At 43.0% G+C, this 144,179-nt stretch overlaps 4 protein-coding genes and 2 long non-coding RNA genes across 7 annotated transcripts in view; 5 read left to right on the top strand and 1 right to left on the bottom strand.

Annotated features, from left to right (window-relative positions):
• Window positions 1-29,181: 29,181 nt before the first annotated feature.
• Window positions 29,182-30,127, top strand: LOC121721213. Its single transcript, XR_006034765.1, has 4 exons — window positions 29,182-29,258; window positions 29,359-29,562; window positions 29,752-29,945; window positions 30,050-30,127. It is a non-coding gene; the product is annotated as an uncharacterized LOC121721213 (long non-coding RNA).
• Window positions 30,128-50,799: 20,672 nt separating this feature from the next.
• On the top strand, window positions 50,800-70,117 carry rspo1 (R-spondin 1; the record flags this gene model as incomplete). The annotated part of the gene is made up of 5 exons (XM_042107580.1): window positions 50,800-51,811; window positions 57,077-57,271; window positions 61,938-62,081; window positions 63,721-63,939; window positions 70,011-70,117. Coding segments are annotated over exons 1-5 (771 nt in total), but the record flags the coding sequence as incomplete, so codon positions are not given.
• Window positions 70,118-73,465: 3,348 nt separating this feature from the next.
• LOC121720427 lies at window positions 73,466-85,169 on the bottom strand. The gene is made up of 3 exons (XR_006034543.1): window positions 84,935-85,169; window positions 83,914-83,924; window positions 73,466-73,476 (listed from the first exon to the last, which is right to left on the bottom strand). It is a non-coding gene; the product is annotated as an uncharacterized LOC121720427 (long non-coding RNA).
• snip1 (Smad nuclear interacting protein) lies at window positions 79,577-82,865 on the top strand. Its single transcript, XM_042106508.1, has 4 exons — window positions 79,577-79,865; window positions 80,265-80,388; window positions 80,588-81,204; window positions 81,616-82,865. Exons 1-4 carry the CDS (start codon window positions 79,708-79,710, stop codon window positions 81,872-81,874), a joined length of 1,158 nt encoding a protein of 385 aa, XP_041962442.1. The 5' UTR covers window positions 79,577-79,707; the 3' UTR covers window positions 81,875-82,865.
• A 1,390-nt stretch (window positions 85,170-86,559) lies between the features above and the next one.
• Window positions 86,560-116,318, top strand: si:ch211-1i11.3 (mitogen-activated protein kinase kinase kinase 5). 2 transcript variants are annotated; one of them, XM_042106507.1, is made up of 28 exons: window positions 86,560-87,040; window positions 87,264-87,403; window positions 93,970-94,157; window positions 94,661-94,829; window positions 96,160-96,266; window positions 96,435-96,605; window positions 97,889-98,001; window positions 99,119-99,278; window positions 99,448-99,598; window positions 100,047-100,151; window positions 102,370-102,419; window positions 104,349-104,444; window positions 104,952-105,036; window positions 105,351-105,484; window positions 106,862-106,989; window positions 107,648-107,784; window positions 107,973-108,078; window positions 108,301-108,458; window positions 109,073-109,262; window positions 109,556-109,718; window positions 110,036-110,201; window positions 110,523-110,705; window positions 110,962-111,067; window positions 111,501-111,741; window positions 112,597-112,715; window positions 113,066-113,139; window positions 113,734-113,810; window positions 114,659-116,318. In XM_042106507.1, the coding sequence occupies exons 1-28, from the start codon at window positions 86,704-86,706 to the stop codon at window positions 114,750-114,752; spliced, it is 3,948 nt and encodes a 1,315-aa protein (XP_041962441.1). In that variant the 5' UTR covers window positions 86,560-86,703; the 3' UTR covers window positions 114,753-116,318. The 2 variants fall into 2 exon arrangements, with proteins under 2 accessions (XP_041962441.1, XP_041962439.1); XM_042106505.1 differs by having other exon boundaries at window positions 109,553-109,718.
• Window positions 116,319-130,910: 14,592 nt separating this feature from the next.
• Window positions 130,911-144,179, top strand: part of map7d1a (MAP7 domain containing 1a) — a 54,429-nt gene continuing 41,160 nt past the window's right edge. The window contains 1 exon segment of the mRNA XM_042106973.1: window positions 130,911-131,338. Coding sequence (XP_041962907.1) covers window positions 131,272-131,338 — 67 coding nt within the window. The 5' untranslated portion in view covers window positions 130,911-131,271.

Below are 144,179 nucleotides of genomic sequence, written 5' to 3'. Positions count from 1 at the left end.
GGGCAGATGTCACAGGCCGTTATCTATATCAACATATTCAAATGTATTATTGAATTTCACAGCTGTCTGTAATGTAGATCTAAAATGGTGTATAAAAGTTTTATTTAAATCCAGCCCATGGCACAGCGATACAAATGCACATACAAACGCAAACCATCCCTTTTGGGAGCTTGCCTCCCTCTCTGGGCTGCTGTGTTATCTTTCTCAGGAGGCTTGGAAGGAAAGCTGGATTTGTTGCCTGCATAACACCATCTTGGCAGCTCTGGTGAGGCCAACTTGTTAGGCCTTCTCCTCCCATATCTCTGTCCATGATCAATCGACTCGGTGAGTCCCATGGTTGCCCGCTTCTCCGTTGGTACTGGCATTCGTGGCACTGAACTATTATTTTATGTTCCACCAACAAATATAGATCATCCGCTTGTCTCTAGGCCAAGTTCTTCTGCAGATTTATGACTGTGTGTCTGCCCCTCACCTCACCTGAGCTCACCTTTGCTTCTCATGCTTGAGGGTGTCAGGTGAAACGAGGGCACAGGCTCCATGCTCAAATCTAGAGCCCAGGACCCCATACCTGTACATTGGTGGCGTCGTTAGACATCCAGGGAATATTGCTTTCACACACACACACACACACACTATACATGGACACATAAATCCTAGATACATACATGCAGACATACATTCATACTTACTGTAATTATACTCAAAAGCTGCCATTTGGGGATTGCAACTAAAGTTTTACAATAGAATGGAACTTCACACCTGTGAATGTGATCAGCCACACCTCTGATTTAATCACTTCCTATAACATGTTTGTTCTTTCTCTATTCATTTAATTACCTTTCACTTCTTCACCTTAGCTACAGCACCAGACACTTACAGAATACATTGGGGAGGGTCTGGTTTCTGAAAGGCCAGTCATTTTTGAGTCAGCCTTGACCTTAGATATGTTTTTAGATGGCAGAGGGACAAGGAAGACCACTCAGCACTGGCAATAGATACAGGAATGGTGTAGAACAGTCTGAATACCAGAGACATTGGACTTTGCTAGGACCACTGGCCCCATATCTGCTAGCTTGAACAAAAGCTAGAGCTTTGCAGCATCATTTCCTAGGATTCCCCAAAGGGGTCATGAATGGATGGAGTGACAGTAGTTGTGCCATTCTCCTTTCTGACGCTACTGGGGGTGGTGGTAGCTTAGTGGTTAAGTAGCTGGGCTAGCATGCAGTAGCCTGAAAATGGGTTCAATTCTACCTTGGGTATGGCTTCTACCATTGAGCAAGGCACTTAACCCAGAGTTGCTCCAAGGCCCTTGTAATACAATTATCATCTGTAAGCAGGGCTTTGAACCGGTTCAAGGAACGAAAACGAAAACCGGGAACTTTTTGTATTTTACAGGGAACAGGAACGAAACCGGAAACGTTATTATTTTTTATGTTCTGGAACAGGAACACTTATTTAAAAATAATGGTAACCGGTTAATACCGGTTTTATTTCGTTCCTCAAAGTTTTCGTTGCCTAAAAAAAAAAGTAATTATTTTCCTGCGCACGTTACCATGACGGCTGAGGTTCACTTCCTGTGTGACATCACATCAGACATTCGCTGACTGTATGGAGAAAGAGCGTTGGATTACAAAGTCTCCACTCCACATCTTAAATAAGGGGTAAATTATGATCCATCGTTAATTAAAACGCTCATTCCAAACACAATAACAATAGCTATATTTGTCGACTCCACGTTAATGATGGACTAGCGAACATTTGGCTAAATGGCGCCAACACCTCTGTTTGCCTAATGCACAGATGGCTTGTTACAGTATGAGTAGGCCTACTGGATGGCCTTTCCCCCTGACAGTTGGAATTTGTTGTAAATTATATAATAATATAATTATTATTATTTAATAATGGTTGTAATATTATTACATTTGGTTTAAGCTGGATGAGAAAGATGTGACATAATTCTATAGCATTAAACAGCTGACAGGAACGAAATTAACCGTTCTGGGAACAGTATTTTTTTGTTCTAACCGGTTCGGGAACGTCAATTTATTGGTGGAACACATAACCGGAAACGTTATAATTCCGTTTCTGTTCGGAACGAACCGATTGGGGGAAAAAATCGGTTCAAAGCCCTGTCTGTAAGTCGCTTTAGTTAAAAAGCATCTGCTAAATGTAAATGTAAAAAACCTATTCTGTGTTTGCCTTTTGCATGCCTTTCAGTGGAGGACTTGACACAAGTTGAAGTATGATGTGTCACATCATGAAGGAATTGCAACATCGCCGCTGAATGGAAGAGAAATCAGAATACTTCTGCTGAATGGACAAAATGAGGTCCCTTTTTCACCTTTTAAAGAGATTAGTTTCAAAACATCACCTCACAACCTACTGTACCATCTGTTTTAACACTACACAACAAACAGAATAATTACTGACAAAGAATTATGCTTAGGAAATCTAACAGTTCAGGGTGACTGTGACGATGTTCTTTAAACTGGTTGACGATAGCCAAATGGCGTTTTTATATGGTAAATTGAGGGAGCTTCCTGTACTGTCCAGATGGCAAGATGGAAAGATCTACCCCATAGTTGTCTCTGGGGTCCTATACATTTATTCAAAGATGAAATGATACTTGAGTATCACTACCCTAGCTGTAGTCTGAGAGAGTCAGAGGTCTATGCAACCACTACAGTGCAGCTTCAAATTGAGAACAGCAAAGTTTTTTTTTTTTTTTTTTTTTTAACAAGCCTGCCTTGTTAGGTGTGGCTCTGGGTATGCAAAGATGTGATTCTATCAGCCCTGCATACTCATCACAAAATCTGAAAGACTAGATTTTAGAATACTGTATTCATAAAAGGATTAACCAGCTTTGGAAAGGGCTTGTATAAGTTATTCAATTTTTATTGTGTGCGTGTGTGGGTGCGTGCGACGTGTGTGCCTGTGTATGCGTGCATGTGTGTGTGTGTGTGCGTGTGCCTGCATGTGTGCGCAGGTGTTTCTTTAAAGGTGGAGGGGGGGGGGGGGGGTAGGAGTAGAGCAGTGAACAGCATAGCGTGGACCATCCGCCAACCACACCCCACCTTTTAGTGACAGGATCACCTGGTGCATGCAGCGGGATACCTTAATCTAACACCTCCACCTTGGTCATCACAGGAGCAATGTGGCAAGCACATGTTGGCATGGCTGGTGTTCTGGGCACATTGTTTCCGCGCGATCAATCCTGAGCTTGAAACTGTGGGAAGGTTTTCAAAGAGAACGCCTCCATAACATTCCTCAGATCCACATACATCTATTCAAATGACAGGCTTATTGTTGTGTTCTCAGGCAGAATCTGATGTGATGGCTCATGCTGTGAAGTACAGACAAATAAAGTGCATCGATCAGTAAAACAGAGTTCATTTTTTTAGCAATTTAAGTTTTTTACAGAGAAGAAAAGAAACCATGGGTTTAGGGCACCTTAAATGCACACTCTGCAGGTTTTTTAGCTTAATATGCAAGTTTTTTAGTGTAATTTACCTTCATTTACCAGCTTCAGAGTCATTGGAATGGTTATATGACTTTTTTCGGGTTGAATGGTGGCCGTCTCGCTTCCCCCTAGCGCCTGTGAGCGGAAAAACCAACCTTGCAACTGTGGGCCGGTGGGCCGACGGCCTCAGTGTCAGGAAGTATAACGAGTGTAACGAATTGCTTTACTGCATTCAAATACACATACACGCCAGGCACCGGCTAGAAAAAGGTAGCGATGGAGTTTCTCAGACATTCGTCATGACAGAGCAAGCGAAAAATAAGCAAAAACCGAAAAAACCAATAAGGAAATTGCCAATACTGCATAGTTTACCTTTAAACCTCCTCCCTACCCTGTGTTTGGCTCAGTTAGGGAAAGCCTGTCTGGAAGATATAAGAGAAGTTAGGTTTTTTAAAAAGGAAATGAAAAAAATAAATCTGTAACTGAGCCTGCTATAAAACACATGATTGTAAAACTTATAACATTTACCAGTCATCAGGTACCATCAAAATAAACAACATAATATTAAAAAAATAAACAAAAATGTCCCCACCCTAGCTACTTTTTCCCTCTCCCACAGTTGTAAGAGAATATGGTAACATTTACAACCAGGCTAAATGTCAGTCAGACTAATTGTACTTAACAGGGGAACTCCCATGCAACCCACTTTCATTTTAACATAGCACACAGTTGCTATACCTCACATTTACCATAAGTCTTCTTTGGGCCCTATCATGACATTCTAAAGTGCATCGTCACTCGTCAAAAGTCTATTCAAATTTAGTAGGATGTCCAGTTCACATTGGGAGGGGTTTCGTTATCAAAAGTGGAGCACATGGCGCAACAAGGTGTTCCTAGGTTTTTTAATCAGTCATATGGGTGTGTTTGGGGCGTAACATCATTTTAAACCAATGAGAATGACATCTGTCATTCCCTTTAACGGCGCAAAGCACGATATGTAGTGCTGTCAAACGATTAAAAATTTTAATCACGATTAATCGCTGAATTCCTATAGTTAATGATGATTTATCACATATTTTATCGCATGATTAAAATTCTATTATTTTGCATTTCTGAACTTTCCAGGAGTCCATGTTAACAATATAAAGCAATTATTGTGTATCTTGATTAGGATTCAAATGAAAGCAAAGCAAGTTACTTCATTAACTTTACTTTAAGACGTAGGTCTATTTGATTATTTCAAATCAAATTTCAAAAGATGTGCAGCAGACCTGAGGGCATAATAAAGGGCATAACAAACATAAAATACTATATTCATTATCTTTGAGTTCAGTTGAAAATAAGGAACTTTTCGACATGAGTGCACTGCCATTTTATAGGCCTATACAGTCTATGGTGCACTGTCACTTGCCACACACATCAGCGCCGAAGTTTTTAACACACAAACACTGAATGAACAATGGATTTTATGGAGCGGCGTCGACCAAATATAACTGAATCGTGATTTACACGGTGGCAAAGTGCGATGCTGGTGTGCAGAGTTGTATTGAAAAGAATGGAATCTAATGTACAGTAAATGAATGTCGAAAGCAGAGTGCATTGCACTCATGTCGGCATCGGTGTCCACAGCAATTTAAAACACCATTCAGCTGACCGGGAGTTCAGAACGGCGTTGGTGTTTATTGTACGAATCTACCGTAAAACTTCAAATAATCGCCGAGTCCCTAAGAGACGCCTGTCTCTTTTAAACGCCTGGCGTTGTTACAGGTTTGGGTTAAAGGCCGGTCTCCAGTAGAGGCCTGGTCTGTTTTTTAGTTTCGGGTTGTATTTAATATTCTAAAACCCGTCAGATCGTCTGTTTAAAGATTCGCAATGACACGAAACCGTTACAGAAAGGAGGTTACAGCAGTGTGAATTAGATGTTGCACATCATTACAAGCCGTCGCAAAGCATTTACATGTCTGGTCACAGTTGCAAGGTTTTAGAATGTTGCATCAAGTTGCTGCTCATCTCGTGGCGAATCTTGGGTGTGATTTGGGCTTAAGTATGGCGCAGACTGCGCACGTTATGATTAGATGGCATTAAAAGACTGCGGTCGGGAAAAGCTAGAGTTCCAAATTGTATAACTTTTTTTCCAATATGAACTATGCCTATACTGTATGTCCGACTTCGTCATCGTTAAATTCATCCCTTGTGTTTAAAATTTGCGGATAGGCCGATGGTAAGCTATGCTGGCAACGGTTCGCGAAAGTTATTCTTTATTCTAAATGCTCAATTTCTCAACAGCGAGAGAACGTTTCCCTTGTGTGTGCGTGTATTCACACCAAATTGGCCTACCATACCTTCCCAACTATGCACAGTATTCCATTAGCTGCGTACCATAGCATTAATTCCTGCTGGCGCCCCTGCTAAATGCCATGGCGATAAAGAGAAAGAAGTCAGAAAAGGAATTTACCTTAGACTAGGCTATATCAGAGCCCGTCTACGGACATTCTCTGGCTATATAACCTACTGATATAGGTTAATGATGTAAAGTCAAGTGCGCTTCTATGGGACTGGTGTGTGCGCGCACAGTTTTTATTGATGAGTCGATTATTGATTGATATTGATTGATTATGAACTTTCGGGCCCCTGGGCCTAGATGTATTAAGGGCCCCCCACTAATTGTTGCATATGTGGGAGGGGGGGGGGGTTGGGGGTCCTCCCCCAGAATTTTTTTTATTTGTTTGATGTGATTTCCTGTATTCTGGTCCATTTTGGGGATGGCCAATACTTAAATTCAATCAGATTCATAGCCTACATCCTGATTTGTTGATATTGAGGCAGTGATTCCATGCAAAGGCTTGGGCTTCAGGGCCCCCTGACCCCTTGGGCCCCTGGGCCTGGGCAGTAATCCATCCCTGGTCGGAGTGGCAAGTGCTGCGCATAGTTGCAGTGGAATGTGGCTGCCCAGGGCATTATAAAACTTCTCACTCTTAGACCTACTTATACACGGCGGTGAAATGGCGTATTTAGCTGTCTAAATTCGAATCATATGCTGGGGGAGAAATCGTCGGACATCCATGATTATTTTGTTATTCAGCACCCCTGGTCAAAAATATGTTCCCGCGCGCCTGGAAATAGGCTATGATTTGAATGTAGACAAATTTGGCAAATACAAAACGGGAGAAACAATATGGTTCATGCTCTCTCATGCTGTTTCATTCGTGCCGAAAAGGAGGGAGAATGAAACATTAAGCACGTTCCACTTTTGCATAAATAATTCCTGAACGGTTTTGGTCAGGGCTGATAATGCAACTGTATTTGACAAAGGACCGATATAGGCTATTTGCTAGTGACAAAATATGAGCTTTCAGTGTGATACGATCTCTTTGCAGATTACATTTAATTACAGTGCATGAAAATGCACTGTACTGTTCTTCCTAGGCTTCTTCTTATTCTTCCTTCTAACGCGTTTAATGCAGCTTCAACCGTTTAACGTAGAAACTTCATTCAAACTATGTTACGTAGGTCTTACTTAGGACATGGGTGCTATGTATTTTTCAGCTTTGTAACTTTTATACTTTTTAAACTATTAATTAAAAACTAATCAAAATTTCCCCATAGACTTAACATTGGCTGATGACATCACAATAGAGCCGTTAAGCAATTAGAATCCTAGGCCAGGTGTTCCGGCCAACTGGAGTCTCAGGCTTTAAGCATACAAACTGGCTCTATTAAGACTACACACACGGATACAAGGATACAAGGAAGTTTATTGTCACATGCATATAGTTACTGGAAGTAAGAAATGCAGTGAAATTATGTCTGGTGTCAGCCTATTTGTGCATTTATGGGGGGGGGAGTGCAGTAGAAGGGGTTTAGTAGATTAAGTGGCAAGGGCTGCATAAGAAAGGTGGGGGAGGATTGGGATTGGGCGGGGGGCACCAACAAGGAGCACCCAAGAGCAACAGGGGCAAGGAAAAACTCCCTTACCAAGGAAGAAACCTTGGGCAGATCCACGGCTCAAGGGGCTAACCCAACTGCCAGGAGTCTTGGTGTGTGTGTTGGGGGGATGACAGGGGAGATGGGATAGTGTGCTGTGTATGTGGGGAGAGGGCAGTGTGCAATATGTGTGTTGGAGAAGCTTCCTCATGAGACAATGTGCTGTGTATGGGGGGGGGGGGCAGTGTACTGCAAGTATGGTGAAGGGACTTACTATTGCAAGCAGAGTACTGTATGTATGATGTATGTGGGTGATGACAGTGAAGATGTGTGTGTGGGCGGGAGGGGAGTGGAGCAGTGACTGTGTGTGTGTGTGTAGTGTGTGTGTGTGGGTAGGTGGGGGCAGTGTGCTGTAAGTATGTAGAGGATGTGTGTTGGAGAAGATCCTGAAGACAATGTGCTGTGTATGTAGGGAGGGGGGGGCAGTGTGCAGCAAGTATGTAGAGGAGGCTTACTGTAGCAAGCAGTGTGCTGTATGTATGTGAGGTGATGACAGTGATGATGTAAATGTGTGTGTGTGTTTTTTTTTTTGTGTGTGTTGGGGGTGGGGTGGGGGGTGGGGGCAGAAAGGCTAGGCAATCAAGGGAAATGTTTGAGAGTGCTGAGGAGTGAATGTGTGCAAAGTCAGTACAGTGTGAGTTCAGAGTTCGGATGGCCTGGGGATAAAAACTTCTCCTGAGTCTCTCAGTTCTGGCTTTGTGACTACATAGGCGTCTTCTTGATTTCAGCGGTAGGAATAATCCATTGTTAGGATGAGAAGAGTCCTTCAGAATCTTTTGGGCTCTTAGGAGTACTCTTCTGGAATAGATATCTTGTAGAGCAGAGAGTTGAGTTCTTATAGTACGTTCAGCTGAGCGCACTACTCTCTGCAGAGTACTACAATCTCTAACTGTGGAGTTCCCATACCAGGTGATGATGCTACCAGTTAGAACACTCTCAACCGCTGAAGTGTAGAAGGCCTTCATGATGGATGTAGAAACTTTGAATTTCCTTAGCTGACGAAGGAAGTAGAGTCATTGTCTGGACTTCTTCAGAACATATTGAGTGTTACCAGTCCATGTTAAGTCTTCAGTAATGTGGACACCAAGGTATTTAAAACTTGTGACTCTCTCTACAGGTTGCCCGCTGATCATTAGTGGGGTGTAACTGTAGTTCTGCTGCTGCCTTCTGTAATCCACTACCATTTCCTTGGTTTTAGTGATATTCAGTGTTATTATTATCTGTAATCTAACAGAATATATTACTATATATTCTGTTAGATTGACACCACTGTGCCACCTCATCAACCTGATCCAAGTAGAGCTGTTCATTGTTGTTACTAATCAGGCCCAAGATCACTGTGTCATCTGCAAACTTGATGATGGAGGTATGACTACTGTTGGCTTTGCAGTCATGTGTGTAGATGTTGTACAGCAGTGGACTCAAAACAGCCTTGGGGAGCACCAGTGCTGCTGGTTAATGAGTCAGATGTCAGACCCCCCCACTCTAACCACTTCCTTGGTGAGGAAGTCAAATATCCAGTGACACAGGGTGGTGTTCAGTCCTAAGGCCTTCATCTTTGTGACCAAGGTGAGAGGTACTATCGTGTTGAATGCTGAACTAAAGTCAATGAACAGCATCCTCACATAATTCCCATTCCCCTCCTCCAGGTGAGTTAAGGTGGTGTGCATGAGGTTTGAGATGGCATCCTCTGTAGACCTGTTGGCTCTGTAAGCAAATTGGAGGGGGTCGAAGGAGGCAGGGAGGGATGAGCAGATAATGTTTTTCACAAGCTTCTCAAAACACTTCATCACTGTAGACGTCAGGGCTACTGGGCGGTAGTCATTCAGACATGATGGACTTTTGTTTTTTGGTACTGGAACAATAACAGACTGCTTGAGGCAAGTAGGAACTGTCTACTGTTAACTGTTCAACTGCTTCCTCTGCCAAAAACTGTTTCAAAATAAAAGTCCTCACTACAATATTTCACTGTTAAACAATTTAACCCTTTAAACTACTGAACTTTTTAACAGTTCAGCCATTGTAACTGTTACTTGTCATCAACTAAGACTCCTACCCACTGTAGCTAGTTAGCATGGTTAGCATGCTAACATTATTAGCATTGTTTACATTTTTTACAAAACTGCTAAAAATGATTAGCTAGGTTAGCTAAGTCACATGGTTAACATAGTTAGCATGCTAGTTAGTATAACTACTAAAATTGATTAGCTAAGTTAGCTAAGTCACATGGTTAGCATAGTTAGCATTTTAGCATTGTTAACATGTTAGTTAGCATAACTACTAAAAATGATAAGCTAAGTTAGCTAAGTGACATGGTTAGCATAGTTAGCATGCTAGTTAGCATTGTTAGCATAGTTATCATTTTTGACAAAACTATTAGTAAACATTAGCTAAGTAACATGGTTAGCATAGTTAACATAACTGCTAATGCTAATGCAGAGCTGGAGATGTAGCTGGCCTAAGAACAACGAGGGCTAACCCGTCCCAGGGCATCAGGAAGGCAAAAAAGGATTACACAGACAAAATAACAACACACTTCAAAGACAGCAGAGATGCACGAAGCCTATGGCAGGGCATACAGGCCATCACTGACTACAAGCCTGCGCCACGGAGCTGTGAGAACAACAACTCTCTGCTAAATGACCTGAACAGTTTTTTCGCCCGTTTTGAAGCACAAAATGACACTCACCCACAGAAAACCCCACCTCCCCCCCACGACCAACACCTGTACCTGTCCTCTGCCAGCGTGAAGAGGACACTAGCCACCATTAACCCACACAAAGCAGCAGGCCCAGACAACATACCAGGACGAGTGTTGAAGGACTGTGCAGAAGAGCTGAAGGATGTTTTTACAGACATTTTCAACACCTCTCTGGAGCAAGCAGTCATCCCATCACTTTTCAAAACTGCCACCATCATACCCGTGCCAAAGAAATCATCACCATCATGCTTCAATGACTACCGTCCTGTAGCACTCACGCCCATAATCATGAAGTGCTTCGAACGGCTAGTCATGTCACACATCAAAGCCACCCTACCCCCCACCCTGGACCCCTTCCAGTTTGCATACCGAGCCAAACGATCCACGGAGGATGCAATCTGCTCTGCCCTCCATCCAGCCCTCACCCACTTGGACAATAAAGACTCATATGTGAGAATGCTGTTCATAGACTTCAGTTCAGCATTCAATACCATAATACCACAACAACTCATCAGCAAACTGGACAAGCTAGGATTCAGTACCTCCCTCTGCAACTGGCTGCTGGACTTCCTGTTGCAGAGACCACAAGCAGTGCGTGTCGGGGACAACACCTCAAGCACTCTGACCCTGAGCACGGGGGCCCCTCAAGGGTGTGTGCTCAGCCCCCTGCTCTTCACACTGCTAACACATGACTGTACAACCACTCACAGCTCCAACCATCTGGTGAAGTTTGCGGACGACACAACACTGGTAGGCCTCATCACTAAGGGCAATGAGGCTCACTACAGAGAAGAAGTAGACCTGCTGGCTAAATGGTGCAAAGACAACAACCTCCTGCTGAATGTCAGCAAGACCAAGGAGATTGTTGTCAACTTTCAGAGAGGCCACAAACAACTGCCACCACTGTCCATCGACGGAGATGCTGTGGAGAGAGTGAGCAGCACAAAATTTCTGGGGGTGCACATCAGCGACGACCTCTCCTGGACCACCAACACAGCATCACTGGCGAAGAAAGCCCAGCAGCGCCTCTACTTCTTGCGCAAATTGAAGAAGGCAAGTGCCACGCCTCCCGTCATGACTACATTCTACAGAGGGACCATCGAGAGCATCGTGTCCAGCAGCATCACAGTGTGGGGCGGAAGCTGCACAGATCAGAACAGGAAGACCCTCCAGCGCATTGTTAACACAGCTAAGAGGATCATTGGAGCACCACTCCCCTCCCTGCAGGACATTTACACCACCCGCCTCACCCGCAAAGCACTAATGATTGTCAAGGATACAACCCACCCTGCACACGAACTGTTCAGCCTCCTGTACCTCTGGAAAGAGGTACAGGAGCCTCCGCTCCCGCACCACCAGACTTGCAAGTAGCTTCATCCACCAAGCAATCAGGATGCTGAACACTCTACCCACTCTCCCATCACTGACAGCCCCCCCCACCCACCAGCCAGCCAGGAACCTAGGAAACTAGGATCCTGTCTTCCCTAACCCCCCCCCCCCCCCCCCAACACCGCCCTGTGGAACTGCACTGGGACTGCGCAGCCTAACGTGTTGCTGCTTCACATCAAGCCTGATATACTTGAAATTACTGCATACTGCATATCAATGTAAATATACAGGTCACACAAGCACAAGTTTAAACTTCATGTAACTCTTAAGACTAATAAATAAATATACAACACAACTCTATTTTTTTTTTTTTTTTTTTTTTTGATATATGTCCTATATTTCTATTGTTAATACATACATGTTCTATATTTCAGTCTCGCACTTTAATTTAATGTTTATTGTCTATGGCTATGTCCATAGTATGTCTATGTCTGTATTTAAAGTAATGTCTATGTCTGCATGGGAAAGTAAGAAACGAAATTTCAATTCTTTGTATGACCAGTGCATGTAAAGAAATTGACAATAAAAGCCGACTTGACTTGACTTGACTTGCTAAAAATGAATAGCTAAGTTAGCTAAGTCACATGGTTAGCATGTTAGCATTCTTCATAGTTTAGCATAACTGCTATAAATTATTAGCTAAGTTAGCTAAGTCACATAGTTAGCATTGTTAACATAGTTAACAGCATTAGAATTATTAAAAAAAATTTAAAAAACTGCTAGAAAACATTAGCTAAATTAACTAAGTTAAATAACTTGGTTAGCATTATTATCTTTGTTAACATAGTTAGCATAACTGCTAGCAACCATTAGAGCCATTCAAACTGTCAGTTATCATCAACTATCTACCTAAATAATTTAACCATTTAAACTATCCACCTATTGAACTGTTCAGTCATTCCAACTATATTAAACCTCATCTACCTAGCAACCAATATAGTTTGTTTTTACTCTGTATGAGAGTAAAAACAATGCACTATATTGCACTATATTTCCTTCAGGAAATGCTTTTCTAGTTAAAATGTGTTTCATCTGTTCTGGCTATGCTATTTGGATCTTACTGTATCTCACTCAATGAACAACATCTCAACACTAAATGAATGATGATCCGTAATTGTCATCAGATAGCCTAGTCATATAGGTAGACATTCAGTGTGTTTGAAATAATTATTTCGATAATATTTTCCATCTTTGCAGAGGAAAAGTTTTGTGTAAAGGGAATTAAAGGCCTGTCTCATATAGACGCCTGTCTCTAATACTAGCCGGTGCAGTTTGGCGATTTGGGAAAATAAAAGCCCGGGCTATTATTTGGAGTTTTACGATATACTCTTTGGCCGGCTCATAAGCCCAAACCAGTGTGTGCTGCATGCCTGTACGTAGCCTACTAAAGGTGCATCATCATAAAGATAGGCTACATTTAATCTGCATCACGCCCTATTTTAGCGGAAAACAAGTTAACATACATATATCATTGATTCTAATGGGAAGACAGTCTAATCACACCTTGACGTTACATCTATTAATTGACAGGCCATTCAATAATTTTACTAACACGGCAGTTATAAAGAATTATGTGTATGTAACTTACTCATGTCGAAATGATGTATGCTACATTACAACCCATTCAGCACGTACTAGCTACACTTACCATAGGCTATCCCATGTAAAACGGTTAGCTTGCTAGCTAGCTAACTGTGGAACTTCAGTATAACAGGCATAGCCAATTATCTCACCTAGTTGTAGGAAAAAGGCTACGTTCATATTACAAGTGATAGAATGAATGTGTGACTTATGTTTAGTTGATGTTATGACATGTAAAGTTAAGCTTGCCGAACTTAGTTATAGTCAGCCACGGGCAGTTTGACTGTGCCTACATTCGTGACACTCCTGTTAGTAGTAGCCTAGGCTAAACTGGAAAGAGCACAAAATAGGAACATAATGGTCACATTAATCCCATAAACACACAGATAACTCTTACACCAACCTTATTTTGTGCCTTTTATTCACGTTTGTTTCAAGATTTAGTAAGTATAACCCCTTTTCGCTCCCCCACTTCTATGCAGCATAGGTTTCCATTATCCAAACAGCTCCCTTTCCCCTAAAAAAAATTGACGCCGTTAAAATAGGTTTACGTTAACGCCGTTAATAACGCGTTTAACTGACAGCACTAGCGATATGTCAAATAAATGCATCGGTATTTTGGCATTCAATGGCGCATTTGAAGGAGGCTTGCTTGCGAGACCGTATGGAATAGTCATTCTTAAACCATTTACTAAAACCTAGCATATAGTCTGAGCGAATTAGGGTTGAAGGTGGAAGTAAATACAGCAAAAGGATATTTGGTATCAATCAAACCTTAATTTCATGTAGATTAAGAATTTCAGGTGCCTACAGTGCAGATTTGTACCAGAAAAAAGATATACAGCTTTGAATGGACCATGGTATAATGATTATTGGGCCAAAATCGTATATTATCACATATAGATATTAGCTGATATCTCCCATACTGGTAAAAGGATCTTTACCAAACTTGGTGTACTTACTCACCATACGTTCTTGATGAAATTAGTAGGTGTTTAATGTTTTGGGGTCAAAGGTCAAGGTCACGTGAGGTCATAGTTGACATGCAATGTTTGTTTAATACCTCTCAAGCAGATTGAAGGATCCTCATTAAACCCAACACAGTTAATTAAGCCTAAATTAACTAATAAGGCATTAAAGATCATGGGGTCACAGGTAGAGGTTAAAGGTCATGAGGCTATAGCTGGCTGAGGCATAGAATCAACTATCTGAATTGACATTAAAAAAGATTAAGACATTTATTAAAGCAAAACAAACTTTATTTTCTGTATAAAAACAGTTGTTCCAACCTCCACATCTTATTTTAGTATTGTAGTAGTAGCCTCTCTGAAACCAGGGGAAATCTAAATAATTTGCTGTTTTAAAAATGCAAACATCTGTGTGAATACCTGTTTTAAAATAACTGTTTCAGTTCAGAGTTTTAGATTAAATCCAAACCATTTCTGTCAAACATCTGATAAACATTGTCATCTACAGCTATTTCCTTCAACTTAAATTATAACGCCAGACAATTGATGTAAATGTCTATGTTGATAGAATACTGTTAGAAATAAAAACTACCCTTGCATCGATTGCAATAGTTATACTTTGTTATTAGTTATAAGTTGGTAGTAGGCATATAAGCAACGGCAGCAGCGGACTGATATTACCTAGGATTCTACTAGGTATTATGGTGGGTTTTCAGGATGTGAAGGGATGTAATCATGGGTTTAATAAAGTACTGGGGGTACCAGGATGAGAGGATCTCCTCCTTACATGGTTAAGGGAGAGGGGGTGTGCCTAACTCGTAAGGCCACTGTGCCTTACGAGTTAGGGCCTGTCTAGCTAGGAAGAGAATAAGATAAGGCCTTATTTCACCAAACTGGAAGGAACCAGAAAAACTTAGGGTTACACTATTTTACATATGTTACCTATGCATTACATAGGTTTGCATATAGTTTTATGCATGATGGGAAGATGGTTTCCACCCAATGTAAGCGACCCTGCTTGATACTGATTGGTGAAGGGTGTTGATGGAGATACTTGATTCTTATATACAAAGGAGGGGTATTAAACTTATTGTGCTGTAGATAGGGACTCCCCATGTCAAAAACAACCAAGTCTATGTTGTGCAACATAAAAAAGTTCACTATATTTACAGTAATTGAATTGAACATGGCATGTTGATTAGCATGTCTCCAACGTCTATAACCTTGTATGTCAGAGGATGAAACTGACCCTAACCTTTGACCCCATGGCCCTGAGTCCCTAAGTTCATCTAACTTGTATAGACAATAAATGTACTAGAGTTAATGAAGATCCATCAGTATGCTTTGGAGATAGGAACCAAATACTGCATGTGAGTTATTTGTGTGACCCCTTGTAACCTTGACCTTTGACCTCAAGACCTAAATTGTCTTGCCAGCTCTTTGACAACTTGTAGTGGGTAAGTAGACCAAGTTTGATGAATATCTTTCAATTGGCTTAAGAGATATCAGCTAATATCAAGATGTACTAACATACGTTTTTGGCCCAAAAATCATTGTGCCATGCTCCATTCAAAGCCCTATATATTTTTTTCGGTACAAATCTGCGCTGTAGGCACCACAAATTCTTAATCTACAGAAAATTACGATTCAAATGATACCAAATATGCTTTTGCTGTATTTACTTCCACCTTTGACCCTTTTCTAGGCTAATTCGCTCAGACTAATAGCCTTCACGCATTTTGCACTCTATTATTTGAACTCATTGGCAAAGTGAAACTAACTTCACCAAGGAGTCAGTCAACGACAAGACAGTTATATGCAGTTACTTTCACTATAGACTGACAATGGGTTACCACCGAAAACATAGGCTGGAAAAAGCAACACTTACCCTAATGTTGCTCAAATGACTGAATAAAACAACATTTATCCTGCAGAGGAGTTGCTTATATCTCGTGACAGTGCGTCTTCAGCTGTGCTCCATATGTGTCTCTCGCCTCTCCCCTAATCACTTTTAACCGTCATTACCAATTTGCAAATGATGGTGAATAGCTACTCATCATGAGATGTACAGTATTTCGTAATATCTTTATTCTAATTATGTTTCCCATTGTAATCATGCAATTTGTAATGCTTTGCATAGACGTGCGCTGGTGTGCGTTCATGAATGATAGAAGGATGGTGCGTGCACCTGCCAATATGACTGTTGACATGCGCTCTTAAAATAGCATATGAACAACTCACCATTGACTTCTGACCAGGTTTAGGTGGTGTATGATAGCAATTTTTAGACAACGCGCCAGGCCCCTCCCTAGGTTGTTAATTGCCACACCCCTGGGTGCAAAATACCGAATTCAACTTTGCGCGGGTGAAAAATGTTACGCCATGCGCTGGTGCCCAAAATACAGCCCTTTATGTGTTCTATTCAAATAGCATTGCCTTTAAAATTCAATGAGTAGATGTACAGTATTTTATTCTTGTTTTTTATAATTTATATAGTTTATCAATTATCAGAAAGTATGTCAACTGGAAAAGTATTTATCATTTTGCCAAGATTTTATTTCTCCCTATAGACTCCCTAAAGATTCGTTACACCTAAACATCTGGTAAAGGCACTGCTGTGGTCCTCACACAATCTAGGAGACAATGGGAAAGTCTTACAGAGTAACCCAGTGGAGAGGAAGACATCATGTGATGAGTAGGCATGAGCAAAAAATATGCGATGAGCAAAACATGGCAGATAGATTTAGATGCCGACTTGATTTAGATGCCAAGGTGATCCACCTGGCTGACAATAAATGGTGGTATCCTTTCAGTGCTGCTATTGTAAATGGATGAAGAGGTTTTGGCTTCAAGTTGCTATTCATATTGCTGTCATTAATCATGTAACAATAAATAAAAGGCCTGGATCAGATCATATGAGAGTACTCTTTGCTTCCATATGGAAGTTACATTTTCCTGAAAACAGAAATATAAAGATATAGAGTGTCTGTCTATTTGAGCGACTAGCCTTTGCGATTCAAACTATTTTTCTGGGGCAATCATTAAGGGATTTCCTTTGCAGATTATACTGTTTATATTTGTGCTCTTCTTCCAAGGCTCTCAAGCTGATACCTGCAAGAACGTGTGTGAGAGAAAGGGCTCTATCTAATCTAAAACTCTTATTGTTATCACAATGCAAAGCATATTCCTATATAACACTCAATTTTTTTTACCATGCGCGTCTCTTTTATTGAACAATGTGCTCAGGGGTGTGGCAATTAACGACCTAAGGTGTGGTCTGGCGCATTATCTAAAAAGCGCTATCTTACTAAGCATTACGACACTGACCGAGAAAAAACCTGGTCTATAGGGAAAGGTGCATATGAAGCACAGCTGAAGACGCACTGTCACAAGATATAAGCAGCAACTCCTCTGCAGGATAAATGTCTTTAGGTTTTTTATTTAGCCATTCGAACATTATTTGGGTAAGTGCTGCTTTTTTCAGGCTATGTTTTCAATGGTAACCCATTGTCAGTCAGTAGTGAAAGTAATTAAGTGTGTATAACTGTTTTGTCGTTGACTATGACACCACAGTGAAGTTAGTTTCACTTTGCCAATGAGTTCAAATAATAGACAAGTGCAGATGCATGTAGGCTATTGTAGCAGGATTGATTCTCTGCTCCCCTGTGTTTGGGTTCCCCCTGCACCTGTTGTTTCAGTCCCCTGAGTGGTTACAAGTCGTATGTGATTATTTGTTTTAAGACTACTATGTTAGTTCTCATGTCATTTTATGCCTATTTAGTCGAGGCGTCCATTGTATGTACATAACAAAAATACTAATAAAGACATCATTTAGCAAAACAATATTTTCCCCCTTTATTTCTACATTTGAGAGGAGTAAAAATCAGCTGGATATTTTTTTTTTGCTCACCAGAAAAAAATCAGGTCTGAAGGGGCTAAGGATCACATCCATGATGAGATGCACAATTGGTTTTATACTGTAGATCATTTTTATGAAACCGGGGGAATCCAGACCAGCAGAAAGGACGTTTCTCTCTTCTCTAGCCAACTTCATACACCCGAAGCCATAAAGCTGTGTCGGACCTCACTAGACACCACCTTGTGCATGGAGAAAGTGAATGAATAGAATATTTTCCTGATCCGTTGTTAAACAGTCTCAGTTGCTAGGACACTGGGCTGAGTTTTATTGGCATGATCATAAATCAGGCTTTTCAAATATGGAAATGTAATGAGTGTGGCAAAAAGACTCAGGTATCTGCTTAGACATTCGCATGGAGGAGGTGTGGGGGAGGCAGGGGTGTTCTAACCCTTATGCTGTCTTCAGTGACTGAAAGCAAGCCAAACACACACACGCCACAGAAAAAAAAAACATTACACAATAAGGGGCAGATGTACAAAGGATGCTTAATTAGCACCTTTGTCACTCCCCAGAAAGCCCATGCTGTGCCTGACCATATTAGGCCATATTTACTAAGCATTCAGGTAAACGGTGCTTGTCATGACCCTCCACATTTGAACTGAAGACCGGCTCACACAAACACACACACACACACACACATACTCTTCCTGTCGGTATGTTTGGAGTGTGGTGTGTGTAAAATAAATATTGCATTTTTACACATGCTGCAGCGCTGGTCCCGGGGGGGGTCTCCATATGTGGCTCCATGCAGGCATCCAATGATAGATGTGTCTTGTTTATATTTCCCTCAATAGTCATTTTAGTGCTTATTACAACGAATTAAGAGTTACAAGCCACCAGTGCATAGTCTAGGTAAGGTGAGATGTTCACATAATAACTAATACAATGCTATACAGCACTATCACAGACAATAAGTAAAAATGGTATGGTTTATATGGATCATGTATGTAATCACACATTCAGTAATTCTTATTCATATAGGTAATAAATAACTAGTTGACCTTGATCTATAGTTATTGATATAGTATGGATCAAAATAGAAACTTTATAGCCTTCTTATATATTGTCTTGTCATTGTCTTTGTCATTGTTTTTTGTCACCTTAAGTCACATTGAAGACAATCTCTAAAGAGCTACTGACCAGGTAATGTTTCATGATTCTCCTGCGATATCTCCAAAGCGAATAACCCCGCCCACAAAATTTGATGTCAGGAAATTTGGTCTGGACTTGTTCCATTGAGAAGCCTCTAAGAAAATTTGAGAACTGTGTGGACCAATCAAATCGTCTGGGTGGGCTTTATACAATGATGGATAAATGAGAAACGGTGCCTGGCCATTCATGTCACCTGAGCCCTTTATGCAGAGCAGATTCCTCTGCCCACTATACCCCTCCACACGTTACATTACCACTGCAAGGCAGCCAATCCGTGTAAAGCTCACTTAGTTATTCATGTGGGTGTCAGGTAGTTATAAAACGGCGCTAGATATCTGTTAAAATTGGCCATTTTATTTGCCAACCTATAGGATTGTAATGAGGTTTGTAAAATAGCATCTGAGCATGTTTGCATGCTGCATACCTTCTATGTTAACACCAGAGAACAAGTTCAAATACTCTGTTCATCCTTTCAATGTCATCTTTAATGCAATTAGTTAAAGGTGCTCTAAGCGATGCCACACATTTTTTAGGCTAAAAATGTTTTGTCACTTACAGCAAAAATCACCTCACCATCCGCTAGCTGCCTGTGTCCTGAATACACTGTAAAAAAAAAATGCGTGGACAGCCCAGACTCCAAAAACGGCAACAAAAACAACCTGGGCAAACCTAGCCCATAAAAACATAACAAACTGTTCCAGCAAATCACAGATAAGATGTTTATATAGGAGACTTTCAATTTCACTGGAGGGAGGGAGAGGAAGTAGTGAGCTAGCTCTCTGTTTTGTTTGAATGTCAACAGAAGTGACATTACCCAGCATCGCTTAGAGCGCCTTTAATTATTAGGTAACACTTTATTTAAAGGGGTCTACACAAGGGTGACATGTAACCGTCATAAGAATGTCATGACACATGTCATGCACACTAATGATATAGTATTGATGTTTATGACTGTTGTCATTAAGTGTCATTTGGTTTTTGGAATGTCAAGTTGACATTGTTTGGGTGTCATCATTATAACAACTTGACATTAGGCAAGATGACATTATTTGAGGGTGTCTCTGTCATGACAACTTCACATTAGCCAAGAAAATGTAAACCGTTGTCATGACAACTTGACATTAGCCAAGAAAGAAATGCAAAATTGACATACTGTGTTTGGCCTGACTCATCTTCTAGGTTTGTGAAGTGGTGGGCCGGAATAATTGATTGACATGACACCATTATAATTGTGTCATGAATACTTTCCTTGGCATGATATTGTCATGACAACTTGACATATAACTGTGTTTGGCCTGACTTATCTTCTAGGTTTATGAAGTGATGAGCCTGAACAATTGGCTGTCATGACACCATTATAAATTAGATATACTCAACATATTGAAGGTGCATTGCAGATGTAACCCACTCGAAAATAGCCTACTAATATGATTACATTATTCTAGTTTAATATCTAATTTCTTGATTACTTTTAGTTATGTTTTCCCTGCACACCGTATTTGTCTAGTAGGTGGCAGTGGTGGCGCTGCATAGAGGGGAAACTGCTACACTGATTCTTAGAGAAGAAGACAGAAATCGCAAACAGCAGAAGGACAGCACAACGATAGTGAGCTGAAGCCATATTTAGATTTTCCACACTGAGAAGAAAAGTTAAAAATAACATTGAAGAGCTAGTTAAAAGGGGTTTTCCCACCAAACCTACTTCTAAGGAAGGAATAACAGCAAAGGGTCGAAATTACAACAAGGAGTTTACTTGTATGAGTTTTCTCCGGTGAGTGTTTTACACGTGTTCGTCATTTATGTTAGTAGCAGACATGGCATGATAGATGTGTTTAATGAGTTAAGCGCGTAAAAGTTTTATTTTGCTGTAACTCAGTTGTTTAATGCATTGTGTAGAAATGTATTGATGGTACTGCATAAGTTAAAAACCAATCGGAGTTGAACATGAGTTTAATGATTTGAAGTGCTATTTCATGCTATGTTGAAGCCATGTTAACAACGTGATATGCTAGTGCTGAAGTTTCATCTAGGCTATGTAGTGAATGTATAGATTAAAAATAAGAATAACCCAAGCAGCAAAACACGTTATTTGAACCAAAACAAACGTTTTATTTAGGTTGTATTTTGGTTTCAAATAAAACAGACGTGTTTAGTACGTTCTTTAAACGTGTTTTCTGGCACCAGTACAAATAACCCTGTTAAAAATGTCCATTGAATGTTGTAACCTGGTGCCAAAAGACACGTGCAAAACCCAACGCATCTAGCACCGATTCTAACGTCAACAGAAGATGCAATTTCAGTTTCAATTTACACCAACTATTACCAACTAAAAAACAACGTGAATTACACATTCAAAATGGGTGAAAATCACAACTTTTTTTTACACACGTATCTGACACTTACTTTCAACATTGAATGAAGGTGCTGGTGTGGTGTTATTTTTACACCAAATACTAACGAGGGGAAAATGTGTGGAAAACGTGCCAGACACATCTGATGTTAACCGGAGGCAAAACTGTGAGCGCACCGGCAATTGTGCGACTGCTGGTCCGCGGAGTGAAATTATAAGCCCGGTGTGCGGGCCAACAGAAAAAAAACGGTAATCAGGAAGAACAGAAATACTTGCTAATTCGTTGTCATTAAACATGGAGCAAACAATTAACTTATGGTGTGAGCGTTCGTTGAATGCATGAATGCATTTCATTAAAAAGCATGTCAATTTTTTCTCCATTTACCTACCAGAGTATGATGCTTGCATGCGGGAAACATCCCAAAAAAATAGTAGGTTACTCATATAATTGCTGTTGTTTTTAGATCTAATGCAACCATGCTTAAGTAATTAACTATTGTAATTATATCTTACATTAGTAAAGCAGTCCTCTGATGTGCATGTTTTCACAAACTTTTCGTGAACAATGTTATAACATAACTACTGTAACTGTAAACTGTAAACATTGACTGCTTTGAAATGAAACTGCATGTATAACTATAGGATAATAAAAGTAATTGTTGTAATGATAATCATAATAATGGTTTGATGCAGGGCTCGAATGATCTTTTTGTCTTTAAGGGGGTCTCTCTATCTCATAAAAAGTTGGCACACCCTGCGCATAGCCTAACAAGGCGATACAATTAAATAGCCTAGGGGCAAGTGGCGCTTTTGCGCAGTATGCGTACGGTATGCCTAGGCTTTACCTTGACACACGCACACAACAGAGTTTCCTTTTTTTAATTAATTTCAACATATTATTTATTGTAATAGTCCATATTTCCTTTCAAATTCACAATACAAAGAAATAGACTAAACGATTTAGTCTGAGTGCCATTCTCAATTTCACAACGTGACTCATTTGAACCAGACCACCGTCTCAGATAGGCTGTCCTCAGTGTCAAACACAATAATGTAGTCTTTAACTTATACACAGGGAAAATGCACTAACTGGCAGAAATTAATAAAGCCATTTCAGCCAAATTATGTTCTAGTATTATTAATGTACACATATAACAACATCTGGTGTTCAGTCGTCTCGTGTGTTGAACTGTGGAAAATTAATAGATGATCAATTTTGGGATTTGCACTGAGATGCTGTCGGGTATCCATTGAATATTCAGAGATTGATAACAGGTGTTTCAAAATATCTAGGAAGTGGAACTTTCCGGAGCTCTGAATGCAGGGGATAGCTACATATCAGTTCACACAATCATTGAAGTAGGCTGCATTATGGGCCATAATTTATGGCTTTGTCAATCAACATAGAAGAGGTGAAGAGCAAGTTCAACAGCAAACGGGACTTCAGCACGTATCAAACCATGTAGGCTAGCCCAATGAACGCCTATGTAAATAGACAAAACACTCGCATTAAAGCAGGGTGACTTCTTCAGACTTGCGAGTGCTGTCAAATTGATCGTATACGGTTTGCTCATAGGCCTATAGTCCAGTGATGTGGTGGTGAAGTGCAGTCATGCTGCGTTCAAGAGCGGTAGCTCTACAGTACCTCCCGTAGGCCTATAGCCTATATTTTAATTTAACATCTTTAGGCCTAATGGTAAGAGATTGCACAGGGATGGATAATGAGCGGTTGTTTAAGATTAAGTTGCTATGCCAGACACCTTCAGATATGAGAGACCCCCTCAGATTTTTGACTTTGTTGCTTTCATGGGAGCCAGTCCTCACTCTATGGGAGCTCGGCTCCCACGTAATTCGAGCACTGGTTTGATGGGGGTATGTGTAGGTGGGCCCTATGACCTCAAAGTCTGCCATGACCGGGCCTCAACTTGAATTTTGAGAAAGCTGAGCTAGCCTACTACACATTCGGCACTTGAACTGGTGTACAATAGTTGTTGCTACATTTAGCCAAGAATGCACAGGTTTTGAAAGTTAGTTAATTATAGTGTATTATTTAAATACCTTTTCTCTACCACCCATAGGTAACTGTAAACCTCCAAGACAGTGTATGTAGAGATAGCAGGAGAGCAGACAATTCCAAAATGATATTTTTTTATTCTTAAAGCACAAGTACATTCTGTTAAGAGAGGTTTTGCTGTATGATATTGATTTGAAGTAATTAGACGTTGACATTGAACTCTTGACTGTATAGTGCAAAGTAACACACAAGCTAGTGAAACAGCTTGTGTGTTACTTTGCACTATACAGTCAACAGTTCAATGTCAGCGTCTAATTAAATAAAAGTCTTTAGTTAGTAGACATTTAATTACATGTCATATTTACTTCAGTTTATCAATTCAAGCAATATCCTAATCTAAAATAAACAATGAATATATAGGAGAATAGCAAATAAACAATAAAGGACTGTAACTGTTATATCCCTTCCATATTGATTGTATGCACACACTGAATAAGCTTAGTTACATACAGATCCAGATTTTGAATGCCCTTTCCTGCTGTTAGTGTAGAGTACATTTACTTTAAAAGGCAAAAATGTCAAAGAGAAACCGCGTTGCAGTTTGTGAAGACTTGGACTGTCACAGTAGGACGAGGCAATCTCTCTGAATCAGCACAGCTGGTAGTACACATCTTGACTCCAATACCTAAGATACTCCTCTAAGCTGGAATTTCCACCCCTGGCTCTCCTGATCTTCAGAGACACAAGCTCCACTTCCTGAAATGGAAAACAAGGTAAGAAAATAATTTCAATGGCTTTCCTCCACATCACAGTTTCAGTTGATAACATTGACTCTGCAATAGTACCAGGTAAACAACAATGCAGCACTGCAAATAGCAGACAAATCACTGTTTAACAGGTTACATAAAGAGAGCAATCAATATTATATGTTTATGGCTCATATTGATCTACCTAAATCAGGTTGAAGGTGTGACACAGTGGTGCTAGGCTAGGAAACTGGTAGCAAACGGGAGACAGCAGATCCACATTGTTGAGGATCTTATGGAATGTCAACATCAACACGTCCTAAAGAAATTCAGAAAGGGTGGACTTTAAATTAATTCATCAGCAAAGTGTTAATGGTGCCCCTCCACCCATCAAGGCCCCATGTCATTCACCAATACTGCAGGGGTCAAGAACATTTTTTAAAAATGTAAACATCTACCGCCCACTGAAGGATAACTCGGGTATCCTACAAAGCAAGTTAGGACACCCCAATGGTCTTTCAATAGCAACACATTGTTAAACAGCATTTCGCTCAAGCTAATTGAGCCCAGTCAGAAATCACTCTCACCTCCCCCTGAAAGGGGGATGGCCTTGCACCCATCGTAACGCACTTTAGACACACAAGCACCCCTTAAGTCTTGTAAAAAGAAAATATTCGAATACACCTGGCTATTGCTATGAAACATCTGCCTATTGTATCCACGCATACATTAGAATGCATTTTGGACTGCCTCGTGCTATACATTCAGCATACATAACCCTTGGATACCATTCATTCCATGTAGACGTTGGTGACGACAAGCGAGAGACCTAATAACTAGGTTTACTGTTATTAACTATTTCAGAGAACAATGGATAGAAACAGAAAGGAATTATGACAGAAAATGGATAGCAGCACGAAGAAAGTCTTTGAAGTTCTGTAGACCAGTTAAACAAGATACAATCACTACTGTCAGCCACCAGTCTACACCCAATATCACCTTGCCACTCCTCACTGATGAGACTGAATGGCAGGTGTCATCGGTAGACATGGATGTGACCGATCTGACAGACTCAGGAAGCATGTCTCCCATCACTGAACATCATCCACTAAAAGAAGATCTGGCTAATTGGGCAGTTGATCACAACATCACACATTCGGCTATAGATAGTCTGCTGAGAATTGTAAACAGACACAATCTTGCACAGTTACCATCAAGTGCAAGAACGCTCCTTGGCACACAAAAAACAGTTCAGCAGACAACCAAATCTGGCATGGACTATGTGTACTTGGGTGTAGAGACTATGCTTAAGAAGACACTACAAAAGCACCCTCTTCCAGCCGACACACATATTTTGAACCTGTCCTTAAACATAGACGGGTTACCCCTCTTCAAAAGTTCAAAAACTTGCATTTGGTCAATTCTGGCAGCCACTGACCAAGTCCCACCATCAGTATTCCCTGTGGCACTAACATGTGGCACCTCAAAACCGTCAGACCTAGACTTTATCACAGAAACAACTAATGAACTGCGTGGTCTACTCAGCGAGGGGATTGTCCAGAATGGCAAACATGTTGCTGTCCACCTACAGTGCATTGTATGTGATGCACCTGCAAAGGCCATGGTAAAGGGGACAAAACAATATTCTGGGTATTATGGGTGTGACAAGTGTACACAAAAGGGAATCTGGCTTGGAAGAGTTACATATCAGCAGGTAAAGGGAGTAGAGATGCGCACAGACGAGTCATTCAGGGCGCATACTCAAACAGAACACCATCAAACCCTTTCGCCCTTTGCGTCTCTTGCCATTGACATGATAAATTCATTCCCAGTTGACTACATGCATCAGGCTTGTCTTGCGGTGATGAAAAAGCTCCTTCTAACATGGCTAAATGGGAACAGACAGACACGCATAAGCAGAGCTCAAATCACTGCCATTAACAACCGTCTGTTAGGTTTGAGGGAGTCAATGCCTACCCTTTTTCCACGAAAACCAAGGAGTTTGGATGAGCTTGAGCATTGGAAAGCGACTGAATTGAGGCAGTTTATGCTATACACCGGAAAAATAGTTTTGAAAGGAATTTTGAGAACGGATGTGTACGAGCATTTTTTAACATTTTCTGTCGCTCTAGCGATTCTCGTGTGTCCCAGCTTAGTCCAACACCACCACCTCTATGCAAAAGAGCTTTTGTCATACTTTGTGCAAACAGCTAAACAAATCTATGGTCCAGAATTCATAGTCTACAATGTCCACAGTATGCTACATTTAGCAGATGACGCGAAAACATTCACTGGCCTTGATAAGTGCTCAGCATTTACATTTGAGAACTTCAACCAAAAAATAAAAAAAATGGTCCGCTCTGGAAACCGCCCACTGTCACAAATAGTAAGAAGACTGTCAGAGACTGATATAAAATGTGAAAGTCCTAGAGCAAATGTCCTCACCCAAAGGTCTTTCCGGAGGCCAAACAACATATTTCAGGCAGGGAAGGTGTTTGTGGAAGTACTGGAAAGAGTCAGCCAGGATGAGGTACAGTGCAGAGTATACAACAGGCTTGAGGCTCTATTTAGTGTGCCGTGTGACTCTAGGATCATTGGAGTGTTCTGCAACAAAAAAATTGACACACACAAAAGTCATTCCAACATGTCAACTGGAAAAACAAGCAATTATGGTTCATAATAAGGAGGACTTTCATGAGGATTTTGCATGAAATGTGACACCTTTTAAAGAGTGAAGCCCTATTAGATCATGTCTCCAATAATCAAACGTATTTCATTAATAATTAATGTAAAATATTCAGTTAGTACAACAAGCAAGCAATCGTGTTTCGAAATATGGAGGACTACACCACATTTATGAGAAACCTCGATGAACTTCTACATCCTGTAAGAACTGATACCAAATTACAAATGACAAATGCTAGCCTTTCTTCTCTAACATCACATGTTTTTCATATAAAATATACAGTAAATACAACAGCTTAATACAATTAACTAATGAATTAATGTTATGATAACATATTATACTGCATTTGTAATACTGCTTTGCTCTTTTCACAGATGACCATCTTTCACGTTGTGGAATTTTTTAAAGAAAATCCAGTGACAGTGGCTGTGGTGGCCAAGTCATGGATTGTAAAAACTACTAAGGTAAAAATAATTTTGTCAAAATAAACACACACGCTGAGGTTTCATTGTGCATTTTGCATAACCTCAAGATGAACAAAGTGATTAGGCCTAACTTGTACTTGCTTGTAGTGCATGGCGTACCTGGGGTCTGCGCATACCTAAGACCAGTCGCTCCATTGTTTTCATCACGTGATGTAAGAGCGACAGGTCTGTAGTCATTGAGCTCACTAGGGTGTGGCTTCTTAGGGACGGGGGTGAGACATGATGTCTTCCACAGTGTTGGAACTTGTCCAAGGCGTAGGCTCAAATTGAAGATGTGCTTCAGTGGCTCCCCCAGTTCAGCAGCACAGGCCTTGAGTAGCCTTGGACACAGTCTGTCAGGCCCCGCTGCTTTATTGATGCACAGTGTCTTTAGTTGGGCTCTCACTTGATCTGTTGTGATGATGGGGGGTGTAAGGGAAGGGGAGGGGGAGGGGTGCATCTGGGATCTGTGTGTCTGATGGCTGTTGACTGTGGTCTTTTGTCACCTCATTGTTCGTGATCGCCATGTGGGGGAGGGGTGCATTATCCAGTGATGGTGGGGGTACGATAGCCTGTGATGATGGAGGTGAGTGTTGCACTGGTATTGAGGGGGTGTGGGGGTGGGGGCTGGGGGATGACCACCTCCTTGATGTCCCTATCAAGGCTGCCAGAGTCGTGGACACCTCAACAGGCACAGGCAAGGAGGCGTCAGGCGGGGGCAGGGCGTGAGGTGATGGTGGCTTAGGTCGTTGGGTGTCACCGGGATGCAGAGCTGGAGAGGTGGGGGTAGGGCAGGCACGCAAACAAGAGCTGTGTCTGAGTCAGCTGGGGATGGTGGACAGACCACCGCCATTGGAGCTGGAGCAGGGCAGTCAAACCTGTTGTAGAAGTGGTTCAACTGGTTCGCCCTGTCCAGGTCCCCCTCCACTGAGCTGCTGCTCTTCTTCAGGCCAGTGATAATCTTCATGCCGTCCCATGCCTCTTTCAAGTTGTTTTTCTGCAACTTCTGTTCCACCTTCCTTCTGTAGTCCTCCTTAGCCTCCTTCAGCTTGACTTTGAGTTCCCCCCTTGCACGCGCCTCAGCTCTGCCATGTCCCCCTCTCTGAACGCCATCTTTTTCCTGTTAAGAAGGGTCTTGACATTGCTGGTTATCCAAGGCTTGTTGTTGGGAAAGCAGCGTACAGTTCTGGTGGGAACAACAATGTCCATACAGAAGTTCAGGTAGTCAGTTGTGCACTGTGTGACCTCCTCTAAGTCCTCTCCATTCTGTAACACACTCCAGTCAGTGCACTCGAAGCAGTCTCTCAGAGCCTCATCTGCTTCAGGTGTCCACTTTCTGAAGGTGCGTGTGGCAACTTTTAGCCTCTGTACTTTGGGCTTGTACATTGGCTGGAGATGAATGAGGTTGTGGTCTGACTTTCCCAGTGGGGGAAGGGGGTTTGCACTGTATGCATCCCTCATGTTTGCATACATGAGGTCTATTGTCCTGTTTTTCCTTGTAGGGCAGTCAACAAACTGGTAGAAATTTGTGAGTGTGGAATCCAGTGTACATTGTATCACAGAGTGATTTATTATTAGCTGTGCAAAGTCTGAGTTGAAATGTCCAGGGATATTTCAACTCATGGAACGTCTCTCGGCCAATCAGAAACAAATAAATAGTTCCATAGATCCAAATAGAATTGTTGTATAATGTGTTTTAAATTGGGAGATTTTCCACTTTTGAGAGACAATATTTTGTTTTGCAGTAACAGACATTGAGGAAGAACCCCAGGCTGGGCCGAGTCACCACGCTGCTACGGCCACTCTACTGACTCCACTGCCCAACTGTCCTCTAAACGAAGCTGGTGAGTAGCCTAGTACTTAGATAGAGGTAGATGGTAGGCAGATGCCAGCTAATTGCCTCTTACATGTCTTAATGGGTTTCTTATTAATGTCTCACTCCAGACAAGCGATCGGCATCACATGCCCCCAGTGGGACATCACCCACCATTTCAAGTAACCTACTCCATATTAATATCAAATTAACTCTATAACCTATTTACTAACACATAGTGTAACATTTACCTGCTGCTGCACTCTTGTCTTCTAGGCCCGGACATGGGGAATGATCCTATAAATCCATAAAAAAGCTATTAACAATGATGACCTGTGAGTAAATATATGTTAGGCAATCCAAAACATGCAGGCCCACAAAACACTTTTTTTTGTAATTTACACATAAGCATAAAAAAAAAACAAAGTCATATAACTCATATCCTACTGGTAAACAAAATATCACTTTCACACCCTAATCAACTTATGATTTCCTTTCCTTTTTCTTTTCTTTTTAACAAAAAGCATTCCAGACAAGAGTACTGGCAAAATTGGAGCACATGGACGAGGTGCAGCAGGAACTCAAAAGGCTGGTGTGTTCAGCTGTCCCTGCCCAAAACACAGAAGTAGAGCCATTGCCCAGACCCAGCAGCAATCAAGCTGAGCTTAATGCCCTCTGCGACCGTGTCAGAGGAGAGGAGCACTTCAGAAAACAGCTTGTGTGTTAGACTTTGCACTATTTAGTCAACAGTTCAATGTTCACATCTGACTTACTTCGAATGTCATATGGCAAAACCACAATAAAATGTGTTTTCTCTCACAGATATCCTTCCTGTCCCTAGACGGCTCCAATACCATGGGCAAGACAGTGAGGTGTATGATGAGCCGTCTTGGGATCACAGAGCTGTGGTCAGGTTACAGCATGAGGGGAAGAAATAAGACATGCTTTGCCGACCTGCCAGTTATGCAGGTAGTAGTAAGTAAGTGCAAGTAAACAAGTGCTGTAAACAATCTGATTTCAATTACACAGGACGTGATGTTAGTGATCCAAGGTGATAGGGGACTATGCATTATCTATGAGTCAAGTTTTACGTAAAATGTACAAGGCTTAAGCTACTACAGTTCATGAATATGAGTTATATTTCCAGATCTGCTAAAATGTATCGAGAGTAATTGAATTGAATTGTTGCCCTGCTATGCAGGTTGTTTTTTTGTTTGGTTTTGTTTGGTATGCATGATTTGAGAGTGTTCCATTGGACAAATTCGCCATTGGACACGGGAGGCAGAAGAGCAGAGGGCGCAAATGATAATCTTGCCTGCGACATGAACTGCTTCTACTCAATATTTCTTCATTTCATTGTAGCCTACAGATAGGCGCGAGATCTCACCACTTAAAAAAAAAACATACTACCCAGGTAGATGGACTTATTATTATTTTGGGGTTATTTTATCAGAGCTCTGAGGTCATTTTACTTCATATTTTTCTCAACATGTGTTTAAAAGGTTGAAAACTAAGAGAAATACTGATACAGATTTTTGATTAAATGCCGGCTATATGTTCTGGGTAAACTATTTTGGTACTTTCATTTGTCTACTCCTCTTGTGAAAAGTTCCTTAGAAAGGCAGCACTACATTAAAATAAGTGCCCCTTACACAGACAAATATGGCGTCTCAGGGGGAATCGAACCCCTCAGTCCCTCAAAACGCACCTTAAAATGATTGAATGGTACTACTGGTTAGGAATCCGTCATCGTAATGGTGTGTTGGGTAGACTCGTGCATGATTTGAAAAAGCTGCAGAAATGATGGCAATGAAATGGTGCTTAAAGACTAGTATGTGAATAGTTGAATGCATGTTCTACATGCACAGTTAGGTTAGCTGGCATGGTAACATGTCCATGTATTATGGTTTTGCAAAATGCATTGCTGAAATAAACTCTTAAGTCACGACTGAGTATAGTATTTGTTGTCATTATAGTTGAAATTAGACTCAATGTTCCAGAAATGTAAAATGTACAGAAATAGGACCTACATGATAGTGTAATGACACTTAATGACATGTTCAGGAAACATCTCAGATGGTTCACTGTACTTTAGGTCAAAGGTAAGTATTCATGACTCTGTCAGGAAACTATTTTGTTGTGTAATAGTTATTTGTGACAGCTTAATAACAAGTCAAAACTGTACCACTGTAGTTGAGGTCAAGAAAAGTATTCATGACCAATTTATAATGGCATCATGACAGCCAATTGTTCAGGCCCATCACTTCACAAACCTAGAAGATAAGTGAGGCCAAACACAGTTATATGAACTTGTTCATGTAATAATTAAACAATTATGTCAAGTTGTCATGACAATTCATGACACTGTCAGGAAACTATTTTAGTGTGTAATAGTTCTTTGTGACAGCTTAATGACAAGTCAAAACTGTACCACTGTAGTTGAGGTCAAGGAAAGTATTTATGACACAATTATAATGGTGTCATGACAGTCAATTGTTCAGGCCCTTCACTTTACAAACCTAGAAGATAAGTCAGGCCAAACACAGTTATATGTCAAGTTGTCATGACAATATCATGCCAAACACCTTGCATTTTTTTCTTGGCTATGTCAAGTCGTCATGACAATATTGTAAATGGGTTACATTTTCTTGGCTAATGTCAAGTTGTCATGACAAAGACCCGTCAAATAATGTCATCTTGGCTAATGTCAAGTTGTGATAATGATGACACCCAAACAATGTCAATTTGACATTCCAAAAACCGAATGACACATTATGACAACAGTCATAAACATCAATAATGTGTCGTTAATGTACATGACGTGTCATGTCATTCTTATGACGGTTACATGTCACCCTTATGTAGACCCCTTCAAATAAAGTGTTACCAATTATTATCTGACTTTATAATGTCATATTAATGCAAAAATTCTTTGTTCTAATATCAGACCACACCCACACCCTGCTGTACTGTGTTCATTTCTTTAATACCCAAAGTAAATTACTGGATTGGATTCCATTGACTCTTTTGTGTTCTTACAGACAACTAAAGGACACATCCATCATAAATTCATCGTTCCTTATACAGTCCAACCCTTAATAACCAACGGCACAACCATTTAACACTATATCTATCTATCTATCTATCTATCTATCTGATGAAAATTGAGATGTTTCTATTTGCTGATATGTGCATAATTGCTACACTTTCCTGTACACTGCTTTCAGTCCCATGTGTGATCTTTTCTTGGCATTTCTTCACAATTGTCATCAGGGAGGTTTGAATTTGTTTCATGTCACATCCCATGAAGCTGTCATGGTATTACACCGTTATGACAGCTACAGATTATGACACTCTGTAAATGGCTGGACATTCACCGTGATGAGAGTGTATCACGTTTGTGACGTTAGGCTCAAGAGAAGTGACACCGAACAGTCTTTCTCATTTCTCACATGTCTCTGTGCGCCAATGTGTTGTGTTGTATTGTACTGTGGACAACGGCCAGAAGAACAAATACTTGAACCAACAAGAGCTTTTTACGTTGTGTTTTGGTTATTTTTTACTAAAACCAAAAGTATTTCCAGACAAACACATCCTTCCTCCATCACATATTTTGTGTACATGTGAATGGATAGAATGCCAGAAGCCTTCCCTCTGTGTGATGTGCAGGACGATTCATTTGTGCTATGTCAAGTGACATGGTTGAGGAAGACGCAAAGGGCATGACAGCAATAATATTGGTATGCGTTCAAGTATATTATGCACATATGACTACTGGTCTGTTGTGGTTTTGACACTAATGTGACGCAACGACATGTCAATGCACATTGAAATTCCATATAATCTGGTTATGCAATCCAAATCGCTTCTAGGTATCAATGTTTGTGTTTCACAATCTGTGTAATTGTGTCTCTCTCTCTCTCTCTGAGTGTGTGTCCATATGTGTGTGTGTGTGTGTTGTACTTTTTTTTGTTTGTTTGCTCACCACAATAATATAATTTGTGCTCTATGGTTATCCAGAAGAGATGTCATGCCGGGCCAAGGAGACAGACGAGGAAAACCAGACAGAATGGTGTTCTTCTCTCTGGCAGCTCTGTTCCAAATGATTACTCTTTTCATCAGGAACACATGTATGTCTTATTTGCCTCTAATTTCTCTCCTTGAGCCAGAGTTAGGACAGGGAAATATTACAAGCGCATTAAAGGGAACGAAAACAAGATATTCAGCACAACATGACAACAATCATCAACTTGTTTACCAATGGCAGTAAGCTTTCACAGACTGATTATACGTTTTCATTTTTTCTTTCTGATTTCAGTAAAAGGTTGCCATAACTTGGACTCATAGCCAATAGATCAGGGGGAGGCTATTGGCACAATATGTCTCTCTTTGTCACATGTGACATGTTGTGCTCCCACAAGCGTGTCAGTGTGCACCACACAAGAGTAGGTTTTTTTGACAGTGGAAATGTTGCACACAGATTTTGCTTTTTTAAAAGATCACCATATTGTCAGTATCCTGGTGTCATTACAGGGCTGACCACCCACTGTAGTTAGATGTTGATGTGCCTCAGCGCGCACACACACACACACACTCCAGTATATAGGACCATGTTAGTCACCCAAAGATCATTGCAAAATTCTGTCATTCATGCAACTTCATTCAGGCTTCTGTCCCTTTCATTAAACAAACCACCCAATCAATCTCTCACAGAATCTAAACCCTGCTCTTCCTCTCTCTCTACCTGTCCAATAATATCCCTACTAGAATGCAACTTCTGCGTCTTCTAATGGATGTCACTTTCCCCCTGATTTCCCTGTTGAAGCATAGTTCTGGCTGCTGTATCCTTACACTGTGTACCCCGGCCCCAAGCTGGTGTTAGCACCACTGAATTCCTCCCCAAGCTGGTTATAACTCCATAATTCCTTTTCCCGACAGTGCTATATGCCAGGATCACGTGACACCTTTTTTGTCTTCCACAATGGTCACCATGTCAGATCAGGCAGGCATAGAGTCTTTGTACCTCTTTAGTCATCACTGATGCAACTTCATTCCTTGACTTCAGAAGTTCTTGGCCATCCATCCTTTGGTTTTTTGTCCACTGCATGTTACCTACCTATGCCTGCTCCATTTGGCCCTGCTGTTCACCATCTGCATGATGTCCACCACTCTGCAAGCGTACCAGGTCTTCCCTCTGCTGTAGCAGGGTCACTAATATCCTGTGGTCCTTGGTGCTCATCTCTTGAGCCCTTGGATTTTGACCAATTGACTTGAACTACATCTTAACAAGTAAAGCATAACCCAGGACCCTGTACCCTTTGATCTGTGTCCTCCTCTACTGGGTCCTCAAGCCTTCCCCATTCCCTTTTCCTCATAGTGGAAGTTATGGCAAAGGCCAAAGCCATGTGATGAGCCCTTAAGTATCTTGCCTATTCTGGCTTCCATTGCATGTTTACTTTGGCTACAATAAAAGCTCATCTGCATTGTTGGCTCTGTGTAGCAGAGCACATTTTATTGATGTCTATGGAGAGCCATAGTGGAATCCACACCAGGTATGTTAAGACAAGACATCTCCCATGCAGTACATATGGCATTTTATCATTGTAAATGCATGTAATGAAATTATTGCACAAAAAAAAAAAAAACATCTGCTTCCTGCAGAGAGACGGGCCATCCTCATCGTTATCGAGTCTTTACGATGCTTACCGCAGTTTCTCTTATGTATTAGTGATTCAATGGAAACCAAAAGAGCCTGCATTTTACATCATTCCATTCCCCACCCTTTGGGTTTTTTCCCCTCCGATTTTGGCAGTGTGCTTAATATTATGTTCTCTTTTGCATGATGGATTTGAAGAACATCCATATATTTTGCTCTGATGTTCCCATCCCGCTGTTCTGAACAGTCCAATGTTGGAGTCATAAAGCTATCATTAAACATCATTAATCCCCAGGACTCTCGTTATACTGGCTGTGCAGCAGTCTACTGCAGAGGCATTACGACCACCTTAACTACTGTTGGCTGATGGACTTTGAGAAAAAATATGACCTTAATAAAGTCTATTTTATAATATTTGCATGCATAAGCATGTTGTATCTGCCACTAAAAAGACTGTCTGACTTGGTTTTAGGGCTCTCATGGGTTGGCTATTGGCAAGCAAAGTGATGTGTGGCACTCTCATTTCGAACAGGAATAGGGTCACAGGAAAACATGGTCATTAACAGCATTTCAGGATAGTCTGGAGAGGCTACATCCTTCTTCCATTTAATGTCATTCTTTTGCTCGCACAATTCTCTTTCATTTTCTCCATCTCTTTCCCTTTCTCGCTTTAATTTTTTTTATTTTCCCTCTCTCTTTCTTTCTGTCTATCTATGTTTTTTCTTTCTTTCAGTCAGTCTTCCCACTGTCCATCTCATTGTGTATCTCTCTAGGCAGCTACTTTTTGTTGAAGCGCTATAATGATATGAGTATAATGATAATCATTTATTCATCAAATGTTGAAAACTGGCAGAATTGAAAGCCTACTGAATCTTATTTGGATATCTTATTTCTTTTCAATAATTTATTATACAAATGACCTGACCTTAAACTAAAGTAAACAATATGATGTATACTTACCAAATTCACATAAAGCTGTATGTTGCAGTGGTAGAGATTTTAGGAAATCCCTTTGGAACCAAAGGAACATATAAAGGAACATAAAAAGCACAGGATCTTGCCTCCTGTGGTTCTTCCTTTTTAATTTTTAGTTCAGGTCCCTTATTATGACTTGGAACCTGATGTCTGATTTTCCAAATGTAAAATTTTACCAGTCTCCTTAAAGTGTCAAAATAGCACAGCTTGGTTGTAATGCTGTAAGAACAAAATGAGAACAGCCTCTAACCGCTCTGTTCTGTGTTGAAGTAGCAATTGTCAGCTCACATAATAAAAACGTCTCCTCACCCTGCATCCTTGGTTTGATTATTCTATCAAGTCCTCCCATGTGGATGCAACAGCAGATGGTGCATCCACCAGTGTTGTAAGAGCGGTTTAACTATTCAAAAACATTGTCATCATTTATGCTTGTCTCGGATAAAAGTGATTCTCTAAATCAAAATAGTCTCAAACACAGCATCCTCCAGCACAGCTCCTGGCCCAATGGAAGGGCATAAATTCAGCAGTATGAGGACAAGCACAGATTACCACACCATCAAATTTACGACTGAACATGAATGTGTGGAAGTCAGTTCAGTCTTTAGGCAGCTCGTTTGTCTTGGGTGTAATGAATTATGCTAACCACATCATAATCGCCCTAGTAACTGGAGCACTTCGATCCTAATCGTTTGCACTTGGTGGCGCCTTGGACACAACAAACAGAGAAAGATCCATGACGACAGAGGCCATCAAAAGATCAGTGGGTGATAGAAGACAGAGGCCATCACATCACTGGTTGATAGAAGACAGAGGCCATCACAAGATAGAGGCCATTACAAGATCAGTGGGTGATAGAAGACAGAGGCCATCACAAGATCACTGGGTGATAGAGATTGAGTGAAAATGCAGGCATGGGTTCAGCAGATTCAGATGTGAAAATAGATGATGATATATAATGGCTTCAATATGTATAAAACTTCAGACACAAAACAGTTTCTTGCGTGAAGCCCTGCCTATAGTGGGACGCACACTTTGTCATGCTATTAGCATTTTGTCTACCTCTGTAAATGCCTTCAAATGGCCAGTTGCCTATAGCTCTACATGACCACATAGCATGCTGGCATGGTGGAGGCAGGTCCGTATTGGTTTTGTCAGTCGTACCGCAAGTCTAATTGATATGTAGTGAGGGAGATTGCCACTCATGCTTTTCACTGGGTCAGGTTAACGTGTGAGGTTTGGTCAAAGTGGACTCATACCAATAAAGTGATGTGCAGTATAGAATGACACTACAGAGTGAGATCTTAGTGAGATCTATAGCATTTAGCCAAACCTATAATAAAACAGAAGATTTTTTGGGAGGATATGAAGAATAATTGGAAACTATTTAAAAGCCTTCACAATGGGATGTTCAGGGATTTTCATATCAAGATTTTTCTTATCTTATTGTTGCCGAATTTGTGAGACTAAAGTAGTGAGAAAACTATATTGCCCATATAATGGTTTATCATCACTTTATACAAATAGACATGGTTTGCAGTCACTGGACATATTAAACTGGATTTAAGACTTATTTAATATAACAAATAACATGTACCAGAAAGAGACAAATAGGGCCTGAAGTTAATTAATTCTTTGGTTACTCTTTCATGCCATCCCAGCTGGATCTTAGGCCAGAAATTTAAAGTGACACCGAATTTAATTTGAAATGACATTCATTTGGGATAATTTTTCAAAGAACAATGAAATGAAATTGATTTCATACAACGGTGTTTGTTGTGGTCTGAATACCTCTCAAGTTTTCTGCAATTTGTCATGTTTTCATTAGTCTCTGATGTGAATAGCATTGTGGGTTTTACTTCAAATACCAACATGTTGTCTGCTCTGAGGAATTTGTGAACTGCTTTCATCATTCATAATTTCTTAAGCAGTCTTAAGTCCCTCAGCAATCAGCACCTTTGTAAGACAATGTGCAGCTCCTATGAGAGTTTATGTCCTGTACGTTCGACCCATTGGACTTGGTGTTATTTTCTTCCTTTGCCAATTGTAAATTTCAGCAAAATACCATGAGCCATGTTGAAAGAAAATAATTGCATTCTTTTATGAGAAGTGCTGCTGCTGTCCTTCCACCCACACCCCCACCCATACAACATGATGAGAACCCTCCTCTTCAAACAGAGCTGGATTAAACCAAACCCAGGGGGTGGCTTATGGTAATAATAACTTATTAATTTCCACAAAGCTGAAAAGACCCAGTATGGTCCTTTTTCTAAAGGAGAAGAAGAAAGGGGCCAAGAGTAAAAAAAAACACTTCAATTCACTGCACTTCTGTAAGAGCCATCACAGAGAGCAGATAGCCTACTATAGCCAGGAAATCAACTTCACAGTTGCTAAACAAAATTACATTAAAAGAAGATTAATCTTTTATGACTCGACCCGGTTTCAAAGCACCCCTCGGTGAGTTGGAATTGCCTTGTAAATTCAGTTTGAGGCCCTGAACTCTTTTCCCAAAGATTGGTATCGCTCACTGTCCCCCTCCCCAAATCTTTTATAATCAAAATATTTTGAGGACATCTGAAAAACAAATAGAAGCCTCCTCTCCTCTCCGTCTCTCCATTGCTCACTCTAGTTTCATGTTTTACTATTTGGGCCCTAGTTTGACAGTGAAAAATAGCTGGTGTAAATGGTCTATTGCGTCTAGACAGGTCTTCTGAAACTCCATAATACAAACTTTATGCAGAGGCATAGATTTAGAGAATGTATTCTTCTCTGATAGGGATTATCTGAATGCACCAATCACAAAGCATCACTGCTTATTTATCATTTATCTATCTGGCAAGAAATATCATGTTCCCTAAATTAAAGGGTGGCACATTATCCCTGCATGTTTCCTATTTGTCTGTGGGAAATCCCATATCATCAGTCTATCTCACTTACCATATTGTGTCACTCAATATGTCTTCCCTGTCCCATTGATCTAATACCGTACTAACGTTAGCACGCTCTAACTCACCTGTTCAGTTCTGCTGGGGCTCTGAACGCATGCGAAATTTGTTCCCAGATCCCAGACTAGCTCTACCATCTCTCTCTCTCTCTCTATCTCTCTCTCTCTCTATATATATATATATATGGCTGTTAGTACCCATTTATTTCACCAACATCAACATTGTCTTATTTTTGTTTTTCACTTAAGAAAGAGAGAATTTCACAAGATCAGGTAATCTCTTACACTTATCAAGATAAGAGAAACATCTTTTACACAAATTGCCAAAAGCAGGGAAACATTTTGAAGCTTGTATAAAAAAAAATATAGGCAAAGTGTATGCTTGGAGACACAAATGCACTTATGAACAAATGCATTGATGCATCCATGTGGTCCAAATGCCGAAGTTTGGGAATTTGCCAATAACTACACATTTAGGGGGCATTACTTATGCTAATAATAAACAATCAGGCACATGCCTCCAGTTTATGATCAAGTGGGAGGTATCATTCACTGCATTATAGTAAGAAAAGATTTTGGTGCTTATGAACGTTTGTTGCATTTAGAGTTAGTTTTTTATGTTTTCTCTTACCAGAAAAATGCAAGAAAATATATAAGAAATTGAAGAGAATGATGCTGCGTTAGGCCCATTCGTTTGAGTCATGATATCATACAGTATGTAGTCTTCTTTGGTGTTGGGGAAAGGAGCGAATATAGTCTACTAGACAGCAATTTTCCATCTGAAAACGATTATATCCAAACAAAATAGAGCTGACCTCTGCTCCCTCAAGTCACACCGCAGAAAGAGCCAGAATGTCTGCTGAAACATTTAACATTTCAGCGAAGATGTAAGTAATACATTTTTTTTCCATCAACTAGGTCTGAACTTACAAATGCATTCCATTCCACAAATTTAGATTATTAAATTGAGTATGCATCACATGATGTGTGTTCGGACATTTTCAAATCACATACCTTGATTAGCAATGTATTAAAAATCTAGTATGTGGCTAAAACATTTCAAAACAGAATTATGTCATTTGATTTAATTGTTTTTATCAGAAGAAGAAATATGGTTTAGTCCTTATAAAGGCACTCCTAGGGAAAAATTGCCATCTTTTTACACTGCAACCTCATCTGATGTGTTCACTTTAAATAGATTGCTCAGCAATGCTATTGGTTGGCTTTAACCAAACCTCTCACTGATTTACTACTGTTCACTTAGAGCCTTTGACCACACCTTTATGGTTGGGCTACGCAGCATGTCCTATGTGGATACAGTACATCAACCATTTTTGCCATTAACTGGATTTCACTTCAGTGATAGTATCCCACATCTATGACAAAGTATCAAGGATAGATTTATATGGGATAAAGACAGAGTTATATGGGATATTTCAGTGTTTTATTTTGAATGAAATATGCAAAAAAGCTATACAAACCTTTTTTTTTTTTTTTGTCATTATGGAGTATTGTCCTTGCTATATTGGGATTGAATCTATTGTAAAAAAAAAGCAATATTGAGAAAAGCCAGGAGAAGAAAATTGATCTTGGGGAATGTATCCATCTGAGGGAATGGCTTTCATGAAGGCAAAGCTCACTGACTTGACACTAAGCACTGTGGCAAGTAAAAGACATACTGATGTAGATAAAAGACACTTTTTTCATTCAAATGATTCAAAGAGGAATAATGTTCCATTTACGATCCCAAAGTACTTATCCCAAACTGGGATGTCACTGATTTATTCTCACAGGATGCATAAGCATGACAACTCAGACAGTCAGGTGAAGGAGATAGGTCGCTGGCGTGTCCTTTTCCAACCATTTACAGGAATTAATAGATGAGTTCAAAGCAGTTCACGACATGTATAATTACTGCAGCTGTCAAACGTCAACAACAACACCAATAAAAACAACAACAACAGTAACAACAGCAACAACAGTAACAACAACAACAAATTCACTATTGCGTGAATTTGAAGAGACAATGCCAGAAATCCAATGTCCATTTTATCCACATGCATGTGTTGCACATAAATGAGAGGGTCAATTCTATATGCTCAAGTTTAACAATGTGAAAATGTTATTATTTATCTATCAGATGTATCCACAATTAAGGCTAATGACAGGAGGCAACAACACAGAATATCAGACAAAAAAAAGACAGACCACACAGAAAGAGTAATGCCGAGTCGACAGCTGTTTCAATCCTATCATCAGAAGCAGCTGTGATCCATAAATGACAGTAAAAGTTTAGGTGCATAAAAATAGTAAATTATCCTCCAAACTCCCCACCAAATCAGAGCCACACAGCAGTATAACACGCAGCACTCCTTATAAAATGAGTAGGTTTTATTGGTTTCAGATCTGCCACGGTTGGCCTCTGAAATGCAACATCAGAGACAGAAATACCTCCTGCATATTTCTGCATACTGTGGTTTGGACCCTGGCCTAGGACCCAAGCGGGAAGCCAGGAGATCTTGTGAACCTCCTGCTTGGTGTTTGCCATTTGAGAGTATCAATGCTCAGAGGAATCTTCAGGAGCTGCCGCGTATGCCCCTCTGTTGGATTGTGAAGATATGGGCACTGTGAGGAGATGAATGTAGACTTCAAATGCAGTCCATTCAGGAGTGTAGTGCTGAGGACTACTTCAGCCAAATAGATTAGTTTCTGCCATCTTAATCTTTCTCTTCTAACTCGCCACTGTCTCCATTTAATCTGCCAGGTTTTTTAATATATCAGATCAGAGCACAAAGAGATGGGGGCGTTTATTAATAACAATTTATCCTCACAAATTCAAATATATATGACAGATGTGAAGTCACATGTTTAGTACAGTTTTTCTGCTTTTCTTCTCTATAATTTGATGAAGTCGTGTACATCCAGGTAGGAAGAATGTGTTTCATTGAAATTCATCTTGTATTCATCTTGAAAATGAAAGGTTGTATCATGAGCCAGATGGCGTCACTGAAGAGAGACCACTTAACAAAATATACCATGTTGTTTTTCAGATCTGAATGAAAAAAAATATCTCTATTTACTGAAAAAAAAAATCTTTTAAGCCTAACACTAGTGATGTTTCCTAATTTAACTGTCAGAATGTGTCAAGTCCAACAGCTGGCGCTAGAACTGGATGTTAGACAAAGCTTGTGTGACCACATCAGGAGCAATACACAGTCCCAGAATCCCGATAAAGAATACTGGGTGTGATATACTAAATATCAAGGAAGATAACCATCTGTCCAACCGTCTTGAAGACACATTCAGAAATAGAACAGATTATTTGCAAGGAACTCCAAGGGCTGAGAGTAAGTAGAATTCCGCTGAAATGTCAATGCCCACACATGGTTATCATTTGATTATTCTCCAAAAGAAATCCCAAACTGTCAGATATTATCTTCCTAGATCCAAATAATATTAATGTTTGGAAAAGGCCAGGCAGATAATAAATGACTGGTTTCACAATAGGCTAAAACCATGTGAGTCAGACAGTACTTGCCATAATCATTGCTAATGTCATGAATGAGCCAAGTGTTTGTTATTTGGGGGGCACTACTCTAACACATTCCACTATAGCTTGCTTCTTGTTTAAACATTTGCTGGGAGAGGAGGAGGGAGGGGAAAAGGCACATGTTGCAAGTGTTGATCATCAGTGGAAAAATGATTGAGAAAAGAATATCCACAGCACAGGGAAAACACGTTAAGTATGACTCCATGTCATGCAAGATTGGTTTATATGAGGGTAGTTCTGTGTAAACAATACATAATCTCTTTTAGGCCGATAGCTCAGCCAAAACTCATTAGAAAACTTTCCTGCTCTTTATTAGCCAGTGGCACGCACTCTCGACCTTGTCCTTGCCCATAAGGTAACGTTAATGGTGGTTGGGATAGAGAGTCTTGAAAGAGAGCTAGAGAGCGATAGAGAGCGATGAAAAGACGATCAGTGACATGCTGCCAAGCCGGGAGCAAACCAGGAAGATGCTCAGGTTTTTGAGGAGGATCCGTACAATCACATATGTGGGCTCTGTGGTTTCTGATATGTAAGAGCAAGTGTTTTAGTTTTAGTGCTCCTTCTCCCTATTTCTCTCTCTGTCCCTCTCTCTCTCTCTCTCTCTCTCTCTGTCTCTCTCTGTCTGTCTGTCTGTCCTACTCTGGGACTGCTCCTATGAAATCCAGATGCTCCACACTCTTAAGTGCACAGCTACCATGACCTCCTCTGATTCAAGAGGTCAAGGCCGTATAACCAGCAACCTGAAATGACTCTTACATTACATTATTTTAAGACAAGCAAATGTGGCACTTCATTTCCACAAAGATATAGGAAATTATTGATCAATATTTGAATACATTTCAGTTGAGAGTATATGTTAGATGTGATAGGGTTCCTTTGAGCACTGTGCCAGGAAGAAGTTGAAACTTTACACAATAAATAAATAAATGAGGAAATAAGGAAAGTTATATGCCAAGTTGAAAAATATGTTAAGTGGAAAATGGCCAACAATTTTAATCAGTTAAGCAACTGACCACAACATTGATGTACGATTATGCCAAAACTGCACAAAATTGTCTCAAACTGACATCATTTGCAGGAATTACAATTGCATGGGGTTGTTGTCATAGGCCTGTGCCAATCTTTGATTTTCCATACTTTACCACAAGGAAGAAAGAAATAAAAGCCTACATTTCAGAAAACTAATGCAATTGTTTCAAGTTGCATAACTGTGGACATTTCAGCAGAGAATATTTAATATCGCCTTTTCCTCTTATGTGGTCCAGGCAGCATGCAGATGCAGACTTTCCATGCATCGCATTAGACCTACATCATTTATGCATCATTAAGACATTACCATGCATGACATTTTTATTTAACACCACGAACTCAGCCATACGGCTTAATAGGCTATACCATAGGCTAAAAATACTAGGAATGGCGTAATTTCATGTTATGCAATGGGTGAGCATGACAACAATATGACAACAACACTCCCAGCGTTAGCTCCACCACAGGTTTTTCATCTTTCAGCTCGGGGGGGAGGGGCTAGCGCGGATCTTTTGCGATTGCCTTGAGCCCGTCTTAGCCCTAGATGGGGATGCAAACATCCGGAGAGTAAGGATGACTGAGCCGAGTTGGATGATGTCCCGTCCTTAAAAGTGGATTTATGTGGAAATTGCCTCAGAATGACTAGATAGTCCTCAAGTAAGGCCGCTGTCGAGTAACACATCAAACGTTAAAGAAGACAAACATTAGTCATTTGATTTTATTTAAAGACATATTCTACAATTTCAGTTTATATTCTTATGACCATATAAGTTTTGTTTTCATATTGATCATGTTTGACTATAATTGCCTATGAAAGGCAATTTGCTGACTTTGATGATAAATTTAGTTAACTAGTTGCACTGACTCGGAGGCGGCTGCTGGCAAGGAGTCGAAACTCAGAAAGTAAAGGATTTTTCTCTATTGAAAGAGAGCCGTCAGCCCATTGGAGACACACGAGACTCGTTACTTTGGTAGGTCGTGAGTGTTATCGGCTTAATTTTTTTATAACAAAATATTTGAGAACATTAGTCATGGTTGCTCCAATATGAGAAGTTAAACTATAGATATATAAATATACTATGACTAACAACCTACATGCGTTATTGTTTAACCCACGTTTCAAAAGGACGTTTACATGTCCGATGTCCAGTGGTGTTGTATTACACATGACAATCATTTATTATTAAGTGCAATGTATAGGCTATATTTTTCCTGTACGCTATGTCAATGGTAAACAAATATTTTAGCCAATCTAAAGTTGTTCATCCTCAGCATAGGCTATCATAAGTGGTGAAAACGAATGCAAATATATATGGCTGTTACAGAAACACTAGACGTGCCTACGTTATTAGACTTTGGGCTATGACAATACATTGGATTTTCTCATTCATTTAAAAACATGCAATAGCCCACCTTTCCCCCACTTACTTGAATGTTGCTAGCCATGTGTATCAGAACCCTAGGTTGTGTAAAAGAAGTGTGTTTTAGTGTTAGTGTGATTACAAATAAGTATCTTGGAGAGGGCAGAATGCATAGCAATGGAGTATTTGTTTTGGCACCAACCACATGGCACCACTGATTTGACAGGCCATTAAGCAGAATCTGGAGCATAACATTTAGCTTTCTTTCTTTCTTTCTTTCTTTCTTTCTTTCTTTCTTTCTTTCTTTTCTTATTTGCTTTAGTCTATTTCTTGCTTGCTTCCTCCCTCCCCACTGATTTGTTAATTCCCTGATTTGTTCACTCCATAAAATGAGGGCTATATGCTGATGATGGAAAGAACAGCAGGTGCAATCATCTTTTGATCCGACATAAACAAAAGCTTATGATGGGGAGGATGAAAGAGCGCTGGGAGAGGGAGAGATGGAGGTGAGGCCGAGTGGGTGGTGCGCCCTGCGGTATGCTCCCTAAACTCTTCTGCTCTCCTTCTGACCCACTGCTAGACCAGCTGCTACCATGATGTGGACAGTGGGGTAGTGGTCGCTGCTTGGTGCTTCAAGGGCACACACACAGAGAAGGCTAGAGTGTGAAAAAGGAAGACAGCAGCAGAGCAGCTATTGTGTGCGTGTGTGCATGCGCACGTGCTTGTGCGTGTGTGTGTGTGTGTGTGTGTGTGTGTGTGTGTGCATGTGTGTGTGTGCATGTGTGTGTGTTTGGCGGGTGAGGGTGATGTGTGGTGGGCCTCACATCTGTAGTGCATTTCACCCAACTTTTTTAATGCGCCATGCAGGAAGTGATTACTCAAACGGGCCACGCTGGCTGCTGTGTGCCGTTGGGTAAGCCAGGTGCCTGCCACCCTGTCTGTCTGCCTGCCTCCCTGTCTGACGGACTGACTGTCTGGTTATCTGTATATCTGCCTGTCTGTCTGTATGTCTGCCTACCTGTACGTCTGCCTACCTGTCTGTCTGTCTGTCTGTCTGTCTGCCCGCCCACCTGCCTGCCTGTTTGTCTTTTTGCCTGTCTGCCTTTCTGTCTGTGTGTTTGTCTGTCTGTCTGCCTGCCTGTCCATTTCTGCACATCTCGTCCATGCTGTAGCTGTGCTGTGTCTAGTCCTGTAAATAGTGTTTGATATGGATACTGTAGATTACAGAAAGTCCAGTCCAGTCCTGATCAGTTTCAGACACAGTTTGCCATATGTTTTATGAAGGACAAATATAAGTGTCACTTTTCTATTATTATATGTCTCTTCAGAATGCTGCAGCCTTCCCAATGTTTGGAGGTCAGATATTTCTGTATAATGAAAGCTGCAGTGTTTCTGATTCAAGTCTTTCATATCATTCTGTAAGTAGCCTATAGTCTGTTCACTTATGGCTATTGGCAACTTCATTGAAAGTAAATTGTAGCAAATAAATGTCACGATATAACACCTGAAACCTGAAAAGTTCTACTACTGTGGCCAACTATTTGAATTATTTGAACAAAATAATTTTAGATGGCATATTGTATGAAGTTTTTTTTCCTGTTTTGGCATGTACTGTAGCCATATAATAAGCTGGTTAATTTATGGCCTGCCAGTCAATATCGGAAAAAGTCCCTTTATGATGAAGTAAGACATCTGTTCGCCCTGTTGGGACTAATTTTCTGATATTGACCGGCAGACAATATTATCCCTTACTTATTATAGACCTATATGTTATACTAAACTGTTTACTGCTCTCCCTGATTCTTTTCTTTATTCTTTATTATGGGTGTAAACCAAAGACCTGTTGGACAACTGGAGTATTACTTACCATCTGAAATGTGGTTGAGCTTTAAAATCTATAGTCAAACAGTATCATATGTTGGCCTTGTCAAGGGAATAGTTGAAAACAACACATTAATCATCTGTGGCGTGTGAAAGAAAATATGATTCAAAAACAAGAGTGCAAGCCAAACTCACAAAAACATGCCATGCTTTTAGGAGACTTTAAAAACATTTACCGGGCTGAGCATGAGTAACCCTGTGGTTCTAACATATTTTATCAGGCAGGCTAGTGAATGCAGCCAGGTGCAAGGATGTCAGCCCAACATCAAAAACAGCCCTGAATCAAACTGGCCAATTGCTATGTGTTTTAGTTTTATTTCATTTTTATGAATTTCCCTGATTTATTTACTGATTTGTGTTGGGCTGTATCTGTGGCTGTAGTTGCTGATTTTTGCCATGGCAAAAATACACGAGACAAAATATTTTTTTATAGCCCTACAGCAGTAAAAATACCATAAATAGCATGGGTGGTTAGTCTTGTGGACCAGTGAGCTCTTCCAAGGAGTGTAGAGTGGAGTTTTAAAAGATGTGGTGGACAGAAAAAGGGTCCAGGAATACTGAGGAAACGTTTAGGCTGCAGAATATTAATCAAGTATCTGGTATGTTTTCAGTCTATTTAATATAACACACTTTTCATCATCTTCATCCGGCTCTGTAGCCGAGCATCTCTGCACAGAGCACAATGTCATCAAACATTAGACAGATAGGGTTGTTTTCTGAGTAACTTGATATAAACATCAAATAAAAACATAGCATCTAATTAAAACAAATCATATTGGGAAATCCAGAAATTATTTGATTCAGAGTAGGTATGTTTTATAGTTAGTCATCGTTTAATATTTTCATAATTCCAATATTCAGGGAATAACTGTAGTCTATTGGGTGTGTGTGTGTGTGTGCGCGCGCGTGTGTGCGTGTGTGTGTGTGTGTGCGTGTGTGTGTGTGTGTGTGTGCGTGTGTGTGTGTGTGTGTGTGTGTGTGCATGTATGGGTTCACCTCCTGATCACCTCTCCAGGAGAGCGTGATCCTTTTGTGTGGTGCACCTGAATAATGGATAAATCAAAACGACTACAAAGCTGAGCAATTTAATCTGCGTCTGCTCTGAAGAGGTGAGCAGGTGACTTTCAGCTCAGGTGAATAGAGCTGAATAGAGGAGATGGGACCACCTGTGGCCAAGGCCAGGAGCAGATCATGAAAGGACAGCAAGCCGGGGCTCAGACAAATGTCCACTTATACCCATGAGGAGATCGTCTTAGACCCACTGTTACTGTAGAGTAGAAAACAAGTGTGGTTACTACAGTATACAGATGTGGAGTCAAACAAAAATGTGATTATGCTAAAACTGGTATATGTCCACAGACAAAAGAGATTTTGTCAAGGTTTGATATCTTGTGATATCACATTCTTAGTTGATATGCCACTTAGATCTTTATAAGAAAATAAGAAATCTAGTCATATTAAAAAGAGACATGTTTGAGACATACTTACTAAACAGTTACATACGTACAGTATGTCAATAGTAGCAATGACAAAAAGTTGTTTTATTATTATATACCAAATGCAGTAGTGGGGCTATCTAATTCACACAATTGGCTCTTTTCAATATCCAGCATCAAACTTCAGTCACTGTATTCACTGTTTAGATAGGCTTCCTGTGAGTTCATTCCTCCTCTGCCTTCTCCAGTTCGTCTGCTTTTCATTCTGATTGCTGTTTCTAAAATCCATCGCAGCATTCTGTCTTTTCGGATTACATTTATACGCCATGGCGATGTCTCGTTCAATTCAGACACACTGGAGTCATTAAAAATGGGGTTCGACTTCAGGTGGTAGGGAGACAAACATCAGCGTTTGTGGACTCTCCTTGTCTGTGCTTGTCTTGTCTTGAGGATCTCGCTGCAACTGCGCTGTGCCCGACTCTGGGCCAGGGCTGGGCTTGGAGGTGCTTTGTAGAAGTAGCAGATTCCTGAGCTTGTACACCTTGGCATTTCTCTGCTAATTAGTAAATGTGATTTCTCACTTGAGGATGAAGATGTTGAAGATGTTGAAAGTACACAGTGGAAAACATGCACCTCTACCTCTGTGGCTGCTTAGCACAGACTGGCCTTTTAAAGGTTTGGGAGACATGGAAGATTTAAAGATTTGCACTGGCTTTACAAGATCATTTCACAGTTTCATCCCCCCTTTCTCTCCTTCCTCATCTCTCTCATTGTCTGGTTCTCTATGTCTATCTCTCTCCCTCTTTCTCTTGCTCTCTCCCTTTTTTCTCTCTCTCTTTGTATGTGTGTGTGTGTGTGTGAGTGAGTGTTAATTATTCTTCTCTGGACTGCTAATTGCTGAGAGACTCATGGAGTGGTCCTTGATTCCATAGAGGGGACTCCCCACAGAAAAGTGTTCGTCAGTGCTATGATGGATGAGCCGGCATAATTAAACGCTGTCCTTGTTCCCATTCATAATGTTTCACAATTGCATGACTTATTTGCACAAGGGATGTTCTTTTTCCCCCCTAGCTATGCGCTGACATGTTTCGGCTGCGGTGCTTTGAATGAGACTGTCTGGTCAATCTCAAAAACACTTCGGATCAATGTGGGTCTATCCCGCAAACTTTATTACTTTTTGTTTTACCCGCTTTTTGATCTCTCAAGTTCATCACAAAATGTCCAGACTCCATTATCTACAGTTCTTGCTCATGTCATTGCCAGTTGTCTATTTTTTTTCTCCCAAGTGAAATGAATGCAATAAAACCTTGTTGGAATGATCTTAGGAAGAGATGTGTTTTGACGGAGGTCTTTCAGGTCGTTTGAAATGTCCCTGATGGTTGGGAACGTGATGATGCTAGTTGGTATGCAGGGAATCAACAAATGTTTTCCTCCGCTTCACAATGATGTTAAGTTCAACGTGCTAGTGCCAAATATGGGCTCGCTTTTCCTTGCTGGCCTCAAGGCATTGCTCTTGTCACACACAGTTACTTACCAGCTATGCCATTCAGATTCTGCTGTATCATTCGCCGTCACTTCTTAATGCCACTGAATTAACTTAGAAACGTTAGACACATTCATCTTAACCCTCCGTGTAACCGTTTGCCTTTTTGTTTTGGCTGCTGTTTTTTTTTTTTTTGTATTTTTTTGCGTGAGAAAAACATATTTGTGTGTTTGCCGTTTTTCTTGGAGGATTGTGTAAACATGTTTTTCCATCCATCACCAGCCTCGAGAAAGGCAAGTCGAAGTGCAGTGACCAAGAAATATTTGTGGCATTTTTTTTGTTTCATAGTGCCATGACTGCTAATGATTTGGTTGAATCAGCCTTGATCATGATGTCTGTGAAGTTGCAACCTAGGAAAAAGTCAAGGCCCATGTCTTGTTCTATTTTAGCCTCTATTGTTGAGGCAAAAAGAGTGAGAGGAGTGTGTGTGTATGTGTGTGTGTGTGTGTGTGTGTGTGTGTGTGTCTGTGGTGTGTGTGTGTGTGTGTGTGTGCGTGTGTGTGTGTGTGCGTGTGTGTGTGTGGAGTGTGGTACAAATCTGTCACCTAATGCATTCATCTCTTGCAAGGAGCTAGCTCCAAAAAAGCAAAGCACAAAAGAAGTGCTGCTCAGTTTTGTGGCTGACGTGTTGAACTAGCTTGTTGGTTCAAATCAATGAAAACAATCTCTGTGCCCACAGCTAGTGGCCACTTCCAAGTAAGACTGTCCAAACAGAATCAGTCACACTTAGTCCACATTTACCATGTGGAGCAGAAGGTCACTGCTTAATGTGGGGAAAACAAACACAAACAAAAACAAACAAAAAAACCCCTACAAACAAACAAAATAGTGTGGTAAATAGTTTGTTGGCGTTGTCCAAAAACAAACGGCAAAGACCTGGAAATGCAAAAACAATTACACTCCTGCAGTCTGCAGCACGGTGTGACGGAAAAAACACCTCTGGATGTTTTATCTCTGTCTAGAGTGAGAGTAGTAAGTCTTCAGGCAAACCTTTGTTGTTCTAGTTCTAAACTGTGGCTGATAATGTAAAATGGCTCTCCCATGTGGTTTTAGAACTGTCCTCCCATGTTTTTTTTTTTACCTCATCTGCCCACTCACTCATCCACCTCTAACTCTCTCCCCTCTCTCTCTCCCAATCCTCCCCTCCCCACTCTCTCCCTCCTTCCCTCTCTCTCCCCCCTTCCCCTCTCTCTCACTCTCTTCCCTTAGCAGGTCTTGGCACTGACAGATGCGTTGTCACGCGTAGGAGTCCTGAGCCATACTCCATCTCTCTTTTTTTAGCCCTCTCTCCCCCCACCCCTCTGTCCTCCTCCTCTTTCTCCTCTGCCTCCTCCTCCTCCTTTCGATATCTCTAATAAGACACATGCTCCTGAGCTGAAGCTCTCACACACACACAAGCCTGGTGTGTATGCTCCCTGGGCCGGCTGTTTCCTCGACGCGCCACCTCTGCTGCTGCTGCGGCCCCTCTACATGGGTTGAAGGGCCTGGGTCTCTCCCTCTCTTTCTCCATCTCTCTCTGCCTCCTTCTCTCTCTCTCTCTCTCTCTCTTTGTCTCTCCCGATTACAGTAGTTGCCAGCGTGTCTCGTCTCCTCTCCCTCTCTCTCTCCCTCTCCCTCATCTGCCCTCCTCCTGTTTTGCCTGGCGTCCTGTTCGTCTGACGCTGCTCCACCGCAACTCGACCCGAGTTGACCCCTTGATGTGTGCTATGGGTCGTGCCCCGGGTGTGTTCGGACTCACAGCTTCAGCCCCGTCATCACCACCAGCATCGCCGCCGCCGCCACCAGCATCATCTTCCTCATCCCCACCATCCTCATTCTCGTCCGCTGCCAGAGTAGCCTCACCAGCCTCTCCCTGCGTCGTGGGGAGCCACAGGTGCCAGTGGCAGTAAAAAGGAAGTCAGCACTAGCTGACTGACCGCCTTTTTATCCGGCTCTTCGACCTGACTGGTGGTCCGCCTGCCCTGAACGGCTGATTGTAGCTCCAGGTCCCAGAGCCATCTCCAGCCCCAGCAGAGGCTGGGTGGAAGTGAGGGGAGGCCTACGGATCGGCGCACCTGCAGGAGCAGGGGGGAGAGCACACCCCCCCACAGCCGGCCGGCAGAGACTATGCAGCCGGGACTGCTGGCCCTGGCCGTGGTCATCCTCAGCACGTCCATAGGACACGGCAACGACGGAAGCCTCAAGCCCGGCAAGGCGAGGAGGCATAGACGCAGTAAGTCTCACCTGTCACACACACACACACACACACACACCTAGACACACAGACATTCGCACACTTTACAGCGAAGCTACACCAGGCGCGTAACTGAAGCGTTCCGTTCGCGATGCGTAAAATCCATTTTAAATGAATGGTCTATTTTTTTCGAACGTACGTGCCGCTATCATGTCTGGTGTAGCTACTTCCATTGATTATAGTGGAAGCTAATTGCAGCAGACGCAACGCGAACGGAACGCTTCAGTTACGTGTCTGGTGTAGCTCAGCCCTTAGACACGAATGTCTACTAACCTGCTCACTCTCTGTCTGCCTGTCAACCTGTTTTGTCTCTGCCCTGTCTTTCTAGTCATTTGTCTTTATGCCTCCTCTACGTTTCTGTCTGCCCTGTAAGTCTGTGTTCTGTGCTTGTTTGCCTGCTTGGTTGCCTGTCAGTTTGTACATGGCATTATATGTTTTGTATATATTAATCTAATACTCTTAGAGTTTGTGTGCTGCAGATGTTTCACATGTTAAAAACACATGTTTTAGATCTCAGATCTTTGTCTGATATCAATATCAATCAGGTTTGATATCAAAGCCTTTTTTTTAACGGTTGACAAACGTATGGTTCTTATGAATGTCCAGGCGTATAGTTAGTGTTTGGCAAACACGTAACTCACACCCTGGGCTCACCCAGAGAGCGCACTGTCTGCAGAGTGTACCTGACACTTTGCAGCGCCGAACCGTACCGCACTGCCTTCCATCACACAGCACCATCAGGCAGCCTAAACAAAAGCAGAAAGCCCGACTCCTCCCTAACCTGCTGCTGACTTCACGTCCGAATGCCATTCGATCCAGTGGCGTCGACTCTTTTCCACACACACAAAGCCTTTGCGTCAGACATTACGCTCCGTTTAACGTCAAGCGCAATGCTCTACGAACGACCTGTGCATCAAAGGTTTGCACTGTTAAACGTCATACCCTCTTCCACACACACACACACACACACACACACACACACACACACACACACACACACACACACAAGATTTCACTTACAGGATAACGACTTACAGCATTACCTGCCCCATGGCTGTTAGCCGAGCGACTTATCGCAGAGCACCTGTTTACTCTTTCGTTTCGAGTGTTTACAAATTAGGCATGCCAATTCAGTGAGGGTGAGCGCTGGAGACCAACAATTAGAAGGTCTCGTTCTGTGGAGTGTCCATCAAAATGCCAGTACATATTCAACTAAGTTCAGGACATAACTCTGTGGTGCTTGGGTTTTCTGTGATTGGTAATCTAAATGTCATTTTGAGTGTCCATGGGGTTTTTGTTAGAAGGCCAGAGGGCATGGGTGCCTGCCTTGATCCGACTGTCTGATTGTCTGTCTGTCTGTCAGAGATGTCCAACTGGTGTAATGAATACAACAGCACCCTCTAAAGTTAGAATCCGGTATCAGGAACCACTTGTGGGAGAGAGTGTACTGTATAGATGCACTGTGGAGATTTCTCTAGAGGCTAATTGTGTGTCTGTGAATGCTATTTGTGGGTTGTTTACCACTATTTGCAACTAACTGTGTACTCACTCTCATTGTATAGAATGTTACCATAGCTAAGAAAACCACTGGTTACAATTTGTGGTGTGTAAAACGCTCAATAATATATCACAATTTTTCTGGGCAGCAGCACTGTTAATGAATCTGGGAATACTGCCCTCTCTGTGTTTAGCTGTCGGGTGGGTGTCAGCGCGTCCAAGAGAAACAGATTCATTTGTCAACTTAAGGGCTTGTTTATATCTATTCGCCTTTTAAACATTTTAAATTTTTCTGATTATTCATGGTGAATTTCGATTGAGATTGCAACACACTTTCTTAAAAGGTCAAACATTTGTTTTACATCATATCTGTGCTGTTTGACCAAGCATGGACCTGAACATCGTAGCGAGCAGTGAGCAGTGAGTAATCTCTTTTATTCAGACAAGAAATGAGGAGAAATAGGTTCAGCATGTGGTTGATTTGGACCTGTTGGTGGTAAGATGGGTGGTAAGTAATTTTCCCCTATATTGATTCTTAAGAATAGGACAAAACAAAATGTAAAGAAATATTGTTATGACGAGATCCTTGGCAAGAGATCCTTCAGAATGACAGCTGCCCTTAATATTGCCTGGTTGCATTACAATTTAATGAATGCCTGATGGAGTTGACAAACAAAGGGTACACAACCGTAAAACTGCTTTGCCATTTGGATATCATCCTGTCCATATTAGGTATTTTTAATGTTGCTTTTGACCAAAATAAGTGTATTTTTAAGATGATTTGAATACATTTAATATCAAACATTTACATTTAATTTGTTCCATTTCTAAAGAATCAGTGCATAGCATAGCATAGCATGCAGATGCAACACATTGCTCAACAATGCCCTCCAGAACCTGAAGACAGTAAAGAGTAGTTATTTTGTAAACTGCAATTTATAACCACATTTATGACATTAAAGGTTTAAGGTGTGTTCAGAGAGCACTTCCTAAATAAAGTCGCCCATCATTATCACCCAAAGCCTGCCTCTGTGTGTCACCAAGCTTGTGTTTTCATATAACCTGACATATTTGAGAATGAGGCCACTTAACCTGTAACCTGAGCGCCCGTAAGCTTATATCAACCGCTTCACGCGCAACCCAACCAACCCACAGAAAAGGAAAGCTGAATCCTCGCTTGTGAAGAGCGCGCACTGTACGTTGCCAGACTCTGTTTTTTTGGCTCGCTTCCACTGTTGAAAATATGACTCGGCCAGAGTGAGCCTCCCCTGGGCCAGAGCACTGTTTTCATTCTGGGGCAGCAGACTGCAGTTCATCTCAGCCCCCCCCCCCCCTTCACTCGTATATTAACACGCTCATGCTTGAGCAACAGCTGAGATGGGGTCAGATTTATGCTTTTGATTAATGCTCCACTGCTTCTTGGGAGGTGCGAGGCTTCCTGCGGAAATTTGGACTTTGGGGTGGATGGGGGTCGAGGTGGAGGTGGTGGTGTGTGTGTGTGTGGGGGGGGGGGGTACTGAGTGTCCCCCATCACCACTAGGAACACCAATGTCACAGAGAGGGTTAGAAGTCAGTGTAGCACTCACTGCCATGTGTCTGATTTCTGCCACACCATGTCATTGTTTTTGTTTAGTCCCATCCACATAGGGTAACATGTGGTAACTCTCTCGTGGTCTATCTGCAACCCTGTGGTCTAACGGCCCCCCAATTGCTAGTTCCGTTTTTTTTTCTGTTGTTTCTGCTGAAGTGAGATTTTTAGCATATCTGGAGGCTCTGAGGGAGGGCTGTGGAATGCAGCAGTCATTGCATCCATGAGTGCAAAAGTCTCTGGGAATCTATGATGTATGTGAGTGGGTTGGGGGACGTCTTTTCGGGGCTGGGGGTGAAAATCACATTTTCATTGCCTGATGTGAACTGGTCCATTTTTTCAATGGACATTCCCAATCATCACCTTTCCCCGTTGAAAGGACCCCCCACCCTACGAGTTGATCCCATGTCGACTATTAAATCAGTCAATTGGGGACAGTGGTATGAACAGACCACTAAATCTCTTTCACTGGAGTGAGTCGGCAATAGGATCTCTACTAAAAAGGTTGCCTGGCCTTATTCAAATAGTGTGTGTACAGTATACTGTAGTACGTAATATTACTCAGACACAGAATAACTCTCTGAGAATTATATATGTTTTTTTATGATATGAACTCATAATATCATTGACACTTTTACTGAAACCCCTGTCAATGTCTGTTGCCAACAAGCAATATAAAAACCTTAGGTGTGGCTGAGCAGTGTGTGTCTTGTCTTGCAAAACACTGTATGGGAAATAATCACTTATATCTGACATAATAATATAAATCATGTGTGATTTCTCCCCCCGGTTTCAAACAACACACACACACACACATACACACACAGTCAGCGAACGACTGCAAATACACTGGAAGCTTCCCGATTAGGCTACAATAGGCAGAACAACAGCAAAAAAAAACAACTAAGAAACACATGGGGCCAACTGATTAATCAGCCAGGCCCTAAACAACCGCCGTGCCCCACCCTGAGCCAGTGGCATCTGGTCTCACCTGAGCATATTTCCCACTCTTCACCTCGTCCCCAAGGGGAAAAGCTGTGTACTGATCTTCCTGATTATTAGCATCGATAAGGCAGTCTGCAGGTGCTGATAGGTTGCCATGGCTCACATTTTAGTGCCGTTGGTTCCCTCACTATCTCTGGCTTTATTTACGAGGATCGTCTCGAGGATCTTTACCAGCGGATTTTTCTCTCGTCGAGACAGCACGCTAGATGGATTGCCCCCACTGACATGTAAATATTGAGCTGATAGGGCAACCGGCCCATTAAATCAGCTCACATGGCTCTGCTCATGGGCCTGGAAACAGGACATGCTCTATGACACACTTTTCACATTTTCATGTTAATGTTGTTGGTGTTTTTTTTTTTTTTTTTTTTTTTAACTCCACTTTTTTTTCCACTCCCAAGGTGAATTGCCACGAATGGTGAATATTGCATTTGCATCTACAAAATGCTTCTGGTTCTTTCTTTCTCGAGAGAAGTCCAAAAATCTGTATCAAGTCTTTTCATAGCCATGTTGCTGGCAAGCATCCGTGACCTCCGTGACGTTCTGCCTAGACGCACTGTGATATCAGTCACTGATCTGGGGTAGGCCTGTGTAGAGCGTCAGTCTGCAGAACACAGCCTTAAAAAATCTGTTCAGGATCTCAGACAGACTCTTTCAAGTAAACACAGAGAAAGCATTGAAAGCATTGAAACAAAGATGACCATTTGGTGTGAAATTTGCAATAAATGTTAACTCTTCCCTCAACAACAACAAAAAAGAATCAACTATGAAAACTGGATGGAGGGTTGACTTGTGTCAAAAATGCCAAATGGTGAATTATTAGTGTAAACACGGTGCTTGGAAGTCCTCCACACTGAATCTTATATTTTATAAGCAACATTGCAAGGCACCTAACCCCTCATTAGTGTGTGCTTCACCTCACTGTGTGTTCACTGTGTGCTGAGTGTGTTTCACTCATTCACGGATTGGGATAAATGCAGAGACCAAATTTCCCTCACAGGATCAAAAGAGTATATACTTACTTACTTACTTACTTGATTATGAAGCTACTGTGGCGGTTTATATGCACAGTATATGTTGTGTCTGTGATTGTTCAGCAAGACCTCATTCTTTCTCTCTCCTCCTTCATCCCATCTGTCTTCTCATGCCCCTAGTAAGTACTGAAGTGCCACCGCCATCTTGCTCAAATGGCTGTGAGAACTGTTCAAAGGACAACGGCTGTCTGAAATGCCGCCCTCGCCTCTTCTTCCTCCTGGAGCGCAATGACATCCGCCAGACGGGCGTGTGCCTGGCCTCCTGTCCCGTCGGCTACTTCGGCATTCGACAGCCGGACATGAACAAGTGTGCTCGTGAGTACCTTTACACACATACACACACACATACAGTATTTACTGTATATTCCTCGCACAAGTGTAGATCAATCTCTCGTCAGCCTCTTCAAGTCCACTGGTACGACAAAACATACACACACACACACACACACACACACACACACATATATATACTGTACAGTATATACTGTATATATTCCTCACACAAGTGTAGAGCGCTCTCTCAAACACACACACACACGCACACACATACACAGACACACACATACATACTGTATATCCCTTACACAAGTGTAGAGCGCTCTCTCAAACACACACACACGCACACAACACACACACACACACACACACACACACCAGAGCTAGTGAGCGGAGCTGAGTGGTGCGAATATCCCGCTCCTCGCTCAGGTGGCTGTTCACTCGGCCGCTCCACCGCTCAAATTCACGTCAGGCCACTCTGCTCAGTTTCGCTCCCCGCTCCACTTCAAAATCCTCCCACTCCAGTGAAATCGCTCCACGCTCGCTTCCAATTTAAAGGAGGGAGAAATAATCTACAAGCCGAATTGTCACTTTAGAAAACTTAAATCCTAAAGAACTAAGAGCAACGGCAATGTCACTCATAGAACATGTATTGTAAAAGATAGCCTAATGCAACACCGACAGTGCAACAACGAACAAGCTTGCCAACATCAATAAGTCTAAAACTAAAGGGATACGTGGGATTAATTGCCTAAATAATACAGGTTTAGCATCCGAGTTTACTTCAGCCTTACTTAAAGCATTGGCTATTCAAATTGCTCATGTTTTTCTTTGCTCTCCTAGCACACCCGTTTCCGCGAAATGTGTCTTCTTAAATTCCAAAATAAATCTCACTGGAACAGTGTCACCACATAGTTGTTCTTGCTCTACATTGTTGGTATCTAGTTGTTTTGTAGGAATAGTAGCCTACGCTTGTAAGCCCTATGACTTTCAGTTTCCTTTCTAAAATATTTAGTGACTTTATCCCCAACGAACTGTAACGTCGGCATGCTGGACTAGTCCTATGTCCTACGGACTCTGGGACAAGGCATTCTGGGATACGGGGAGAACTCTGGGGGTTGTTTGTGTGTGTTAATGCCTTTATTTACTGTTTTAATGTCCGTGTTTTAGGGGCCGTTTATAAGAGAACGATTGCGAAGGAAGACGACAAAATATTTTATCATAAGTGCCTTTCGCTTACATGGCGACCCCGCCATCGGGGCTTGAAGACGCAAAAATCTGAAGACTCCTTCCAGAGTGTAGAGTTTTGAAGACGACCCGGGTTGCGTCTCCGTCTAAACGGCTAAACCAAAGATCCTTGATTACCTCTCTGGCTAAACTGTCAAATTAGAATGTCTGCGCGTGACGTACCGGGGTTCTATCACACCACCACCCAGCGGTCTGGAATGCATATCCAATCGAATATCACATACTCTTGCGTCTTCATATAAACAAAGATTTCCCCCTGAGAATGCTCGTCTAAACGCAAATAAAAAAATGAAGACGAGACGCCACTTCTGCGTCTTCTCTTTTCATCGTCACCGTATAAACGTAGCCTTAGTGTAGCGTACCCTTTTAGGTCTTCCTCGTGTGTGATCCTTTTTGTGTGGGGGGCTGCGTCCACCCCTGTATGTGTAGTGTGTGTATGTGTTTGACACGCCTAGTGTGCGCTGTTTTCACACTCGTGGCGTGAGCGGTATCGTAGCGAAAATGGAGCGGGACAGAGCGGCCGCTACGGCCTCTGAATGTAAAAGCGCTCCGCGCTCCAGCAAAAATCCATCCCCTCCGCTCCGCTCCTCGCTCACTCACGCTCTGCTCCGCTCACTAGCTCTGACACACACACACACACACACACACACACACACACACACACACACAGACGTACATGGTGGCAATACACACTAGGGTCCTGTTCTGTGTGTGTGCCAGCAGCCAGGACTGTGATCTGTTTTCTTTTAGTTGTGGGTGAAAAACAGGCTTTGAGAGAAAAAAAAATCCAAAGCAAAACAGTGGTAAAACACTGCTGTTTGTCTTTCTGTTAGGATGTCTACGTTATTATTTTGGCCTGCGAATGACGAAGGCATTCCAGTTCGAGGGAAGTTTTCCCCTCTGTTACCCAAGTACAGATGTCAGCAATATGTGGTCTTAAAAAAATGTTATCATGTTCTCCTTCTATTAAGAACAATTTTCTCTTAATTAGGAACACATGGAAATATAGTTTCGAAATATGGAAAGCAAATGTGTACATCTCAGAAAGTCTTTTCAACTTAGTGAAGGAAGTCAAAATAATATGATTTCCGACAGAACAAAACGCTTCAATCGATCCGTCACCAGAGACTGACTTTGTCAGAATTTAGAAATTGGAGCCCAATGCTTTAAACCGCTGAAATCTTCCCCAGTTTGAGAAACTAGAACTTTTTTGATAGCCAATTAGCCTGCACTGCAGCTTGGAACCATTATATTTTGTTATGAGAAAAAAATACTATTCTTTTTTATCCATTGCTGGATCACATTAATATCTCTCAGATGTTTGCGTGATTCTTGCCTTTTTACGGGATCTCATAACAGGTAAACACAAAACAAAGATGGAAGGGGGATATAAGTACTTCATTTTGTGGACTCAACAAGGGATTTCTTTCTTTGCAGAGCAAACATGGGAAGCCAAGCTTTGGTAATGGTGTTTCCCTCTCCGCCAATGTAATTGATCCTATTCAATTTACTCAATGGGCTAGTGTATGAAAGCACCCAAGGTTTTTAGTAACTGTTTAAATTGTTTTGAAGCTTTGGGATGGGTGTCTCTCTGCCTGTGGTCTCCTGTGTGACTAAACCTGCTGTGGTGTGAGGTGTTTGATAGCATTTGTTGCCTTTCTGTTTAACTCATACCATTTTATTGGCAGGCAGATATGATATCGTTGTCATATCTTCAGGATCCAGCTCCTTCTAGAAAACTGTCAGCACTGTGAGAGAATGCTAACACTGTGCACTCGTCAAGCAGAATCACATTACAAAGACCGTTGTGTTCTTTCTCCCTCGTACAAACAGTTGAAGCCGTTGAAGTTTTCTTTAAGGATTAGCGTTGGAGGATGCAAACTGTTCTTTGCCGGGGATACAGAGGAGGCCAAGCGTGCACACTAGCATTCCCCTTTCAACCTTTGAGCCCTGCCCGGCCGTGGTTCACGCGCTGTGATTATTCAATCAGCAGTGTGCATTTCGTTTGTCTCCAAATCCCCAAGATGTCTTGTTAGCAACATTTGTCTTGCATTAGGGGAACATTTATAAACGGTTCAGTGCAAAAAGTATTCGCTCCAAACATTACTGATGTCAAATTTAGTTGTCAAGAGTTAAAAGTAGTAATTGAGAGCAGAGGTTACGATTGGGGGGGGGGGGAGAAAAAGGGAAAAAAACAAGAAAAGGAAAAAAAATGAAGGGGGGACTTCTCCTCCTCTGGCAAATGACCAGAGAACTGGACGTGCTTGCCTTATATGTTACAGTACACGGCATGTGTTTGCCAATGGTATGACATAGGTCAGCAGAGAGACTATAGTCCTTCAACAAGGCCTTTGATGTAGTTTTTAAGAACATACTGTTTCATGTTCCATGCTTCTGGGACGGCAGAGTCTTGAAATGTTCTTGTGTGTATTCTGCCCTGAAATGTGTCAGCTCATGCACTCACCCTACGTAAGCAGTGCAAACGTTAGCGTTCCATTGCTCCATATGTGTACATACAAGCTGTCTCCCAGGAGACGTGGCTCCACTTCGCCTGCCAAGTGCCAATGGAAAGATAGGAATGAGATGCTGGCCTGGTGCTGCTGTTTGTGCAGAAATAAGATAATGAGGATAATCAGAAAGGATCAAGTGAGGGAGGGAGCTGATAGGTTCAGGTAGTCTCAGTAGGTGTCTGGCCTTCGTTCCCCTGCATTCCATAATTGCCCCCCAATTTAAAGCTGTTTGTTTGTTAGACTGGAGCAGGAGCGTTGGATAATGTTTAAGGGGAGGTGTTTCGGAGGCCTCCTCCGTTTAGTCTGATGGGCAGTGTTGAAGCGACTGGACTTGTTCAACCCTGGTAAGCTGAAGGCTGCGGTTGAAGTAGAAAAGGAAAAGAAAAGTAGTGGGGTAGTGGGGTAGTGGGGTGGGGGTGGTGGTGGTGGCGGTGGTGGTGGTGGTGGTGGTGGCGGTGGTGGTGGATGGCGGTGAGCAAATGCTTTTAAGAGATTGTAAATGTTATTCATGATGTATCCTAAATGTACCCTCTCCCCCTCGATTATTCCAATCTGCCACTAATAAATCCCCAACATGACGCCATTCAGAGGAAATAACTCTCCAGGAGAAATCCCAGGATATTTGCTGGGGTGAAAATGGTTCAAACTTTGCTGATAACACGTCCAGAAAGAGAAAAAAAGACAGAACCCCCCCCCGAATAGACGAGTTCACCAGAATGGTTCCTTGCTGCCTTATTTGAAGTCATAAAAAGAGTGTGATCTTAACAGGTGTGTTTACAGGGCTGTTACTGTATAGGTCTGACTTGCAGATCTGTGAAATGGCGCAGACCGATCAGGGTCAACCCTGGGGGAGGTGGTGTGAAACTTCACCTTTGACATTATGATGGCCATAAATTTTCCTCTGATGATCCCTTTGCTTTTTTGTCTGTTCTCTCTCTTCTCCGTAGAATGTAAAATAGAAAACTGTGAGGAGTGCTTCAGTCGAACGTTTTGCACAAAGTGTAAGGAGGGCTTATATTCTCACAGAGGCAGATGCTACTCCAGTTGCCCAGAGGGACACAGCACAGTCAATGGCACTATGGAGTGTGTGGGTGAGTGACCTTTTGACCTTCAGGAGAGTCTGTTTTCATTGGTTATCAAAATAGACTTATGTTTGGGGGATCTAGTTTATGTTGGCCTTTCTAAAATGCCTTGAGACATTCTTATGTTGTTCTATTATATAAATACAATTTAATCGCGTCAAAATAATTTTTCATTGATTTGCCAGCCACATATACTGATGAAAACATATTTCTGTTATATAACTTTGGATAGAAAGATGTTGGCTAAATGAATGAATTATTATCTGATTAATGCACTAATTTATCTACTCTTTATGACGTAAGTACATTCATATGTGAACCAGATGCATTGCACATTATCACGCACAGCGCATTGGTCAGGTAACACTTGCACAGCTTTGTCCTTTGAACCTGCACCTTTCCCAAAAGCCTGAAACTGAATTCAATTGCTGTATGTGGATCTTGTGTTGCCTTTTTATGACCAGAAGGTCATCATTACCCCCAAATGAGCAAATTGGTCTTATCAGGGGGTATCAATTACAAAGCATAAAAGACATGAAAGACTATCCTCTCCTCTCTCTCTGTTCTCCCACTCCTCTGCTGTTTCTCAATCACAAGTGTGCGTTCGAGAGTTGTCTGGAAGCAGGCCCGTTGGCTGATAAGGAGCTATTCTTGATTTCCTTTGAAAACCGTTCTGTCATAAGAAAGCAAATACACTGCCTAATAGCATTACAGCGCGGGGAGAGCACCCCCACCCAACGCCCCCTGGTCGGGCCAGGCCGGTGAGAAATGATACGCCGCTGCTGGCGTGACGTCTTGGAGCAGCCTGGACCGCTCTCTCATCTCAAACCTTCAGTGAGCCGTCCGATCCAAACGTTCCTTATCATTGATATCTCTCTCTCTCTCTGCGTGCATGATTGTTTTTTAAGATAGTCAAGTTCCCCCCAGACCATCACCCCCCCCTCCCCCACACACTTCCCTGTGTCCCTGTTCTTAAAACACAGAGGGAAGAAGTTAAAGAAAATGAGAAAAGAAAAGAAAAACAAGTTAAAGAATAAAAAAAAGCCAGTACTGAGTGTCTGCATGCAACTGAGAGGCTCTCAGCCCAGATGGAGACGGGGCTGCAGAATGACAGCATATCATAAGTTTGGGTAAATGTGGATCCAAGCGTAATCATGGCCGGCCCATTCCCTTGGTTGCAGTGTGGTCCGCGGGATGAATGTGAGGGATGTCAGATATCAACCGTCTCAATTTGGGCTTTTAATCCCTGTCAGATTCTAAGTGGTACGGATACGTGCTCCAATAAAACACTCTGGTTGTGCAAGTCCAGGAGTCTGCCTCTGGTGTGCCTCTGTTTGTGCCTGTGTGTACGTGTATGTGTGTGTGTATGTGTGTGTGTGTGTGTGTGTGTGTGTGTGTGTGTGTGTGTGTGTGTGTGTGTGTGTGTGTGTGTGTCAGAGAGAGATTGAAAGGGAAAGAGAGAGAGAAAGAGAGGGGCAGAGGCTGTGTGTGTGTATTTTTTCGCCATCAGCGACTGCTGTGGTTTACCATTCCTATCAATCATGTCTCCCGACCTCTCTCCACATCTTCTCCTCTCTTTCTCTATCTCTCTCTATCTCTCTCTCTCTCTCTCTGTCTCTTTCTAAATCTCTCTCTCTCTCTGCCGTAGTGCAATGTGAGCTGGGTGAATGGAGTGCCTGGGGCCCGTGCATGAAGAAGAACAAGACGTGTGGCTTTAAGAAGGGCACCCAGACGCGTGTCAGGGAGCCAGCGCAGCCCCCCAGCCCCGACACGGCCTCCCGGCCCCCACCTTCCTCCACCTGCGCCCCGGAGACCGAGAGCCAGAGGTGCACCGTTACCAAGAGGGTCCAGTGTGGTGGGAAAGGAGGTGAGTGGCAACTAAACCACTCCGCTCTAAAAGACTCAAAACTGTTGAGTGTGAATTGCAGATGCAGACAGCAGGACACATAAAGTGGCTGTGAGAGGTTTTGTTTTTATTTGTTTAAATTGTGGTTGCTACCTAAATCTCCCAAAAGAGAACACGAACAACAGTACAGCAAACACCAGTGTTGGGGAAGTTACTTTTAAAAATTAGTGTTACTTCTTAAAAAAGTAATCCGTTACTTTACTTAGTTATCCTCTATGGAAATAACTTTTTACGTTACTCGTTTCTTTTACGTTACTTTTATGTTGCTCGACTTTGGGCAGAACCCAATATCTGTTCCTAAAAGTGTAGGCCTACATAATACTATGGAGGACATAACAGGTATTTCTTTTGTGCTCTTTATTATAAAAAAAATGCCACAGACAGAGCACTTGACAAGAAAACCTTGAGCTGTTATAGGCTTCAACACCACCACTAAAGCCCTATGAAACAATATCAATTACAACACCATTCACTCTGCTGCGCGTTGGGGACCTATTTCTATACATTATCACTTATATAGCCTCGATACATCTTATGGGCATATAGGTGAACACAAAATACATAAGGACTTATTTTATAGCCGTATACTCTTTCATTAAACAGGCTCCTCCGAAATTGGTGCAAAGTTAGTGCAAATCGTTTTAATAGGCTGGCAGTTGAGTTAGCGGCAGTGGACAAAAGTTTCTCACCAGGGCACAGTGTGTACACCTTACACTCACATTCCTCCCCTTAGTTTCAACGAGTTTGAAGTAATGGGAATACCTCCATCCCTCAAAAGTTAGCGTTGGCTGCTTCTCGCTTGCCATGATTGCTCTCCATGCTACCACCAGCCTCTGTCATGTGACTATTACACAAGCACGCAGCTGAGAAAGCAGTGTCGCTGTCAAATCTGTCCATGGGAAAAGTAACGTTGCGTTGAATTGAAAAAAGGAACTATGTTTCGTTACCCGAAAAAGTAGTTACATTACTGTAATGCGTTACTTTGTGCTTGTACTTTGGAACGTGTTACACATGACACTGGCAGACACTGATTAATGCCATTAAGTTAGTTAACCATACAACACATTTGGACTGCTATTAAAGCTGCTCTTCATGGGGTTTTGGACCCATATATAAATAATTAATTAATCTCATCTCAAACATACATTTGTTAAGGTGTCATTTTTGACTCAATTTTGATCGGACGGGAAAGAGTTTTAAACATGGAATAAACCAGCATATTCCTAGTTGAGAGTACAAGGGTCTCCCTAAAGTTACAGGCCTCTACTCACAGAGCTGTCTCTCAGAGTGGAGTTGCCGGGGAAACACTCAGTTGTGTAAACCGCAGAAGAACATGAGGTTTCCTCCTGATCAGGACCAACACAAGCGCACACATATCATATCAGTCTAGACAAACAGAGGCAGTGCTGGAAATGTAAGCTTTTCATCACTGGACCATGCTTGTAGGTTTTTTGGCATGGAGGCACTGTGATAATGAAGTGGAGGTGGAGGACAGCTGAAGAAGGCAATCATCGAAAAGGACCTGGACGTCTCCGGTTCAAACTGAACATCTGAGCATAGACTGTTTTCACAGTGTGTAGAGGACCCGTGTGGTCAGTTGTGCAGCCTAGTTGTGCACTAAAGAAATTTCACAGTGTAGAATACCCATGTGGTCAGTTGTGCAGCTCAGTTGTGCACTAAAGAAATTTAACAGTCTTGTTAGTCACACAGTTTGTTACTGATTGGCCATAAACATTGTCCAGAACAGGTATTTATTAAACAATGAATCTGGCCTTAAATCTTTTTTACTCAAGTTACACGCAAAACACCAAATCAGAGAGCTTTTTATTTGGTCAGCTTGTTTTCACAATCTTTTTAAATTTTCTGCCTAAGTAATAAAAGGGCCTTTGAAAACTGAACAGAGGACTGAGGGCCTTGCTTGTGCTCAGAGGGTTCAACTCATTAAGAACAAATGGAGGCTAAGGCTGTATTCCTTCATTTGGATACAGACCCCTTCATTTCGCATTAAACTGTTGGTATACAGCATCTTATTAGTGAACCCAAGTGCTAATCTACTTAATTTACCTGATGAAAAATAGAAGAAATTATGACATTCTGTTCCATAAAGACTAGGTTTCATTTCTATCTCCATGTTCTTTTATGACTATTTACAGTTAACCCCTTCCTGAAGGTATACTTGAGTTAACATAAAAATACAAACGGATTAGCATTGAAATAAATAAACATAAACTGCAAAGACAAGGAAGATAACAAACTTCATAGTGCGTTGTAATGTCAAAACAGCGAGGTGTTTTAAAGGATGTTGTTCTTTTCAGTAAACGCTGAGCGTGAATAATCCAAATATGATAAATAATTGACATGCTGCGAAGATTAAGAGCTTTGTTTTAGTTTGAGGGGAAACCCCTCTCTATGCCTTTGTGTAAGTGGATGTCAGAAGAGGCAAAAAGCTGTGGAGTGTGGGGCAAATGCCCGAACAGGATGTGAGAAATGAGAAGCTAATTTACACTGCATGACACCTTCATGGAAAGAATTTGCAAGCGTTGGTTCAGAAGAATAATTAACGGTGAAATATTATAAACTGCCCCATTAAAATGCTATGCCTGCCTGCCAGACATCTAAACTTAGCGACCAGTTGCTGACAATCTGACAGGCCGTGAGAGAAAAGTTACTTGTTAGCATGGCTTGGCAACCCCCCCCCCCCCCCCCCCAACACACACACACACACACACACACACACATATGCACACCCCCAACCTGCTGGACTGGGAGACCCTGGGTGAGTGAGGTCTTTGAATCAGGAGATTTGTGAGCTGGGGTTGTAGTGTATGTTAGCCATTAGCCAGGACTTGTGATCCTCATCCAGATTTGGGGATGTGAGAAAGAGCTACGCTCGGTTGCCTGGACTCCCAGGAATAAATGTACTTCTCTTGCGAATTAACTCATAGGTGATGGGTGTCTTGACCTGCGCCTCCCCTTTTGTCATTGTGCGTAAATGCATGCCGAGCGCTAAATTAGCTAGGCTGTGAATACATCTGCAAGAATTGGCCGAGGGAGCTGCTGTAAAAATCACAAGGGGCAGCGCTTGTATAACAGCGGTGATTTAGTGATCTGTGGATCTCACGCTTTGTGTCGATTTGGCCCGAACTCCTTTTTTTTCCTTCCTGTCAAGTAATAGATGGGTTTTGCACGAAAACAGAATTTGCTAAATGCATGATTGCCTTTGTCAGGCACCAGTGTTTGCCTTGGAGTGAGTGCGGCTGCAATCATTGCTGTCATAAATTAGTGGAGCCTCCCCAGCCCTCCTTTAAGCGGTGTCTTAAAACAGCCTAAAGTGATGCAGCCACGCCGAGAGCTCGGAGACGACCAGGCTTTATGAGTGCCGAGTCCAAAAACCTCTCTTACGTGCACAGCACAATCCACTCATGGTAAAGCTTAAGGGAAAACGTGGTCCGCTTAACACCCTCGAAAATTGAAACACGCTTCAAAATTAAACACAATGAGCAAAACCATAAACAAACAAGCCTTTAGAAATAGAACATTCTAAAGTTTATTTTTATTGCCCTTTAGAGGGTAGTTAGGAAGAGAAGTTTTAAATAAACTCTGTCTCAGTATGTTATTGGCACATGATGCTGAGGGCACCTCCATCTTAGTGTGGTCATGTAGCATGTTACTGCATGTATAGTCTGCTGGTCAGCCTGAAGTTGTGCAGAATGCTCCAGCTCACCATGGGAGACCCTGGCATTTGTCATTGTTCAATAAACGAAAAGAATGGTAATTGATTCTCTTTTCTTTCAGGAGTCTATTTTTGCTCAAAAAATGAGCTCTGTTAAAATAGCACTGATTAAAAAAAGTTTTCTGCCAGAGATCTTTTTTTTTGCGTTCTTTGTTTGTTTACTGAAATGCAATAAAATACCATTCAAGTACACAACAAATCTGAAGCGAGCACTTATTATTGTTCTTTGTCAAATTCCTATGCAGGACATTGAAGGAGTTGGATGTCAAAAAATAGACACAAAGCAAGCAGGTCTGTGCACATAGACTTTCAGGTGCGGAGACAAGGTCAGAGGAGAGGAGTAGAGGAGAGAAGAAGTAAAGAGAAGAGGGAGAGAACAGGAAAGGAGAGAGAGAGGAGAGGTGAGGAGAAGAGAGGAGAGTGGAGGAGAGGAGAGTGCGTCTGGAGCAGGGGGTAGCTGCCGCCACCACCGTAAGACTCTTGTCATCAAACACGCAGCAAACGTTCTCCAGTCCCGTACGAGTGTTGATTCTGTATCCAGGGAACGCCGAAACTCGCAACACACCAGTTCATAACAGCCATCAGTCAGTCCCCCCCCCTCCAGTTTGCGGTTAGGGTTGTACTGACAAGGGAGCTTGGAAACGACCTTTTGATTTCCAGCATTTAGGCTTTTCCCGTTCACTCACACTCTCACTTACTCTCTGTTTCTGTTTCACCACTCTCCCACTTTCTATTTCTGTTTTTCCAAATTCTCTCTCTCTCTCTCTCTGTCTTTCTCTTTCTCTCCCTCTTTTTCTCTCCCTGTATCCCTCTTTCGCACCATCAGTCTCGGCCCATTTATTTCACTTTCTCAGTAGGTCTGGCTGTCTCCACTGTTCTCTTTATGTTAGTTTACTCGCTTATCTCCTTCTGTATCAGTCTTTCTCTCTGCATGTCTTTCATCATCATCTCTCTCTCTCTCTCTCTCTCTCTCTCTCTCTCTCTCTTTCTCTCTCTCTCTCTCTCTCTCTCTCTCCAGTGCCATGAGTGACTCTTTTTAGGAATCTGTTCATCTCTCTCTAAATGTCCATTTTTCATTTGCTAACAGTATGTCATTTAGCGCTGTCTGGTAGCCACTGGCCTCAAACTAGGATAGTCCAGGACAAAGCACACAGTCTGCATTACACTCTGACGCACCAGCTCAGCATTTTTAGTGTGCTGCTACTGGTAAGTGTTTTCCCAAGTAATTTAGAGTAGTCTTCTCCCATGCACACATTTTCAGCCTACCTGTAGGCTACTCAACCCCTTGACTAAGTCTGTGATTTGTGAGCTATGAAGGCAGTTACGCGCTTTGGGCAGAGTCAACCTAAAACTCTGTACACGCATTCTGCTTTACTAACACACTCTTCAGCGACACACATTACAATATTTGAGTGTCAAATTTCTATTTTTCCATTACAGTGTGATATATAAGGTGACATATAATATAACAGGAAGAAGTCTCCTGAAGAGCTGTGGGCATGATCAGAGAGTGTAGGGGAGAAAACGCATAGGCCACCAGTCTTCTCCACACACTCCTTCCTCTCTTGTGCTGGATTAAGTTCTTATCCCCAACCAAACACTTTAAAGGCGGTTTGTGTGAACACAGTGGTTGGACACTTAAAGTAAGTGACAGGCCCCAGCTTAGACTAAGTGGAAACCTAGAGAGCACAGGAGGAGAAAACCAGCCAGGGCCCGTTGCTTTCACCTCGGCTGGCACCGAAGTTTACATCAGTCATAGGAGCCTCAGTCTCCACAGTATGAGTATTAATTATAGGGATTGTAGTTACGGGTGTGGAGACAGCTGCTGTGTGTATAACTGTCAACGCACCCGTGGTACTGTTCTGCCTCAGAGGCATTTATAGATGCAACAGACAGATAGAGAGAGAGGGAAGGACAGAGAGAAGTAGGAAAAGAGAGGGGGATAGAGAGAAAATGAAAAGAGGGGAAGGGTAATTAGGTGCAAATGACAACATAAACACAGGAGAACCTTGGGCTAGAGTTTATTCTTTACAATGCCGGTGCATTGCTCAGGTCACACACATCGGTGAGTGGCGCTAGTTAGTCTTCAACCTGTGCATAAGGATCCCAGACCCAAATGTTTGTGTGGCTCGGAACAGTCATGCTGGGGAGGGTGCTGAGGTTCTATGGCAGTCATCAATTCTGGCCAATCAGAGCTGTGTATACAGTCTGTGCTGTTAACACGTGTCCAGAGAATCTGATCATAATTTTTCTTTTGGTCTTCTCTTCTCTTCTCTTCTCTTCTCTTCTCTTCCTACAGGAGGAGGCAGGGGGAAAAAAGACAAACAAGATGGCCCGAGGAACCGTGATAAAGGCACGGGCAGCAAGAACCGTGGCAATAAAGGAACAGGAGGAGGAGGAGGAGGAGGAGGTGGGGGAGGAGGAGGAGGGGGGGGGAGGAGGAGCAGGAGGAGGAGGTGGAAAGAAAAAGAAACTTCGTGCCACCACTGTTCCCACACCCATCCTAACAGCGAGCACCGTCACCTAGTCCCCTCCTGGCTCTGAGGTGGGAGCATTGGATAGGAGGATGGACACCCCCCCCGCCCCACCCACACCTCCGCCCACCGCAAAAACCCAGACGCAAAACAAACACACAAACAAACAAACACAAGACAAAAATGACAACAGTGTCCAACTAAATGAGGAGAAGATCCTTGCTGCTATGCATTCTCAGAAAATGCTCATGAGAGAACTGGAGGACTGTTGAAATACAAAAAATGAACTCTTTTTGCTTTGTATTGAAGAAGGACAAGACATTTGAGAGGAGCAAAAACAACACATGAAAAAGATTGGCTTCGTTGGATAGATGGAAGTACTGTGAGTCACAAAGCTGATGGTGGCTGGTCTCACTGAGAACCTGCCCAGCAGGAGGTGGTTCCTTACAAAACACAGTGGGCGAGCATAAGAAAAAGAGAACAGTCAAGTGTTTTTTTTTTTAATCGATCAAAGGACTACACTCTTATGCCCTATAACTGTGGAGATGAGAAATTCAAAAATACAAAACACTCTTAAATAAGAGTGTCTGAAAGCAGTTTGCTTTGTTATTATGGTAACTGTTCTAATAATGGCTTGTCCAAGGCAGATAACAAGTTTGTAGGTATTTGTTTTAAGTCGACGGAGCAGGAAATGGACAGTATTAATGCGCTTTATTGTTTAATTTCTACTTTATGTTGGAACAACAGAAAGGCACTGGAACTAATGTGTGGCTTGTTCAAAAACAAATACCAAAAGATGTTTGACTTTTTTTGGTAAGGAAAGGATCCAAAAAACAATGACATGAGAGATAGAGTAAACCAATATACTCTTTATTATCCAAATACTCTTCCCAAGACCTCACTCAACACTCATAAGTAACTTGGCTAGTTCATTTATAAATGCTATTTTGATGAGAAGGAAAATAAATTGTAATGCACAATAATTGAGCAATAAGAATGAAGATGAAAGAGTAAAAATAAAATAGAGATTGTGTGTGTGTGTGGGGGGGGGGGCAGAATGAGATTTAAAATGTAGAGGGATTGTGTTTGTTTACAAAATATGCATTATGGATAAGATAATTTGTATGTGTTGTGTGTGTGTGTGTGCGTGTGCTTGTGTGTGTGCATGAGAGTGAGATGAGAGAGGAGGACAGTGGTTTGCATGTCAATACATGACTGTATCCTTTTTCTGTGTGTTTACAGATGTTTATGTTTGTATCAACTCCTGCTAAGAGAAAACAAATGGTTGAAATATATCAGCACACTTATATATTAACAGCCTCATTATTCCTAATCATCTGGTTATATGTATACCATGTTCATACAGCTCTTCAATACTTACACATTTATGTTTTGCTACAGGGTCAGATAGCAAGAATTTATATTGCACAGTGCCTCCATGTTTGCAATGTATTCAGATTGCTGTATGGAATTAACCTTTTTTTCACAGTGTTATGGTATGGTGAGACAATCTGAAGTTTGACTTAGGCTTTTGAGCCACTATCAGCACTCTCGTAATTTTCCCTCGGTCTGGTAGCCGTGCGCACACATTAAAAAGTACTTTATTTCAGTGGAAAACTGCAATGGCTACACTCAGAATATGGGTCGTCACACTGAGTACAGTGTGTTAGCTTCAGTTTTGGAAGAAAGCTATGATTATATTGACTGATAATATGCTGTAACAGTACAGTATATTATGATATTTTATTATGACTGAAGGGTTATCCTCCCTGAAAGTAGGTGCCCTTGGGCTGGATCTACACGACACCAGGCCACATTCTCTCTAAGGGTGACATATAGTTCAATACAAATGTTATTAGCAAGTCATTTGAACCATAACTGTTTTAAGTGCCCTGTCTTGACTTTTTTTTCATCCTGATGCCTTACTGTGTGTCTACATTAAAAAAGAAAATCATTACATGGAGCATATCTTGTGTCTTAGTCGCATGTTTTCACTAGTACAACTGCATATGAGTTTGAATATGTCACTTTGAGATCAGGGGCGAGCGTTGGGATGAGATATGATATGCTCAGTTGGCCCAGATCTGCCAAATGGTTTTTAATGTCAGTAAATTTGAGAGTTATGAGATTTTAGATTAGGGATGTTCATGTGATTCAGCCATTTTTTGAGCTCACATAAGAGAGGACTCTCTCTCTCTCTCTCTCTCTCTCTCTCTCACACAGACACACACACACACACACATGCACTCACATAAAGGAGATGAATGCAGAGTGTAGACATTCTCTCCCTCACACACACAACCACCAAATGCACAGAGTATAAGTGAGTACAAGTAGTACTGTATGTTACACTGACCAAGCAATTGTAGTCTACTGTACATTTTCACTAATGAGTTCCTCATAAATGAAGCGTTTCATAAAAGTCATTTCAGCATTTTGTTAGTGACCTTTCTTTGGCAACACCACTAGAGCCAGCTTCACAAACTGCATCCCATTAATAACCACAGGCTTACCTGATAAGGGTCATAGCTACCTCCATGGTTTTGGACAACAGATGTCAGGGTAAAACAGCACTATCTGATTGACCTACATGTCTGTTGTAAATCTTATGGATGTAGCCTGCTTCACTTAAAGGGGAAATCCAGTGTAAAAAGGATTTTGGATATGCTTAGCATTAGCGTTTTTTGCTCCCCAACGAACGTTCGAACTCGTTATCATGCTAAGCATATCCAAAATCCATTTTACACGTTTTTACATTTATCAAAATGTAATTGTGTACTAAATAGATCTTAAACACCAGAGTACCTTAAACTAATCTGAGTTTGTGTGTTGTGGAAATGACAATGTAAAATCTTGAGAAATTAAAGATCCTTTAAGTGTTTTTGTTCCACATCCCGGACCTACTGGTTTAAGGACATGTATATGTCCATTTGTGGGCCTTCCCCAGAGAGAGATTCACCTGACTCTCAGTCAAAGTGATGGTCAGTTCACCACCTCAACCTCCAACTCTCAAAACTGCACCCTGTTCTATATTCACCCATGATCCCTTTCAGCTCTTGAGTGATGACGTCCCTGCACTGTCACACTCAGCACAGTGAGTTTGCTCGTGCCCGTCCCCCATGTAAACATGGACCAGATGTCCCTGGCTTACGCTGTTGCATCATCGGCCCAGCAGAAGTCGGGGGCATTCAAGGCCACCAGAGTCTCGGGCAAGCCCACAGAGCTAAAGCGGCACACATTAGTGCTCAGTGTGTTATTACCAATTCCGAGCCTCTGCCCTTCGCAGAGAGTCTAACCGAGAGCGACGCACAGGCTTCCAGCTCTCCTCAGCTGAACCCGAGGATTCCCCCCGAGACCGACCGTGCCGATCCTCCTTTCCCATGTTCCCCTTCTCTCAGTGGCAGGGCCTCTACAATAGGCTCCAATCTGAGAGAAAGGCGAAAACGGGGGCCAAAACAAACACTGCAAGCAAGGAAGCATCCACAATTTTTATTTATTTACTTATTTTTTTGCACATGTAGTGCAGTGGCGACAGGCCACATGGGCTAGTCTGTGGTCTATGATGCCCTGGAAATGTGCATTTGTGGATGTCAAAAGCCCAGTCACGGCAGCCCATTATCAGCAATTTGAAAATATACTTCAGCACACGTAACCACACACACTCACAAACACACGAACATACCGACCTAACCTCTGCTAACCACTATAAATGACACATTTAAATATGCCCTTTAATGAAAATAAAGTTTTTAACCTTGTTAACATGTCCGTATGATGTCGGCTATGTTTTACAAGGTGTATCATGATAGAAATAAGCAGTTGCTTTGTATCTACGATTGACCGATCACAGCCTCAGTATGTGAATTCAAACTGCAATTCTTCATGACCTCATAAGGGTACTGAACCAATCCTTACAATTCTTCATAAAGACGCAAACATTTTTCATGACAACCTTTGAATGCATACTTTGGAGGAAGAGAGATAAGATGATAGGGGTGTTATAAACTGTTGAAGTCCACCTTTAAGAGGCAGTCAGTAGCCCATAGTAATGGGCAAAGTGATTTCCTGACTTGATGTTTTCTTTTACACCTAATGTGAGTGCTAAGAGGATGAGCTGCACTAACGCATGAAGTCATATTTTCCCTGTGTTTTCTTATCTGCAAGAATTAGGAGGCCAGGCGAACCCAGGCCAGACAAAATAGCTCATTATTTCCATTTCGAAACACATTCACATGGGTACCATGAGTATGCACACAAAATTATGACTTCTCTCAAGCAAGCACTACAAATAACACCGCTTGTCAGCGTTTGATCTGGGTGCCGATGATGAGTAATTGTGGGGATATGGTTTTCCATGGCAGACAAGTTTGGCGGCCAGTTGTGAAACCATCGCACATGATGAACCCCCATCATTAGGCCATTCATCTCCAGGGCTACAGCCATTAGGAGGTTTTGTTAATGCTGAATTTATATCCCCCAGTCTGTACCACACACACACTGGCCAGCCACGCACTCTTTTGAAGTGCGGTGACCTATGTATCGCATGGCAAGCAGCGCAGTGCAGCCGCTCATTGCGTTTGTTACGAGGGCTAAGTGCATGCACGGCAAGCGGGCCGTGACATCCAGTATTGTGTGTGTGTGTGGGGGGGTGGGGGGGGGTGTCTGTATGTGGGAGTGCACACACACATACCTACATGAACATACTCTTACACTCAGACACTCTCTCACAAACACTCACACACACATGCACACACACACGCACACACATGCTCACACACACACACACACACACACACACATCCATGTCTGGAACTGAGCACTGGGCCTGATCCAGGCCTCGCTGGGTCGGCTCGCAGGAGTAGCAGCAGAGGAGAACAACTGATTGTGGGAGAGAGAGAGAGAGAGAGAGAAAGAGAGAGGAGCGCAGAGCTGGAGGCTTCCAACAGGACAAGCCCCGTGCCATGTTTTGATCTCTTTGAACTAGGCCTGACTGTGAGCGGGGCACGCCGGGTGAGCTTGGCCAGTGTGGAGGTTATCTGAAGGGTGCGGGGGATGGGTGGGCGTCAGAACGCTGGCCATCCTCACCGGATTGTCAGCTTCTCTCTGAAGGGCCTCCAACAGTCGTGTTCTGGATGTGAGGAGCCGTAACGCAGAGAGCACTCTTCAGTTTGAAGTCAGTAGTTTCCCAGTAGGTCTGTTGTTAAAAGGTGATATGAGGCTTTCTCTGTAATGGGGAAAGGCATCACTCTGCTGATACTTAATACTGGGAGAGGGTTGCGTAAGTTGTCAGAGGTGATATGCTGACAGTAACACATTGATGGGTTTGACTGCTCTAATCTCTAAACTTACCTCTTTGAGATAGTTTAAACATTGTTCTTGTGCATCTATATACTAATAATGCTTCATCCGACAAGTTGTTAAAGATTTTTGTTCATAACACCAATTCCTCAACCAATCTTATTTTGGAATCTTTATGATGCAATATCATTTGTCATTGATTTAGTTACTATGTTAGTATGTATATTTATAAACATAAACCACAGAGAGACCAGAACTGAATTAACCCTTCATATCAATCAAATGAGTTGATATGAAATGTAGCGCTGAGCCACTGTAGAAGCCAAGTCGTGAGTGAATGGATTTTATTCATGCAACTGAGGACACCTAGTGGTGGTTTCATCAAAGAAAAAGGTGGCTGCTCACTCAACAATGCACTTACTCTGCATAGCCTGGCAGGATCTTTGGTTATGGTAGCCCCTGATCAAATTTCATCTCTTAATCCAAGGCTCAACAAACACTGTTGGCCTACTAGAATCAGTCATGAGCATCTGTAGGCTACCTAAACTAAAAAAAATAATTCTGATATTGAGATACTTTATTCTACTTGACCTAAAAACAAATCTGTAACTTATGAAATTTATGAAAGCTGAAAACGCCAGTTATGAATCTTATAGGAGTCACTTAGGCTACAAGCCCACATTAAGCCAGTGGTTCTTAAACTGGGGGACAGCAAAAATATTGGGTTGGTCACAAAAGGTTTTTAGACAAGCATGCTTAAGAACTGGAATGTTCAGTAGCCATAAATGTAGGCTTACAACTCTCAGTGCTTCCGTAGAAGTGGATGCTTTGTTTATGCAAATATTTACCTGCGCCTCTTGCAATGATTAGCTCATACTGTAGCCTAGAAATAACACATTTGCTGCCTTGTTGCCGGTTAGAGAGAAAGGGGTCGCGAAACTTGGCCAATGTTTTTTTGGGAGGGTCGCCAGACAAAAAGTTTAAGAACCACTGCTTTAAGCCATATGCAATATAACATAGGCCTATAGGCTATTTACAGACAAAGTCAGAATCCATTAATCACTATGTCATTTCTATTATGAGTCTTATTCCACTATTTATTGCTTACTTAAGAAATGAGATGTGCATGTGTTAATGTTACAGACACCTCCTGATAGATAGATAGATAGATAGATACTTTATTGATCCCTAGGGGAAATTCAAGGAAATATGTTTACTATATATTTATACACTATATATATATAATGATATATTTACTGTAATAATAATACATAAAAAAACTGTTTCAATGACTGATACAGCTTTGAAGGGTTATAACTTACAGATCAGATCAACACGTAAAACAGTGGTTCCATGTTATCCTTGTGGGGCTACATGCCCATCAAGTTTCGTGCAACCCGGTCTTTCAGTGTCCTGGGAATCATTGACACAGAATTATTGAAAATTAAGAAAAATAAAAAATGCTTACTAAACCTATATGACTGCCGCTTGATTTCTCAGCGGTCATAATAACACATTCCCGTTTTGGTGATTTGGAACATGGATGTTAATGGGATCTTTTCCAGACTGAGTAGTTGTGGAAGTGTACACATCCCCACCTGTGAGGTGCAGGGCAAATGGTACTAGAAAAGGAATTAAATGCCCGCACTCTGCTAAAACATATATTTATTGTGTTGCAACGTTTCGACCCGGCTGGGTCTTCCTTCCTTGCCTGAGGAAGACCCAGCTGGGTCGAAACGTTGCAACACAATAAATATATGTTTTAGCAGAGTGCGGGCATTTCATCTTTTCCAGACTGACCTGCAGAGCCCATTCAAATTTGCTAACAGGTTAGTCTGGATTCACCCAGGCTAGTATATTACAGTAATGCCTAATGCTACAAACTAGACTCAATTAAATTATGCTGTTTAGCTAGAAATAAGGATAAGAGTGTGAGAAATTTGCATTTAATAACCATATATAGCATGTAAACAAATTTTGACAATATATTTTAATGTCTACAGAAACAAATCCAGCCTCCTTATACAAGGATACAAGGATACAAGGAAGTTTATTGTCACATGCATATAGTTACTGGAAGTAAGAAATGCAGTGAAATTATGTGGCAAGGGCTGCATAAGAAAGGTGGGGGAGGATTGGGATTGGGAGGGGGGCACCAACAAGGAGCACCCAAGAGCAACAGGGGCAAGGAAAAACTCCCTTACCAAGGAAGAAACCTTGGGCAGATCCACGGCTCAAGGGGCTAACCCAACTGCCAGGGGTCTTGGTGTGTGTGTTGGGGGGATGACAGGGGAGATGGGATAGTGTGCTGTGTGTGGGGAGAGGGCAGTGTGCAATATGTGTGTTGGAGAAGCTTCCTCAGGAAATAATGTGCTGTGTAGGGAGGGGGGGGGGGGCAGTGTACTGCAAGTATGATGAAGGGACTTACTATTGCAAGCAGAGTACTGTATGTATGATGTATGTGAGTGATGACAGTGGAGATGTGTGTGTGGGCGGGAGGGGAGTGGAGCAGTGACTGTGTGTGTGTGTGTGTGTGTAGTGTGTGTGTGGGTAGGTGGGGGCAGTGTGCTGTAAGTATGTAGAGGATGTGTGTTGGAGAAGATCCTGAAGACAATGTGCTGTGTATGTAGGGAGGGGGGGGGCAGTGTGCAGCAAGTATGTAGAGGAGGCTTACTGTAGCAAGCAGTGTGCTGTATGTATGTGAGGTGATGACAGTGATGATGTAAGTGTGTGTGTTTTGTGTGTGTGTGTGTTGGGGATGGGGATGGGGGTGGGGCAGAAAGGCTAGGCAATCAAGGACATGGGTAGATAGATGGAGGAGAAATCAAAAATAATAAATAAAAAGTTCTATGGAGATGTGCAAAAGTTGGAGAAAGTCAGATGTGTGTGTGTGTGTGTGTGTGTGTGTTTTGACGTGTGATGAAATAAGAAAATAAATAAAAGGTTTGTAGCATAGGGAGAGGGATGTAAAAGTGCTAAAAGTCATGTAGGTGTGTGTGTGTGTGTGGGGGGGGGGGGGGGGGGGGTCATGAGTGCTGAGGAGTGAATGAGTGCAAATTCAGTGTGAATTCAGAGTTGGGAAATGTTTGAGAGTGCTGAGGAGTGAATGCGTGCAAAGTCAGTATAGTGTGAGTTCAGAGTTCGGATGGCCTGGGGATAAAAACTTCTCCTCTCAGTTCTGGCTTTGTGACTACATAGGCGTCTTCTTGATTTCAGCGGTAGGAATAATCCATTGTTAGGATGAGAAAAGTTCCTCAGAATCTTTTGGGCTCTTAGGAGTACTCTTCTGGAATAGATATCTTGTAGCGCAGGGAGTTGAGTTCTTACAGTACGTTCAGCTGAGCGCACCACTCTCTGCAGAGTACTACAATCTCTAACTGTGGAGTTCCCATACCAGGTGATGATGCTACCAGTTAGAACACTCTCAACCGCTGAAGTGTAGAAGGCCTTCATGATGGATGTAGAAACTTTGAATTTCCTTAGCTGACGAAGGAAGTAGAGTCGTTGTCTGGACTTCTTCAGAACATATTGAGTGTTAACAGTCAATGTTAAGTCTTCAGTAATGTGGACACCAAGACTTGTGTAAAGTCGTGTATAAAAAACATAAAAAACGTGATTTGGTTTTCAATCAACGTTTTATTTCATTCTCGGAAATGTATCCAGTGAAGCTGGTGGGCAGATTGGCCTACACACTTCTGCCATCTAGTTGAAACTAGATGGCAGAAGTGTGTAGGCCAATCTGCCCAGCAGCTTTTTCTACTTTGTCACCTACAGAGTTTGACAGGTACGATCTTTCAAAACGCCATGTTATTTCCCATAGACAATCGACGCCAGGAAGTTGGATGGATACGGAAGTTAGGAGGCGGGACTTATTCTGGAGAGGTCTATTAAATACTAGGACTATGCAATGAAGTAGTGGGCCTACGTAGTTGTAGTGAAATGTACAAATACATCAAAACAAACAACTTTATCAAACTTATGTTGTTACATTTTGTGTCATATTTGGAAATCAATTCAACGAATAATTGTATTAAGACGATGAGCTATGTCGGAACTTTTAGCCTTGTATCTACTGCGGAACTATTTACAACAGTCCACCGGAAGCGGAAGTTGGCTAAGCATCAGCATTAGCAACGTGAATTTAGCTTCTATCGGTGGTTGTGTGATATGAAGCTAATTCTCCAATTTAGGAAGTAAGTAAGTTTGTTATCCCAGGTGCTCGGAATGGAAAGCAGAAAACGACATAAGCGGCCTGAATCTCCCATACGTGACGCAAAGATAAAAATTAAAGAAGAAAAACTCAGTCCAGTTCGGGCTCAGAGATCACGCCGATCAAGTTCTGGATCTAACGGCTCAAGTCCCCCGAGGAGACGAGGCAGCAGGTGGGTAGCTAGCTTGCTAGCGTTAGCCAACTTAATCAAAACACAGATACAAACGTTTGGTAGTTGGTGTTGTATGTTCATGTTAATCTTGTACAGATACACGAAGCCATCATAATGCCATAGCTGCTAGCCTACAATGATTCGTAAACTGGATTGATTTGTTTGCCTCATGCTCGCTAACTGGCGTAATTATGGACTGACGTTATCCAATAAGCTAGCTTCTAACGTTGAGTACTTTTCTGTATTTCATAACCTTCATATACCAGTAACTTAGCAGTGACGTTAGGTTGATTTGTCTGTAAAGCTTATTTTTTAAACTGGGTTTAGTGAAGACGATAGCATTTGTACTACTGATCATCGCTTAACGTCACCAGAGAACATTAACTTGTTTTCTATTAGATCACCGCGCAGGAGAAGGGACCGTTCACCGGGAGTAAGGGATAAGACGAGAGGAGGTCGCGACAAGTCTCCACCAAGCAGAAGTCGTAGTCCGTCTCGGGATGCCGATATCAAAATTAAGCGGGTGACGTGTTATTCTACTATTAGTGTGCCACGGTGTTATCGGGCTTATAACAATACACTTACTATTCTCTACTTCCCATGAATCTAATGTGCTTATTGGACGTTGCAGTTAATTAGAATAATAAACAGCCCCAAACATATTGTGTCCATAATCACATGCTGTGAGAGTAATCTGTTGTTATGTGTTATTTGGCCATCAGGAACGTGAAGTTCGTGGTGATGAAGAGAGGAGGCGTCCTAGTCGATGGGAGGATGTGGATGACAGGCAGGTGAAGAGAGAGGCAGAGCGCCCACGTCAGAGAGAGAGGGAAAGGGAGAGAGAGAGGGACAGAGACGTGGAAAGAGATAGGAGGGGAGGTGGAGGGAGAGGAGGACGAGTTGAACATGCTCGTGAGCGGGATATTCACGCCTTCCAGCAGCAGTCAGCTGAGAGGCAGCGCCACGACGAGCAGCGCCTGGAGAGGAGAGCCGCTAGGCAGGCTGGGAACGAAGAAGACCAAGCCTTTGGTGGGCCTGACCAGGAAGAGGATGATGACGCCACAGCCGCCGACAAGGAGAAACCCAACTTTGAACTGTCAGGAGCCCTGGTGGAAGATACCAACACGTTCAGAGGGGTGGTGATTAAATACAACGAGCCGCCTGAGGCCCGCATCCCTAAGAGGAGATGGCGCCTGTACCCCTTTAAGAATGATGAGCCGCTCCCAGTTATGTACATCCACAGGCAGAGTGCCTACCTTATGGGGCGGCAGAGGAAGATTGCCGATATCCCCATTGACCACCCCTCCTGTTCCAAGCAGCATGCAGTTTTCCAATATAGGTGAGGACTACCATGAAATGTGCATGTTTCTCATAAAAATATAGCTGTGTTTCAGTCTATCAGTGTTAGAGGCTTTGTTTCTCTTTGCATGTCCAAACAGGATACAAATTAATCATATTCCTTCAGGACTTTTCACGTCTAATTTATCTTTGTGATCTCTCTTCAAAAAGATGTCTGTGGCCATCGCTGCCCCTTCTTTCTGTGGTAACTAGGTTGTAATGTAATGAGTAGCCTAGGCCATAACCTAATAAAAATACAGTTACAAGTAAAGTTATCTTAGTCATGTGGAAACCTATTTTAGACAAGACTGAATGATTTATGATGTGATTTTCTGTTGTCTAAATAAATGATACAAACTTCCCTGTAATGATACAAACTTCACTTAACAAACTGTGTTCTGGCACTGTTTAGGCTGGTGGAACACACCCGGGCCGACGGAACTTCTGGGCGTCGGGTAAAGCCCTACATCATCGACCTGGGCTCAGGCAATGGCACATACCTGAACAACCAACGCATTGAGGCCCAGCGCTACTACGAACTGAAGGAGAAGGACGTGCTCAAGTTCGGCTTCAGCAGCCGCGAGTATGTGCTGCTGCATGAGACCTCCGACACCAGCGAGGTGGACACCAAACAGGAAGAGGACGATGAGGATGAAGGCCTAGACGAGTAGGGGAGGGGTCAAGCTCGACAAAGACTGCCCTTTGAGGCACAATGAAAAACCTCCTCTTTGGTTGAGATCACCGACTACAAAATAGCAGGTGACGAGGAAGACACGGTTATTCAAACTGTTTTCATGTTGTAATGGAACAAAAAAGTGGAAATGTCTCCACAACATGTCTGTATACTGACAGGCCCCAGTGTCCATGGAACTAGTGTATAAGACATTCTTATCTCAGGTGGTTAGTCTGAGTGCAGTGGTGCAGTTTACACACTCCACTGCCTCTACAAGCTCATGCCAACTCCTACAAGTGCTTAACGCCAGCTTCATGCGCTCTATCACAAGACATTGCCATGTATTTAGGATTAGGCTTATTACTAGCCTATATGTTGTACCTCTGTTGTACATGTCCAGGCTATTTACTGTCAATGCACTGGATGTATTGAAAGTTTGTGCTGGACTTTTTTATTTTAAATCCAGCAAAAAGCAGTGGGTCACACGGTATTATAGAAGAAAATGAAACCAAAACTGTTTTGTGGGCCTTTATTCAGCTCCTCTGTCCTGTTTGTAAGCAGAGTGTGGAGTACAGTCGCTGTAGTTTGTTATCTTCATTGAGTTTAGGTGGTATCCGATTCCACTGGCAATGCTCCTCATCACTGGTATCATCGTACAAAGAAATTGATTATTTTCATGTATTATGAGAAACACTTTTTTTGGTAAGCTCCAGAGTATCTTGGCATATATATTTTTGGTTAGTTTTAGATGTTTTGTATTGTAAATAAACATGTAAAAAAATCGGTTTGGTTTCAGTGGACAATTCTCTTATATTTGAAATGACCAAACCAAATAGCTGTTTGGGTATTGTTGGTTTCCAAACAGACCTATGAGCATTATATGAAAAAGCGACATTATATGAAGAGGAGTAATCCACTACACATCAGCAAGAAAAAGGCTACAGGGTTTCTGTGATCGTTCACTTTTCCAGATTAAATTCTGAATACTTCCTTTGCAGTTTGAGTCCTTTGTTTATTTAGGCAAACTGATATTTCAAATTGTGTAAGAAATGAAATTCTAATATTTAAAACCTAAAAGGCCTTCAACTATGAGCACCCTACCTTAAGATGCATAGCTGAAGCAGGTTAGGCAGAGACTCATCACAAATATCCGTAACACAGAAGATGTATCAGCAAATTAAGAGTTCGAGAATGCTCCAGTTACAATCATAAACCACAGCATGACCGCCTTATTCAATAAATAAACAGTTCTTGCAAAATCGGGATCCGTGCTTTGGGCCTCTGTCTGGTAGGCTCCAGTTGTTGCTGTCCATGGGTCATGTATGGAATGGTAATGGATTTATCGTAGGCTTCCATCACATTTCCTATGCTGTGCTTGAGAGACGTCAAGCAGTCCTCTGGCATCCTATCTATCCTATGCTCTGGATAGTAGCCCAAGGAAGGCTATTTTCATAGCTTCTTTAAATAACAATTTTAGCTGGAAACGTTTGTCATGTTATGAGGTTTGTGCCATCGAAATGATCTTGGAAACGTTATGTTAAGGTCAAAAAACTGTTAAGGGTGCCTTTAAATGTCAATAGTTTTGCTTCATGTGTTCTCAAACCACATAAAATAAATTGTGATTGCGTATAGGCGAAAAGCAGCAGTGAGAATGAATAGCAAAAAAAAATGGCTTTGCCTGGTGACATACTGGCAAATAATCAGGGGTGGACAGTAACTAAGTACTTGATTACTGTACTTAAGTATGATTTTTTTATGATCTGTACTTTACTTAAGTATTAATATTTTTTGAAACTTGTGACTTTTACTCCACTATACATTTGAAAGACAAATAGGCCTACTGTTTTTTTGTTATTTTAAAGGTACTGAACCCAGCCTTCTGAAGTTTCAAAAATATGTAAACTCCATTAATCCTAACATACGAATGACATTAGAATACAGCCAAAGAGAAATCTAATTTTTGGATTTATTAATTAGTAAAGAGGTAAATGGAGATTTGCACTCATCTATCTTTAGAAAAAGCACAGATCGCAACACTGTCCTGAGAGCTGACCGCTTTCATTCACCACACCTGATAAATAACATTCCCGTTTGGACAATTCCTTCGTCTTAAAAGGATCTGTGACACACAAGATGACTTTCAATCTAAATCTGTGGAAATAACTACACGTTTTGAGGAAAGGGGATACAAGACAGAGGTTGTTCAACAGGCCCAAAGGAGGGCCAACCAATGTAATAGGAGTGACCTACTCATAAAAAGACGGAAACCCAAGAGAAATCATCAAGTTTATTTTTCCACCAGATACAGCAAGGCAGCTTTGAAAATTAAAAACATCATAAAGAGCAATTGGGCCATACTTCAAAGCTTCTCATTGAAAGAGATCCGTGATCCTCCCTCATTTTGTTTTAGACGAGCACCCACATTAAGAGATAAATTAGTGAAGAGTCACCTTACAGTTGAAAAGAAAAAACATTGGCTACGTAAACTGAAAGGGAATCACAGATGTGAGAACTGCAACCATTGCGGTAATGTAGTAAAAACCGCTACTTTTGTGGATGTGTTTTCCAGTACAAGCTTTACTGTTAATGCCTTTGCCATGATGGTAATTTTTGATACCATAGATTTAATAGAGACCCAGTCAGACCAATAGTATGAAAAATCAGGAACAGAGTTTATTTACAATGATGCGCATCAAGGGAGAGACAGCATGACTTCACCTAAAGATCCATCAGCTGCTCTAACTAGACAAGGAAATAGTTAGGGTTTAAGTATCCTTCCAGGCTGATGGGAGATGGCGTTGGTCATCCCATCTCACGTGGACTACACTGAATCAGACCCTGATTAGTGGCAGCCTGGCAATCCGGAGAAGATGGCTACTGACGCAGCCATGCAGAACAGTGAAACACTGCAAAGTCATAATATTCCTGCTTATCTCTAAACACAGTCACACACAGATATCATACAATCATTATATACTGTAATGAGAAATGCAGAACATTAAACCACATATTGGAATATTGGACATAATGTTCTAATCCACTTTCTCTCAGCCAACACTACCTTTGTAGTCTATAGACTCGAGTGTGAGTGTGGCTGCTTCTACGTCGGCAGAACGAAAAGAAGGCTGAAGGACAGAGTTGCAGAACATAAGAACGCCATAAGGACAAGACATCCTGCTTACCCCATGGCGGTCCATTACCAGCAGGCAGGTCATCCCTCTGCTTCCTCCCTCAAAATGATGGTGATAGAGGTTGTCCCCAAACCCGTGAGAGGTGGAGACCATCTAAGGACCCTTCTCCAAAGAGAAACCTTTTGGATCAGTAAACTCAGGGCAACCTCTTTCCCTGGGCTTAATGAGGAATGCAACTTTTCCCCCTTTTTATGAAGTATGGACATGGGCGTAGGCCCATGTGCTTTTAGCCATGATAAATTAAAGGCTTTTTATACTTTTTCAACCTCGGAGTGCCTCTGCAAAATCTTTTTTCTTTGGATTCTCACTTCACCCGTCATAGAAGAGCACCTGAGCAAGGAATTATCTGAAGTCTCCTGAGCGCCCTAAGCCCCTTTGTGTCTTCTTAGGCCTACTGTACTTTTGAAGAATACAATAGATTCTTCATCAGAACATCCTCCATGTAGCCTGGGAGAACTACACAAACCTGTTTGCAATAGGTTCTTCATTAGAACATCCTCCTGGGAGAACTACAAAAACCTGCAATCGAGACATGAGAAGTGGTCTGGTGTTAACCAGGTTATCCTCCATGGTGAAATTGGAATGAAATTAGACAATCACCTGACATTCACCATATAGCTAGATCTTTAGCGTACATCATTAAATGATTAATAATGTCACCCCCCAATTCTTCGGTTAATGCAGCTTCAATCTTTATTCCAATAAAATCACAGAAGTTCATGTGACGTACTTCTGGGCAGGCTTGGACTGGTAATCTGTACAACCGGGCAAATGTGGCCATGTGGGCCGGTGACCTCCGGATTTTTTTTTTTTTTTAAAGTATATTTAGCCTATTTGCGGCCCGTCATGCCTAGGCCGCCTAGCGTATAAATGCAGTTGCATCCATTTGGCTTGGGGGGTGACAGGTCAATAATTTTGGCCTCTTCATGACAGGTTCATTGTGTGTTACGATCGCGCCCCCCTGCCCCACCCCTCAAGTGGATTTGTCCTATTGTCGTATTGATAAGATCACCTTGTGGGACATAAAGTAGCATGATGTTCTTTAGACAGGGTAAACTGTAAAATGTTACACATGAGTGACCAAACCCTATAATGACCAAATAAACATTGCATTACAATACATTAAAAAGGACAAATACTTGTAGGCCTACTTCTGTAGGCTACTTCAATTTAAGTAAAAATCTGACTTGGAGTAGGCTATCTAAAGTAGGCTAAAGGAATTGTACTTCGTCCACCTCTGCAAATAATAACGCCTGTTGGGGTCAGAATGAATCAATAGTCATGCACAAACTAGCCTATGTAATATAAGATTGATGTCTCTTTCTATGTGTGATGGTTCCACTGAAAAATCATTCAGAAGTCTTCAATTTGATTATGTGGATTAGCTATTGCAATTGTATCATTGCGGCGACAGAGGACGCAGCTTCCTAGTAACTGTCCGAAATGTTTTTGGGGCTTGACAGGAGTGGAGAGGGCGTGACCAATCTTGTCAAGGAAAGGAATGTAGAGGAAGACTCACCTGGGAGCTTGCAGGAATACCGTGTTGCGCTCTGAAAACTTGAAAAGAAGATGAAGGAATTCCGAAGTAGTTTTCTCAGATTCGTAGTTGCGCAAAATATAATTTGACGGAGATACAATGTACACATCCGAACGCAGGCGAATGAGCCTGCACGAGATCAAAAGAAAGGATCCTGTTAGAGTTTCGGCTGGAAGTCTATGGCAGGACCCGTTGGCAATTGAACTCAGTAACACCTCCTCGGGTAAAAATATAATTTCGCCTCGAAGTCGGACGAGGGCACTGGCTGTTGTCTACATTGTCGTTGAACATGCTTCAGTACCTCAAACAGAAGAAAATCTTTCTCTGAAATGCCTTACAGAGGCGTGCGCTGACACACATGCTGTGTTGAAAACTATTCCTTTTGATAGAATAGCACTGGGGACAACTGATGTTTTGGACAACTTTTACAACGCAGGCAAGTCGTAGAATGTTTTCTTTTAGGGAATCATTAGCCTATTCTACACCAAACAAACAGTATAGGCACACTTTGCATGCATGTTAAGAGTTAGGCCAATACGGTTTGTGAAAGAATTGTCTATTTCAGAAAAATCTAAGTGATTGGACCAAGTCCAGAGTCCTAATTAGTGGATGTGAACCATTTGAGGTGCATCTTCATTTTCATGTCCTTTCTGTTTCAGATGTTGCAGTGGTGGAGATGAGTGAATCATTTTGTCAGCCCTCCCTTTTCTACCACCTGGGCGTGAGGGAGAGTTTCAATATGACGAACAACATCATTCTGTATTGTAATAAGCAGGAGAATGACCTGCAACCCCTCAAGGTATAGGACACATAACCTAAGATGTTTGTGCTTGTCACTAACCATATAGACCTTACTGTAAAGGATATAAGTTGTTTTTTCATGACTATAAGGTTTTTCAGAACCCGTTTTTATGTAGCCTAAATAGCCTAAATGAATTTAACTTTATTTGTTATATTTACAGATGAACAGTCATGCATAAAATAGTCTTAAAACACATTATTACCTTACAGTTGCCATCTGTGTTTCGACTGATTTGTCATTGTATATTTCTGAAGGATATAGAGTCATATCATGGTTTGTCACTGCCCCTTTTGGAATACTTCTGCATGGCATTCAGACCACGGGTTTTACTCCTCAGTGTATGGTTTGCATTGCACTGTTTAATGGCCTTTGCAATGCAGATGATAAAGATGAAATAGGCTTTAGCTGCAAATGGATGGGCCAACCACATTCAGTTCTAGGAACCCATGACATGTCATCCAAAAATGCACTCACATGAAATGTGTGATTGACATGTGCTTTGATTTGTGTGTGCAAATTTAATGATTTTCCGTTATTGGAACCCTACTTTCTATATTCCTGATAGACGCACTACTAGGCCACATAACTTGTCACATGCAGGGAAATCAAATGTGTGAATAATTCTGTGCGGTGTAAACATCACGCATAGCCACCACACCACTGTAGTGTTTCCACATACAACATTAATTACGTTTGACAAGACTTTAGATTGTCAGCCTACTGTGTCAAATTTTCAACATCTCCTTCCCACTTATGACACCAATGTGTCAGAGACTGTCACGGGCAAGACAAAGACCACAAGTGCGTCACGTTTCTTTCAGTTTATTGAAGGGTTGGGGAAAAAGGAGTGTGTGGGTGTGTGTGTGTCCCAGTGGCAGAGAGGTGTCAAACGTTGGTGGGGACGAAGGGTCTGGGCTTACACGCCAGGGGCCTGGAAGTCCTAGGGAACACACACACAACAGGAGAGCAGAGGAACAGGGGGCAGGCGAAACAAGGCAGCAGCACAGACAAAGGCAAGGCAGAACTCGCAATTGTAAAGGTGGCAGGCAGGTCGAGTTACCGCGGCAGGAGAGCAGAGGGAAGTCAAGCGGGTCCGGGTACACAAGCAGGAGTCAGAGTAGCGCGTAGACGTGCAGGTTACAGGTGCAGGCTTTGCAGACGTTCTGACAAAGGTGGACTGAAAAACAGGGCTTTAAATACAGGGGATGGTTAACAGGAAATGCAGTGCAGCTGGCAGGTCAACGAGAGAGCAAGGGTAGGGACAGGTGCGGCTAATCAGGCAGAGCAGAGACAGAGACTGGGAGTGCCAGATAATTGAGAGCAATGAAGGCTCGTTAACAGGCAGGGAGAGAGAGCTCACGACAGAACCCCCCCCCAAGGGACAGCCCCAGATGTCCCCAAAAGACACCACCAAACCGGGCGGGTGGAGGGGGAGCTGGTGGAGGCCTAGAACTCCTCGGACCGATAAGTCTCCATGCCCTGATCTTCAGAAGGCGCCCCAGAAGTGGCACCATCAAGGGCCAGATCAGGTTCCGGAACCAACTCAGGGTCAGGTGCCAGGTCAGGTGCCGGACGGGAGGCACGACCCCTTCGGATGGGGAATGGGCTGACGAACCGAGGCGCCAACTTCCGTGACTCCACCCGCAGTGGTAGGTCCTTGGCCGACAACCAAACCTTTTTTCCCACATGGTAGGCGGGAGCAGGAGTTCTGCGGCGGTTGGCACCAGTGGTGTAGCTGGAGACGGACTTGAGGAGCGTGGCACGGGCTTGTGCCCAGGTGCGGTGGCACCGGCGAGAATAGGCAAGGGCAGATGGGCAGGTGACTTCACCTTCTTGGCTGTTGAACAGGGGTGGCTGGTAGCCGTACATGCACTGGAAGGGTGACATGCCGGTGGCAGAGCAGGTCAGAGAATTATGGGCATATTCCACCCATGTCAGTTGCTGAGCCCAGGCATGAGGGTTACGAGATGCCATGCATTGGAGTGCCTTCTCCAACTCCTGGTTTGTCCGTTCCGACTGGCCGTTGGACTGGGGATGGAATCCAGAAGTTAGACTAACCGTGGCCCCCAGCAAACGGCAGAACTCCTTCCAAAAGGTAGAGGTAAATTGCGGGCCTTGGTCCGAGACGACATCACAGGGCAGTCCATGTATACGAAAAACATGCTCTAAGACCACCTGGGCAGTCTCCTTGGCAGACGGCAGCTTCAGGAGGGGGACAAAGTGTGCCATTTTGCTGAAACTGTCCACTACTGTGAGAATGACCGTCATTCCATCAGACTGGGGCAGACCCGTGACAAAGTCCAGTGAGATGTGGGACCAGGGCCGCGTTGGCACAGGCAGGGGCTGGAGTAATCCAGCAGGGGGCTGGTTGGACGACTTCTGCTGGTTGCATGTGGGACAGGCGTGGACAAAGTCTCGTACATCCCTTCTCAGAGATGGCCACCAGAACCACTGGGCAAGCAGATGGCAGGTGCAAGTGGATCCAGGGTGGCAAGCGAGACAAGAGTCGTGTCCCCATTGTATGACCTGAGACCTCAGGTGTCCAGGGACGAATAGGCGGTCAGCAGGGCATGCACTGGGGCCGGGCTGGTCATGGAGAGCCTCCCGTACCTGTTCTTCAACGTCCCAGGTCAGGGCGCCTACGACACAAGGACTGGGAAGAATGGATGCAGGATCCTGGGAGGGGGCGTCATCTTTCTGGAACTGGCGGTAGAGGGCGTCTGGTTTGATGTTACGTGACCCAGGCCGGTATGACAGGGTGAAATTGAATCTAGTGAAGAACAGGGCCCAACGGGACTGTCTCGGGTTCAGACGCTTGGCCGAGCGGATGTACTCAAGATTCTTGAGGTCAGTCCAGGCCAAGAATGGAACTGTGGACCCCTCCAGCCAGTGACGCCACTCCTCCAAGGCCAGCTTGACAGCCAGCAGCTCACGGTTCCCTGTTATAGTTGCCTTCAGACGGGGACAGGCGACGGGAGAAGAATGCAAGGGTGGAGCTTGCCGTCTTCTGCAGCCTGCTGAGAGAGCACGGCACCAACTCCCACATCGGAGGCGTCCACCTCCACAACAAATTGCCGGTCTGCATCCGGCATCCGGAGCACGGGGGCAGAGGTGAACTGAGTCTTGAGGACACTGAAGGCCTTTTCGGCTGCTGGGGTGCTTGTCAGAGCAGTGAGAGGAGCGGCTACAGTGCTGTAATTCCGGATGAACTTTCTGTAGAAGTTCGCAAACCCGAGGAATTGCTGCAGCTTCTTTCGGTTTTCTGGGACTGGCCAGGAGGTCACTGCCGAAACCTTGGCTGGGTCTATCTGGATATTTCCCTCTGCCACAATGTACCCCAGGAAGGCCACGGTTTTGACATTAAACTCACACTTCTCTGCCTTGACGTAGAGCGAGTTCTCTAGGAGACGACGAAGGACTTGCTGGACATGCCGGGTGTGTTCAGACAGGGTCTTGGAGAAGATTAAAATGTCGTCTAGGTAAACAAAGACAAATTTGTTTAACATGTCCCGTAGTACATCATTCACAAGAGCTTGGAACACCGCAGGAGCGTTGGTGAGACCGATAATCATCACCAGGTACTAGTAGTGGCCAGTTGGGGTGTTGAATGCTGTCTTCCATTCGTCGCCCTCCCGGATCCACACTAGGTGGTAGGCGTTCCTGAGGTCCAGCTTTGTGAAGATTGTGGCTCCCTGGAGCAACTCGAAGGCAGAGGTGAGCAGAGGCAGAGGATACCGGTTCTTCACAATGATGTCGTTGAGGCCCCGGTAATCAATGCAGGGCCGAAGGGATCCATCCTTCTTCCCCACAAAGAAGAACCCAGCACCGGCAGGAGACGAGGATGGCCAGGGTGTATTTGGTTTCAGCCGCCAGGGAGTCACTGATGTAATCCTCCATGGACCTTCGTTCAGGGGCAGACAGGGAATAGAGACTGCCCTTGGGAGGGGCAGTGCCAGGAAGGAGGTCGATGGCACAGTCATACGGTCGATGCGGGGGCAGAGATGTGGCCTTGAGCTTGTTGAACACCTCCCGGAGACCATGGTCGCATTCCGGGACGTTCGAGATGTCAGGAGCAGAGTTGACGGGTACGGAGTGGAGGGGAAGTGTGGCAGCGAGCAGACAGGTTTGGTGGCAGTCCTTTCCCCACTCCTTGATCTCCCCAGTTGCCCAATCGAGGTGAGGGTTGTGCCGATGGAGCCATGGGTAGCCCAGGATGAGGGGTTGGCTCGGAGAGCGGAGCAGATGGAACCGGATGGCTTCCTGGTGGTTACCAGACAGCATCATCGAGACGGGGGTATTGACAAGAGTGACTGTGCCGAGCAGGTGTCCATCCAGCGCCCGAGCAGGAACAGGAGGTGTCAGATGGTGAATCTCCAGTCGCAGCTGGTGAGCGAGCTCAGCGTCCATTATGTTGGCTTCGGCGCCAGAGTCCACCAGGGCAGCCAGGGTGTGTGTGGAATCAGAAAGGTGAAGTAGAACTTGCAGCAACAGTTTGCGGTTGGAGGACTGAATGGTCATTGAGCTCAGCCGGACTCCTCCAACATCTGGTGAGCTTGGGCTTTTAAAGGGCAGTTGGCAACGCGGTGTCCATCTCTTCCGCAATACAGAAAGAGGTTAGAGGAGAAACGGTGCTGACGCTCTGCGGGGGTGAGGGAGGCACGACCAATCTCCATGGGTTCAGACAGCTCAGGTTGGCTTGGTGGAGCAGTAGGGGAGGACAGAAGAGCAGTCGGAGCACTTTGTGTGCTGGTGGCTGGCGGATTCTGACGCCCCCTCTCTCGCCGGCGAGTCTGGATCCGTTGATCAATTCGAACGGCCAGGGCGATGCCGTCATCGAGGGTGGAAGGCAGATCATGGGAAACCAACTCATCTTTGATGTAGTCAGCCAGGCTATTGAAGAATGCGTCCGCCAACACCTCCATATTCCAGGCGCTGCGTCTTGCCAGAGTCCGGAAGTCAATAGAATAATCTGCGACCGTCCGTCGACCTTGCCAATTACTCAGCAGAGCCCAGGATGTCTCTTTAGTAGATGAACCCAGGTCGAAGACCTTGAGCATCTCCTCAGCGAACTGGTCGAAGGATGTGCATGCGGGGGTCTGACGCTCAAACTCTGCTGTTCCCCAGAGTCGAGCTCGGCCTGTCAGGTGTGAGATGACGTACCCGACTTTTGCCCCCTCTGTGGCAAAGGTTCTGGGCTGCAGGCAGAACTGAACCCGGCAGCTTGTCAGGAAAGCCCGTACCTGGGTTGGGTCGCCGTTGAACCGCTCAGGATTGCCAATCTTGGGTTCTGGAGCTCCGGCAAAAGCGGCGGGAGTGATCAGGGCAGGTGACTGGAAGGGGGCTGGAAAAGCGGGCAGACTGGCTGGGGCTGAGCCGGCAGATGTAGGCTGAGGAACCAGGTGAGCGAACAGTTGTGTTATCTGGGCAAGTTGTTGTCGCTGCTCCTGAAACTGTTGTTGTTGCTGTTGTAACAACTGCTGGCTTTGCTGGAACTGCTGTTGCTGCTGTTGGCCAAGCTGTAGCAATGAGGCAATGTCGCCGGTCATCCGATGGACGTCTCCTTCTGTGGGTTCAAGACGCTGCATGGCAGAGGGTTGTTCGGGAGCATCGAGTTCCATGTTGTGTGAGACGTGCGCTGGGTCCATGTTGTTCAGAACGTACTGTCACGGGCAAGACAGACAAGGACCACAAGTGCGTCACGTTTCTTTCAGTTCATTGAAGGGTTGGGGAAAAAGGAGTGTGCGGGTGTGTGTGTGTCCCAGTGGCAGAGAGGTGTCAAACGTTGGTGGGGACGAAGGGTCTGGGCTTACACGCCAGGGGCCTGGAAGTCCTAGGCAGGCGAAACAAGGCAGCAGCACAGACAAAGGCAAGGCAGAAATCGCAATTGTAAAGGTGGCAGGCAGGTCGAGTTACCGTGGCAGGAGAGCAGAGGGAAGTCAAGCGGGTCCGGGTACACAAGCAGGAGTCAGAGTAGCGCGTAGACGTGCAGGTTACAGGTGCAGGCTTTGCAGACATTCTGACAAAGGTGGACTGAAAAACAGGGCTTTAAATACAGGGGATGGTTAACAGGAAATGCAGTGCAGTGCTACAACAACAAATATGCTGGGTGTCCAAGACTTTTGCACAGTACTGTATGTGGTAAGACAAAGGGAGGCTCAGCCTCCACTAAAATGTAACGTTTGTCAATAAAATTTGGTTGGGGTTTGGCTGGGATGCTTCTCGGCCTTCATCTATGTCAGCCACATCAGCTTATGTGGGTACTTTCAGGTCTAGTATCTTGGAGTCTGTGTACCTGCATTGTGTTTGACCGGCCACACAGTTCTCAAACCCGCAACTTGCAGCACCTTGGATTGGGAGGCGAGCATGCTAGCAAGGGAACTAAAAACCCATGGGTGCTAGCATCTCTTAACAACACATCAACAAGATGTTGGGAGGGAGGTTTACCTAACATACATACTGTGCAGCTATTGTATCAGCTGGCTACCATTACATGTGTGTTTGTGTTTGTGTGTGTGTGTGTGTGTTTGTGTGTGTGTGTGTGTGTGTGTGTGTTTTCGTCTCAGGAGCAATGTGGGAGCTACACCTTCATCCCATACATGGTGTCCCCCCAGGGGAAGGTGTTTGCCAGTGATGCTTCCACCATGAAGGGGATCCAGGACCTCATGCAGCCCAGCTTCAAACTGGAACCACTGCTCACTCCTCTGGTGGACAGACTGGTCCAGATGCTGGAGAATGTCCAAATCCATTCCAGGTCCATTAAACACATCCCTGATTGTCGCTGACCCTCAGCAATGTGATGTTTAGATGGAATAACTGTTATAATTCAAAGATCAGTATTGCAGGTGTCTCGCTACAAATGTCTGATATCATGATTTTGTGTCTTGACTCAACTTGGCAATATCAGTCATGAAGTTACTGAAAGTTTTGGGTAGTTTCTGCATAGCTTCCTTTTCCAATGCCCTTTAAATCTCTTACATAGATGTACAGAGCCTTTCAGAGCAGATTGAGAAGCAAACTGAAGCTTTTGCTGGCATGTATAGGGCAGTGTTTTGAATGCCAGTTCAATATGCCCCATCTGATCTGATTTCTTCCTGTTAAAAAGAAGATTCCCCTGGCCACCATTTCCTTGTGCTTTTTGTAGGAAGTTCAGACCTTGGACGTTCCTGAGTTCAGGCCTTGGATGTTCCTGAATTCAGGCCTTGGCCATTCCTCACACACTGTTATTGTATTAAACTAATGAGTAAAATGTTGCAGTGAGTACTTCCGGGAGTCGATCCGACGGGAGATCCGTCTGGCCCGTGAGCGCTTCACGGGCCAGGAGCTGAGTCAGGAGCTGGGTCACATCCAGAATAGGCTGGACACTGTGGAGCTCCTAACCCCCGACATTGTCATCAACTTGCTGCTCTCCTACAGGGATGTCCAGGTGTGTGTGTGTATGCATCCCACAGTGTGTGTACCAGTACATGTCTTGTGTGTGTGTGTGTGTGTGTGTGTGTGTGTGTGTGTGTGTGTGTGTGTGTGTCACAAATCACAATTAGACATTTTCCCCAAATCGTGTGGCCTCAGTCCTCATTACAGTAGAGCCGAGGGAGCTTCTGACTGAAAACACACTGCTGTCTAACCAGTCGTTTGTGTCGGTGATGTGCAGTGTTTCCCACAGAACTGAATTCTATTTGTGGTGGTAGGTGACTGGGGTGTTCACAGTTTTGAACAAATTTGCGCAATGTGGTTATGATGCTAACGGATTTAATCACGATTTAGCCAGTTGTCTTCTATGCCAACAACAATCCTTGTAGGATTTTTATAGTTTTCTTTAAACGTGCATGCAGGTTTGTTGAGGGACAGAGACACAAGGAGAGGCTGTGCAAAGGTCCACATAGCTCTACAATGACAGGATTTCATCCAATTTAAGTAGTACAACATAGAAAATCATTGTGTGGTGGTCAGTGTTGATATTGTGCTGGACCGCCACAAATAAGTCAATGTATGGGAAACAATGTCCATCACGTGGAGCTTTTTGTGCAACCTCATTTTCTCCACAACCTGCTTTAGGGGCTCCAACCCAGTCATAGGATTAGATTAGATTAGATTAGATTAGATTCATCTTTTTGTCATTGTGCCCAGAATGGGCACTAAGCCAATGAAATCTAGTTAGCATCTTATCAGAGGTGCAATTACTAAATGTTACACCATAAGTGATACTATACCTTGCAGTATATGTACTTTACAAAATGTATTTTGAGGTGTTGCATTTGCAGTGACATTTTATGCAGTTAGATCTTCACACAGCTCAAGACAGGAAAACCCCTGTGTGATCTCAGTCTTTGTAGTGGGTTTCCTTCATCACTTTTGTCTGTTTCAATATACATAGAAGATATCATCTACTGATTGTATTTTTCTGTAACATAATGAGACTTGCATGACTAATTACCATAGCTAAAGATGGCTAAAAACAATAACCCCTGTGTGATCTCAGTCTTTGTAGTGGGTTTCCTTCATCACTTTTGTCTGTTTCAATATACATAGAAGACATCATCTACTGATTGTATTTTTCTGTAACATAATGAGACTTGCATGACTAATTACCATAGCTAAAGATGGCTAAAAACAATAACCACGGGAAAATCCCCAAATGTGCTCCTTCAATCAAGCTGCACTGTATCTTATCCCATTAACACTATTCTTTAAATATTAAAGGTGTTTGCCAATGACATAAATAATGGATGGTAATAGAAACTTGTTTGTGCTGCTAGGACTACGATGCCATAATTAAACTGGTGGAAACCCTGAATACCCTCCCGTCGTGTCAAGTTGCTGCTCAGCAAAACATTCAGTTTCATTACATATTTGCACTCAACAGGTAATCAAACCTATTCTCTCCCTTTTTTTACATTTTACATTTTTACACATTTTTGACATTAAGCCATGACTAGTGTGTGCATTAGAAAGCATTGACTACAGGTTAGAACGCACAAAGTACATAAATGTGGACACGTTGGCCATCTAGGGTTTTTATTTGTTTTGTCAGGAGGAATCGCCCAGGCGACCGTGCCAAGGCCCTGGCAGTCATTCTGCCCATTGTGGAGTCAGGGAACAAGGTGGCATCTGACGTGCACTGTTTGTGTGGACGCGTCTACAAAGACATGTTCATGAGCTCGGGATTCACCAACAAATTCAGTCGGGACCAGGCCTGCTACTGGTGAGAGATGCTAAGCTGTCTACTCTCTTCCTCTCCAGCTATCTACAACCCCCATACTTCTGTTCATTCACATTTACACATGCAGCGGACACTGTAGTCTATAGTGATTTACAATGTAGTGCAGATATAAACATACAGTTAATCAGAATTCAATTACAAAAATCCAAGATCATTTCAGTTTGCAATGCATGAAGAGTATGCATTTCACCAGGGCAACATTTTATAAACAAATTGTAAAGAAGAAATATATGTAGACATTGTAGCCCCATACTTACCGTATTTTCCAGACTATAAGTCGCACCGGAGTATAAGTCGCACCAGTCAAAAAATGTGTCATGAAGAGGAAAAAAACATATAAATATATATATATATATATATATATGTTACAACTGAGACGCAGGACCAGCCAAACTATGAAAAAAACGGCGACGTCCGGAAAATAAGGTACTTTAGTCTAGCACATCCTGTTGTCTGCACTGTCCATGCCCATTCCCTGTCTTTATTGGCATTGTAATGTTCTCTTTGGTTTTCCTCTCTTAATATGACTGTGGAAGTTTGACTCATCGAAACTGAGCTCAGATTGAGATTTAAATATTTAATGACCAGTGAGTTAAAGAGGCACTAGCTGGGCTAGGGGTTGCGGAGGGGAGTACATTAGTGGTATGAGAGAGCACTTATGCGCTAGTCAAAACCATAATGTACACAATTAACAGCCTAGTTAGGGCTTGCCTATCTCTTAGTACGGTATAATGTTTTGGACATCCCTGGAAAATGATACAATATACAAACCCTGAAGAATCATAAAATGAGCCATTGAAACCTTGTGATACCAGATATGCACAGGAAGGGTGCTAAATGTGATGTGCTATAGATAGAGGATTTCCCACAGTGTCCGATCAACAACCAAACCTATTTAACATTTCACAACATGAAGTGGGATACAAAGGCAATGCACAAATGGCTGATTGCACACAGGTGTCACATTACCAACAGAACAGCTTTTGCCAGCATTTCATTGGACCTGTCAAGCAAACGTTTTTACAGATCTCAGAGTCTCCGATTACCCCTTTACAGCACTTAACACTGACCGTGCTCGAAACCCAAAATCCAACAGCAGTGTTGTGGCTACCTGCTACATAGCCTTGAATACCTATAATAATATTATATATTAACAGTAACTGTAAAATAATTAATTGGTCACAAATGATGTTTATGGTGCATGTGCCCAGCCCAAGGTGACCAAACATTTGCATACGACTGTTTGTGTGTTTGTCTGTATGCAGGTATGGGCGAGCGTTTGAGGCTGAGCCCACACTACACTCTGGCATCAACAGTTTGGTGCTCCTGATGGCTGCAGGTCATCAATACGACACATCTGCTGAGCTGCGCAAAATCGGTAAGTGCTGCCAATCACAGCATCTGTGTGTAGTAGCACACTGCATTACTGAAGCACTGTACAGCACAGGACCAGACAGTTCATATGATCAGTAAAACAGCATAGCAGATAGGATAGGAAACACTTATGTCTTTCTACTGTATCACCAAAATGAGAGGAGCACAACATGGCCTAATAGCATTCAATCCAAGATCTCTGCTGCCCCTCATTCATTTTTATTTTTCTCTCAGTACAACCATACTTTGTAACTTTGACAATGTTTGCAAAGATAAAGACTTCTTGAAATAAGTTGAAAAAGCTAAAAGCCAATAATTATTTCCATTATGTTTCTGAAACCTGAAATGCTGGCCATGTTATGTTGTGAGATATTTGATTTAGCTAACGATATACTAGCTAAGAGCTGTCTGTATCTCCCCGTTCCTGTTTTTGATGTCATTTTTGATAATGAATACATAGCCAAACAATATTTTCCTAGTGGTTTATTTTTAATCATTCAGGTGTACCACAGCCTTCCTGTAACATGTCCCTGTAGTCTTTGTTGTGTGTATACAGACTGTGACACACACAAGGGAAATTTCTGTTGGTCAGCAGATAAGAATGGGGGAATGGAAAACTCCATTAAGGATATCATACCCATGTTATTGGCCCATGATAAACACTGTGGCCTGTAAGTAGGCGGAATTGGAATTCATGTTTGTGCCTTTGTTGTCAATTTTGAAATCACAAATATTTCCTGTGATCTTGACTAAGCACACACCAAATCATTTTATTATTTTGTGTTGTTTCATTATACGTTTTAGAATTGAAATGAAAGTGTGTGTGTATATGTGTGTTTGTGTGTGTGTGTGTGTGTGTGTGTGTGTGTGTGTGTGTGTGTGTGTGTGTGTGTGTGTGTGAATTTGTGAACTTGTGTGTGAGGTTTGTGTGTGTGTGTGTGTGTGTGTGTGTGTGTGTGTGTGTGTGTGTGTGTGTGTGTGTGTGTGTGTGTGTGTGTGTGAATTTGTGTGTGTGTCTGTGTCTGTGTCTGTCTGTGTGTGCGCTCACTCATCTGTGTTTTCATGTTTTTATGTCTGTTTGTGTGTGCGTGATTGTCTCTGTTACTTGGGTGCAAATACAGGTGTAACAATAAGCAGTCTACTGGGCAGGAAAGGGAGTTTGGAGAAGATGCAGAACTACTGGGATGTCGGTTTCTACCTTGGAGCGAGCATCCTCACCAATGAACACAAGAAGGTCATTGAAGCCTCTGAGAAGCTTTATCGACTCAAGGCGCCAATTTGGTGAGCGCCGTGTTTAATTTTACAACCAGATCATAACCCGACAGATTGAATATCTCATTGATTTGTTTCATCAGTCATTTACACATAGAATGGTAAATATTGAACAAAATGTAATAAATCACTGATAGATCCAGAAATTCATGTTTGGCTCTTTGCTGGCTCTTTGCAGGTTTGTGGCTTCAATCATGGAGACATTCATCCTGTACAAACAGTTTGCCAAACCTCCGGAGGTCAGACATCCAAAGCAGGAGACGGTGGACTTCTGGATGGAGCTGATGGTCCAGACCTGCAAACCCACAGTGTCCACCGCCCGCTGCCCTGTAAGGCCGTCTGCCATATCCTCAACCCTCTTGCTACCACAACCTTCTTACACACTGTCTGAATCATACTGTACATCTTATATAAGAATTGCATAATATACGTATTACGCATCTTTTATAGTTAGCATATTGTAATCTTGTGGGGCCTTGTGGGGCCATGGCTGGACTATGTGCATAGAGTTTACTGTAGTTTTTCTACCTGCATGAAGTCTACACAGTGTTTTTCCCTGGTTGTGACCAACAGATGTGACACTTGGCACACCATAAACAGCCTCACAGGACTTGTATACATTTACATATTTACCAAGAATATGAAGGTCATTAAAAGTTGAAATATAGATTCAAGCTGTTGCAAGCTGATTCAAGCTGAATGACAGCAGGTGAAGCAAAGCAGCTCTAGAACTGTTCTTTGTGTTCCTGATGTCAATGTTCTGATTCTGATTTGCAGGTTCTAATTCTGGAGCCCAGTAAGGTGTTCCAGCCCACCATCGTCAGCGTGAGCGAAGAGGACGACAGCCGCACCGTGCAGTTGCAGCATGTCACCCCCATGACGGTAGTGACCCACATACACACACACACACACACACACACACACACACACACACACAGACACACATTATTTTCTGTCTCTGACTCGCGCTCTCTCTCTCTCTCTCTCTCTTTCTCACACACACACACACACACACACACACACATTATTTTCTTTTTTCTTATTTACCATTATTTTCTTTTTTCTTATTTACCATTCTATGTGTAAATGACTGATGAAACAAATCAATGAGATATTCAATCTGTCGGGTTATGATCTGGTTGTAAAATTAAACACGGCGCTCACCAAATTGGCGCCATGAGTCGATAAAGCTTCTCACACACACACACACACACACACACACACACACACACACAAACACACACACCTCACACACAAGTTCACAAATTCACACACACACACACACACACACACATTATTTTCTGTCTCTGACTCTCTGCTCAGGTGAGGTGAGAGATAGAATGACGGAAACCTTACAAATGAACTGCACCCAAGTTTGCCATTTTGGATTTCCTATTTTGTAGTAGTTTTTTTTTTTACAAATACAATACAACTCTCAAAACCTATAAACCAGAACATTGACTATCTCATTAATATCAGCATAATGATAGCAATGAATGTCAGGAACCATGCCTGTCAAATTTCAGTCAAATTAATCAAGTTATTCTTCAAGTTACACTGTTGCCAGAGGGCAGACAGAGATAATTATTTTTGTCAGATATGTGCACCACGCCCTATAACACCAGCACATCTGAACAAACAAGCACAAGTCTAAACTGAACTCGCTCCTCAAATGATTCTGTGCATCTCCAAAACATTGAATCTACCTGGGAATTTACACCAGAGCCATTTTCGAAGCGTTTTTCAGTCGCCCATTTGACTTCCGTCTATTTTTAACGATTGAATTCCATTAGAATCTGTGTATCAATTTACACCTGCAGTGCTTTACGTGCGTATCATGGCTGTTAAAAGTAGAAGAAAGCATATTTTATACGCTTTACTTCTATTTTTAGGGTATCTGTGAAGTGTATGCTTGGATAAATACATTGTTGTGTCATGGTAGAGATGGAGGCAGTGTAATTTGATAATTTACATTTCACTCTTCCTTATGTTTTGCTTGTGGCGTAAATTCCCAGTAAAGCTACGGAATTGAAAGGGGCCGGTGCAGCAGTCTGGTATTTTGGCTCGCTAGCAGTCATGACAGAATGTCTGTTTCTTAGGGCAAGCTAAATCCTGTTCTTATCATTTTACAAAATCAGCATTTTCTGGTTGTCATTGTTCTAACTTGTTCTTCTGAACTTCCTCTCCGTTTTCCTCTGTAAAGCGAGCGGATAGGTAGGAAAACACACACACACACACACACACACACACACACACACACACACACACACACACACACACACAAACAGACACACACACACACAGACAAAGCTTCAGAAGCTTCCTTTTTCTATTTGTAGGCTTTTGTCCAGACCTTTCTGTGCTGTTTTGGTTTCTTCTGGAATTGTCCCTATGAGCCTATTTTATTATTAAGCAGATTTAGCCCACTGTTAGAAGCAATAGGAGACTGGTTGGGTAAAAAAAAACATGTAAAAATTGATGTAATTTGCATTGTACTGTCGGCACTTTTTCTTGCTATCCGCCATGTTCGTTTGTGTTGTTTTATTAAAGATGAAGACGTCACAATGAATTGTGTACATTTTTATTGGTTATTGAACTGTTAAGCCGCAAACTTGGGTCATGTTTATCGGTGTTACTATAGAGATGACGATAGCTGGGGCTGGGGAACATGAGCCCGGGTGTGTGCAGGCCCGAACTGCACTGTATGACCACTGAGCATAGATAAACAGTAAAATGTAGCTGGGACGGTAGAGGGGTTAGAAACCCATGAATGAAAATAGCCTATTTATTTCAGGTAGCCTATTTTTGCACCAAAAATATGTGAAAACCATGAAAATTTAAAATAAAAAAATAAATAAAAAAAACTCTCACGTTCCCAGCGCCCCCTAGGTTGTATGAACGCCCCCCAGGGGGCGGTACCACCCCTGTTGAGAAACCCTACTGTAGAAGTAGGTCTACTCCTTTTTTTAAGCTAGGTGGTCCGTCAGTTCTTTTTTATTGGTTAAGTGGTCCTTGATCTGAAAAAGTTTGAGAAACACTGGTTTATGTCCATGTGTCCACAACTTCATTGTTGAAAATATTCTGTCTCTTCCATTCCCAGAAAGGTCTCCACGAATGGACTTTCCCAGCCTCTGATATCAGGGGAGTAAGGTATGTATAATGTTTGTGTGTGTGTGTGTGTGTGTGTGCACCAGTGTGTCCATGTGTGCTTAAACCATGACATTCTTCACTCAATGCTGTCCGAGCTGGCATTTTTAGGGAAAGGACATATTCTCAACATCGCGGCCACTTCCGGTTTGGGACAACTTGGTGAAAATAAATGCATGGACAACTGAAGTGAATTAAAAAATGACACTGAATATTCGGCCATTTGGTCAGGTCATTTTTCTATGAGTCAGCTGGTAGTTTGTTGGGGCACTCACTCAATCTAGCTGTCATCAACGTCAGACTGTAACTCTTTTGCCGGTCTATCTAGCTCATCAGAATAGTTCTATACACTTTCAGTGAACAAATGCAACCGTGTGGTTTTGTTTTCAAGGAGTCTAGCCCTTAGTCTGCGCTTAATGTCAACTGGAAATGACATGGCTGCACTGTTGAGAATTTGTTTTGAATTGCACTTCAGTTGATGTTCATTCAGTGTGTCTTGGCAGGGACAAGTTTCAAAATCTCACCATATTTCGACTGGTGTACCTCAGGGATCGGTACTTGGACCCCTCCTTATTTTCTATTTACACCGGTTCCTTAGGTGAGATCATCCCTTGCCATGGATTCTCCTATCACTGCTTTGCTGATCATACCTAGCTATACTCATTCCAGCCTCACTGCCTATTCTACAAGATATTAACATCAAACTGGGTTCATCTTCATTAACCCCAACTAAAACTGCACGAAACATGGGTGTTATGATTGATGACCAAATTAATTTCTCTGAGCATGTTGCTTGTATCTCAAGCACCTTTCTCGGTTCACACTTCATAATAGTCAGAATATCTGATCCACACACAGTATGCAATACATATTTGTGTGCAGGCCCTTGTTATTTGTAATCTAGACTATTGCAATGAAATTCTCCATTGGTTTTTAATCGGCCAAAAAGGACACATGCTTCACTGGTTTAGCTGGCATAGTTAGAACTGAATGGTATGTGTGTGTTTGTGTGTGTGCTTGTATACACACGAGTCAGGCCCTTCATACCTTCTTTATAAAGTACTTAAGAAGCAGCAGCAGCAGATTCCCAGACGTCAGAGCTGCCCTGAGAAAGGGGGCCAGTTGCTCTATTTCTCTCTGACCTCCTATGAGAAGCCTCTGTTGTCACCACTCTTTCCTCTCTGTGCCCACCCTGACGTGCTGGCTGTGACTTGATGTGACTTCTTTACCTTGACCTTGTTTTCGTCCAGCCTACAGCGCTCTTGTTTGCCTACTGCTGTTCATGCAACACAAATAATCATACAACATCGGCAACCTGCAGGCTGCCGTACCGCTAGGCTGTGGATAGATCTGATCAGCAGCTGTGATAAGGACACTGAAATAGTTTTGTGTTGATGTGGTGTGGGAAGCATTAGTAGTCTGGATGTGTTACTGGATGTGCCGCAAGATTTTTTCATCTCTATCATTCCTTTGTTTCAGTTACACACTAGTTGAGACCTTAGAAAGCATTCATTCTTATTTGGCAAGCACTGTAGACATGTTTAGTTGTAGTGTGTTTCACGCTAAAGCTGTCCTGGCTAATCTATTAAACAGACACCATCTTGTTTATGATGGCTTCAACAGGAACATATTTTCCCATGACTGTTTTTATAGCAAGTGTCAGGAACAATTTAAAGCATTCTGTCTGACATTCAGGCTGTACCTACACAATATGACACATAATAAAATGTACACCTGATATTAAAAAGACACATTATATTTTTCTGAAATGTTACATCTCTCCGCTGTTGGCCGTTTCGTGCGCATGAAATAATCCCTCTCTCACCCGTAGACAGAGTTGATTTTGGCATGTGGAAGTGGTGGGTGGTCAGATGTTCCATCTTCTCCTCTAGAGATCTCTTCTGCCCCCCCCCCCCCCCCCTCTCTCCACAGTGTTTCCAAGTTCGACGAGCGGAGTTGTTTCCTCTATGTTCACTACAACTCGGATGACTTCCAGCTGTGTTTTCCCAGCGACGCACATTGTAAAGGGTGGGTATTGCAGCAAGGCTCTGAAATGCAGCCAAGTCAAACGGAGAACTGCCAGTTAGACGACTTCTGCGAAAAGCCAAAGACAGAGGCACAGATCTTGTCATGTGCACGCCCGTAGAAAAGCTGGGTTGTTTAGAAAACCTTAAACGTTTAATTTCTGCTCCCCTGGCTCTGGTTCTCCTCTCGTTAACTCCATAGAAAAGTCTTGGATGGTTCTCGGAAGAACCTCATAATTAAGGCATCTTTGATGTGGACAAGCTGAAAAACCTAGTTGACAGTTGCACACCTCTGCGTGCCAGAGATAAGAAAACTGGCGTATTATTATTATTAACTGGATTATAAGTGTTTCCTGAATTTGTACCGGAAACCATTGCTTTGCATTAGGGGGTACATAGTGTTTATGTGGATGATGTATCTTGGTATATTGGTATGTGTAAGCATAATCAGTCCTGATAAGTTGTGTTTCTGTGTGTTAATGTGTATGCTCTGACATGTGATGCTCCTCAGGTTCTGTGAGCTGGTGAACTCGCTGCGGCAGCAGGCCATCGCACCTGTGGAGGAGCCGTGCCCACTGAGCAGAGGCGTGTTAGAGGTAGGTGCACCGCCATAAAGCACTTATGCCAGCAACCTAAGGCCAACGGGATGTGGTGTGTCTCATCACTGGCTTCCTTGCTTTCTTCAAGGCCAGAGCAGTAGTCTAACTAATGGCAAGTGGGTCGTTGCAGAGAAAGACTTCCTGTTTGGTTTGGCACGTGTTGTGGCAGTCTCATAAACTACCACTTGTGTTTCATTCTGCTATCTAATGCATAATAAAGATAGGAAAGATATAATCAGTACTTTAGTAACTGTGTAACAGGCACTATGAATTAGAAATGTGTGAATTCATGATAATTTCTGTCCTTTCAGTACATCTATGAGACGAGTGAAAATGGTGGTAAAGTGGTTCTGGGCAAAGGGACATATGGCGTTGTGTATGCTGGCAGAGACCTGAGCAACCAGGTGCGCATCGCCATTAAAGAGATCCCTGAAAAGGACAGCACGTAAGGAATTGATCCTCATTAGTTATATTTAGTTTTATTTCAATATTAATTTGTTGGCCAATTTTTGTAGGTGCTTTTATATATCTTCTGGTCATGCTACAATGTAACAAACAACTCATTGTGTAATAGACACCCCCTTATGACTAGTGTTTCTGCTCAAGGAGTCTTCCTATGAAAAGAGAGTATTTCCTTGCCCTTGTTGCCTTAGTGTTTTCTTTAGGGCTTTCAAGATCACACTTGGCACACTCAGCACCTCCAGACATTAACTGGTTATGTTAGCCTGGGCAAACCCAGACAACCTGTAAGCACATTTGCATTTCCTCTGCTGCTCCATCTGGTGACCTTCCCTTTGAAGTCCATTTATGAATCACCAAAAAAGATCACACACAGAATGACTGCACTGATGACGTCAGTGTTAAACTACATGGATGTGTATTTTCTTTGGAATTAAGATTGAGTAAACAACTGCATTTTAAAGCTTTGTTTACAAGGAAGATGTGTTCGCTGTACTTTCCTGACAATTAACCAAGGTTTATACGTTGATTTTTAAAAACGTCTTCAGCTATGAGGTTAATACACAGGGAAGGGCTACACATGGGAATTCTTTTCTTTATTCTTTTTGTATGATTAAAGCATGATCTGATTCAATGGGCTATTGGACGCTGTGGTTTATACACATGTGCGGTTAATACATGTTTTATTTTTTGTTTGTTTTGTATAAAACACTAATACAGTTTATACACAATGCAGCTAATACACAGGAAATTACTGTAACTAATTACTGTACTGGTGTACCAGTTTAAGGTTAATTTGACTTCAGATTATGCCCCTTGGAAATCAGAAGTGAAAGAAGAATTTCTCTGATTCTGATTAGGCAATGATATGGCACCACAACAGTAAAATTGATGTACATTGAATCATCTTCTGGTTTAGGTGTTAAGCTCCTTTAGCAAATTCTTCTTTTTTTATTTTCCTATGAAAAATCTATGTCTCATGATTTGCAGCCCGGCCTTTCAGGTCAGTTCAGACTAAAAATACAGGGGCTGGTTCCCATAAGGGCAGTGGCAGCTCCTGTGGGAGATTAATGTTGTCGAGTTTCTCCATGTTTACAACATCCAGACTCTTCCCTCAAGTGATTCATTATTTTCATTAGTTCAACCATGTCATGACCCATCCCAACAGAGTGCATGTTTTGCTTGTAGTTACAAGGAGCTTTAGAGCTCTGTTGAAATCCCTGTTTGCCAATAAACATTATTCTCATTGCTGGACAGATATACATATTTAAACATGAATGTGCATAAATATGTACAAATAACTTTCAAAATAAGTAAATCTTCCTGCTTTCACTGTATTTCTCCCCTGCCATACTCTGTACAGTTATTCTCAGCCCCTGCATGAGGAGATAGCCCTGCACAAGAGGCTGAAGCACAGGAACATAGTGCAATATCTGGGCTCTGTCAGCGAAGACGGATACATCAAGATATTCATGGAGGAGGTACCAGGAGGTATCTATCTCTGCTCACCATCTTTTCATTCATTTGTTCAGTCATTGATTCATTCTTTCTTTCTTTCTTTCTTTCTTATTCATTTTTATCCATTCTTTCATTGCTTAACATTCAAAAAATGTTTTTAATATCAAGTAATGTTACAGACACATACTGTACCTATTGGCCTACTTTCGACACAGTTATTCACTGACCAGTCCCTGTAACCTCTGTGTGATTTAAGTGCAGATTGAAGTGCAGTGTGAGTTTCAGCTCAGAGTTGTGCGAAACCCTTAAAATGTCATTTGTGTTCCAGCTTTCAACAACCTTTGCCTTATGCACATTCTGGCAACTCCCCCAGATGTGATTGTTGTTCTCCATGCCCCAGTGTGACCTGGTTTTTTACATTAGTCAGACAGTCAGTCAGACAACCGAGGCGGCTGGGGGAGTGTACTGACTGGATATGGGCAGCAGGAAGGGGCGTTGGTGCCTGGGGGTGGGCCAATTGCAGGAAGAGCCTGAGGAAGCACTAGAAGTTTGTGTTGAGCAATTCAACTGAGTCACCGGCGCGCTGTAGGCTCGAGCGATGACGCAATGAGAAGTTAGAGGCATTCAAACTTGCCAAATTCCAATCCCACGGGCCATTGAACTGCAGCGGCTGATCTGATTAATCTTACAGGAAGCTTGTCCTCCCTCTTGCGGTCAAAGTGGGGGCCCCTGAAGGACAACGAGGCCACGGTAGTTTTCTACACCAAGCAGATCCTGGAGGGGCTGAAGTACCTGCATGATAACCAGATAGTGCACAGAGATATCAAGGTAGAGAGCACACACATAAGGATTTGCACTACGGAACCTGTCCAACATTCATAACAAACACAGAACATACAAGAATAAACCTAAATTGACTACAATGAGTTTTTTTTATTTATTGTTTTGCTTTTGTAATCTTCAGAATTGGCAGTTCGATGTGTGACAGTTAAGATGTGTGTGTTTTTTTCCTGCAGGGAGATAATGTCCTCATTAACACATACAGTGGAGTTCTGAAGATCTCTGACTTTGGGACATCCAAACGGCTCGCTGGAATTAACCCCTGCACAGAAACATTTACAGGTGTGTGAGAGAGGGAGAGAGAGAGAGAAAGAGTGAGAGAGTGCATGCATGTGTGTGTGCTTGTTTACATGTATACCATGTAGATATAATGTAATGTCTGAAGGAGAAATAACTACCTTGTTCAATCTATCTTGTTCAGTCTGTTTGTCCCAAAATGTCAGTGCTACATCAGTGAGTCTGATCTGTGAAATCTCACCTACCGTGTTACTTCTGTGGTGTCAGGAACCCTACAGTACATGGCTCCAGAGATCATAGACCAGGGACCCCGGGGCTACGGCAAGCCAGCTGACATCTGGTCCTTGGGCTGCACCATTATTGAGATGGCCACAGGGAAACCCCCCTTTCATGAGCTGGGCAGTCCGCAGGCCGCCATGTTTAAGGTAGAACACAGAGAACTGCCATACAGGCAGTTTTTTGCCCCATGCAAAAAAAGAGAAATAAAACAAATCTAGCCTTTTGGAGCCGTACAGTATATCCAGTATGCTTTATTTTCTTTTTTTTTTATCATTTAGACTTGAACAAAGTGCAAGATATTTTATATTTTAGAAGACATGCTTTCTTGTATTGTGATAAATGCAAAGTGAAGTAAATGGGTTTAATGTTTCTCTACACTGTCAAATGTGTGTGCTGTAACAGGGTAGCTGTGTTGATCTCTTTCCCTTCCTCTGTGGGGGAGGGGCCACTCACTTTTATGGAGCTGTGGATGTCCACCCTCGTGTGAAATGGGTTCTCCTTTCACAAATGTAGTCCAGGAATGAAACGCTGTTCTTTCCAATATAATCAGTGGCTGGAATGGCACTTCATGTGCAGGCCGGGTTACCAAGAGATCACAGGCCCTGCCCACACTTCCTTGTCTGATGTCTGATGTTTCCCATTTCCTCTTTGAATTTCCTGTTGCTTTTTTGGACCTGACCTGTGGTGCCTGTTTTATTGAAATGGTTACTGATGATAAAAGGTCTGAATGACCTTGCCTTGTGTGTTGTGTTGACTATAGGTCGGTATGTTTAAGATCCACCCGAACGTGCCAGAGTGCATGTCTGACGAGGCCAAAGGTTTCATCATGAGCTGCTTCAAGCCAGAACCAGACAAGCGAGCCGAGGCCTCAGAGCTCCTGAAGGACACCTTCCTCAAGGTCAGCCACCGCAAGAGAACCAAACAGGAGGCCATCCAGAGGGAGACCACAGGTCAGGCTGGCGGATGCACACTCACACTCACACTCTCTGATGTGAAGTAAGAAAGAACCGTATCTACGGTTATCTAGTTATGAAGGGCTCATATTTAGAGTGGTCTCTTGGGTAGCCTTGGTGTCCTTGCAACTTTGCACCAAGCAATTACCCTTTAAGGAATCAGAACAGGTCATGGAATATGGAGGTGGTGTACATTAGTATTTTTATCCTTTTGGTTTACTTTTTCTTTCAAATGCTCCAATTACTGACCTGTCCAGTGTTGGGTCTAAAGTGTGTTGTGTGTCCAGTAGCAGACTACCACAGGAGTATGTCCGTACCCATCACGGTGCACGTGGAGGATGTGGACGCAGAGCCCTTTGATCTGTCCTGCTCTTTGGACATGCGGCGGACCATGTCAGTCCTCAGGATGGACGACATCGCAGAGAGCCCACCCAGCACCATCGGATTCCTCCCGTTAGTACCGTCAACTGATCTCTGACCAAACACACAGACAGACTCTCAGCCCAGTGATGTTCTCACACATAGGTGTAGGAGTATTATTTTAAATTCCTCCAGCTAAACTCAAAGCCTTAATCATACATTGATCCTCTTGGTTAGAAGGGATTTTTGAGGTAAGAATTTTCCGTCATTCTCAACACGGTTGAGACAACATTTAGTGTTTAGTGACTACTTGATTAAGTGCTCTACATGCTCTACATGTTGTATCAAGAGGAACAGAGTGTGTCTTCATCTTCTGATTGGCGTCTGATTGTTGTTCTTGGTTGGTGTAGGGTGCCGGAGGAGCCGTCGGGCGATCTGATTAGCCCGTCCGGTACGGGAGAGAACCTGGGTCTGTTCCTACTGCGGAAGGACAGTGAGAGGAGGGCCACTCTGCACCGGGTGCTGACGGAGTACATCGACAGGGTGGTGCTCTACGTACAGGACACACTGCCCAAGGTACACCTTCTTAGTGTGTGTGTGTGTGTGTGTGTGTGTGTGCCACTCTACAGTATATCCCTTCCTCACCAAGTACATTGACAGCATGGCACGCAACATACAAGACACACTGTAAACTGTGTGTCAGTGTGTGGGTGGAAGGGGGGTGTGGGTGTGTGTGTGGGTGTGCTACTCTACATTGAGTCCTCACCAAGTACCGGTACATCAGCAGCATGATGCTTAACAATATAGGACACACTGCATTACAGTACGTATCTTTGTGTGTATGTGTGTCTCAAGACTTGTGTTCACACATAGCTCCACCCGCCCCTCTCTTCTCAGTCTGACCATCAATCCCTCACTGCGGAGCACATCTCTGAGCTGATTGGCTGTTTGAGGGAGAACATCCGTTCACCCGACAAGAAGCACCTGACCAACAGCCTGTTGAAGCTGCGCAGCACCCTGCTCAATGATGCAGTACCACTCAACAACCTGCAGACGGTGCTCTTCAGCTTCCAGGATGCTGTGAGTCCTTCTGTCTGACTTGTACATGTACTTTCTCTCTCTCTCTCTCTCTCTCTCTCTCGCTATCACTCACTCACTCTCTCTCTCACACACACACACACACACACACACACACACACACATACACACACACACAAACACACACACAAACACTGTCTCCCTCTGTTATCTTAGGGATTCATTTTTTTCTTACATTGTCAGTGTTTGTGTCTGCTCTAGTTTGTTGTTTTGTATAAGTGCATGTGTTGTGTTGCAGGTGAAGAAGGTGTTGCGGCAGCAGCAGGTGAAGCCCCACTGGATGTTTGCCCTTGACAACCTCCTGAGACAGGCGGTGCAGGATGCCATCACTGTGCTCCTACCAGGTGAGACTGGACTCACAGATGCCACTGCTCATTTGTTTCCATTAGGGGACCGACAGGGGTTATTCTAATTGGGTTAATGTTTGTGTGGGTTTTTGTGTATTCGCTCACTTAGGGGTGAGGGTTTTATGTATAATTATTAGTGTACAAGCATCAACATATAGTTTTCTCTTATCCTTGTGACTGCAAGCACTCTTTTCTGAAATACACACAGACAGAAACACCTCTATTACCTTCAACTCTTCCCTTGCCAACACTGCCATAAATATAGCAATTATATCCTCTCCCAAAACTCATATGAACCTTTTAAAGCATATATTCAAGCAACACTTATACATAGTAGCCTTTTTAGGAGTACTTCTTTCCTTTCTTTCCTGCATTATTTGTCCTTCTGCATCTCCATCTCTCTCTCTCTCTCTCTCTGATCCCTCCTCAGAGCTGAAGCTGCAACTGCAGTCCTCCTTCGAGGCGGACGAGCGAAGCGAATCCCCTGAGGCGGAGACCCAGACCCCCACCAACACAAACGCCCAGCAGGACCTCCCGGGCTCCCCAGTGCCCCAGGATGAGGAGCAGCCCGCGGGGGAGAACACGACCAGCGCCTGCCTCCTCACCAAGCTCCAGGATGGCAGCTCTCCTCTGGCCAGAGAACTCAGCCAGCTCAGGCTGGAGACCAGGAGGTGGGGAGATGCTACGCCCCATGTAGTACTTATACTATAGTTATAATAGGCTCCATACTGTAACTAGTGAGAGATGTGAAGCTGGGCGGTTTAGAAATGAAGTAACGAATTTAGCAAAGTAGCAAAAGTCTCAGAAAACACTGCCACTCCAAGTCGTTTCTCTCTAGACTGCGGAGGAGTGGTCTTTTTTATCCCAAACAGACACGCCTCCCACCAGGTGTGTCCAAGGTCCAATTATGGACATCAGCGTCTGAGGGAAATGAAACACACACAAAAAGAAACAAGAGCAGACTAACTTGCAGGGTTTCTCACAAATAAATACAACCATTTAGACACTTATTGTATGCTGTATGTACACACACACTACACACACAACAGGCACAGACACACATAGACACACATGCACACACACACACTTACATATCAGGCTTTATCTCTTGCTGGAGGAAATTACAGTGTTATATTCAGTATGTATTTAGCCAGTGTGTGTGAGTGTACAATTAACATTGACATTGTTGGCGATTTATGGTAGTCTGGGACTCGCTCCTAAACTCTGTTAGAGGCTTGCAAATTACTAGACTGAAAAATGAAGACTAAATAACTTCATAAGTTTCTCAGAAAAGTGAAAGATCACCGCACACTGGTCGACATGTTTTGCTGGTTTAATTTTCAGTGAACAGTTCATAGTTCACTGAAAAATAAACCAGCAAAATAAGTCTACCAGTGTGCGGTGATTTTTCCCTTTTCTGAATTTCAATCACCAGCACCTGGAAATCAGAAGGCTGTGCATAGGGACTTTATCCTTTTTAACTTCATAAGTATCTTTGTCAGTGACTTTTGTTTGTGTGTCAACAGACTGCTGACCCTGCTGAGTGAGAAGGAGCGGGAGTATCAGGAGCTCCTCAGGGACACAGTGGAGAATAAACAGAAGCAGATTGATACCATCAGAGATGGCCAAACGGCACCCTCCTCAGGTGGTTCTGTCTGCTCACCCCTTATCTACTCCACTGTTATCTTGTCTCAAACAGCTTGTCATGTCTCTTTTCACATTTGTGTATATAATAGATAGAGCATCTCAGTTGCCTCTCTCTAATCGGTCCATCTGTGCTGATGAACTCTTCTCTGACCCTTTGCTGCCCTTTTTGTTCACCTCTGACTTTATGTGTTTGCTTGTCTATCTCTGATTAGTTTTTGGTGCTCCCACTCTATATTTCCTAATCGGCCATGCTCTGGTAGTGTCTCATCCAAATTGTATGATTAAACACCCTGATTTTAGAATGGAAATCACCTATTTTGAAAACCACTTTCTCACTTCCTTTTACAGAGAAAAGTTCTGAGAACAGCGGACTTGTGCGCTGGTTGAAATGCATTCCTGTGGACCAGGACAGCATAGATACTGTAAGTACACCCAGAATACAGGAATGTGATTCTCTTTAACCCATCCTGCACAGGCCTAGCATTAGCCACGCTAATGTGATTCATATTCTTTAACCTATTCTGCACAGGCCTAGCCTAGCATTAGCCATGCTAATATGATTCATACTCTTTAACCCATCCCATATATCTATGAACCCATCCTGCACAGGCCTAGCATTAGCCATGCTAATGTGATTCATACTCAAGTTTAGCCCATCCTGCACAGGCCTAGCATTAGCCACGCTAATGTGATTCATACTCTTTAACCCATTCTGCACAGGCCTAGCCTAGCATTAGCCACGCTAATATGATTCATACTCTTTAACCCATCCTGCACAGGCCTAGCATTAGCCATGCTAATGCATGCATGAACAAACAGCAGATAGCACTTCACTACATTATGCCTCTGGTGATATGATGTGGCTCCAAGTCCATCACACAGGCATTCAAACTTTTGCCTTTTTAAATCCCCATTAATCAGGACCCTTCTGGCGGGATAAGGCAATGTGAAAAAGTGAAAGAAAAATCTTCAAAGTGAAAGATCTAATTGTTGTTTGTTGGTTTGTTTTTCCACAGCTTGTGTCTCACAAGTTCACATTGGATAGTCTGCTCCAAATAGCCTCCAGAGATGACCTCAAGTATTGCAACTTAAAGTAAGGATCTGTCACCTGAATGGATTAGCCAATCATTTGGCCCAAATTACTTTCCTGTTATGAACAAATTATGTTAATCATACGTTAAACTTGAATGTCACACTTTGAATCAGACCGTCTCCTCTGATTCAGAATTAATTCAAAGGTTAATGATTTGTTGTTTGAATACGATCAAGCAAGTGATGTTTGCACAAATTTTGTAAACAGTGAGGCTGATCGTTTTTGTTCATTCAGATTGAGATAATTGTAGGTACCGGTATTACAATAGATAAAAATACTGAGCATCCTTCTGAAATGGCATGGAGGTCCTCAGTATAGGCTTTCAGTATGTATGCATCTCTATCAGAGCATCATTATGCTTTCAGTACGTATGTATCTCTATCAGAGCATCAGTATGCTTTCAGTAGAGGTGTAAAAGTCCGGCTTCAGAAATTAAAAGTCCTGCCACATTTTTGTTCCAACCATTCACTTATTTAGCTAATTCTAATTAGCACAACTTCTCAGCCAGGTACATCAGTTAATTAGTGAAATCACCTGTGTTAAGCGCACAGGTAGAACTAATACATGGCAGGACTTTTACTTTCTGAAGCCAGACTTTTGCATCTCTGGCTTTCACTTGGTATGCATCTCTATCAGATCATTATTATAGGCTTTCAGTCGGTAGGCTATGCTACTCTATCAGAGCATCTATCTTTTTTATTTTAATATTTATCTTCAGACATTTTTACTGTCATGAGCTATGCATGCAGCCATAAGCTTTACAGTATCCAGTGCTCTTTACCTCAGCATCACATTTTAAACAAAACATTTAGCACATTTGAGTATGTAATGCTTTCTTTGTCCTGCAGGGGGGGCATGCTGTGTCGGATCTGGGCTGCCGTGTCCAAACAAAGACGGTCTCGCCTCAGCACCCACGTTGAGGAGGACGACACCATCCTCTGAACACCAGCGTCTACACTACGTCCTGCAGTGTCTCTGTGGGTGGTGCTCGCACATCTACATGCTTCTTGGCTGGTCCAGAAAGAATGATATGGGTCTGTTAAAAGAAAACAAACACTGGGTCTCCTTTATGAGGATGAAACCCTTCTCTAAACAGTGTCCACACCAGGGCCTAGGTGATGGTTTTCTGTATGTTTATTGGCCGGTCTAGTAACAATGACATGGTTCTGTTAAAAGAAACAAACAAAAACACTCTGGGTCTCTTTCATGAATCAGAATGATTCATTTTGTATAAATTGTTGGGGGGGGGGGGGGGGAATCCCTTTTGTATTTGTGAGTGAATGTGATCTGGATCTTCAGTGAGGGTCATAGTTGAAAATGGTCCTTGGAAATATCTGAAGCCCCCTCACTAGATGAAAATCTACCCGTGCTTTAACCGTCTGTGTTCAGATACGTTCACCCGAGTGACCTGCGGACTTACCGGTAGTACTAAAGGGCTGGTAGTGTAGACCCAGGTGATTTTCAAGGTAAAAAGACATTGTGTGGACATATACAGCCAGCCCGTTTGATTCCCGGATCATGTCAGGAGTCCAGTGCATGTGTGAAAGGGACTATAGTAAACTTAACCAGACTTTTTGATTGAAACTCTATAAGGAACACTGCATGAAGAGGGATATTCATATGTATATGTCTAACTTTTTCAAAGAATGTGCTCTTACATTTCTGAAGTTTGTAAATTGGAGTAAGAACAATGTCTCTTTACTGTTAGTGGTCATGTCTGATTTCACACACACACACACACACACACACACACACACAAACACACACACACACACACACACTCAAGCACTCAAGCACTCAAGCATTTTGTTGTTGATATTGTCAATTGTGTCTTTTCAGTATCAAGTACGGTAATAATTCATGACTTTTTATTTACAAAAAAAACTCTTCCTCATTTTTTTAATTGTAATTATGTTTTTCACAATATTTTTTGTATAGAATGTTTTGGGGGATGAGATTTATACTGTTTTAGTTGTTTTATTGTAATGTAGATTTCTATGCAAGCTGTGACACACAAAAGGGATTTTAAGCATTCACTGTGTGTGGATGTATATTAAATAAACTCATGGTATGGTAGGATTTGGAATTTCAGTCATGTATCTGTAAAACCAATGACCTATAGACACAAAAAAGTGCAGTAGTTGCACAGCAACTGCAACAGTCATGGAACATTGTAATATTTATAAACAGATGTGCCTAGATCATGGATAAGGATGTACTTTGGATGTAGATTTTATATTCTAGGGCTTTATCACATAACCATCAATTGTGTTGCTGATTGTTATTTGACAAATTTGTTATTTTTGATAGTGATATAGATGACCTGGATGTCAGACATATTTGTATTATATAACAAGTAGTTGCCACATCAAAATCACAGCATTCAGAGGATCTGCTGTGTGGTTGGTCTGGTGCAAAAACCAAGTGGGTGGGTAACAGATGTGTCATATTAGTGATGTGTGAGGTTGTTTTTGTTCTGCAATGTTTGGGAATTAAATTGTCCCTTTCGATTTGTCTAATGTTTTTCATATTTTGGGAGCAGCATCTTTACTAAATAAATACATTGTACCATGACTTGGCTTAAAAGCCATGACAAAAATAGTAGGACACCATTTTAAGCCACCAAATCCTGACTTTGTCTTCACGAAAAGCTTGTGAAAGGTGTCATATACTGGAAAGTTAACAGTCTGATTGAAATATGTTACAAACGAGATGCTTTATTACCAGATAATACTCATGAATCCATAACAAACTTGTCTGCTATAATTAGAAAACATCCCCACTTCCATCTGTGTTCATGTAGGAATGTGTTCATGTGTTGTTCATGTAGGAATTTGTGTCTGGTGTGGTTCAGGGTTCAGGTATTCAGGTCATACGTGTTTTTGAGAAACAGAGGTGAAGTGGTGTGTGTACGCAGCATGCCCTGACAGAAGGTCTGAAGCTCAGTGTTCAGGCCAGGCTAAAAATGCCTCCCCAGCTTGTTTTCACACTGTTGACGTCACCTTGGAGACAAGTGTTTATGTCTTCCTGTTATCCTGGCTGGGACATCCAGGATGACGTGGTGCCTCCACTTTTCACACCGACTTCATGGGCGTCCATCTGCAGCAGTGAGTGTATCACCCATCTCACTTCGCTGCATTGTGAATTGTACATTCTTCTAAATGTTAGCCCTGGGGTAAGATGACTGATGTCATGAAAAGCCAAATGAACAGGATTATCTCCTGTCCTCGTGTAGACGGGTGGAGTTACCAATAAAAGGGATATGAGATCATCTAGGGATTAGGTAGGGTCCCCGATTATTAAAATATTAAAAAAGATAATACAAAAAAACACCCATGTTCCATTTGAAACTCTGTGTGACTTCTCTTATGTAGCCTAGGGGGTGTTATCAGTGTACCCTGACGTCTCTCTTGCAGGTTTTGCACTCTTGGTTCTTGTTAGAGACCCTTACATAAACCCACCAGGAGAGGGAGCATGACCACAAAGAACAGCAGAGCACGGTGCGACACGTCACAACACTACTGTGTGGTACTGATCATACGTAGACATGAGCGTGTGTGTATGTCTACATATCTTTCTTCTGCTATCTCTTTTGTGTGCATGTGTGTGTGTGTGTACAGTACGTGTACATCTCTCTCTCTCTCTCTCTCTCTCAATTCAATTCAATGAGCTCTCTCTCTCTCTCTGGTGTTCGATAGAAACAGAGTTGTAGTGTGTCTTGACCCAAGCATGCCCCTGTGTCTGCCCGCCAGCTGCCTGTGGAATGTGACCCTACTGGCTCCGACTTGCCGCTTCACCACAACACACCGCACCCTTCAGTCTCCATGCAGAACCTGACCAGCAATACACACACACAGACACACACACACAGACACACCTAGTGACACCTTCCATCATCACCCTTCTCTGACTGATCTCCAGCCAAAATGGCATTACAAGAGAAGTTGACGTAGCACATTTTCATCCTCTGACTATAAGGCATGAGTGAAGGAGCTGAGACTACGGGGAGTCGACGGAGTCAAATCTTCACCAGTTTTAACCTTCTGTGAAAACTCTGACCCTGCTCCATAGTCACTTGTCTGCAGGAGTGTCCAGGTGTGACAGAGTGTGAGTGCTGAGTGTTGACGCTGACCTGACAGGGCCCCTGTGCCCTCACTGGGTCAGAACTTTGGTCTGCTGGACATCAAGATTCAAGACGGGCAGCCGTGGCCTACTGGTTAGCGCTTTGGACTTGTGTGCTCTGTGAAAGTATTTTGACGTCTCACGTTAAAACTAAACTGCAGTTATTGAATTACGGAACTGTATCCTTGTACAAGCACCACAGTAACCACAGCTGGGTCTCAATTTACAGCAACTAAAAGCGCTTAATAAAAGGATGCATGCAGGCCAGGCACAAAGAGCATTTGGCATACATTCCTGCATAGGGAGTAACAGGAAAATATATCTGCCGTCCGAGGCTTGACCAAATTGCTATTTGGTAGCTGGATACCAATTGTAGCATTGTTCTGTTCACATAGAATTATTCATCTTTTATCAGATCCCACGAATCCCATATGACAAGTATGAGTTGTTACATCTGGTTGGCCTCTTTCTGTGGAAAATGAATGCCATTCTCCCTGTGTTGCGTTTATTTCTATTTGATGTGCTTGCATAGTTTCAATGATTGCATATCGTTTGTGATAATGGCTTTTAAAACGTAATCTAGACTGTGTGCAAATTGAATTCAAATTAAGCAGAAGCTCTTTGATCAGGTGCAAGCGCAGTCTGATAGGTCTGTTTGAACCTAGTACATGGCCCTTTGTAACTACCACGTTGTATTCCTTGGCTATTCATCTCCAATAATATACAGAAAGTGTGTGTGTATGTGTGTGTGTGTGTGTGTGTGTGTGTGTGTGTGTGTGTGTATGTATATGTATGTGTGTGTTTTGTGACACAAATCCCATCAGACCTGATATTGTTGTTATTGATGAGAGCATAGGAATGCAGGCTGTTGTTTTGTCCCATGTCTAGAGGAAGCCTATTTAACAAAGCTAGTGAAATACCAGCATCTTGTACAGCAGAGTTGTAGTCATAAATGCCAATATGTTGTTCTCATATTTGGAAGTTTGGGCCACGTACAGCTGATCACTAGGGAACTCAGGATTGTTGGATTTACAAAAGTGAAAGTTATTGTCAACAGAATCACATGACTGAACCCTGTCTGAGCAATTATTGCACCTGTCAAATTTGTGTCCTTATATAATATTTATTCTCAATTGTGGAAAGAAAGAAATTAGTAAACTGTGTGTGAGTGTGTGCGTGTGCGTGTGTGTGTGAGAGAGAGAGTGAGAGAGAGAGAGAGAGAAAGTGGGAAGGATAAAGGGAGATAGATTCCTTCATTGGCTGCATCAATATCTCAGAATACATTTAGCTTTTACAACAGGCCTGTCAGGTGAAGTAAGGACGGACTCAACTTTTGATGATAGTCTAACACCAACCATTCTCCATTGGGCAGCCGTGGCCTACTGGTTAGCACTTCGGACTTGTACCCGGAGGGTTGCCGGTTCGAATTCCGACCAATAGGCCATGACTGAAGTGCCCTTGAGCAAGGCACCTAACCCCTCACTGCTCCCAGAGCGCCGCTGTTGTTGCAGGCAGCTCACTGCGCCGGGATTAGTGTGTGCTTCACCTCACTGTGTGCAGTGTTTCACTAATTCACGGATTGGGATAAATGCAGAGACCAAATTTCCCTCACGGGATCAAAAGAGTATATATACTTACATACATTGCCTCATATAATCTCTCTTTCATTTTTCCCCCCAACACACACACACACACACACAGGCAAGCATACCCTTTCTCTTTACCATGACCTATGTATTGTAATTTTACCTTTTCCCTCTCTCTTCCTCCTTACTCTCTTTCTCTTACTGCCCCCTCTCCCTCTCTCTTTCTCCTACTGCCCCCTCTCCCTCTCTCTTTCTCCTACTGCCCCCTCTCCCTCTCTCTTTCTCCGACTGCCCCCTCTCCCTCACTCTTTCTCCTACTGCCCCCTCTCCCTCTCTTTTCTCCGACTGCCCCCTCTCCCCCTCTCTTTCTCCCTCCCCTGTCTCTCCCCACCTCCACTGTCAGACCTCTGTGTCTCTGTGAGGTGTCTGTGGCTGAGGCTCTAATCCACCATCGGGGTGAATAATACAGATCTGTGTCAGGGGCTCAGGACTCAGTAGGAGGCAGTAGAACTATGGGGCTGTGGTGATGAGGGCTGTGGAGGGGGTGTCTCTTTGGGAGGCACCTCAGGGATTAGCCCACCACCCAGAGATGGGGGGCCTCAGCCCACCTGCCTGCCAGTCACCACAGCAGCAGCAGCATCACAAAGGGCCCATCCCACCACACAGGGGGAGGAAATGGGGTTGGGAGAGACATTACAGCTGTTGTTTTTGCCCAATGTCATTGGAGATGTGATGCTGTGCTGTTCAATCTTGATCTAATTCACATTGCATGTTTGTGTGCATGCGTGTGTGTGTGTGTGTGTGTGTGTGTGTGTGTGTGTGTGTGTGTGTGTGTATGCAAAGGATTACAAGGGTGTTTACTTACAATTCCTTCATCAGCATGTTCATATCAGTGGGAATTTTAGTTGAGTGTGGTTGTTTTCTCTATATTGTCGGGATTTATTTGCTTATTTATCAATACCGCTGTGCTTCCTCTCTTACATTCCCATTCACCATTCATCCCATGCAAAGATTAGTTGTTATGAAATGTAATACATGTGACATTTTCATTGCAGGATATTTTATTTTTAACATATTTATTGACAAGTGTGTTACACTCACTTACAGGAAGTCTCTCAAGTCTGATGTCACAAAGTAAAGGATGTAGGGGTATTTCTGTATAATGGGACGAGGTGTGTACAGAAATATACAGATGTAATGGACAATAATGGACAAACGAGTATTCCTGGTCTCCAGAGATTCTCAAATTGTTTGGGGCTAAGGCACATCAAAGGTCAACCCAAAACGCCAAGGCACACCAACTGTCACTATGAAGTATCACACACATAATATAGGTATACTATAGGGTTTAACAGGGGTATACACATTTTTTTTTATATACAGTGTGCCCAGGGGCTGAAACCACAGTGATAGGTATATGCTCACATGTTGTTGACTGAGCTGCATAATAGATATGTGGCCTATTAGGCAACTTTATAACAACCACTTTATGACTATCTAAATCCATTCTGATTAAAATGCAGTGTTATTTGTGCTTTTAAAAAAAATACTGTAGCCTGTACAAACATGCATTGGGTTCACCTCACTTTCCCTCATGGCACAGCCTCGGCACACTGGTGGAGAACCACTGATGTCCGTGCTGCCCCTTGTCTGTGCTGTGTTGCTCCTGAATGACACCATGCGCTGCTGGGGGTCAGAGCAGGGCAGTGCAGGGCCCCAGGCCTCAGTAGTTTAACAGCTGACCAGACACGGCCAGAGATGAGAGGTCAGCTTATTTAACACCACACTTAACTCTGTAGAACAACACTGCTACTACAACAACAACAGCTACTATGTAACTGTGTGTGTGCATGAGCAGGTGTGTCTTAGTGTGTGTGTATTGTATGAGTATGTATTTGTGTGTGTATGTGTGTGTGTGTGTGTATGCAAGTCAGGCTCACCCATACCCTGCAGTTAGTGTGGTGTTTTTGCAAGTGTGTGTGTGTGTGTGTGTGTGTGTGTGTGTGTGTGTGTGTGTGTGTGTGTGTTGCATGAGTGTATATTTGTGAACGTGTGTGTGAAACTGCACTGAGAAATGAAGTGAACTGCACAGAGGGTCACTCATACCCTGCAGAATGTGTGTGTGTGAGCGCTGAGGATCACTCAGTGGTGTCCTGCAGTGGTATTACATCACTCTGCTGCTGAGGAGGAGGCTGATGACAGAAGCACCATGCTGTCCCCACTCTGTACCCCTGAATACATTACTCAGCTCAGTGGCCTTAGTGTGCATGTCTGTGGCCTGGGGGTGCTCAGGAGCTGGACAGCCAATTAGATCGCACCATTAATGACAACAACATAGACACGCAGTTCCCTGATTGGCTGAGCAGGTCATAGCTGGCCCAGCCACCACCTCCGCTGAGGCCACCTCTCGTCCGGCCAAAGCCCATGAGCCCTTGCAGGATGGGGAGCACTGGATGGCGTTGTCATGGGAGCACGTGTAGAGCCATGGGTCGGGGCAGTCCTGGCAGGGATCCAGAGAGAAAGTTCCAGGGGAGGAGGGCTTGAATACCATGTGTCCGTCACAGGAGCTGCGACCTGTTCACTGGACTGGAAGCTGCACATGCTCAGTGTGTGTGTGTGTATGTGTGTGTGTGTGTGTGTGTGTGTGTGTGTGTGTGTGTGTGTATGTTTGGACATGTCTGTGCAGGGAATTCTATGGGTTCTCTTGAGTGTATCCGGATGTGTCTTTGTGTCTATTGGTTTGCTTGCGTCTTGGTGAGAGGGCTTGCACAGATGACTCGTTTTGTGTGTGTATTTATAGTACATACACATTCATACACAAACATGAATATGAATATGTGTATATGAATGTGTGTGTGTGTATGTGTGTCTGTTCGTGTATGTGTGTGTGTGTGTGTGTGAGTCAGAGGCCGAGAGAATGAGAAAGAGGCAGACAGAGTAAATACACACTAGTAATGTGTGTGTGTATCTTTGACAAAGAGGGAAAGGGAGTGTGAGAGAAGGAGAGAGCAGACAGAGAGTGGAGCAAAAGAGCAAACCATGTGTAAGAGGGCAAAGTCATGTGCGACAGAGCAGCACTGATGTTCGACCTTATCACCCCTGAGTGATCTCAACCCACCGCTCCTCTCAGCTACTCTTGCACACAGCTGCTCTGATAGCCATATCAGCCATGGTCCTAGCCATCCAATCAGTACATAGCCTTGGACCCCTCTTCGCCATCCAATCAGCACACCAGATAGCCTTGGGCCCCTCCTCACCATCCAATCAGAACACCAGACAGTCTTGGACCTCTCCTCACCATCCAATTAGAACATTGGACCCCTCCTTACCATCCAATCAGAACACCACAGTCTTGGAGCCCTCTTCACCACCTAATCAGCACAATAGACAGCAAAGTACCAAACCAGAGTGCCAAACTGAGCAGCACAGCTATACACGTAGTAAGAGGTGGTGCTGCACTCAGGAAGCAATTGCAGCTGTACTTATCTACAAATAATGTGGCTCTAATTTGAACTGAAATAGTTTATGTACTGTTATCTTTTGTAGTACTTAAGAAAATGCACCTAACATATACAGATTTTTTTTCACAAATTCTCTGTGAATATTTCCCACAATATTCGAATGCAGTACACCTCAAATTATGTCTTATCACCCCACGTGAAGTTGAGAAATATCTATCTGATATAATAATAGCTAGCTGAGTGTGTGTGTATGACTGCGAGCCCCACCCCTGACAGAGAGCATGATAATAGCAGAGGACTGCTTCTCTTTCTGGTCAGTGGAATGTGAAGAAAGTGTGTGTGTGTGTGTGTGTGTGTGTGTGTGTGTGTGTGTGTGTGTGTGTGTGTGTGTGTGAGGACGCTGTTCAGAAGCGGGGTCACCTCCCACCACTATTTCATTTTCTCCTCATCCTCTCCCCAACTCGCTGGTTTGTCATGCTAATGAGAGAGCCACGGGGGGTGGACAAGGGAGGTGGTGGTGTGGGGGTTCATCTGATTGGGTAGGCCTGAGGGGCGGTAAGGAAGCTGGGGTGCTGGAGGGGTGGGTGTGGAGGGGAGGGGGGGTTGTGAAGGTGTGGTGTTGCACATGTCTGTGTCTGTATAATGTCTTCATTTGAGCAATTTTATCTGCCTGTCTCTCTCTCTCTCTCTCTCACACACACACACACACACACACACACACACACACACACACATACACGCACGCACACACACACACACACACACACACACACACACACACACACACACACACACACACATCTTTAAATTGGTTTAATTGGCATGACCAATTCTTCAATCTATACTGATTGTTTCAATAGAAGTAACAGAAAGAACAGCACACTGGGTAAAGACACCTGTTTAGCGTGTCATGACAAGTCGGACATTTTTCTTGCATCCATTTCATAGTAGCTCTATTGTAAAAAAAGAACAGACATGATGGAAGGTGTTCCTGTAAGTGAATGGGTGTTGTGACCTACTGAGTTGCTGCATGTTTCTTTATTTGTCCTTGAATCTTTTCATTGCATGAATTTACACAATGTCCATGACAAATAATGTTTTTGTTCATTGTAACAGTTTCGCAGTCTGGGAGAAATGGGCCAGAGTATCTGAAACGTTGTGACTAATGTATGTGAGACATTAGTACCACAGTGATCTTGGGCACAAAATTATTACTGCAGTTTGGTTGAAACTTTCCAGTGAAAAAAACAACAAAGTTTTTGTCTTCTGTTTTGCAAGTGTTCTCATGAAGCAGGCTGTAGTTTCTGAAGGCCACTGAAATTTATGGCAAACAAGCGCAACCGTCTTCAAGATACTTCCAGCACCCTGCAGGGACATACAAAAAAGAACAGGCCCCTCTACCCCCCTTCGCCTCTCTACTCATTTAAACTTTGGCAGCTGATAAACTGCTGGATTAAATCACCAGAGGAGGCACAAAGCTGGACAAGCTTGTGAGTAAAGGCCCCCCTGGCCCCCCATAGGTGAAGCTGACCTTCGGTCTGCCAAACTAAGAAAATGTATCGACTAGGAGTCGATGCTGACACTGCAGCTGAGGTACTCAAAATGACTGAAGACTGTTTAGAAAGAAAAAGAGAATAGGCACGCTGATCATGATTGTTAGATGTAAACAACAGCTGCTAAGCATTTCATGGCAAAAAGTGTCCATGTGGGAAGAAGAAGAAGAAGAAGAAGAAGAAGAAGAAGAAGAAGAAGAAGAAGAAGAAGAACCATACAATTTAAACCAAATACAGCATAATCAAGTTCCAATAGCACCAACTGACTCCCGGAAATCACTTCATCATAAATCCAAAAGATATATTGACACTAATTTGCATATTCGCTAACCATTTGCATATTTTTTGTAGTTTATTATGATGCTCCTCAAGGTGCATACCACCAGCAGCCATTACATACTTTCAGATGTTTTTGACCTTTGGGGTTGGCACATTGACTCCCTGAGAACAGACGCCAAACTGTTCAAACACCTCGAAGGAGAGAATTAAGAAAAATTAAACACAAACATTTCAGCCTTCCTTCCCTAGCTTAGCCATCCCAAAAAGACGCTGAGCTTGTGTCTCCTGTTGGACACTTTTGAAATTCCTGCCATTGTGATTTCATTAGGGGGCCACGACTGACCCCAGCCATCTAGAGGAGCTGACCTGTAGCGTCTCACTGACAATAAACAGGCTCTATAAACTTGACCATATTGAGCCCCAGCACCACTGACCCTTTTAAGATGGCTGTTTCCCCAGACCAGCACACCAGCTGTCTTTATAATCATCTTATTTTGTGCTTTTCTGTCGGTAACACATTTAGAGATTTATTTATGTGTTCTTTCTTTCCAATTTTATTGTTAATTGTTTTACATGTGCCTATTTTTGAATGCAGTTTTGAAAGCATGATAAACTTTGAAAATATGTCTTTCTACAACCTATTTTGTTATTCTGAAAATGAGTAATATTTCCCAACATATTGAATGCACACCCAGGAGTTGGTATGTTTCCCCTAAATGGACGTAATCTAGTTTTTGGAGAAAGTTGCAGTTTTGTCCGACCTCCTCCCTTGGTTAAAGGGTTTCTCTATGCTGCTTTTGTATTGTCCAGCGTTTCGACTTCCCTGCTGATGTCATTCTACAAATACTTGGCATATCTTAATGCTTAGGTGGCAAGGCTGTGGCAAGATGGTCTCATAAAGAAACAAGATGAGGCTGAAGAGTCTCTCTATATCCTCAGTTCAGTTTCCTATATCAGTATACTGTTGACATGGACTGAATGCCCTCTTTACACCAATGGATATGGACAAGTATTGTCAAGAGGTGTCAAGGTTTCATAGAAATTCTGCCGTTCTGTTTTTTTTTTTTTTTTTTACGCAAGAGATTATATAATGGGAGTGCTACAAAGGTCAGAAATTCAACACTGCAGTTCTATTAAAAGAGACATGACAGAAGACCAAGATACAGTAATACCAAGAACCCATCTATCAGATTACATGTCTTTCGTGTAATTCTTCCTGTTAATGAATATGTCAGGGCCTCACTGTGTTCTCACAGTAGAGGAAATCATCTGCCTAACATCTGACTATCTCTCGGCCATTTGTTGTCCTGCTGCTGTGCCTGTGATTACATCATGACTCTTTTGTTGTGATGCTGCGTTCCCTCCCTTCATCATTTTCCTCACTAGCTGCCTGGTGTGCCTCGGGCCTGGACCACACGTCAGTGCATGTGTGTGTGTGTGTGTGTGTGTGTGTGTGTGTGTGTGTGTGTGTGTGTGTGTGTGGAGTGTGAGTGTGTGTGTGAGAGAGAGAGAGATAAGAGAGAAAGAGACAGAGAGAGAATGCCTGCAGGTTAGGATGTGTGCGTGTGTGTGCGTATGTGTGGTATGTGTGTGCATGTATTTGTGTGTGTGCATATATTTGTGTGTGTGTGTGTGTGTGCTTTTGTGTCTTTGCATGTGTATTGTATATGTGTGTGTGTGCTTGCATGTGTGTGTGTGTGCACGCACGCCAGTGCAGGTGAGCGATGCCTCTGAGCTGGAGCAGCTGCAGCCTCCTCTAAAAGAGGCCCTTTCTCTGCAGCTTGGAGTGGCTGATTGAGGGGATGCAGGGCCCCTCTCTTCCTGTCATCGGGCTAATGCGAGGACAGCTAATAGAGGACCCCTGCTCCTTACTCGCCCCTCTGCCCTCAACTCACTTTTTCACACAGCTCATTGGCATGACATAGTGCCTCTCATCATTGCTTACTCTGATCCTGCTGAAAAGCATATGCATGTTTGTCCATACTTGATCTATTTTAACTTTAATCAATTTTTCATTGAATATTTTATTTTTAATTTTGATTGAATTACATCATTATTTTATACATACATCATTATTTTATACATACATATTTCAAAGCTGGCTGGCTATTTCAGACATACAGGGCATCAGTATATTAAATAGACTCTCTTTTTGCCTTCCGAGCGATAGTAAATAAAATTGTGTTGAGGCATCTGTTTACATCATGTCATTCATCGCTAGATGTTCCAAGACCGTTGCAGTGTCTATGTTTCTCAGAGGAAGCGAAAGCCCTTCCAGCAATTTGTTGCATAATGGGAACTCTTGTTTATTCTATTTCATCTCTGAAATATCATGGCCTATAACATTTTCAAAGAAAAAGGGACTGATTGAATGAATCAGTAGCTGATGAAGGTTTGTAGAAAAAAAAGATCAAGTCATGTTTGTGTGTGTGTGTGTGTGTGTGTGTGTGTGTGTGTGCAGCTGTTTCTGTTTGTGTGTGTGTGCGTGTGCGTGTGCGTGTGCGTGTGCGTGTGCGTGTGCGAGTGTGTGTGTGTGTGTGTGTGTGTGTGTGCAGCTTTTTGTGTGTGTGTATGTATGTGTGACACTGGGGTCCTGAAATGAATGAGGGTGGTGAGTTGAGGACGAAACAGTGAGAGAGGAGGCATAAAAGAGGGGCACAGCCAAGATCGAGTCCGACATGAAAGACTGACGTGTGTGGCCCCCCTCCACCTCCACTTTCCTCACCCAACAAAGACACAAAGGATGTTCGAGCAAGTGGGGACTCGTGCTGGAGATGGGCTGATTGCATGGCTTGTGATAGAGAAGCCCAGGGAGAACTACTTAATGAATAACTTTCAGGTGGCTAAGAGGATTGGACCCAGTGTTATTATGTCTGCTGAGAAACCACAACAATCTGATAAACGCTCTGATGAGAAGTCCTTCTGTGTTTAGGTTCAACAGCTAAGGCCATGCAGCAACATGCTTTATGAGTTCGAGTAAGATATGTTGACTAATATGATCTGATGTACTGTCGTTAGGTTATATATTCCTTCTAAATGATTGTCACTCATCAGTGTTAACTTATGTTTTGTTTGCTTGTTTATATAGTTGTGCTAATGTAATTAAGTATTACATTAATAAGTATCTCTCAATAACTATAATTTGGAAAAAACACTGAGCATGAATACAGTATGTTGGGCACTTTAAATTGGTTGCATAGCTAAGTGAATAAAATGTATAATAAAAAGTTCAAACTTCCAGATCTCCTAAAGAGTAACTGGATTCACCCTGAGTCAGGCTAAAATGGATTTTCAGCTTTCTGAAGTATGAATGAGTTGTGCTAAAATCTGCATTTTTTAACCTCATAACATTTTCATGTGATTTCAACTCTAAAAGGGTATATGTAGCTATTTTTAAATGTAAAGTGTAACAGACATTAGCTCTTACCGGTACAAGAAGCTCCACAGTGGTCCCATCTCCCTAAAATGTAACCTTTTATTCATTTAAAACTCACTCACGATTATAAAAAGTATTTTAGCCCTGCTCATATTTTTCCAAGTTTCCAATTCCAAGTGGCTTCTGGTTACATGGTTAATTACAGGGCTTGTGGACTCTGTGCCTCCCCTATGTCTCTTCTACTTCCACACAGGCAATGAAGCAGAAGGAGCATCCCCTTCTCTCCCACGGCTGGTCATTCACAAATCTAAACTCCCATCTCTGGCCTGAGTGAGAGGCACAACAAACAGTGTGCTCTGAATTGAGAGAAGACTTAAAGTGATTGAATAGATTGCTTATTCCTCTGGGATCTGTGTATTATCTGCTGTGTGGAGATTTATTTTCCAATATCTCTGACCTCTCCGGACAAATTTGTGACTGTGAGAATGCAATTGGCTGATTTATTTGTAATTGTTTTTCCATCGGAGGGCAATTATATGTCAAGCTTTTTCAAGATCATTCAGCCATAATATTTGTCCCACCAAAAAGTATTTATTTCCAATATACGTCAGTGTTTCAGCTGCTTAGTGAATGATCTATGATACCAAATGTATACTCTTCAAACCTCACAGTTTTGGCATGCATTTCAGAGTATTGCTGGGTTGTCTTTGTCTCCCGTTGTACTAAAATTCTGTGTAACCACATTTCGCATCCTATGTGAAATACTGCAAAACACACAAAACACACATTTGATAGATGAGCATAAACACAAACCACTTTGTGACAACCAGCCAATGACCCAGTCCATTAGCTGTTCCAATCATACCCTGTAGCACCTGGAGAAAATAGAGTGTGGTGGCTTAAGTATCTGTCTGCTTTGCAATCCCCTCCTCGTCCTCCTCCTTCTCCGGCTCACCCCCAACCCCCCTCCTCCCACCCCCCTACCCCTGTCCAGTGGCTGCAATGACAGGTGGCTCCTAGGGCCTTGTGCTTGCACAGCTCAACAGCTGCACAAAGGAGCCCCACTGGGACTTTTTTGGAAGGGGGGGGGGTCTCCTCTCAAGTGTGCCACCCCACCCCCTGCACACACACACACACACCCCACCCCAACCCCCATCGCATAGCCCTGGCTCCTTGGCAGATGCTCTCTCTGTTCTACAGGTAGCAAACAGGCTTCAGGAATCTAGTGAGCTCAAACACATAGGAAGGACATGAAAGGACAGATCAACGTTGTTTTGGCCTATTGGCTATGTTGATTGCATTTTCAAAAAAGCAATTCAATACTCTCAATACTGTTAATGGTTGACTGTACAAAAAAAAACAGTTGGCACCCTATAAAATGATACAATACTTAACCATCTGTTAAAGTAACCATTTGGTGTCCTTTTAAGAAAGACATTTGTCATTGCCCCAACGTTTTTACACCAAAAATGTAATGGAAGCTTATAAATATTCTGTTGAAGGTTGAATTAAAGATGATCACTGAGAAAGCTTTCAGACTGCCATAACTCTGGAGAACTAGCAGTGCCTCAAGACTCCAGCTTACTCTGGAAACAAATCAGGCCCTGATACGCTCTTGGAACAGGGCCAAATCCAATCCACTCACCCACAGACTAGACCCCCAATCCCCCAGCAACCCCCACCAGTGTCGCCTCAAAGCCCTGCCTCCCACTCACTCAGGCTTGTCTTTAATCCAGGAGACAGGAACAGTTGACTTCAGCATCTTCTGCATGCTTTGATGAGATTCCTAATTGAAGAGAGCGTGTCACCCCCTTTTGGGTCAAAGTGCAAGAGCTTTACGGTCGGATGAAAGTTCCTCTCACTCTCCTGCCGCCCCCTCTATCTGTCTTTTCTGCCTATTTATCTGTCTTTACATTTAGCACTGATAACCTTTCTAATCCCCAGGGTAAGCCTGTTCATGTGGTGAAAACATATCATTGGTTGGCTGAGAGGAAATAATGTGTTTGATATAAGCTATGTCTGTGCATTTGTGTCTATGAACACATAATTAATTGTACACAATTCATATAAGGATGTAGGCTGCCGAACTCTGGATTTCTTGAGCCATGGTAGACAGTTGTTTTACTGTTGATGTAAGACAATCTGAAACCCACATACGTAAAGATAATGACCACTGGTTGAGTCTATGAAGTCACTGACAAAAATAACATTTCCATAACACTTCATTGACTACAGCCAGGCACACAAAATCAAAGTCAAAATGGCAACACATAGGAGTAGGTAAAACTATGCATTCTTGAAACTGCGGGCCCACAACACAACAATTAAATGTAGTAGGCTTAAAATGCGGTATTCCAAAAGGGCTAGATATTCTTGATATTTGTTTTTATTACGACAAAATTACACAGCATTACAACGTGTCCAGTCTGAACAAGCAGAGCAGAGACCACAGGCAGGTTGTACCATTTCAGAGGAAAGGGCGAGTATACCCTTTTGATTTTCAGTATTTATTTGTATTTATTTGTTTTGGTGGAAAGGTCAGTAACATTTTGATGAATTATTTTCTTCAATTATTTCACAATAATATGAACACGATATTAGTACAGGGGAAGGAATCGACAACTCTTCATGCTAACGTGACGACCCCATGATGACATATGGTATGGTCGATTGAGGAGGCCGAGTTAGGACCGTCCGTGTGAGTAACATACCATCAGCTGTTGTGCTGCTGAGTTAGGATCACCTCATTCCCCTGGAAGTTTTTCCGATTCCACCAACCCGTCACACCGAGGAAAACTGCCCTCGGTTACGGGAGAATTATTATCTATATCGGACATACAGTATCGTTTCACTCCCTGTGACTACTTTTATTTAATTTGTGTATTTTGACTATCCATTTTTTTGCAACACCGGCTATTTTCGCCCTCTTTTCATCTCCAGCGCTTTCCATTTTAGAGGCAGGGGAAGACTTGGTGTCCTGAGCAATTGGAGTGACTAAACCAAGTTTTTCCCCTGCATTGCAAGAGGAATGAATAGCTACACGAGCTGAGAGAGAGGAGGAAGACACTACACGCGTATGGTTGAATGATCGACATGGAATGCAACAATCTGATCAACGATTTGGGAGAAAATGGGTTGCCTTCAGCTACATGTGAGTCTTTAAAACGTGTCGCATTTGATTTCACTTCGGCGTGGGGTGTCGGCGAGAGCTTTGGTTTGGTTTGGGTTTTTTGACCGAGCTCAATTGTTGGTAACCTCTTTACGCAAGAGATAGACTGCATTCACTCACGGGTGTTGTATTTCAACCAATTGAAATTACGTGGAAAATGTTACATTCTCACTCACTCACATCTGAGTTAGTTTGTTAAGTGAATGTCAAGTCATTACATTCGTCGAAGTCATCCAGGAATCGTAGACCAACCATCAACAGATGTGATAGCCTATGTCCTCACGTGGTTGGTGTTATAGCTTAGATTTCACACCATTTATATTAATTAATGGTAAAGCTTATGCGGATTTTAAACGGCTGCTGACATGGGTAGGCTGATGTTCAAGTTGTGCTACAATGTTGCAATGCTGAAAACAAGCTTTTGTGTGCGTGTGTGTGTGTGTGTGTGTGTGTGTGTGTGTGTGTGCGCGTGCGCGCGCGTGTGTGTATGAAGTGTTGCCCGTGCACTATGGATTAAAAAGGAAATGTTACAATGGGCCAGTGGGAACAAAACACAGCTGTGTTGGCCTATATTATTTACAACGTTAGAGTGGATCATCATCACAACAGGCAGCAATTAACTCCCATTGTATATGGCGTGCCACATCACTTAAAGCAAATTATTAAAATTGTGTGGTGTTTACGCATAATGCTGAGGCCACCCTTCCGCCCCCCTTCTCCACATAGGGTTTATTATCCATGTTTTGATCCCTTTGGCTGAAAGCTTCCACATCCAACCGCAACTATAGTCTATAGACTTACACATTTCATATGTCTTAAGTCGAGTTGAGTTTAGATGAGTTGCAGCTGATCCATCAGTTTTGTCACTTGTTTACTTTTTTAGAAGATGTCATTCATAGACCATGCGTTTGATTGAGTCTGAAAACAGATGGAATGAGTATTCGACCAGTGGCTGACCATGAGATAATCCTGGCCCCGCCTCCTCCTCGGTTCATGTTTGACATGCGGTAGGTCTGATATCGTGGTTGTTGCCCGCGGATCCACGCGTGAAAAAAAATAAAATGCCGTTATCAATATCACGTGACTAGAGCCCGAACGATATGGGATTTTAAAGACTGATACCAGTATTGATATTTGAGGATATGGTAGCCTAATTTTCATTTTTAACAAACACAATGTAAAAAATCCCTAATATTTGGCATATTAAACACGTTGGAGGTAAGGCCTAACCAAAGATTCTAGAGCGGTGCTGTTCTAGAATCTTTGGGCCTAACTATCTGGTAGCTGAGAGGCTCTGATGCATAGATTATGAAATAATTGTTATGAAGTAATGTCTCCTTTTGGAACCTCACAATTGCCACACCAGCCTATGTGTTATATTCTACCACTGTGCTTATAGTGACATGTTTCAGTGTGCATCCTATTACCTCAGGCAAGACCTTCCTTTAGAGGCTATAGCCTATTTGACAATAAGCTAGAAACTGATCAAATGATGTATGTATGTCTTCTGAACCCTACTTTGCAGAAACAAACAGCACTGAGTTGTGATACTTATGGAAATGTGCATGGAGTGGTGTGGACCCAGGAGGCACTCTGGCTGCTGTACGTAGAATCAGTCATGTTCATTGCCCACCTTCCTCTCTGCGGTATCCACCATGGCTAAACACCTCTTGTTGCACTACAGGTGTTTAGAGCTAATATGACTGCATGTTTACCTGCAGTAATCAGTTAGCTGTACTACACTGCAGTTGCCAAAGATGTACCATCATCCACAAACATGGAGCACATCCTGGCATTCCCCAGCCTCTGAATTTCTAAGCTCTGAATGTGTGTCTTTGACAACATGAAAGCTTTTACAGTTGGCACAGTTAGGCGGTAGTCATGGTCACCGTTGACCAGATGCTGATATGTTATCAGAGGTTAGTCAAGTAATGCTCTTCAGAGGTCTAAGTCTGGCTTTACTGCCAAGTTTGTTTACCTTGCGCTGTTGACCAGCTTTTTCAGTAGTTGTGATGGTATCAATTGAGACAAAAGGTCGGAAAAGTCACTGACTGCTTGAAGAGATTTCTGTTTGCTTTCAAATGTACATGGCGGGGCCTTAATTTGTCTGGGCCACAGCATGCCCTCTTCAGACTGACTTTTACCGCTTTTACAAAGTCCTGTCCTGTTGAATTTAAAGCAAGTCATTCAGAAGAGGAAAAAGATATCCCCAGATCACCATCTCCTCAGCACGGTGTGTGTTGACCCACACCCCACTCTGTAAACAGAGGGTTGCAGCACGAGGCCTCCTCCGCCGACAACAGAAGATTGGCCTTCCTTCCTCTGGCCTGGGGGGGGCCGACTGGGTGAGTTGTTTTGGCTCCAGGTTCCCCCTGGAGGACAACGGAACCCCACCCTGGCGGTGGGAAACATTGCGGTGGAAGCCTCCTCCTGTGATGGCACCCCACAATAAAAACACACCTACAAGGCAAGGGCAATTGGCATGATCTCACTGGACAGGAAGGTCTGACTCCAGCACTGCGCTACGGCCCAAACATTTGTGACCACGGGGAGTAAAGATTGGACAAACTCTCTTCTTACATATTTGTTAATTAGCTAGTTTCTTCCAAGGCATGCACAGTTCAATACAGTATGATCAGAATCCTCCTGCAGACGTGGGTATCGATTAGAAAAAGTACGGACCTCCTACTGCCACCTCCAATTACACTGCAAACCAACCGCTCATAAAACAAGAGCAGTTCACATGTAAGTCTGTGGAGTAACAGTGTGGGTGGTAATTTGCTTCGTGTTGACTGTCATCACGCGCAGAAGCACACATATCATCCTTCTTATGATTAACAATACTGGCTAGAATGCAGCACGACCTGTACAACATGTACATGTGTCATTTTCAGAAGAGTATTGATTTGGACCATTTTTGGGCCTAGTTTTTTTCCAGTGTCATGGGATAGGCATGTTCATGCATGCAATGTTGAGTTTCACTTTGTGGTTGAGATCGACTGAGCAATTAACACCTTCTGATTCTCCAGTAGCTGACTCTCATAGGGGCATGTCAGCATTTTGTCATGTGATTCATTACAGTGTGACAGAACAAGAGAGTCAACTCTGGGTCAAGAGAGTCAAGTTTGGGAACTTTTATTCACAAATCTCAAGTATGAGGAGGCGTCTTTGTCCAGCTCCAGAGTATTTGCAAAAATGTTATCATTTTGGGTTTCTAAATTAATCTTTAGTATTTATTCACCAAGCCACTCTCTCTATTTAGTTTGTGTCCTTAACATTTGACCTAACATTTGACATTTGACCATTTGTTTTGTTTCTTGTAAGAGGGCCTACTGTTCTTTGCATGCTGTTCCTGTATAAGAATGGATGCTTGGTTTTCTCTGGTCCATAGAGAAACATGAAGTGGCTAAGAATGAGCTCTTCAGACAATGGTGACAGTGACTCAGTGGCATGCTCCTTTGTCACACAGGAGAGCACAACCTCTTCTTAAAGCAGCAAGACTTTTTTTGGGTCAAAGTAGTTCAACATGTCCACTCTCCTCAAGAATAAACCTCAGCTCATGTGGTTCTAAATGGAGCAAGGCCCGATATCAAAAGAAATGCTAATCCACCGCGTGTGGGGGGTTTTGTCTTTTTAAATTCGAATTTCATCGTCTGTTTAATAATGGAGAAGATAAACCTCCGCTCTCCCGCTCCCGTTCTGAGGTTTTCTCTCAGCTTTTGTGCTGGCCGAGTGGCGCTGTCAAAATGTCCTCGTTCAGGACTTTCTGAAGAACATCTTCTAAGCCTCCTTTTGTGTGGACCTTCAGGCACAAGGCACTCGGATGTTAGTAGTTGAGTCTGGGCCACATCTGCCCCAGATCAAGGCCTAATCTGTCCATTCAGAATTAATTTGTGCTGCCATCCCCCCCTTGGCTTCTCTACCACTCTCTCCACAAGCCCATAAATCTACACTTGGTGACTGCGACCAATCAATAAAGCATTTTTTTTAAATCTATTCACTCCACCCCCCCCCCCCCCTTTTATTCTCTAGTCATCCTGCGCAAGAGGTTTGTTGAAATGAGTTCTCAGTCCTTGAAGATGAGATATGGTGGAGGGGAAAATCTGATTTGGGAAGCATAGGGATGTGTGGAATTGAATTTCATTGCTTATCAAAATGGCTTTTTCTGAAATGAATGAATATAAGAAAGTGACGTTGCCACGTGGAAACAGGAGGAGTAACTCTCCTCAGTCCATTTTGACACAGTGGAATGCTGAAGATTAGATCGGTGTACTCTGCTACTCTCTCTGCTACTTGGCTTTAAACAGAAGGCCAGTTGAAAGGTCAGTGCACAGTTTTCAGAAGGAGGGCACTTTGCAGCACAGGTGTGTTGCTAATACCAACCTTATTTATGCATGGCCCAGGTGATGATCAGAAACATCAGTAATGAGTCACACCTTTTAAACCCACCGAGGAACATGATCGCATCGGGGCCCAGCTTCAGCTTTTAGTGGAAACTGCTTATTGACTTTTCATACCAGTTTGCATTGATCAGGCCGCCTCGGTGAGATCGATACATTTGTCCTGAATAAACGGCATGATTTCCATCCTGGTGAGGCCATATTGGTGAGGGCTTTTAGCCAGACTGATGAGGGCTTTTAGCCAGACTGATGAGGGTCTTTAGCTGGACTGGTTGAGGGTCTTTAGCCGGACTGGTTAGCTGCTGGTTGTCTGGTGATTGAGCGGAGAAGTGAGTGGAGCAAGGCGCTACGTCACCTTCGCCTGTCTGAGCACGTCTGTCAGTGGGAACGTAGAACGATAGGAAACAGACTGACTGCCTGCTCTGTGTGTTTGTGTGTGTGTGGGGAGGTAGTCATGCGTGGCGGGGCGTTGTGTAACAAAGCGAAGCCTCACCACCCACCCCTGCCCAACCCTGTGATGCCCATGGAACAATATCACTCGGCTGCCTAGCTCCAGACCAAGGAGCAGTTGCGTAACCATCAGAGAATGAGCAAGCCTCCCTGTTTTTTTCCCCTTTTCTTTTTTTTTGGTGTGGGGTTTGAGTAAGGGGGGTCAGGGGGGTTGGTGGCAACATTAGTGGCTTTGTAAGGTGGCACTGGGCAGGAACCCAAGGTCTTCCAAGATATGCACTCCTGAAAGGCACACTGTTCCACACCGCTAATGAGTGAGAGAGGGGAGAGGGGAGAAAGAAAGATCATGGCTCTCCTACATCTAGAGAGACAGTTATCTCATGCTGTTTATATGTGTGTGTGTGTGTGTGTGTGTGTGTGTCTCTCTGTCTCTCTGTGTGTGAAGTATGCCACCAGACTAGGCATGGGCAGTTCGCGACTGATTTGGTCAGAAAGAACGAATCCCGAAGGTGAACGACAAGAACTGATTATTTTTTAACATACAAAAATATGGTTATGTAATAAAAGATACTAACAAATAGAGCTTCATCTCCCTCGACTATATATCGCAATTGAGTCTAAAACGTGAATGAGAGTACTACAGCAGGTAGCAACCGCGTTGCCATGGGTAAACAAATGATAGGCCTGGCTTTACTTACGTGCCTCCCTGCCAGCGCTATTTGATTCTTACTGCATTCCATTCAGTATATTTATGAAAAAAGGCGCGTATGTGCTTAATATTATGCTTGATATTTACATAAATGATGTAACAGACCATATGACAACCAGATACGGTGTTCTAAAGCATATTTTGACTTAGGGAACTGAAGGAACTGAAAGAACGAATCAAACGAACGATTTGTTTAGAATCATTTGGCCCATGCCTACACCAGACCTCAAGGCTATCTTGCATCTCTGGCTAGCTCAGTGTAGACAAGGTAAGGTTACTAACAGCTTGATAATGTCTAAGCCTATGTGTTCATGCGCTGAATGTTTCACTGAGTCTGTCTTCTGAGTAACAGCTGCTAAAGTGTGGAACGCACAACATTGATTCCCATATCAAAACATTCCATGAAAGAAATGAGTATTGTGAGATTTTATGTAACGAGATTCCAGTTTGGGAATAAAGGAATCCTTCTGGAGCAATTGAATTTGGGATCAGAATAAAAAAAATATTATCAATGTCGCTACTGTGAGAAAGCGAGCTGTATAGAACTGAGAAGCTCAGAAGAGCTTTAATCTCAGAGGTCTTTATTGCGCCTCTAATCTCATTTTTTTCCTGCATGAGTTTCTCTGTTGACAACCCAAGCAAACGTTTCTGAGTAATCCAGTTATATCCATATGCAGTGTGTCAGCTTCAGAACATGTCGCTAATCAAGTAGCCTACAATTTTATTAATCAAATAGACTAAGGCTATATTAATGTGACTAAATTAATCTGTTTTAGCTTTAAGAGGGAAAACGTTGACATTGCAGAAGGATTACAGAAACATAAAATCCTGTCAGTCTCTTTTTGTCAGATAGTGTATTTGATATGTAAGGTGCTGCAACCAAATCCTCTGTGAATGTGCACTTATTTTTCATAAGAAAACAGTGGGCAAGATAATACTGATATTTGCTTTCTGGTTGCTCTGTCAAGCCTCTGGTGTTCCAGAAAAAGACCGACACATGAGGAGCAGGTTAGCTTTGCCTGCTTCAGAGTTCCCCATGGTCCCCTGGTGTGGCTGTGCTCTGTGATTGTGGACATGCGAGGAGAATGCGAGGGACTAGAATGCGAAGTATTCCTTTCATGAGCCGAACCCCCGTCCTGTGGTGGCCGAAAGCGACGGAAAGAACGCGGCGAGCTGCGTACGATGGAGTGGAGCGAGGAGCCTCGAGGCCCTTAGGGCTGCGCTCACATGCAGATAGCATCACGTCAGCACTGGACTCCTATGTGGAGCCCAGATGGTGTAAATCACAAAACACCACGGAGAGATGCTCCGGCCTCTTTCTCTCTTTCTCTTTCTCTTTCTCTTTCTTTCTTTCTTTCTTTCTTTCTTTCTTTCTTTCTCCCTCCCCCTCTCTCTCTCTCTCTTTCTCTTTCTTTCTTTCTTTCTTTCTTTCTTTCTCTCTCCCTCCCCCTCTCTTTCTTTCATTCTCTTGCTGTCTTCCCCCACGCTCTGTCTCCTTTCTCTGAAGTAAACATAGAGGGTCAAGTTTAAAGAGCATGTATGAGGAGTAGAGAAACAGGAGGTTAAAGGGAAAGATTGGGACACAAACTAAAAAACTAAAAGAGAATACATGTCCTGTCTTGAGTAAACATAGTGCTGTTCACTGCTTTCACTGCCCTGTTAGTTTGAGCATCACTCAAACTCAAGCATCACTCATTACGTGATAATTGGTTTGCAGTGTTTCAAATGCATTAATCACAGCAATGGTTCCTACATTTCAACCAAGTTACTTATCTGTTAAGATAAGCCATAAGTAATAGCTATAACCTTTGTGAGGCAAGAACATTCTGAACACGTGATCGTTCATATTCGGCGTCTGAGCAAATGTTAGTTATCATTCCAGACTTGGTTTAGCCCCAGAGCACCTTTCAAATCTGACCCTGACATCCCGTTTGGTTAATGAAGAATTATACTTTTTGCTCCATCTCTGGTCAATTCATTACGCCCTTACACCTCCAACCTACAGCGCGCAGTAAAGACTTCTGTGACATACGCTAATACATCTAATAAATTACTGACTCCTCTTGGGATTGCAGGTCAATCAATGACAGTGACTGACTAGACTTCAGTTTTCTGTGTAGAATTCCTTATTTGATTAGTTAGTATATAAAGTGACATCCAGATGACCACCACTACTGATAATTTGGTAATCATGTGCACAACTTGCATGTCACTGTGGGACATGTCTAATTTTTGGTGAAGTACTTTCATACATAGGAATGTCTAGCCTGTTTATCCTGTAGCCGTTTTGTCCACATTTAGTTGACTGCAGCACCAGCTAGTGATTTTAATAGTTGACTAGTTCATGAAACCCCTGGTGTGTAGCTTTTCTAGGGGGGAAGGGGGTGACTGCCTAAATGTTAATTTGTTACTTAAAGAACAGTAATTATACACATTTAAGGATGGTTAGTGATCCATAACATTAGTAATTAGTCACGGCTGTTTAAGATCCCTGAAATGCGTAAGAAAAGGATTTGTGGGAAGCCCAGTTAAGCTTTCCAGGATGGACATGGTGAGTTTGCGGATTTCCAAAGCATCCTCTCAGGGCTACATTGATTCCTGTGCTCTTTTCTCTTTGAATTGAAACATGCTTAAAGATGCACAGGCCTCTTTACCTCCTAGCTCAATAAACATTGAAACATTGAAAGCCTACCCATAAGCTGTGTCCCAACTTGTCGCCTCACACTTGAAAAGAGAAGATAACCCACCCATTTAAAGAGGGTTTGTTTCTGTTACAGATCAGCCACAATTAAGTGCTACTGGAAAGTACGGAAGGGTGCAGGTAATTTAAGTCGATCAATACTTTAATTAAACCTCTCTTCGAGCCAATTTAATTTGTACAAATAAGAGCAATGGTGCCATATCCATTTAGACCACTAAAACGGTAGCTGGCCCCAGATATGATGTGTCGGACAGCATACGGCTACTTTGGCTGTGCTGTGAGTGTTTGGGATTACACTAAAACACTTGCTGAACACTGGTGCCACATGCTGCCTCATGGCTGCCCATGCCCTCTCAAATCCTAAGAAAGCCAGAAAAGCATTCGTCAGCTGTTTACAAAGCTCCTTTCCACCCTCGCTCTCAGTCTTTCGCTGTGGTAAACTCTCCCTCTTTTCTCTTTCTCTCTCTCTCTCTCTCTCTCTTTCTTTCTTTTGCTCTCTCTCTCTCCCTATTTCTACCTTTCTCGCTGTGCCTCACCCTATTTACTTCTCTTTCTCAGTGGCTCTTTCCTCTCTATCTATCCATTTGTTTGTCTCTCTCCCCCTCTCTCTCTCCCTCTTGCTCCCTGTCTATCTGTCTTACTCTCCTTTTCATGCTCCATCCTCTGCCATGTGTCCTCTCCCTCTGAGGTCTGTGCAGCCTCAGTGCCTGTCCGTCCCATGCTCATGTTGTCATAGCCCCGGCCTAATTTTAGGCACTGACAGCTGCACCCCCCAGTTTCCACTTTCTGGCTCACGCATGGGTTAATGAGGAAGCAGGGATTTCACGTGCCCTGCTGTCCTGGAGGCTGCTGAGCCCACAGTGCCTGGAGTCCAGAAAAAGTAGACATGGCACCAGACGTAGGCACAGTCAGCAGACCCATCGCCTGATATAGGGCCGAATGTGGTGGTGGTGGTGGCAAAGGACCGAGGCATTGTTCCTTTGTTTTGATTTTTTTACAGAATAAAGCACATATCATAATACTAGTAAATAACCAGTTTGAGAAATCACTGCATAAGTGGTATGGCCGTCTTTTCGAATGAGCATTACCGCTTTTTAAGCCCTTGTGGCTGACAGAACTCAATCTGAAAGGTTGGGGGAAATGGCTTAGAGTGAGATTTTATACTATCCTCCTGAGAGACCCCAATTCCATCCCATTTGACACTGCAGACAAGGAGCGCACAAAAAAAGGCGGCAGCCATTTTGAATATTTGTTTTGACTCGGTGGAGTCACACTGGAGGAGCCTTTAAAAAGCTCTCAGCCGAGACTTCAACAGGGGAGTGATGACCGCAGCGCTGCAGCACTTCCGCTGGTTTGAGGAGAATAGAATGTGTGTGTGTGTGTGTGTGTGTGGTACCCATAATTAGACCCTGTGCTTGCTTGTGCACGGGATGTCCCACGTAGACAAACAGTGCTTTAATGAGGAGCAAGGCTAGTCTGCCTGTGCAGAAATTACACGTTAGGTGAGCAAATCACAACTGCTGTGAGAACCTGTTGTTTCCATGTGATTCTGCTGGACTGGTAAGCTTTGATCAGTTCAATGTGCAGCATTCTGAATTCCATGCCTTGTATTTGTTCAAAGCAATACGGACACATTTTCAATTTTTTGATAAGAACAACAGCAGAATGTCTGATTTATAGGAATAGTGTCGTGTTGCATTTGTGATGGGCAAATGCTGGGTGCAATGTCTTGGAATGGAATGGAATTATATTTTGGGAAAGGAGTAGAGGCCTTTTTTGGGAACTGTGGTGTAGGAAAATTGAGGAGTGCATGAAGTCTGTGATTTCACTGGCTCGGTGGCAAGTCACAGCTGCATTCAAGTCTTCCCCCAATGGCCATTTGCAGATTTATGGCTTATGGAGGCAAACATTTTTGTGTTTTGTTCCTCTGCTCAGCAGTTTACATAGAGAGGCTGGGTGAGCTCGTATAGCTACCAGCCAACCTCTGCTTGGTATATGTGTGTCAACCCTGAATAATTCATATCAGGGTCACTATAAATAGCATCAAAAGCAAAGCAAGTGTCATTGCCCTCATCCACATTTAGGTTGCGCCCCCTGTGGAACCCCGTCATGTGACATTGGAATTGTGACTCTTCAGTCTCCTTAGGAGCATGGGAAAGATTTGGAGAAGCAGGTAATGGCTGGTTTTCAGTGTCTCACGCAGAAGGAAGGCGGCTGCTGTTTGATTGCCTTGGGTGACGGTCCATTTGGTGACAAAACGCTGAGTTATGAATGGTATGCCACTGCAGGCGCTTATTCCCCTGGATCCCCTGACCTGCCCCCGCCCCCACATACATGCCCCACTCCCCGAGTCATGCTGTCATTTAGGGTGGCTGCCCATGGTGTGCATGTCATTTCCTATAGCACTCAGACTAGCATCTCATTACAGGAGAGATGGAGACCATGTGCGTGCGTGCGTGCGTGCATGAGTGAACCCTTCGAGACCTACTGCTCTCTCACATTAGCACTACATTCACATAGCACCTTTTGAAGTGCAAAGCAGTTTGTTTGTTTGTTTATTTATTTGTTTGAGTATTCATTTATTGTTAATTTAAGGAGACAGGCTCGGCATGGCAAACACTAATACTTGTCAGTCTGAATCGAATTGCCTAATGAGCCTAAAGGATAAGTCTCCCCTGATGGTTGCATGGGCTTATTACCTCCGCCAAGGAGGTTATGTTTTCAGTGCAGCTTTTCTGTTTACTTGCGTTTACATTTGTTCATTGAGCAGACGTTTTTTCTCCAAAGCGACTTACAAAATGAGGATTAACATTCAAGCTACATTGCAAAGGACACTTGTTTACTTATTTGTTCGCCAGCACAAAAAGCACCTGCCCAATTTTCACTAAACTTTTTTGGAAACTTGGTGTAGGAGGAAAACCCATTACATTTTGAAGCGAATATAACTCACGGGGCCGCTGTGAGGCATTTGGCCCGTGTAGAAGAGTGTGCTCTCTCAGTGCTTTTTAATGATCCAGAAATGAGAGAGGCCTCGCCCACTCATCCCATCCACAGGCCTACGCCTTGCCTAACGGCCCCGTCGACCAGCTCCTTCTCCTGGCAGAGAGTGAGTAGGTGGATGCCCTGAGGTGTCAGGTTGCTGGGAGAGAAAACTGCTGATGGTGGCCTCAGCTGTGCTGCTGGGTCTCTGTGAGTCGGGGCCTGTGGTCTGGAGTCACACACCAGGCATTTCACACCTCTTTCTTCTTGTCTATGCTCCAGTTCTCTCTTCTCCTGTCTCTATCTTTCTTTCTCTCCTTCTTTCTTACTCTCTCTTTCTTTCTTTCTCTTTCTTTCTTCTTTCTTTCTTTCTTTCTTTCTCGCTCTCCTGTTCTGACTTATTAGCAGATTTTGCGTCTGAACCTTTGAGTTTGCCTGTCAGCTCATCGTTCCTACAATGGAGTATATGCTGTAATGTTTTGGCACAGTGCTGCTTTGTTGAGGAGTTAATGATATCACTGTGATTCACATCCTTCTTACCAGCATGGAAAAACAAGCCTAACAACAGGCCATATTCTGATTGATGATTGGAGGTTTTGAACTTGCATCTGAACGCCCTCACATGTATGCAAACACACCCCTAACCTACCCATGCACAGTCACACACACACACACACACACTCTTCTCTTCTCTTCTCTTCATCTATCTATCTCTCTATCTCTCTCTCTCTCTCTCTCTCTCTCTCTCTCTCTCTCTCTCTCTCTCTCTCTCTCTCTCTCTCTCTCTCTCTCTCTCTCTCTCTCCTCTCTCTCTCTCTCTCTCTCTCTCTCTCTCACAAAGGGAGGCCTAAGCATTCTCATACTCATACCCTGGCAGGCATGGCTTGGTACGTCTCAGTCCTCCAGTGTGTCTGTGCCTCCCACGGCCCTCCCCTCTCCTCTCCTCTCCTCTCCTCTCCTCGCTCAGGGCGCCCCCGATGCTTACATCACCCATTCCAGGGTGACAGTCCATGTGCAGAAAGGGGTGTAGGGTGAAAAAGGGGGCGCTGGATGAGGTCATTCATCATTTCACCCCACCCCCACCCCCACCTCCTGCTCGAGCCCTGCCAAAATGAGATGCACGCCTATTCTCCCATGAGCTCCCAGTTCCTCTTCTCTTTTTGTGTCCCTCTGTTCCGCGCTCTCTCTGCCCTCTTTGATTTCACAGCCAGCCCTCTGTGTAGTTGTCTTAGCTTCCCTGTCTGTCATTTCCATTTTCATAGCGACCTGTTCTGGGTGTGTGTTTTGTGTCTTTGGTTTTAGCCCACTGTTCCCCAGCTTGGGGTGCTGTTGATGATGAGGTACGGTGGTGAGGTATGCACCTGTGCCCTTCTTTACCAGCGATACATGCAGAGCCTTGCATTTGTGCTGGTGTGACACGTGAAGGAGTAATTCTGCAGTCTTTAGTTTGGTGTTAAAGTGGAGTGGATGTGTTCAGGAGTGCTGCTGTTTGCTTGTTACATTATTCATTCCTTCATAATTGCACTTCTTCAGTAGGCAGCCCCAGAATCTAGGACATCACATGGGCCAGTGAAAAGATTAGTC

This window comes from Alosa sapidissima, chromosome 10, assembly GCF_018492685.1.
Source record: "Alosa sapidissima isolate fAloSap1 chromosome 10, fAloSap1.pri, whole genome shotgun sequence".
NCBI lineage: Eukaryota > Metazoa > Chordata > Actinopteri > Clupeiformes > Clupeidae > Alosa > Alosa sapidissima.
Note: the sequence above shows the minus strand (reverse complement) of the source record. Positions and strands in the feature narration are given on the sequence as shown.

Coding starts and splice junctions, on each gene's coding strand:
- snip1 (XM_042106508.1), top strand. CDS start 79,708: ATGGAAAGCAGAAAACGACATAAGCGGCCTGAATCTCCCATACGTGAC. Junction 79,866..80,264: donor CCGAGGAGACGAGGCAGCAG/GTGGGTAGCTAG, acceptor GTTTTCTATTAG/ATCACCGCGCAGGAGAAGGG. Junction 81,205..81,615: donor CATGCAGTTTTCCAATATAG/GTGAGGACTACC, acceptor GGCACTGTTTAG/GCTGGTGGAACACACCCGGG.
- si:ch211-1i11.3 (XM_042106505.1), top strand. CDS start 86,704: ATGTACACATCCGAACGCAGGCGAATGAGCCTGCACGAGATCAAAAGA. Junction 109,719..110,035: donor AGCACCATCGGATTCCTCCC/GTTAGTACCGTC, acceptor TGGTTGGTGTAG/GGTGCCGGAGGAGCCGTCGG. Junction 112,716..113,065: donor CCAAACGGCACCCTCCTCAG/GTGGTTCTGTCT, acceptor TTCCTTTTACAG/AGAAAAGTTCTGAGAACAGC.